The 114,045-nt window shown below is 38.5% G+C and overlaps 3 protein-coding genes across 5 annotated transcripts; all 3 read left to right on the forward strand.

Annotated features, from left to right (window-relative positions):
- Nucleotides 1–20,742: 20,742 nt before the first annotated feature.
- On the forward strand, nt 20,743–36,125 carry LOC145781172 (uncharacterized). Its single transcript, XM_082592947.1, has 15 exons — nt 20,743–20,752; nt 21,004–21,106; nt 21,643–21,765; nt 22,057–22,197; nt 22,487–22,636; nt 23,273–23,401; nt 24,112–24,219; nt 26,255–26,362; nt 26,865–26,972; nt 28,112–28,219; nt 31,777–31,893; nt 32,572–32,688; nt 33,144–33,263; nt 33,723–33,833; nt 34,646–36,125. The coding sequence occupies exons 2-15, from the start codon at nt 21,034–21,036 to the stop codon at nt 34,657–34,659; spliced, it is 1,527 nt and encodes a 508-aa protein (XP_082449073.1). The 5' UTR covers nt 20,743–20,752; nt 21,004–21,033; the 3' UTR covers nt 34,660–36,125.
- Nucleotides 36,126–51,427: 15,302 nt separating this feature from the next.
- On the forward strand, nt 51,428–63,138 carry LOC145780610 (uncharacterized). The gene is made up of 10 exons (XM_082592235.1): nt 51,428–51,495; nt 51,791–52,001; nt 52,487–52,605; nt 53,797–53,969; nt 55,423–55,668; nt 58,841–58,995; nt 60,865–61,050; nt 61,537–61,728; nt 62,100–62,279; nt 62,669–63,138. The coding sequence occupies exons 1-10, from the start codon at nt 51,428–51,430 to the stop codon at nt 62,774–62,776; spliced, it is 1,638 nt and encodes a 545-aa protein (XP_082448361.1). The 3' UTR covers nt 62,777–63,138.
- A 9,326-nt stretch (nt 63,139–72,464) lies between these two features.
- On the forward strand, nt 72,465–112,427 carry LOC145780806 (echinoderm microtubule-associated protein-like 6). Of its 3 annotated transcripts, XM_082592446.1 has the most exons (43): nt 72,465–72,562; nt 73,367–73,504; nt 76,299–76,458; nt 77,271–77,369; nt 77,941–78,009; nt 78,725–78,910; nt 79,299–79,434; nt 79,789–79,990; nt 80,790–80,927; nt 81,660–81,791; nt 82,483–82,607; nt 82,834–83,046; nt 83,346–83,516; nt 83,902–83,990; nt 84,287–84,435; nt 85,141–85,327; nt 85,501–85,606; nt 86,184–86,378; nt 86,851–86,966; nt 87,372–87,455; nt 97,064–97,220; nt 97,734–97,816; nt 98,084–98,288; nt 98,822–98,903; nt 99,332–99,474; nt 99,895–100,031; nt 100,426–100,548; nt 100,942–101,179; nt 101,417–101,537; nt 101,678–101,859; nt 102,289–102,408; nt 102,793–102,975; nt 103,244–103,359; nt 104,003–104,095; nt 104,572–104,729; nt 105,002–105,107; nt 105,252–105,440; nt 105,593–105,765; nt 106,150–106,309; nt 107,163–107,266; nt 107,642–107,795; nt 108,178–108,278; nt 110,642–112,427. In XM_082592446.1, the coding sequence occupies exons 1-43, from the start codon at nt 72,504–72,506 to the stop codon at nt 110,664–110,666; spliced, it is 5,907 nt and encodes a 1,968-aa protein (XP_082448572.1). In that variant the 5' UTR covers nt 72,465–72,503; the 3' UTR covers nt 110,667–112,427. The 3 variants fall into 3 exon arrangements, 2 of the variants coding, with proteins under 2 accessions (XP_082448572.1, XP_082448571.1); XM_082592445.1 differs by lacking the exons at nt 72,465–72,562; nt 73,367–73,504; nt 76,299–76,458; ... (15 more) ...; nt 86,851–86,966; nt 87,372–87,455 and adding an exon at nt 89,695–92,948; XR_014290674.1 differs by lacking the exons at nt 72,465–72,562; nt 73,367–73,504; nt 76,299–76,458; ... (37 more) ...; nt 108,178–108,278; nt 110,642–112,427 and adding an exon at nt 89,695–96,447 and having other exon boundaries at nt 97,064–97,200.
- The last annotated feature ends 1,618 nt before the right edge of the window (nt 112,428–114,045 follow it).

Consider the following 114,045-nt stretch of genomic DNA (forward strand, 5'->3'; position numbering starts at 1 on the left):
TTTTTTTATATACGTTATTAACTTTGATTATTTCTTATCTCGAAACCATAGCTTTAGAACAAAACGTAGTTCCAACAAACAAGACGAAAGATAACTGAAAACTGTAAAATCAAGCAATAAAAGATTTAATAGAGATGAAATAGTCAAAAGTCACACGACATGAATAAAATAAAGGCATTATAGGATATTTTCAAGTGTTTGCTGATACAAAATATAAAAATGCCATGCCTAATATTATTATAGGCCTACTGGTCTGCAGGATATCGAACACCCTGAAAGTAATCTAATAGCTGTTGTGTGAGATGCGTGATATTTCATTTATACAACGAAAAAGGTTACCACGTATTCAATCTTTTAATGAGTCATTAAACAAAACACATTGAAAATGTGCTATCATTAGGCTACATGATTTATACGTACAGTAATTATTTGAAGTCAATGAGTTCAAAAAAATGTAAAGGTTTCGCTTACGATTCGTTTTGTTTTGTAGAAGTTAAAACTTTTTAGCTAGCGTTAATTTTTTAATTTTTTATTGAGATTATCTATGTGACACGTGTGACAACAATACTATCCTGCGTCTTGTCCTTCCGATTATATGGCGGAAACAATGATTCCTGTACCGTGCTTTTTAACTCTTTGACATGACCAAACTTGAAATAAAACTTTGAGCCTATTAGATCCGGATAGAAAACGCTTACCAGTAACTTCCAGCTGAGCTACGTTTTGTAGGAAAAGGCACGCATTTTTCGAAGTTTTTTTAAATCACAGTTTTTGTTTTTCTTAACGTGTTTCTAATTGAAATTCTTGAAACGAGTGTGCCGTGGCAGTAGGCTACTGAATTTTAAAGTCTATGCTAAGTAAAGTTGTATGGATTTGCACAAGCCTAGCTATCAAAAGTTACACTAATCACTTTCCTGCTCACATGATCATGCAAGGAACTGCCACTGCCGCTGCAAACATGGTAGAAACCAAAGTTAGCTGCAAAACGTCATTTGCATTAGCATACTGATTGATTATTATGAGATCAGCTTTTTCGCTGGTGAGACAAACTGCTTTTCTTCGTGCAGATAGTCACGTAAACATGTTCGATCTTAAAACGAACAAAAACTATAACTCACACAAGAGGCTACACTACATTTAATACTTTTTTTTTCTGTCATGAACGTGTCCGATATAAAGATGATAGCTCTAGCTAAAATAGCCTATTTTGCACAAGCCTTAAGCGTTATAGGCTATCTGCACGCCACTGAACGTGAAAATGTGCCTAACCTTGAACGGTCGAAGCGCAGGTATGGTGACTTGGGTAGTAAAATACACAATCATGTAAAAAAAGAAAAAACATCTAACTATTGGTAGCTCGTTAATGCTCAAAAATAAGTTATTGTTGGCATTTTTAGTACTGATAAACAAAGTTTTATTTATTAATGACTTTACGAACCCTCACCCCTTTAAAGTTTTCTGTATGTTGCTTCCTTTGGGTGGAATGACACAGCTGGTAAAGCGTTGACTTTCCATAAGTGCAAACTTGATTTCTTACCCGATGCCCAAAAACACTTCTTACCCGATGCACAGTTAGCCTACTGAAGGAATAGTCAGCCAAGAGAAATAAACTGGTCAGCTCTGTAAGAGACTCAGGAAAAACTCCCCTTGGCTCAGTTAGGGACTTCACCATTTTTTGCATTACACGTCACGATTTTCTGATGAGGCTTTATGAAAGCCAGAAACATTTTATTGCTTTTTTTTGTTCTTGAATGTGCTCTCTACTTGTTTAATTTTTTTATGCTAGTGGTACAAAAAATTTTTTTTATTAAAGTTTTATCTTGGCAAAGATTGCCATTCTTTTCACCAATGATTAGTTCAAGGAAACGATCAGCCGTTGTTATTTGCTGCTAATATGAATGCAATTATCCCACTTGAAGCATCTGAAAATTGTTTAAACTTACTACTCGTTCTTTCAAATTCTTCAACAACTTGAATGAAATAATCTTCATTTCCGTTTGTGTTGTAATGTGTGGCCCACCATCTTGCCTGATCAGCTACAGTTGTTGGTGTAGGATTGTTTCGTCCAACGATGATGTCGATGAAGAGCCGGGCGGCAAATGCTGATCTCATTGGGACTCTACAAAACAATAATGAGGAATTTGAATTTATGGAAAAAGTTGCAATGATTCATTTATGAAACATTTGACATCTAAGTTTTGTACATTTTTTTCTGATCTATGAAAGAAGAACCTGTTTCCTTTACACATGAGTCACTCACTGACGGTTAAATCCACTATTGCTGTAACGGAATAAGCAAAAAAGTCCCACAAGTAAAAAAACCTCGAGCAGTAGGCCAATCTCACATGTTGAAAATATATAGTAGAAAGTATTCCTCGCAGTGAAATCTCGAATAAAAATGTATTTAGAAACTCACGCAAACCTACAGTCGCATAGCAGAAACCTCCGCAAAATTTAGAGCGTGTGCCTTTGTAGGCTACAATGCTCTTCGATGGTTTGCTTATTTTTTCGGACAGAAATGTTGAAATGATAAAAAGTTTCTATGCAAAATTTGGTTCAGTTTGTTGCATAAATCGTTTAGGTATAGTGAAAACTTAAACACAATAAGTGTATCACAGTCTACTTATCCTACGTATAGCCATATTGTTCCAAATCGGTGTTTTCAGGTCCAATAGTGAACGCAGAGTCTTGTGATATTGAAGTTGCTCGATCGCTGGCAGCCAGCTGATCATACATCGCCTGCGATATCTAAAACAGCAACAAATTCTTTAAAGTAAAGTTAAAAATTTACATTACTGTTTGAATTGGGAAGTAAGCAGTGAGTTTCGTTTCTGCATTGCTGTTATCCATTGGCAAACAATTGCTACCGTTTTTTTGTTGTATCAGTGTTGTAGGTACCGCACTGTAATTAAAATTCTTAAAAACCTTACTGGACTGCTGTAGACAAGAAATAACAATTTCGTTCAATCTACAGATATGTTAAACTTGTAAATGTAGTTGAAGCTAAAAACGGAAAGACTAGGCTATCAAGGTTGTGTTGCCCACGACGGTATATGAACAAACCTGCCATATTCCTCCAGGTGGGTTGGCATTGATCGCTGTGGCATTTGTTCCAAAGGTGCTTTCAACCAAAGCAATGCGCTTAACAAACCCGTAGTCGTTGCTGAAAATACCTCGAATCGCTTCCAACTTTTGAATGCAAGCGTCCACCACTGCCTCGCCAGCTGATCCTTCAAGTATTGTCAGATCGAGAGTTCTAAATATCATGCACAGAATAAATTTCTTATATAGGCCTAATTTAAATTTGAAGTTGATTCTCATAGAAGTTCTCCGAGAATCTTTGCAGTTGTTAGACACCAGCTTATTATTATTGATGAACTGGTTAATATTTTCTTTCGTTTCGTTACGTCTGGGTTTTATTTCCGATTAAGTCAAACCAAAAGCTTTTAAAACTGTATAGGCTTACCGCTTCAGACAAAAGTAAAGAAGGTGAGAATGTAGTTTACTTTAAAATGAAAAGTACAACAAATGCAGATCATTCTACGGCTGGACGGGTAACATTTTATGGTGCCGCATATAAAGCCAAACTACAGGCAAAGAAACAGAGATATAGTTGATGTTTGATAAGCCAGTAGTCTACTCACAAAACTGAAGGAATATTTGATGCAATCGCAGCCACGCAACAGAGCAAGGAAGTCCAATGCAAAGCTTTCATTTTACAACTAATTTTAGTTTCACTCTTTAAAGTACTTGATTGTAGCTCAGAGTTAACTTTTCATAAATTTATAAGATTAGTCTGCAAAATAAACAGATAAACTGGTAAGCAAGAGTAAGACTAAATAGCCTATGGATTACTGTAAACTGCTACAGTCTATCTACAAGAAAATAATAAAAAATTAACTTTGTTGTTTTCTAAAGTGAGAAGATTGTTTTCCAGTAAAGCGAAACAAAACCTTTTGTGGTATCCAAGATTTCAACAGGCAAGAAAATCACAATTCATAAGAATTTGCTAAAGTTTGATTAATGTTGCAATCTGTTCCAGCACGGCCGCTTCAAGGAGGTTAAGCAAGGATCTCAAACACGTGGCCTGAGAAGACTTTTGATGCGCCCGCGATGCATTTTTAAACTTTGAAATAATATTAACAATTACGGTAGCCTAAGTATTTTTTCTATAGATTTAGAAAAGTAAAATTCACTCTAAAATTGCTCAAAAAAATCTTAAAATGCCCATCAAACTTTATACGACTTTTTTGCATTTTACTGTCGAGTCATTTTTTTGCTGCAAGAAACTCATGCAGCTGACTCGATGACTGATATAGTCTTTCGCTGCTTCCTGTCTGTTGTGGTATTTAGGGTGTCCGACGTTTTCTTCGTAAACAGTTTTTCGTAAAACAATTGTTCGTAAGCAATTCTTGGTAAAAGCAATTCTTCGTAAAGCAATTCTTCGTAAAGCAATTCTTCGGGCATGCAATTGACCGTAATACTAATTGTTCGTAAACAAATGTTCATAAAAGTTAGGCTACAACTTTTAAAAAAAAAAACAGTTACAATTGTTTACGAACAATCAATTAGGGTAGCCTATATGCTAGAGATGTGCTAATTGTGCTTAAACACATAATTGTGCCACTGAAAGAAATCTGCAGCTCCTTGCCCGTTCAAAGCACTGGTATGCTGACGGCCACTTCAAGACAGTGCCTTCACCGTTTGAACAGCTTTACACAATACACGGACTGACGGAAAACACTTCAGTGCCTCTGGTGTATGCCCTGCTGGGGGACAAAAGGAGAGGGACATACATTCATGGAGTTGTTACCTGCTGTTGCTGTTCCAGAGACAATCATGACTGACTTTGAGATGGCCATGGTCAATGCAGTAAGCAGAGAGTACCCACTTTCAACTCACCGTGGCTGGTTTTTCCATTTGTGTCAGTGCATTTGGAGAAAAACGATGGGAATGTATTACCAGATGTTGCTCAGCCAGTAATTGACTACTTTGAAGACACTTGGGTTGGGCGCCCAGATCGTCGTCAAGGGCGCCGTCCTCCAATGTTTGCAATTCAAACGTGGAACTGCTATGATGGCGTCCTCAGTGGCCTTCCCAAAACTAATAATAGCATTGAAGGATGGCACAGAGGGTTCATGTTCCATGTATCTGCAAATCATCCAGATATTTGGAAGTTCATATCTGCAATCAAGCGAGAGCAAAACCTAAATGAGGTTCGCATTGAACAGTATGTCAGTGGCCAGGCAGGACCCCCTCCAAAGAAGAAGTACAAGGACAGTGCAGAAAGACTAACTAGAGTCGTCCGAACCTGGCGTCAAGACTTTCAAGATGATGAAATTTGTGATTAGCCTACTTGCGTGGAATTGCACACAATACTTCATACTAAACTTGGCTTGTGGACAATTTGTACGAAGTTACTTAAAGTAGTATTGGTAGTGTAAGCAAAGAATTGCTAAACACAGACAATTGTTGTATTCCAATAAATAACAAAAAATGCGCTTTTTCATTGTGCTTATTTGTTTATGTCTGGTAACTTGGTTATTCAGGAAAATTTGCATTATGCACCTTCATCGGAAATTGCAAGACAAACCTTGCTGTTGCGAAAAATTGTTCACGAACAATTGACCTATCACCTGTTTACGAACAATTCACCTATACGAAGAATTGATGTATACGAAGAATTGCTTTACGAAGAATTGCTTTTACGAACAATTGTTTACGAACAATTGTTTTACGAAAAACTGTTTACGAACAATTCACCTATAACCGGTATTTAGATAGCTATGGTACTATTTTATTCGTATTGTGTATAATTGTACCGTACTATTGTCGCAACAGACAAAATAAAAGGTTCTCTCTCTCTCTCTCTTTATTGTTACATCACAATCACATTGTCTATTCACGTATTGTGTGGTTATCGCAATAGTAACCTTGTCATCGGCCGAAGACAGATTTTAAGGGTTTAGTTTTTTATGCCTTTTTTGATATTTGATTGCAAGATTTTCACTTTCCAGGTCCGTCGTTTTGTTTGCGTTTTTTTTTTTTGCGTTTTTACAGTTTTCGTACAGTGTTTTTCCATCTCTTTGTTCTTACTACCTTTTCTTGCGATCTAACGTTGCTGGTGCGTTCTTACTAGCTTTTTTATAGCGTTTTTACAGCGTTATTTTGTTCATTTGGTCCTCAGAGCAATTTGAGTTCAAAACTCTTAGTTTATACTTACAGTATAAGCCAAAATCAGTCCATCATTTTACCACCGCTAACAACCTTTTACAAAAAGTTTTTGGCTCTCATATGGTTGGTTGGCTTGTTTGGTTTTGAATATACTACAGTCTATTAATGAATAGGTAATCAATAGCTGATCTCTCAACCTCTGTTCTGGTTCCTCGATTTCATTGATGAAAAGTTATCGTCGGCTCTAGTTCGTGTCCAAGCATTGGTTTCGTCTTCAAATTGAATTTGGTTGTGGATGGTGATGTCGTATGTGGCTTTGGAGGCCCAGTCTATGATGGAAAAGACGTGGGTAAAAGTCACATTGTATGGAGGGTGGGGGACGTGGTAGTTTTAGCTTTTCTTTTCTAGTGTTTCGTTTTTCTTGGGCTTTTTGTATCCTGTTTTTTTCAAAAATTTTTGTGCCTTCCCTAATTCTTTTTCTCCAAAGTGGTCTGTCACTAGCAAGTAGTTCCCATGAATCCAAATCAATTTTTGCATGATTGAGGGAGACTTTCAGCTAATCTTTGTATCTCATTTTTGGTCTTTCGGAAGGTCTTTTCCTTGTCTCTAGTTCATCATAAAGCATTATTCGTGGAAGCCTCGTTGGGTCCATTCGTATGACATGCCCTGTCCAGCGAAGGCGGTGTTGCAATATGGTGGTTTCTAAACTGGGCAGCCTAGCGCGATCAAGGATTGCATCGTTGGTAAGACAAACTTCCCAACGAGTACTTAGCATTTGCCTCAGTTTCCTCTGCTGGAAATTTTCAAGACGTTTGATGTCACGGCGGTATAATGTCCAGGTTTCAAAAGCATAGAGCAGGGTAAATAGAACGACTGCCCGGAAGACCATAATTTTTGTACGGATAGATATGGCATGGTTGTGGAAAACACGATGGTTAAGTCTTCCATAGGCACAGTGAGCTGCTTTTATACGTTGTTCAATATCCTTTGCACATGTTGGTGCTGTTGAAAGTATGCTACCAAGGTAAGAGAAGTAGTCTACTTCACCTAAAGGTCTTTCGTTGATATTGATCTCTGGGGAGGTCTGGTCAGGTGGCGTTTGGTTGAGTATCCTAGTTTTATCAGTGTTAACTTCCATTCCAAAATGCTCATAAGAGTTGTTGTAGATGGTGGCTATCGCTTGGAGGTCATCAGGAGTCCTAACAGGTGTGGCATTGTCATCGGCAAACTGTAACTCATGAATTGTATGAGCAGAGGTTTTCGACTTAGCACGGAAGCAAGCAAGATTGAAGAGCCCTCCGTCCATGCGACAGCGCATATTGATACCAGGAGAGGTTTGTGGGACCTCATTAAGCATTGCAGCCACATACAGTGAAAAACATGTAGGTGCAAGAACGCATCCTTGTTTGAGTCCACCTGTAACGGGGAATGGGTCGGAGAGGGTGTTTTGGTGACAAACTCTGCCAAGCATGCCATCATGGAGAGCACGGATCAAGGTAATAAAGTCGTCAGGGCATCCAAATCGAGCAAGAACATACCACATAGCAGGTCGAGGAACTTTATCAAATGCCTTCTTCAGGTTCCAAAAGATAAATGAAAGAGGTTGTTGTTGTTCTTGACACTTTTCTTGGAGTTTTCGAGCACAAAAGATCATATCTACAGTGCCGCGAGAAGGTCTAAAGCCACATTGGGACTCTGGGAGTACGTCCTCAGCTAGCGTGATAAGACGATCAAGGAGAATGCGGGCAAAGATCTTGCTAGTGATGCTGAGGAGTGAGATACCACGGTAGTTGTTACAATCTTCTCTATCTCCTTTCTTAAACACTGTAACTATATTCGCATCTCTAAAGTCGCTCGGGAGTGTTTTTGATTCCCATATCATAAGAATCAGCTGCTTAAGGCGGTCCTTTATCTGGGGTCCTCTGTAGAGAAGAAACTCTAGTGGAATGTTTTCTGGTCCCGGAGCTTTGTTTTTCTTCAGGTGTTTGATAGCCTTATTGAGTTTTGAATATACAGCCTATTAATGAATAGGTAATCAATAGCTGATCTCTCAACCTTTGTTCTGGTTCCTCGATTTCATTGATGAAAAGTTATAGCTTACAAGAATCCTTATGATAAAACAATTCATTGATAAACCTTTGGAAAACTTTGGAAACTTGTATGATTTTATTGTTAGACCTTTCGCCACAGTGAAAGCGGCTTTTTCAGTCGAACAAAAATAAGAAGCCGCCTTTACGATGGCGAAAGTTTTAACAATGAAAGTATACAAATTTCCGAACCTGACTGATTACGTTTAATCGTTCGGTTGTATCCTGAATGAAGGACTCTTGTAGGCTATAACTTTTCATTTTCAATAGCATCGAGGAACCAGAACAGAGGTTGAGAGATCAACTATTTCATTACTTATTCAATACAGGCTTGCCAAGTTTCCGAATCCAACTGATTTTGTTTACTTTTTTATGTTATTATTGAATACTATGACGTATTTGAATGGCCTAATAATTTTATGGAAAGACGCCAAAGCTGTAGAAAAGGAGCTTAAAAAAAACGGGAAGAATGTATACCAAATACCGCTATACCAGTGCCCGCACTATTCAAGTTGAACAAATATTTTGACTTTTATACTGCTGTAATTTTTAAACATCTTGCAAAAATTTTGTGTTGATGTAAATTTAAAAAAAAAAATCATTTCATAAATGCTCTATGATGGAATTCTAATACCCTTGTCAAGTCGTTGTATTTCAATGGAGCCATTCGCAGTTTACTCGTTGACAATTCTCCACAACAGCATTACCTGTTAACTGTGCTATAGTGATTTTCAATCATGCAATCCTGGTTCAACTCCCGGCTTAAGCTGGTTGTTGAAAAACACCGCTCATCTCTACCCAGGGTGTAATAAATTGGGTGGGCGTAGTTGCTGAAGGAAAGGCGGCCGAGAGAAAGGAACTGGCCACCCTACTCTCATTAGTGCCGATGGCTTAGTACAATGAGAACCTTATTTTCTCATCCCCGGATGGTTGGATCAAGTATGGGACTCATCTTTACTTTTACCTTTTTTATCGTTTTGCGCGTTGTGCTGGAAATATGTGGACTTATTGGTCTGATGCAAATATGTACATAGCCTAAAAAAATATCAATTCCAAACTCACTGCAATGTCCTTTGCAACTTGGTGTAGGCCTGATACCAACAGGGCTTTTTAAGTTGTTAGTTAGAAACTTAAAAATCCTAACACGGTTTCATAGCGTTTTTTGTTGTAGTATCTGACAGTTCTGACTTCTGACACATCTGACATACATGCAAAGATTCTCTTTACAGGCAGTACATATTGACTCATCTACTATAAAATAACTTATTGTTGCTTATAGGTTAAAGTCCGCGATTTGTCGCTTTTACCTTTTTCTAGACTTCTGCTATGTTCAACATATATTGTTTTTCCACGTTTTCGTTGTGATGGTCAGAAATAAAAACAAACTAAATTACTGAATTGTTTTCAACTTGTTCGTTCTCCCAAGGTTGTCAGAGGTACAATAAGCTCTACAAGTGACCGCTATAGAAATCTAGTTGTTAAAATTGGTGATATTAGTACCAGGTAAGGCAAAGTTCGAGGCAAACTAGAGATTTGCTGAAGTGGCCCGACATTCGTAAGAAATTGCAACATGGTTTACGGGCTTTGTCAAATCGTTATTCTGCGTACGTGGGCTTGACCCACAGATTGCACCTTGCAAAACACATCATGTTTATCCCTTATCTGCCAACCACGAGATGCTATTCTCATTGCGCTTGATAGCAACACTGCCAAACAGATGGAATAATGTGACTGCTACCACCGCGTCCTCACACGCAGCAAAAGGTACGCAAACGTAAGTTAGTTTTGCTAAACTTTTTGAATTCTGGTAAATGTAATAAGATTTTAGGCCATAGTTTACCTGGGGTTTTCGGTCGGAAGGCAGAGAGAGAGCGGTTTCTCATGTCTGGGCAAAATGTCTACCCTTTCACCCAGAGCTGTTGAAAAGATAATTTGGGCTCGGTGCGAAATAAATCCGGCACTCAAATCAAGACACCCATAAGAAGAACGCACTGCATCCAAAGAATACGCGATGATTTCTTCAAATTTCCGGACTCCTTGAAGAGGTTACGGGCTTCTAAAATCCTCTCGGGTCGGGGTCCAACAATACCCCTGGACCCTCAACCCTTCTTTAAACGCTAGTGCTTTCACCATTAGCCTACATGTTGTCATGGGCTGACAACACAAAGAGATAATTATAAAATAGTCAGTTCGCATTTGTCCTTTTTCTGTATCATTCATGAATGCGGTAAGACCATTTTAACTTCCGCATGACAATAGCCTATTGATAAGGTAGCTTAGACTACATCTTCCCACCAGGTTATCGTGCTGCTAGACTAACCATAATTTTTTCTGCGCAAAGACTGCTACATTACGCTAAGCAGAAATTAGTGCTGTTAGACTGCAGACAAATGTTCACGTTTTTATCCTCGAAAGACTAAACAACTTTAATTAGGCTACACCAGTGGTTTTCAACTATTTTGGTGGAACGGAACCCAATGAAACATTCCAAAAGCTCGAGGAACCCCTGTTCAATAATTTAATTGCCTTATGCAAAAAACATCGTTTGATTAATAAAATTAAATTAAAATACTCATGTACTCATATCCATACTTGTAAGGCTGTAAGCAGAATTTTATAAATTATAAATGTATATAAAAACAAACCTAATACTGGCAAAACAAAATGATCTCTAACACGTTCACGGCGATTTGATCCACCGGTGTACAAACGATTAAACTGTGTGAAAGAACTCCTTGAAGCGAAGAAAACATGTCGACGAAATTTGGCGGGTAAGCAGAAAGTTAAAGGTAATCGCATCACAAGAAAACAACGAAAATTCGGGATTGTAGCGAACGTGTTAAAGTGTAGCAAATTTATTATGGTGGCAAACCTAATCAATATTTGATTATATTTAAACAATATGCATATAATAATAAAATAGGCTTTCGGATTTGAATGTAAACTTGCGGAACCCCTAGACTTACTGGCGGAACCTTAGGGTTCCTCGGAACCCTGGTTGAAAACCACTGGACTACATCAATGTTATAAGCAACTATATACTATACATTGGAGGATAAAAGTGCAATAATTTTATTATATTAAAGCACAGCTTGTTTAGTAGCCTAAAAAGAACATGATCACCTAGTTAAAAATTTACTAGTCTACATTCTTATTTAACCTAGCCCAATTGACTACTTTCAGCTTAACCTGGTAACTCTGCGAATAACACACTTTTATTTAGCATTGTACTGCCCATATATGTCTGCTTACTGTGCCATGGTACTTTTCATATCATGCAAGACTCAGAAAAACAGTTTCGAAATGACTTTTTCTTCATCACGTTTTATGCGAAAGTTTCCCGAATCATTAAGTAATGAGAATGAGTTGTTGCTTGAACAACATAAGCAGCGTGTTGAGCACGATTTTATTCATCAACTTCCTGCGTAGTTTTAAATAATTAAAGTATTAAACCTTCTCACCACGTAGTCAAGGCTAAGAAATTTTTATGTCGTAATTGTCATATTTGATCCGTGTGCCAAGTGGACATATTTTTAAAACTTACGAGCTTCTCAATACGAATTAGCTCAGTGGGTAACTCACGACTTTGTACAAGAAGATGCCTCAAGATCAAGCCGAGCTGCTTCGGTTTTGGAGGTGCGCGCTTGAGCAACGCATTTTGGCATTGCTCTCTATTCATAGGCACCTGGTGGATGGATTAGCGTAATGCACAGACAACAACACTTCAACAACAAGCGGAGACTCGACTCTGTCAACCTCGATGACTCTATCTGCTTCAAAGGTTCTAAGCCTCGTATGCGACCTTGCCGCAAATGCCTATCAGAGGCTTTCTCTGTCCGAAGATAAATATTCAAATCAACGATATAATCAACCATGTTTTGCGCATGGAACAACAGCTTATTCAGTAAGTATCGATTTTGAACAAGACTTGCAAATCGAATTCACAGTTCCAAATCTTGCACTTTTTACAAAATTATTGTATGCAAAAGTTTTTTTTTTACAAACAAGAGAGTTGAGATTGTGCTTGGCTAAAAATGTCTGTTTCTGGCTGCAAACAGCACATCAAACTGGTGAAAAACTTGTTTGCAATCTTTGCCATCCGATTCGCAAATATGTAAAACTACAAACCTACATTTTACGTACAAAAGATTGCAAAATTGTTTACCGATTGCTTCCTATTGTTAAAAATTGATTGCTTTTCCAGCATTTATGAAACGTGGTGAATTTCAGTTTGGCAGTAAAAAAACTATTTGCGGGGAAGTAACAGGTTCTATAAATTATTGTCAAGTCGTAAAATTGCTGCAATTCGGAAAGTTTTAATCCTTGCAAAAACCTGCCAAAAATTTTGGTCTGAAAAGCAATTACTTGTCATCGATGTAGGCTCTGAGTGCTTTGTGAGAACAGATCCAATATCGATATATCATTAACGTAACTTAATAAAGTTCTGCCTTTTTGCAAGGCAGTTTAGAAACACAGTGCAATCAAAGACCACATTTATGACTGCAGTATTTGTTCCAACATCAAATTTACATTAGATTCATTCAAGATAATTCGCAACTGTCAATCAGAGTTTGAAATTTCAAAATATTCTGAAATGGTTGATATTTCAAATTGGATGTAGGCTACTACAACATGCTGAAATTAAATCAAGAAAAGTGTGAGCTTATTGTATTTTCTTCTAAATGGTGTAGTAGGGGAAGGCCGTGCAAAACGGACATACTAACTTCAAAGTGCTCCATTTGAGCAAACAAATCAAGTATCATGGACCTATAATGCGTTTTTTGACTAAACATGCTATTTAACAATAACTGCCCAGAATATGAAACTTAATGTGTTTTTTTTTCTGTTTCTTTACAAAAAAAGATTTTCATTCTGGGTGTCCATTTTGCCCCGGTCTTGGGGCAAAACGAACATAGCACATGAACGCTTTGCCTCGCGGTTCATTTTATTAATTAGGCCTAAATGTCAAAATCAAGCATTTTTTTGCGAATTTGTTGGAATGAATATCCATAAATAAAAACAGTCAGGTTTGGTACCCAGTAAGGTTATTTTAAATAAAGCTTTCGCCGCCACAATAGCAGCTTCTTCAGTACTCTTATTCAAAAAACTATCTTTTGTTTGACAAATGTATCTTTGCAATTCCAGGTCTCTAAAACAGACTAGCTATATGTTTGAAAACATTTTTCATGCTAAAAAGCTACTGTTTCTTTGAGGCTGTATTGTTAGTGATATAGATATGTCCGGTTTTTTCCACAACTTTTTGTTTTCCGCCGCACAAAATTAAGATAAAATTGCTACAAAATTTCATTTTTTTTTATCAACTGGGGTATAGTGTTAGAATATAGATTTTATTTTTAATAAATAGTGGACGCTTGCTGCGAAAAATACTCAAACAACAACAAAAAACAAGAATTTCATACAGTTCTTTCAAAACAGCTCAAAACAACAGCAAACAAGACAAAATTACAAAGTAGGCAGGGCATAACAAACACACTGAGGGTGTCATTGACTACCATCATCCTTAGGTGGGAACAGCGTATTGCTGCAGAACAATCACAGAGCTTTCAACGTTTCGGTGACTGAATGATATAGCCTATGTCATGTGCATTTTGCATGCACCAAACTTACTGCATGTATTTTATTGATAGCCGGTCCACAAGATAATGTTAGCCTCAACTACGTACTGCAAAAAAGGCTGCCGATCCCTAGATTAGGATACTCTAACACAGCGTTTCTTAACCTTTTCTGACTCTAGCACCCCTGTAAACAGGCGTGAACAGTCTAGCACCCCCTAACTATTGTTGACATACGACTACTACAGTGCCGACCAAAAGTTTAGTAGAGGCCGAAATTTTGACATACCTTCAGATCGCTGGCGATATGTTATGTAATGAAGTCTCTTGTTGTTTAACAAACTGTGCAGTTGTTTTAATGAAGTTAATTCAGGATTTGGTATTTGACTTTCATTCACCCACAGAAACTCAAACATAACCAGTGTTGTACGTTGACGCTGAGGCTAGCGCCGTCATTTTTTTTCTAATTGACGGAAGTGATAGCGCCGTCAACTATTTTGTCGATTTTAAGCGTCAAGCGCTATGCGTCATTTTTTGTTGTCTCGTTTCACAATGTATTTTGGCCATCGCGACTCATCCGAATTACCGGCTTTCGCGTTGGTTGGAATGGCTACCTGGAATACAGGCGGAAGAAGTTCGCCAAATGGTGATCACTCATATCGTGAGCAAGTAGCCTGTCGAGAACGAGGGATCAGAGAGAGAAAGCGAAAAATCAATGAATGTCATTGTGGAGGTTGAAGATACTTTATTTTAAGAGCTCTATGCCCTTGAAAAGATCGATTTTGTTGCAATGGACCTCGTTAAAAGATTATATAATTATGCTAAACCATCACAGCACGCTTGGAACAGTGGTACATTTCTGAATGAACGTTTTCAAGGCTTGTTTTTGAAATACAACACACCAATACGATCCAGCGCTGCTGTGGAACACATCTTTTCACTTGGAAAGGACATTATGCGTCCCAAACGCAGCAGATTGTCAGACAAACGTTTTGCTAAACTTGAAATGGTTGTGTTTCTACAAGGAAATAACTAATAGGCTAAGCAGCTAATTACAATACAGTCTCAAAACATAATACCTGCTTTTTATTTATAGCTATTGTTAGCCTAAACTTGGTTGAAATACTTCCGTTTTGTGAAACCCTGGCTAAAATAGCGCTAGAAATTAGCGCTAACGCCGTCAATTTTTTGAAAGCTGACGCAGTAGGCTATTTTACGCCGTAAAGTTTTTAGGCAATTCGCGCTGACGCCGACGCCGTCAATTTATTTCATTGACGCGTACAACACTGAACATAACCATATGTAAGCGAATCAACTTTCTTAAAACAACAGCACAGTTTGTTAGGCGACAAAAATACAAAATATAGGTTACCGCCAGTGATCAAAAAGCATGTCAAAATTTCGGCGCCGCCATTAAACTTTGGCCTGCACTATTGAAAGAAAAACGATGTACAAATTGATCATTTTGTTTATTCTTCAAAACTATTGTCGTCATTGGTGATAAAAGAAATAGGAAAACCCGAAAATAGGCTAGTGAAAGAACATGGAAAAACTTAAGCATACTTAAGCTACCCAGCTGGGTAACTAGTTACACATGTATCAATGCGATTTCTGTTGTTGCTTATGTGTGACCAATTTCTCAATTCGAGGCTTCGTGTTGGTCAAAGCCATTCTTATATCGTGGAGCAACCCATGTTGAAGGCGGTTCCGGCCAATTGTTTGGATTTGGAGCATGGTGGAGAACGCCTTTTCAAACAGGTAGGTAGTCGGAAATGGAACGATCAATTCCAATGCTGCTCGTGCCAATGCAGGATATGCTGTCAACTGATCACACCAGAAATCAGCAAACGGAAGGACGAAATTTTGTCCATGCATGTCAATCAGCTCCTCCTTTAGTCTATTATCATCACTCGTGTCTGCCAAGAAGGGCTGCTGTATCCACTCTGGATATGCAGGCCCGGATTTAGGGGGGGGGCAGAGGGGGCAGTTGCCCCGGGCCCCCCGACTTTTGAAGGGCCCCCCTATGTGGAAAAAATGTGATTTTGTGTTATTTTATTCCTTTTGACCTTTAAAGTTTCTGCAAAATACTGTGCAGTACTGGACTGATGCTACTGTAGACGTAGAGATGGTTTTTACGCGCCTTAGGCGCAAAAAATTTTTTTGCACGGGGGCCACCCGATCTAAAAGTGCCCCGGGCCTCCCATCAGCTAAATCCGGCCCTGTGGATATGAGTGATTTGTGGGAATGTATTTTGCCATGGTGGTTGCTAGAAGGGAGAGGTGAGCAAAAATATTACAACAAAGCACCCACCAGGTAAGTTCGCACAAACTACTCAGGATCAATTTGCGTACTTGACTGGGAGATTACAATAACAGCAAATCATGTAGGCTACTTATCACCAATTTAATGTTATCACCAATTTAATGTGCTCAGAATTGACGATATTATTGAATTAGAGACTGCAAAATTTATGTACATATATGTGCACAAAATGCTGCCCCGGGCCTTTGCTGGCTGCTTTATTTTTGTAAACGAAATTCACCATCAAAAAACCCGTCAGAACCAAAAGAATGATTTATATTTGCCTTCTGCAACGTCAAACTCTGGTAAGAAGATGCTATGTTTTAATGGAGTGAAACTATGGAATCAAATACCAAAAGAAATACAAGAAAAGTCTTATAATGCTTTTAAATTTAAATATAAATGTTTATTAAAGAATATGTACAATGATCACTCCTGAAACATATCATTTGCTTATTTCTCTGCACATTTTATTTTTATTTGTTGCCCTGTGTTACTCCACTGTTAATGTATTATGTAAAGTGCTGGTATTGTGCTATTTGTGTTAATGTTCTTAATTTGGGGTCTTTTGTTTAAATGTTTGAGTGGCAGCTGACTTTGGTGACCTTTTGGTCTTTCGCTGCCATCCTTGTTGTGCGAATTATTTGTGTTTTTGTATATTTCTGTTTTTTTTAAATTTTTCGCCAACAAACCAAAAATAAACTGAACTGAACTACTTCGAAACAGCAATCGTTGATATGACAACTGCTGATACTGGCAGAAAAACAAAAAAATGCAGAAAAAAGTAAAATTGCAATTTTTTGATATTATACTGCATGCATTTAGCACCCCCTACAGTCTATTCCAGCACCCCCGGTTAAGAACCGCTGCTCTAACACGTAAACATAATTACTCCCATACTAAAATCGCTGTATTGGCTTCCTGTATTGTATCGTATAGGCTACGTTTCAAAATATATCTTTTAGTATATGAAGTTTTTCATGGTTTGGCGCCAAGCTATCTTGACACTCTATCTAGTCCCATATTACAAACTACCAGAACTGCGTATTCCCAACACGTTTCTCTTGTGCAATTGTAAGCTTTTTATGTAAATCGCAACTTTCCAGTTGTTGCTGGAATTCTTTACCCATTTGTATGATAGAAAATAGGAATACATAAGAACTTTTCTTATTTGTGTGAAGATACTCAATCCTGCATGAATAATGGCCAGCACTCGGTTATAAAAAGCTGCCATTAAACTAATTGTCCTGCATCAGTAGTGTAGTTTCTTTAGCGACTGTCTTTTTCTGTGAGTTACATCTGGCCTACAATGTTTATTATCTGTGCCTCACTTTGCCTCCACTGATTTGCGCACGAAAGAACAATACGCTGGTAGGCTACCTTGTTTGAGGTTTTTACGCAAATTAATTAGAAGTTAAGTTTAGGTCCATCAAAAGCAGTGACTGATATACTAACCAGTCATTAACTTGGATTTTATAAAATTTTGTAGGTAAACGGCTACAATACGTTGATTGAAGCTTCCCTTTAGCTTTATGCATGCGCACACGTCCTTTGAGAATTTGCTTGAGTAGACTGTAAAAGGAAGGAATTGTGGTTTTGTCTGCCATATTCAAGCTTTAAAGCATATAGCCTACTTCTAGAATCTATATTTTAGAAGTAAATGCTTAATAGTTAGAAGAGGTGACTTTCAGATTCAAGAATAAGTTGATTTCATGAACTAATGGCGATCCCATACATTTAATAAAGTTGCAACTCCAAATCGGGCATGCCACATGTGCACAAGTTAACTTTTACTGTAATGGTTTTGGTTGGTTTGGTTTTGGTTTTGAATCTTTATCCTCGGACTGACAAAGCCTTGATAGGTTATTCCTGGTACTTGTTTAGTTAAATAAATGTTTTTTCTTTGTAGTTTATACAGTAGTTTTAAGAAACAAAGAAAACAGATCATGACTTGTTTGTGTCAATCAAACAACTTTTTATTGATTGTTGCGTTCGAAGTAGAAAAAAATCAGCACTCTGTATAATATGGCTTATTGCATGGGAAAGGTAAATATGAAACAGAAATACAGAGACTACTTTGTGAAAAATCTGTAGTAGCCTACATTTTCTGAGGAAATCAAATTTTTGGTTGTTTATTTGCAAATTTAAGTGATCTTTTGTTTTCACAGATCGATTAAGACTTTCGACAAATTTTAATTTGGTCTACTACCTTCTAGCGAAAATTCTCTTGAGATATATCTTCCTCAAGATGGCGTATATTCATTCATAATAACAGTTCAGAAAATAAAACCCTATTCATTCGGTCACAATATAAGATGAGAAAGTTACTTTTATATTGCTTGGCTACAAATATTTCCAGGGACTTATGTTCATTGTCTGTCAGAGCACAACATATAAAATTGTTCAATTTAATTTAATAAATTTAATAATCTCTAGTCAGGTAAATATATCCTCTTCCTGTGTTGTTTAGAACCCAATGCACCTGAGGATGATCCTCAGTTGCACAAGACTTGCTTTCGGAGAATGGAGAGTTCTCTGAAGAATTAACCAAGCTGTCGATTATGCCTCCCCATCATCAGCGCTCGGCGCCGAATCCAGAAGTGTTCTACTGAGTCTTCGTCTTCTTCATCGCTCAGCTGACAACGTTTATCGTTATATACTTCTCTTCGTCACATGTAACTATCTTCATAAAGAAGGGTGTTCGGCGGATCTGGACGAATGAAATCGGTGAGGTCACTCTTCGACAATAATGCTTCTTTCCAAGGATTAGATTTAGAATTTTATAAAAAATGAAACGAGGATGACTGGGGCAAGTCGACTTGGGGAAAGAAAAAAGTTGATTTTTACCTGTTCGACAGCAGATCGTTTTTGGTGTCGTATTTTTTGGAGATTTGACCAATGCACAGTCTCAAGGTTAATTTTTCCTATGCTTAGCATGTTTAAACCAGTTTAGCATTTTTAAACCACAAACCTGCTGAAAGTGGGCTAACAATTTGGTCAATACATATTTGACTTCATCGACAATATAAGCTGTATTTAGAAAACAGACTTGAACAGCGTTGGTTTGTATCAAGGTTCGCACGTGCAGTTTCGAATTTGACAGGAAGTCAATCTGTTAATAGCCAAAATTGCTAGGTGTAAGTTGACAGTTCAAGTTGCAGTTAATAAATATAGTTTTTGTGTAGGTTATATCTTATGTGATTTTAAGTTATTTCTGCACTTGTGCTGGAAATCCAAAAAGAGTCTGGCAACATTGGTAATAGAGAAAGATTTTTTAATAATATTAGGAGTTTTGTAATGATTTGAGATTCAGTTTCAAAGAGATATAAAATAAATTTAGCTTGGACTTCAAAATCGAAAAAAAAACATGGTCTCCAGTTCGCACGTTGGCAAGGCCTGTGTATGTAAATCGCGATAGAATGTAGGCCTACTAACTGTTAACATTTCTTGAAAAAATGTCGTTCAGTTCAGATGCAGTGGGAAGTACAGAAAAACTAGTCGGAAAACAAAATACAGTTACAAATGCTTTAGTAAAGTAGTATATGATGATGATCATGTTCGCTCTTCGTTTTCGAAGATGACCAACGAGACTGAATCAAGCTCTAATAGTCTGTGATTGGTGTGTATAGGTGCGTAGATGACTGATGAGGTCTATCTGTGCGGTGAAGCTTCTGTTGCAAGATAGACACGCTAAGAATGGTTTGCTGGAGTTCTTGTCCATGGCTCGAATCTTGCGCTGTTTCCGCATGGCTTCCGTTTTTGCTAACAGATAGTGTACGTTGTTTCTCGGCTGAATGAAATGAGACTGCGCCACGTTGGTCGTTCTGCGGCAAAGTCTTTCCAAGAATAAACGTCGATAAAAAATTCTTTTATGGAGGCTTTCAAAGAGTCTTTGAAACTTTTTCTTTGACGACCCACTTGATGTCTGCCGTTTGTAAGTTCTCCGTACCGTACATCAGTTTGTTTGGAATGCGATGGTTGGGCAATTGCCATCCGGTGGACGTGACCTGTCTATCTAATTTATACCTTCTTCATGGTGGCGAAAGTGCTGGGCGTGTTTGCTCTACTGAAGACTTCAGTGTTTGGAACTTTGTCTTGCCATCGAATCTTGAAGAGTTCGGAGGCAGAAAAGGTGAAAGTGGTTTATCTGCTTTTCGTGTCTCCTGTAAAGAGTCGAGACATCACACGCATAGAAAGGTGGTCAGCAACAGCTTTATATACTTTGAGGTATGTGGACAGCCTTATTACCTGCCTCTCCCACACATTAGATTCCAGTCTACCAAAGCCGATATAGATGCTTTGGAGATTCTAAGTAGCATACTACACAAGCGAGTGACTTTTTTATTTTATAAAGTGACTATGTTATTTTTCACTATGTTTTTTTTTTAACATTGTCAGTGGATTTCACGTTCATCTATCAAATTGCAGCCGTGGAGTGCCTAAATGAGTAACGACAAGCATGGGGAAAACATACTAACTCATTAGTTCAAACTAATAAATTCCAGCGAGTAAACCCGACATTTTAATATTAATTCAACGTTTTCAGACGTCTAAGTAGTGATCAGTAAGTCAACGTCTGCCGAACACATCATACAGTATCTCAGAACTCGTTTGAAGGTGAGTACCAACACGGGCTTCCTTGCTTTTCTGTTCAATAAAATTCAAATCTTCAATCTTAAACCGAAAGGTGAATACAAGAAAAAACAATCATTCGATTGAGCGTTTTACAAACTTGCACGCTCAAACCGCTGATGAGGCCTTGAGCAAAAAAGGCGAGACAGCAAACCGCTTGATGAAAAAGTATTAATGTTAATATAAATGGTCAAGTCGAGATTTTTTTTTCAACTTTTCTAATATGCAACTTTTAGTTAACACTGCAAGGAATTTTGTGCCAGAAGATGTTACCGCTAAAGACAATCGTCTTTGTACTTTTCATGTGCGTCTTTCATTCTTCGATAGGCAGCACCCCAGGTACGTACAGAATGACTGCATCTTTACAATTACGTAGTTATGACGTCAACTTGAAGACTAGAGCATCTTTGGAGAAGTTTTTCATTCAATGGGCATGCTCATTGAGTGCACAATTTCAATACACAATTTGCAATGTAGAATATTTTGCTTAAATAAATGTAATAGCCTACGTAGACAATTTAGACAGTTAGACATATTTGAAGTAATGTTTTATAAATTATTCCATTTTTTTATAAAGCACTTCTATAAAGCATCACTTTCAAACCACAGCAACTCATACACAGTGATGTATAGTGTGCCAACAGTTTTTTAATGCAGCAACATATAACTTCTAGAAGCAAATACTGTAGCAATAGACTGTTTTATTATTGTACATTCTACAATACGTTGACTTGTGTTTACGATGAAGTCCCTATAGTGCTCTCATCATACATAAATATAACAAAAAAAAAAAAAAAAACTGGCTAAATTAATCTATTAGTGTGATTACACTTTTTTTCATTCAACGTGTTATTTTGAACAATTTGCTTTTGTAGAAACTAACAGATGTCTGAGAACGCCATTTCCTTGCCACCAGAATGCTATCTGTTCAAGCTCTGGCAGCATGTACACTTGTAAATGTGGAGACGGCTACACTGGCAACGGAACGTTTTGCCAAAGTAGGTGATCATATGAAGAGCTTATCGTTTCAAAATTCCAACATACATTTTAGCTCGTGGAAACGCTTCTGATCTTTACAAGCTAACAACTCAATCATTTTTCAAATTAATTCGACATCTGCAGACATTGGATCAAACAAAAAAGCTTTTTTTTTTAAATTTTATCTCGTATCTTAATTAAAATATCGTATCTTAAATTTTATCTATTATCTCTGTCTCGAACAGTGGATTTAGTTTCAAACAACCCAAGTGGAAAGCAAACTACAAATTACAAAATCTTAATGCTCTTAGGAGTAAGTCAGGACCCAACTCCATCGTCCAGTCTCTGTCGTCCAAGTCCATGTCATGCATCCGCCATTTGCTTAAACGATCTCTACCAGGCGCGCTGTGTTTGCAAGGGTGGATACATTGGAGATGGTTTTACTTGCAGGAGTAAGTTTAAGCTTAAACTGTTTTGTATCGATTAGGACTTAGGTATTGAAACTTTGAAGCACTGATGCTGTTTGGCAAAACATTTATTCACTTCCAGTTTTTATGAGATATTTTGTAGGATACTTGAAGTCGGCATGTACAAATATGCCGTAAGGTGCACGCTAATTCTTACAAAACCAATTCAAAATTTTCAATAATTTGAGATATGGTTGTAGCTGTCTCACATTAAAGTCTTTATTTCGCTTGGTTCTGAGTTTCCATCTAATTTCTTTCCGTTTTTTTGTTTTAGAAATATCTTTAAATGCAACACCACGTCCTAGATTGAACCCATGTGATCCTAACCCATGCCATTCATTAGCCACGTGCAGAAATATCAACTATAGACCAAGCTGCATCTGCATCCCTGGATACAGTGGAAATGGCTTTAACTTGTGTACTTGTAAGTAGGCTACTTTACAAAGCTTTTCTTAACTTTTACTTATTTTTTTCACTTAATCTAAATCATTAGCCACTAAGCATAAGCCTGAATACGACAAAAACCTAAGCTGCTACAACAAATTTAGATTGTTTATTACTCTTCATCTATTGAGATATTCTTTGATGGGAATTTCATGTTTAACCTTGTAAAAAGAACATTTGATTGTTTTCTTTAATATTTGGCTATTCATAAAAGCAAAAGAGCACAATGTCGGTAGTGCAATCGGAACGCTTGCAAACTATTACAGTTAGATCCACTGACAACGAAACTCTTAAGCCGTCCATTTAGCAACCGTCTCTTTAGAAGTAGATGATGAAGAATCATGCAGCGTATAAGTTCATCGATAGATCAGCAGTCGGCGATTCTAATCAGCACATTTAAGTTGGGGCATAAAAAAATATTGTCCTTCTCAGATGAAGCTGCTTAATTGACAATTTGCTTAATCGGTGAATGCATCTATTAGCGTGGCTCTTACTTTTTTTTACATTTTAAATTACGGTTATTAAGATTTCATTTGAGTTCAAAGATTTTAATGTGCGTTTGTTTTGAATGCCCTCTTTACCTAAATACCTGCTGTTGTTTTGATGCTATTGATAGTGGACCCCCCACCCAACCCTTGCGACCCTTCGCCTTGTGCTGCAAATGCCACCTGCTCGATTAACAGCAGAGCTGCCAGATGCGATTGCAACCAAGGCTATACTGGAAACGGCTTTGTAGCATGCGTTAGTGAGTACTGCTTTGTATCTGTAGCGTTTATGAACTTGTTAGAAGTTATTGTGTTTTTCTTGTGTCCATTCAATATCACGACTTCTAAAAGCGCGACAACAGTGCTTTGCAGCTTTGCTGGTAATGTAGAGATATCTTTTGGCTTTGAACATTAATTTTAATTTCCAGTGCCAGCTATAGGCAGTCACGAAAATTGAATTGTGTATTTTTTTATTTTGCAAATACAGCACCAATTTATTTGCTAAAAATAATATTGTACAAAAGAGCTTTGGGCGAAATAATAAGCGATTACCTTAAACTTGAATTACCACAAAAAAGAGATTTAGTCGAATCGGTAACGATTCGTGATCATCACAACTTAATTTTGAACAGTGTGCTGCTAAGGTATATGCCTAGAGACTTTTGACATGTAAGAAAGAACAACCAATGTCCTTTTTTTTTCCAGAAAAAACAATGTTTGTGTTTTTTGTGCTAAAATTACCGCCTTGAGCGCTGCATTGTCTTATAGTCGTAATTAAAAACTTCAACGCAAATACGTTTTACTCAAGTTTTGTTATGCAAAACATGAAACTTGGCCACATATTTATATATGTGTGACTGGTATTTACATTTTTTGTGAACACCTGATAACTTCGGAGTAATAAAGACGCTGCAAATTGCAGTTGTTCTCTTCAAAAGCCTGTTTAATTTCTTAACTTACCCTTTTTTAGAACTCGATCCTTGTTTCAGCGTCAAATGCAGTGATAAAAATGCTCAGTGTGTTGGAGGAAAATGTGTTTGCAAGTCCGGCTATACCGGAAATGGCACAACGTGCACAAGTAAGCAATCGGTTTTAATGTTTTGTAAAATGTTGCTACAATATTTCCAATGGCGTTTATCTCCGTTATATTCAACCCTTTAACTGCCACGGGCTCTAAGAGCCCAAGCCCTAAAAAAATACACACTTTTTGCAATCACCATAACTCTGGTCTTTGTTTGCCAAACTGCATGGGTCTTACTTTTTTTAGAAAGAGGAAGACTTGTATTGTCTAAAAGTTGAAAAAAATTACTAGGTTTGTATTTAAACTTTTTCTGCAATTTTCAATTATTTACAGAGAATTTTTATTTTTGTGCAAAGTGAGGTTTATGAGGCTCTTTCGTCACATAAAGCATAAACATTAGGCCTACCATGACAACGCTGCGTGGAAAGCTTGACACTTGCCTGACGTCTAGCGGTGACGTTTACCTCAGTTTGAAGGTTTTTTTTCAGATATCTAAACGGAAACAAAAAAAGTAAAAAAAAAAAAAAATTTTTGTAGTTTGTCAAAAATTTTAGTCATTTAAGGCATTTAAAAAAAAAAATACACAAAATTTGTAAACATATTGGGCAGGGGGGGTGGTCGCTCCTCGCTGAAAAAAAACGTCGCGAATTTGGGCAAAAACGTCCAGTTATTTGGGAAAATCAATCTTACCATGATGTTTCGACGTCTCACTAGTTTATAGACTTTACATCATTGTTATAATTTACGAGATGCATTGATATTTTCCAATGAATGTAAAATGCGTTATCATCGATTTTGGAAACAATTGCATGTGGTATTGCAATTTGGGCAAATGATAAGTTTCAATCCACAACCGCAAAAAGTAACTGTAAAAGAGCACAGTTGGCAAACAAAAGTAAGCTTATCATTGATTTTCGATAGATTGCTATACATTGATTGATTGAATCTTTATTCTTGGACTGGGAAAGCTTCTTGCAGAATTTAATCCTGGCAGTTTCGTATACTTGTATAGGCTTTGAACCACTGACGCAGGAGCCAACCATATCAATTGTCGCTTCTACCTTTTTCTCGACCTTTGCTATGTTGACGTGTATTGTTTTTGATATGATGGTCAAAAACAAAAAACAACCGAACTGAAATGTAAGTAAGTTTATTCCAAAATAAACGTGCAATTGAAAGATTTGTGGTATCCACCAATTTCCCCAACTGCGCAATTAGGCATTAGGAATATTTCCTTTAACCGCGAAATCCTTGCTCTCGATCACGATTTTCGTCGGTAGCCTATGTTTAAAGTTGGAGTTTTCAACTGAAATTTATGTTTCGTAAAGTAGACGCAAGTAGCTAGAAGTGATTACCGCCAAAAAATATATATAACTTAGCTTATTCAGAATTAAAGAGTAGGCGAAGAAAAATAGTTCTTATTTATAAAACAAAATTCGTGGTTAGGGAAATCACTATAAATAGGTTGTCATTTTAGTTTTTTTCAATGCAAATTTACAAATGCTGAGTCTTTGGACTATCTTCATAATGAAAAGATTGAGCTACTTTTGGTCTTACCTTTTATTGAAGTTCGGCTGGAGTTTCCCAAATAATTTGGCGACATGGATATTCAGCAATTGTTATCCAGTTATTACTGAAGTCTCAGTTCAAATTGTTGTTGAATCCAGTTAGGCTTAATATATATGTTTTTGTGCCACACAAGAGTGTTTCAATTTGATGGTTTATTTAATTCGGACATAGACACTAGATAGGTCTAAATGTAGGTTAAACTTAAGTTAGCCTTGTTTTGCTACTGTACGTTTTGTTTCCTGTGTTTTCGTACACGGCCAAGTTATTATTAGACTGCACTACCTCAGAGGTTGTGAGTAGTTTTACGTTCTTGAAAATATGTATGCAAAGATAAAATTTGGGCAAACTTTGAATAATTTGGACAAATTTTGTTCGCCCCCCTAAAATGTTTTTCACTCCTACGGCTATGTTTATATTTAAGTGACTGGTATTTACATTTTTTGTGAGCATCTGATAACTTCGTAATAAAGAGCAGTCGTTCTCTTCAAAAGCCTGTTTAATTTCTTAACTTACCCTTTTTTAGAACTCGATCCTTGTTTGAGCGTCAAATGCAGTGATGAAAATGCTCAGTGTGTTGGAGGAAAATGTATTTGCAAGTCCGGCTATACTGGAAATGGCACAACGTGCACAAGTAGGCAATCAGTTTTAAGTTTTCGTGAAATGTTGCTACAATCCCTACTCGTTAAATTTAATGATTAGAAAAGTCAAACGTTATTATTACTGAAATTATTACTGAAAGACTAATCTCGCAGACTAATTTGTTCCTTAGTAACCACATAACATTTTTAATCATTTTCTAAAGTGAACTGCTGTAAATTTTACTGATACTATGAGCTAATAAGTTGTACTGAAGAGGGTTTAATACCCGAAATCGCGATCTGCAACAGATGAATATCAATTGGACTTTGTCATGAACATTGAATTTCCACCCAACATTTTCTATTTCTGTTTGAACTACATGTACTTTAAAAGGTCGTCAATATTACTGCATTCAATTTTTTTTCACTAAATTAGATGCTTTTGTATCTGCTTTATGCGGATCCTCTATTGACTTTACGTTAATCAGGGTTTAAAGTGTTGAAATTCTCTCTTTTTTTCAGTTATTATTACTATTCCCATTTGTTTGTCATTAGAACTTGACCCGTGCTTGATGATCAAATGCAGTGATGAAAATGCTCAATGTGTGGAAGGCAAGTGTGTTTGCAAAGCCAACTTCACTGGAAATGGCATAACATGCACAAGTAAGATCAGTAGCGTAGCCAGGAATTTTGAAAGGGGGGTTTTGACGACCCAGCGGCGGGGGGTCTGGGGGGCCCCCGCAGAAAATTTTGAAAAATTACTTTGAATTTGGTGCATTCTGAGAGCATTTTCAACAAAAATGTGGGTACGAATATTCCTGTAAAATGGTGCTGTCCGGTGGCATAGCAAAAGGATAAGATCATGTTTTCTTCGGCATTTTTCGGAAATAAAGCTAAGTCTCTATGTTTTGTTGTTGCTAATTCCTGGCTGAGATGTTTGAATTTTTGGTATTGGCAAAACTCGTTCTTTTAATGCAGTTTTGGATAAAATTAGGCAATTTTTTTTAGACTGAAAGCATCATTCTCAATATCGTGACGTCACACGCGTGCCAAAGGGGGGTTGTAACCCCCAAAACCCCCCCTTTGGCTACGCCACTGAGTAAGATGTTAGTTATAAACTGGCCTTCTATTGCTCTGATAGGTCAGTTGATTAGATAAATTGAGCAAAGCTGCCCGTAGAGGCTGCCTGCTTTGCAAATTTTGTAAAACTGTTGTTAAAACATGACTGAAATTTTCTAAAAGGTAGGCCTAAGAACCTTTCGGGCAGTGAAAGAGTACCGTAAAAAATATGAAAGTCAAAGAGTACCGTATATATAACCAGACCGCATCTGACGGAATCTATGGCTAGAGAAAATTTTTATTTCTATTTTAAGTCACATAATATTTTCTAAAAGCAATGCAAAAAAATAAAATTTAAATTTTATGCCCTAGTAGGCTATATACATGTACAAAAACGTTGATTTTTGATGTTGGCCCATTTGAAAAACTATAGACAAGAAAATTAAACAAGTACTACGAAGTATCGAAACTTGACATGCAATTACAGAAAATTATATTGAAAAAAGCCCAAAACAAAAACAAGGTGTAAAGAAGTGCAAAATTTACTCCAGTAAAGTACATGGGCTACAGGGTTTGTTTTTGGATCATTATGTGGCCGAATAGACCAGCACCAAAGATCTACAAAACTCTTGCTACAACTTCACGCTTTGCTGCAGAAACCAGGCACGTAAAACTTTTATGAAAACTGCTTGGTCAAATTTTGCCGATTAGTATGTTAAATAATGCTTTACTTTTTTCTTCAGAGCTTGATCCTTGCTTAATGGTGGAATGCAGCAATGAAAATGCCCGATGCGTCGATGGGAAATGCGTCTGTAAATCCGGTTTCACTGGAAGCGGCACAATGTGCACTGGTATCATAGCTATCAGCCTACAAAACCTACTTCATATTTAGTTTGTTTTTTAATTACCCTCAGTTAAGAAGACAAACTATTGTAAAATAAAAACGTTACTTTTACCGAATGTGAACTTTAGCTTTTGTGTTTGTTACAGCAAAACAAAACAAGTTATTGAGATTTTTAACATAAACTTTGGTTCCTAAGGTAGAAGTTGTAAATCCCCAGTGGTGGTCACAATTATAGGTGTTCACATTAAATCATCATTATCATAACCACTAAACCTCACAATTAAAGTAAGTTACAATACATAAAACTCAATAACCTTAAATTTGAACTGCAAAATTTAATCACTAATTCAGAAATCATGAAACGAGACTAAAAAAATTTCGTATCTGCTGCCGCAGAAACAGCCTAACAATCAGTAATAGTCTAAATCAGTCGTTTCTAACCTGGGGTCCGCGGACCCCTTGGGTAGAGTGCATCAGTTGCCCCTTTATTTTTGAAAAATTGGAAATTCAACTCGGCCCTTAGTAGTTTTGTTCCCATTCACCAAAAAACGTCATAGCCAAAATTTTATTGAATTTGAACTTCATTAAAGAGGCCAAGAGTAAACTCGAAATTTTGTAAAATTAACGCATCCGTTATCACAGTATGTACAGCAAGGCAAGAAAAGAAAAGTGGAATAAATACACAGTTACACTGTAACTTCCATATTATGGTTATGTGTAAGAGCAGCTTCTCAGGCTGTTCAAATCGTAAATCAGTGTGTACATAAAACAAAATATAAGAGGTGGAAATGTTGAAGTGATGTCATTAAAATTAGAGAATTGGACGTCAGTGAAGCACTTGACTACTGACTATATGCTCCAGGCCTGTGAATTACTTTGAATTTGGTGCATTCTGAGAGCATTTTCAACAAAAATATGAGTATAAATATTTCTGTAAAATGGTGCTGTCCGGTGGCATAGCAAAAGGATAAGATCATGTTTTCTTCGGCATTTTTTCGGTAATAAAGCTAAGTCTCTATGTTTTGTTGTTGCTAATTCCTGGCTGAGATGTTTAAATGTTTGGTAGCCTATTGGCAAAACTCGCTCTTTTAATTCAGTTTCGCTTAAAATTAGGCAAACTTTGTTTTAGAGACATAGAGACTGAAAGCATCATTCTCAATATCGTGACGTCACACGCGTGCCAAAGAGGGGGTTGTAACCCCCAACCACTGTAAACAATGATACTACGACATATACAGTACGATATGCTATAAAATAGACATTAAAACAGCCATGTTTATCAATAATTTTTGCTGGAGTGAAAATTGCTAAGCATGCAAAGTAAACTTGAAATCTGGTTTAAAACCCTGTATGCAGTGTCCATGACCAATTGGATATTTGTATGTTTGCAGACATATAGCCACAGTGCATATAGCCTACGATAATTGATTAAAATTATGATGAAGACTAAAAACTATAAAACAATACAGGCTTCAGATTGTTTCAACTGACGTCATTTGGCTCAGCGTTGGTTTCAGCTGAGCCAGCTCCAACAAGTGTTGCTATTAAAATATATAATCGATGGATAATTTCAATTAATAATAACAAAAAATAATTTCCCCCCCCCCTCCGGGATAAGTTAAGTCCGCTAAGGGACTAATATCAGCTGTTTAGAAACATATCAAACCATTCAACAATTTTTCACAAAATTTCAGGGGGGCCCGGGCCCCTTGGGCCCCCCATAGATCCGCGCCTGCAAACAACGGTTATTTCAACTGCATATTATACAACGATTAGTTTGTTGATTGTTCAAAGACAATAAAACATTGTGAAAACTCCACAACGTGACCGACGGATATTCACAAAATAGCTTTAAACATCAAACTTTGACTTGGATGTTGACCCCCTCAATCAAATCCGATTGACAAAATATTTCACATCCTGTGTTTTTTCATTATTTGGAACAAAATTACCAAGGGCCGATCAAAAATTCCAACATCGGGGCAACTGATGCACTCTACCCTTTGGGGGTCCGTGAGAAAGCATTTGAGGGTCCGTGATTATCTTGATGAATTTCGGAAAAAAGGCGATCTTTTTACTTTCATTTCTCTCTTTAAATTTTCCTACGTTGAAAAAGTTTCGGCATGGCACTGTGGGTCACCTTAATATTCAAATACTGCTGACATTTCTTGAACAATTCATTCATTTTTTTATTTGAGCAATTTGCCTGATATTTGCTGCAAGAGTCATAGCGGCAATGCAATATGACACAGTACAGTATAGTTGAGGAGCATAATTATTACAATAGTCGATAGTATGTTAATTAAGTTTCAAGCAAAATTTAGGTAGGGGTCCGCAGAATTAATAATTTGTCTAAAGGGGTCCGTGACAACAAAAGGTTGGGAACCACTGGTCTAAATGGAAATTATTAGGGCAACTTGACGCTTTTGGGTGTTAAAAGAATAGAAAGCAGAGGCTCCGTTTCTGAAAGCAGAGGCTCAAACGACGACGACAACATAATAATGCAAAAAGTTTTTACTAACTCACTGCTGCAACATTTCGAATTCGCAAAGAAAAAATCATACTTGAACTTGAATGAAAACTTAAATTTAATTTCATTGATTTACCAGCTGGTTATATGTTGTCAATGTTACTGATTGTGTTACAAACCTAAGTATGACAACAGCGTATGGGGCACAATATTCGCTACAGATTTCCACCAATCAAATTGTAAAGACAAAAACTTGAATCACAGTAGGCTATATGCTACTATAGAACGTGCTTGAATTAAAAAAAAAAAAAAATAAAGACAAATGATATTGAAAATATTCAGCTGACCAACAAATGTAGAAGGAAGAAATTTCTAAAGAAAGCAAGATTTTCTTTCCGCATTCAAATTCCTATATTTACATGAAAGCGTCGTGTCTTCTTTCCTAATCTTACTATTCATGACTTTATTTAGTTTAGATTCACTTGCTTATTCAGTTAGATTTCTCACGTAAATAGTGACAAAGCGGAAGTTGCTTTTTGATAAGTTATTTATTAACCAACAATGAAATGAATCTTTGGAAATGTGTCAAATAGATTTAGTAACAATCACACTAATTTATGTTAAATTTGTATTTTAATTGAGCTGTTTAAAGAAAAGAAACTTGTCAGCAATCTAAGAAACAGAGCCTAAAAATATTCATGTCAACAATGAATAGTTTAAAAGCTTGACTAAAATTTTGATATAACCTACAGTAGGCTACAAACTGAATGCTGTTGGAGAACGTTACCGCTCAACAATTAAAAAATTGTAGTTAACATTGCAGGAGTTTTCCGCTTGCATTTCGTTCCAGCCAATGCTTTTGTCAATCTGGATAAAACAAAAACATTCATTCGTCACTCCGCAAATATTCACATATTTATTTCTTGTATTTTGTTAGGACAAAATTGTAGACTACAAGTATAAAACGTATTTATGTTATAGTTATCGGGACCTAACTCACACCTAGTTTCCGGAGAGAAGAAATTTTGTTTTTAACTTACATACTTTTGCAATAGCTTACAGCAAAAAGTGAAAGTTAAAGATGTTTGTTTCAGCAATAAATCCATGCGACAGCAATCCTTGCAACGAAAACGCTCATTGCATTCGCACCAATGGGTCTTTCGAATGTGAATGCAAATTCGGATATTTTGGAAACGGATTTATTTGCAAAGGTAAGTGCCTCAGGTATGGAGAAAGCACGTGGGCCTGGGCCTACCCACTTTATTTTCTGAGTGGGCCTGGGCTACTCACTTTTGAAAGCCAAACTTCTTTGAAAAGGTACCGAAAACGGAAGGCAAGTATTAGGAATGCAACAATGGTATAAGGGGGTCTGGGGGGTTTCGCCCCCCAGAAGTCAGATTGACTTTTACTGCTGCATCTCTGGGCCCACCTACTTTTAAAATGGTTCCTCCATGCCCGGTAAGTGGTGTCCCTTAAGTATGCCCGAGCGCAATCATGACCCTGTAAGTGCCCATGGCGCAATTTATATTATAGCCTAACACTTTAATATTTTCGAATTGACAAAAGTTCGATTTGATCAAAAAGTACTTGTGACCTATACCTACTATAGTCTGAAAATATGACCTACGTTTTCCTTATTAAAAACTGAGGCTTAAGGCTGATCCTGACGCTCAATTTGCTACATCGAAAATATGAACCTGTTTGATAACATTCAGTTGACTAATTCAAGCCAACAGTTTGAGAGTTGCCATAATTGCTTGATTTTACCATTTCTTTATTCGCGAACCTGGATGCTTTTTTAGTAAGCTACTGTATCAAAACTGATTTTAAAAAAAACAAAAAAACATTGTAACCTTCCAAAGGCTTACGCTACTAATATTTCCACTTAGCCATCGATCGGTGCAAATGGAAGCACTGCAGCATGTATGCAAAATGTACCCTCGACTTTTTTACACCTGTTTGCACCTGCGTGGATGGTTTCATTGGAAACGGAAGAACCTGTCGACGTAAGTTTTGCTTACGCAAAAACGCCAGTAACTTTAAAATAATTCTACAGTCAGTGGCTGATCTATGGGGAGGTGGCGAATCGAAATAGGTTCCCTCTCCCTAAAACACAGAAAAGTAACTTTATTCATGGTGTATTTTCAAGATTAGATTTATGTAGACCTACGCATTATTGGGTTTTGTTAAAATTGCCCCCTCCCCTCCGGCTACTTGCTGAGCCCGTCTCTGTCCACAGTAGGGTCGATGCAACAACTACAACAACTGTACCCAATTACGCTAACAATTGCATTAATAACAATGTAGCAAAATAAGACACGAAGTATACTTGCTTGATTGTTCGAGTTGAGTCTTGCAGCATACTTTTCCTTTCGTTTAAAAGCTGTTTAAAGCCTATATGTTTAAATGTCTATAGTGACTTAAAACATCAAGATTTGTTATTTCAATTAATTTTTCGTAGGAGATCCTTGCTTTGGAATCGATTGCGGCCCAAACGCGTCGTGCTCAGCTTTAGCACCCTACCACATCCCAACATGCGCATGCGACAGAGATTTTTTTCAGTTCCGGAGCTTTTGCATACGTAAGCCATTGCTGCGCGCTTTCAATGACTTTTATCCTCAGTGTATTTCTTTTAATTGCATGTCTTATAATTTTTACGAATCCATAGTTTACGCGAGAAAATATTTATTCAACCTCTTAAGTAAATTGGTACCAGTATAAAAGACTTTCGACTTTATATCAATTCTTTGTTAATTCGTCTTATTCTTACATACAAAGTGTTTTTGGTGGAATGGAAAAGTTAAAAATGATTTAATTTAACTAAGATAGATTGAATCATGGAATTGAAGTAAAATCATCTACAGTACAAGGATATCACTTTGTTTATCAATCAGTTTATAGGCTGTTCATCAATCGTAGATTTGCTGTCCTGAAGCCTACATCAATACATCATGTGCAAAGATACAAAATGTGTTCTACGATTCATGATCTTTCTAAACTTGTTTCGTCTTGATCGTTTGGTGCATTTCATTTTACACAGCCCGAGATTCCTGTCGGTATCGATGCGGAAAGTTTGGAAGAGACTTTCCTTGCTTTTGTAACCCTTCCTGCAAAAAGCATGACAACTGCTGTCTCGATTATGACCAATTTTGTAAGTGATGGTTTAAGAACGCCAGAGACTAAAATGGTATTTTTGTTTAGACATTTTAGTTCCAGACAAATATATACCTGGAAGGTTTCTTATTCATATCGTATCGGTACAGAAAATGTTTAAATTTCGCCACTACACCTGTTCCACAAATCGATTATTTATTTTACTTTAGTTGATTTAATAAATTTATTGATGGAAGTGTTTGATGCAACAATGAGAAAATAAATGTCGCGCAGTAATGTAGCATTGGGTGCTTTCACACGTTGCTACTACAGTTGGTTAAAAACAGTTCATCGAAATATTGCAGCTAAACATCCGATAAAACTTTTTTGTTGAAAAGCTTGCTGACAAAAATTACCGACAAATATCTTGCCGGTAAAGTTCATCTGGTAGATGCAACCCAATAAAACCTCTCTGATAAATATTCTCTGGCAAAATTTTCGGTATTTATCTCCCCGATAAAAATAACTCTTATCAACAGAATACTGATACCAGGATTATTTTCAATCAAAGACATTGCTGTTGTGACAAATTAAAGTGGCAATAATGCCGTGAATCGTAGTCCTATGGATTGTCGTTTCAATAAACTGTCACTGAACTTCAATATAAACTCAGCAAATATCTACCAGGATCGCAACATCGCGCTTTTTACTTTAAAATTGTTTTCTTTGTGTAGTACAGGTCTTGTATACTGTACATCGGTTGTTGGTGTACACCGAATGGTAGGCTGTGAAGCTCTTTTGTTATTATTATTCGGCTAACGTTGTATAATATGCTGTCTACACTTAAAAATACCTTTTACATTGTTCTAGGTTCGTATCAATGAGAAGCTAGAGCGGTCAAGAATTACCAAAAACGGAGGACTATTGTAAACCATTACATACAATTACATATCTCTCAGCTGCCACTTGGATAAACTTGAAATGTCTAATGTCTAGGACCTATTCAAAACAAATCACAATTGTTGTCATTTAACCATTCAACTATATAGACTCATTTTTGGTTTGTAGTTGTATGTTTCACACAAGTTTTGATATGTAGAAGAATTTGTCTTCGTCTTGTCGATTCGCTCGATTTGTGATATTTTTTGTCAATTTCAGCAAAAATCATGTTTCCTGCTGCTTACGTTTCAGGATGTTTATTTCACCACCGTTTAATTGGTCAATGCATCACCACTTTATATCTCCAAGAAGCATTTTGTTTGTTCGAATAGTAAACTAAGTAAGAATTTGTAATTAATTAATAATAATTAATTACAACAATTCAATTGGATAGAATCTATGTCATATCTCAACTCAAACAATTGAATAGAATAATATAGATGATAATTAGACTAACTATCATTATTCTTGGATGAAGCAGTTTACCCGGACACCCGCTGCTGGACTCCGCTAGAGCAACACAAAGAGTTAAGTATGAGTTTCGTTTTAACTGAAAGAGTCTTTATGAGTCTAAATGGAGTAATTATAGAGTTGTAGGTTAAAAAAGCTTCCAAGTTAAAGTTAAAATTGCTACTTTTCCAGTTCATCTCGCAAAGCTAATCGATAAGGGGATTTTACAAGAGCTGTAATAGAAAAAAGTAGTAAGCTATATTCAAATACAGTGATCTAGATTAAAAAACCTCATTTTTGAATAATATGATCGTTCATTCATTGTAAGCCTACATTTCAGCAGTTAATCAACATTGCTGTTTCAATGACGCATGTGATATCATTCCAAATTCTGTTAGCGTATTAGGCTACCATTACACCATGCCGCCCTTGCTTACTCAACCGCCATGACCCATTGGAACTTTGCAACAAATTCCCGACAGCTGAGTTAAAGTGCCTGACTTTATGAACAAATAAACTTCAAGATCAAGCGATGCTGGTTCAGCTCTCAAGGTGTGCGCTTGAGCAACGCATTTCAAGATCAGCTCTTCATTCAATGGCACCTGGTGAATGAAACAATTCACAGATAACAACAGTTCAACAATTAGAAGCTTTACTCTGTCAATCTCGGTGACCGGGCCTGCGTCAGTGGTTCAAAGCCTCTGTATGCAAAACTGCCAGGATTAAGCTCTCAAAGAAATTTTCTCAATCAAAGGATGTACGTTCAATCGCATTTGAATAAAATTTGACATAGTCATCACGGGGTCATGGCGTGTTATGATTGTTATGACAAGAATTTTGCGTGCAGTTGTGTTGGCAAATTTAAAAAAGAAAACTACCATTAAATGCTTTGTGTGCATATGCATTTTTCCTTTACGATCGTCCGTTGAATTATCCAGTCACCAAATACACTGTAGGCTATTATGAATCCATTGGTGTAATGCATTAATTTTGCTAGAAAGAAAACAAGCTACATTTGTTTGAAAGTTCTTTCTTTTGTTTTCAAACATTGCACAGGGTTGCCTTTCGAGTTAATAATTTTTCTTTTAGTTTTCTTGATTTTCAGCAATACGTCTTTGTGCTCTGCATTCTGCAACATACCAGACAGGTGATCACTAACACGTTCTACCTCTTCGAAAAAGTCGGTTGTGTCCGATTAAAAAGCACCACAGATAAAAACATATTATAAAGATAAGATCAAATTAAATAGCCTAACTAAGATGTGATTAAATGACTAGCTATGACTGAATGAAAACAGAATCGAATGCTCTCGATGGGAGTCTTCCGGTTGTCATCAGACCGCAGTAAAGGCGGAGTGGTGAGACGAAGCCTTGTAGAAGCTTAGGTAGGGCTCTGGAAAAGATTATTTGGGCCCGGTATCCAATAAGATCTTCGAATCTCAAATCAAGACACTTCTAAGAAAAATACACTGTCTCTAAAGAATACAGGGTTGCTTCTTTAAGCTCCCGGGCTCTTTGGAAATGTTACAGGCTTCTAAAATCATGTCTGGCGTGGTTCCACAACTAACCCTTGAGCTCTCCTGTCAACACTAATGGGCGTAGGTTACCTATAGGATATAGGCTAATTTGTTTCAAGAAAAATGTCAAAGCGCAATTGCGTCTACTAATTGCACTGTAGGAGAAACGACTCAGCTTTATTAATGGTTTAGTTTTATGGACTGACGTATTGTACTGTAATATTCAAACATGAACCACAGCACGCAACTGTTTTGGGAATACAAAGAGTATAAGCATTTATTCGATTCGGTATGGCCTGTTATACGAAAAACTGAAAAGTATCTTTTGAAATCAATTAGAAACGCATAGGTCTACTTGATTATTACATTAGTTACCTGTCACTAAGTCTTGTAACTATAGGCTATAGGTCATTGATTGATAACACTTCATGTTCATGTCGTTATCCACTAGCGTAGCGTTTAAGGGACACGTGCCCCCAATCATTTTGACGTTACAGTGTTTTTTTTTATCACTATTTAACAAAAAAATTTTTTCGTAACGTTAGTTTAAAAATGTTCTGAATTGTGAAATATTAGGTGTGTGGGGGGATATGGGGGTCACCAATCACTTAAAATTGCGCAGTTCATGCAATTGCAACTTTTTTGTTTCGAAAACCCGAATGCAAGACAAAAAAAGCCATGACAATCCAAGAATGCGTCATTAATGAAGTTGGTATTCTTTACAACATTGTTAGTTTATTACCAACCAAGTGTTTACAAACGCATTTATGACATCCTTATCGTTTTTCGGTCACATCAGAGTTTTGATCGTTTTTCATCTTTTAGTTGTTAACTAAGTAAGAATTTGCTGTTTTGCTATGTGCAGACTTAACTAATTTTAAGGAAAAAAACATTTTTATACGTTGCATTCTGCATTGCTAAAATCTTTATGTTTTGTAGTAACGCGTCAACTGCATCATTGAGGAGGATATCTGAACTTTTTAATCCTTGTATTGCCATGATGGCTTTCTTACATTTTTCTTTATCACTCATCAGTTCAAATTATGAAATCTAATCATTTTGCCTACATTGAGGTTAAGGATGGAAACAACAATTAGCTGCAGCCAAAAGGTTTTCGGTGACGGAATTTAAGTAAAAAAACTTCTTAATTTTGTGCCTACTTTAAGCTTATTGGGCTGCATGAAGCAAAACTAGGCTAATATCGACCTAGGCAAACAACTTACAGTTTATAGTGATTTCATCATGTTTCAGCAAAAGCAATCAAACTTTGTTTTCAATAAACTTTATTTATTGTAAAATTGTGGATCAATGCGATCCAACTCAATTTTGTCCGTGGTTGTTTATTGATTTGTTTGCAATTGATTTGCTTCCAATGACGACGCTGGTTCAAATTAATGAAGCTTAAGTTGTAATTGTTGAAAAAAATATTTGACAATGCTGGTTAACAATATGACATGAACGGTCGAAACCAGGGCCGGTTTAAGGTTTTGATGGACCTGGGGCTCTATGGTAATCTGAGACCTGTATTTCATTCCCTTTATTGTACCAATCACAATGAAAATGAAATAACAAAGATTATAGCGGAAGTACAGTCTTGATATTAGTGAAGCAATGTTTTTGCACTCTCTGTTCCAGACAATTGTTCACCTAATCAAACGTCATATAAAAACCGTTCAAGTCTACTGAATATTACGTCATGGAAATTCCTAAAACATGTGCCAAAATTGCGCCATCGTTCGTAAGACTGTGTCAAACCGGTTTAAACCTGTTTCAGTTTGAAACCTGTTTGGACATGAAATGTTGCGTCGCGCTACTGCTGGCGTGCCTTTGAGTTATCACAAATTTTTCTGATTCATTCTTGAAGTTGTTTGTTGGAAGTCGGTCGCACATTTAACTGGTTTATTTGGTGCTTGCTAGCTGGACAAACTCTCCGTCTTTTATCCAAGTAATCTGTATCGTAGTGACAGTTTTTAGAGGTGCAAGGCGTTGCATCTCGATTTCGATAGCCGCGGGCTAATTTTACAGGAATACACTTTTGAAAAGACGTTTCGAAAGAGTGTTTATTTTTCGGTCACCTACATGCAGACGAACGGATTTGGGAATCTTATGTTACAATTTTCCCACGAAGAGATTATGGTTTACCGCTGTGACCATAAAAAATAAAAGACGAGTTCTTGTCAGTTGGTAGGTCAAGAAGAAATTAAAGCAAGAAAAATAAAAAACGAATTTGTTAGCTGGTAGGCCAAGAAGCACTTGAAGGCATAAAAATAAACGACGTGTTTGTTGTCAGCTAGTGCAGAAGAACTAATTAGAAGTACAAGAAATAATAAAAGAAGATTTATTGGTTGGTAGTCTACACTCTTACAGAAGCAAAGAAAAGTAAAGACAATTCTTCTCAGTTTGGTACAGAAGAAAAATAACTTTGACATTCATTGGCAAGAAAGAAGATTAAAAGACAATCCATCTGTGCTTGTAGATTCAAGTGGAAGAATCCAAGCAAGTTTTGTGGACTTTAGGACTTCATACCCGTACAGCTACGGTATCGTGCATTTAAATTCTTTTTTGTATTTTTACGGTCTTTGCAGTTAAGTTTTTTATAACTACTGTAGCCTAATAATTTTGTGTGTTTGTGTAACTTAATTTTTTTAATTGTTAATTTAGCCCCAACATTTAATATGTCTACACTCGGTGGCGACAAGGACTCGACCGCCGTAGACTCGACTGAGTTTAAGCCTGATGATGTTCTTTGCGGTCGGGCAGGCCATTCTGGGGAGGGACCCAGTAACGATGAGGCTAAGTCAGTTCGAGAGGCCCGGCATCTTAGACGGGATAATTTGACTCAAATTGGGAAACTTTCTGTAGCCCTAGGTTCTTTGAGTGATAAGCAGGAACTGTTAATTTTTAGATCTACGTTATCTACTTTAGAAGAGGAATTACGGCATTTCCATGCTCTTTTGACTAAAATCTTTAACTCTGCAATCTTGGCAGAACTTCGTGATAGGGTAGATCCCTAATTTAACTCGTTAAAAAATAACTTTGAACAAAAAGAAAGTGAGTTCTCAGATATGTTGGATGCTGACATACATCCTGAGGATAGCGCCTCAAATGTAAGCACTAGGATGTCTAGGACTTCGTCTCGGATAGTGGCACAAATTAACCTGCAGCTAAGACGAGAGGAGCTCCAGATACAAGCTGAGGCCGAAGCGAGAGCTGCTGAAGCTGCCGCGAGAGCTGAGGCCATTCGAGCTGAGGCTGCCGCGAGAGCTGAGGCCGAAGCGAGAGCTGCTGAGGCCGCCGCGAGAGCCGAAGCGAGAGCTGCTGAGTTCGCACTCAAAGACGCTCAGTTGAGGGCTGAACAACGTAAAGAGGTAGTTTTAGCTGAATATCGATCAGAGGTGGGCTCTCGGCGTAGCTCTAAGAAGGGCTCTTCTAGGCATTCCAGAAATGAACATCAATCGCAGTTTAATTTACATAACCTTTTCCAAACGCCCGTTCAACCTGTGAGTGGACCAGGGCAATCCACACGTTTTCCAGCTGTTTCAGGAGGTCTCGGGGCCGCGGCTAAGGATCTTCCGAATGCTGTAGAGCCAAGGTCTGTGAATTACAACCGAACTCCTCCCCCAGAGCGTACAGGTCACGGGGCCGCCATTAGTAGTAATGCTTTGCCCCCTTCACAGTTTTCTGCGCCGCTAGGTTTTGATCGCCCAGCTACACGTAATTTGGGTGGTTGTGAGAGGCGTATCGCGTCTCCTGATTTTAACGTGTGTGAGGATCGTGATCGGGCTGTGCACGTGACTGAGCCCACTCAGCCCCTTAAGGGATATAGCTTGTCTTCTCCCGCTAAATCGAGTTCTCAACAGCAGGATTGCTTTTTTGAATACCAAAATAGTAGGACGTTTTTCGATAAGGCGGCCTTGATTGGTTACGATGGTAATAATATGCCATTTATCTTCTTTAAAAATCGTGTTACGGCCTTAATGGCAGCTTCGCCCTTTAAGGGGACTTGTTTGACTTTGTTACAAGCAGCTTGTGTTAGGACAGCTGCGCAAACGATTGCTAATTTGGTTTCTGACACCCCTGGCTTGTCAGAGGAAGACAGGATAGAAATGTCGTTAGCTCGCTTGTCCCAGCGTTTTGGGGTTCGTGGAGGTCTTTTCGCAGAACCAGAAATTAGAAAGTATCGCTATGGTAGCAAATTGACTTCGACCTCTTCCAGTGATCTGAAAGAGTTTAAAGATGAATTATCACAGTGTTTGCTTTACGCGCAAGCTTATGGTCAGCGTGACAAATTGGAAGGACGTTTTGTCTTGGATTTGGCCAGGGATATCTATAACTACGGGATTGGAAACTCTATTTAGTGCTATACATCAGTAGGGTCATCACATTACTACGACTACAAAAAGATTAACAAAATAAAATACCGACTAAAAGATATACAAAATTCGATTTTACAATAGTAATACAAAATGTACACTCACATTAAATTTAATTCATGTATAAAAGTACATTTACGCTGCTAGAAAAAAAAACAATGAATCCAAAAATGAATGAATGCAACGAGTCCAAAAACCGTCTACTGTTGTTCTTTATCATTTTGCGTACTGCAAATCGGATCAGAAGTAAATGAGGAGTGTTCAGCAATCAGTAAGCTAAAATATGCTGTTGTATCATCAACTTGTTCACATACCAATCCAGTATAAAACCAATTCGTTTACGATGTCATTAGAAATAAAACCAATAGTCATTCTGGAAATTTTTTAAGGAGCAAACAAAATACAACAGGACTGCACTCATGAATACAAACAAATAAACAAACCAGACAAGCGTAGACCTTACAATTTATAGCAGGTGAATTAATTGTTACACTTTTGGTTGTTCGTTTAGCTTACAACTGGCTGCCCTTTAAGGTCAATTTATATGATTGTTTATCACAGCAGCGCACAAAGAAAAATGACCCTACTGGTGTATAAAGTGGTTTTCAGTTTCACAGAGTTTCCAATCCCGTAGGTATAGATATCCCTGGATTTGGCTAAGCGACTCCCGTTTGACGCTAAGCAGCGTTATCTTGACTTTTTAGGTGATCAGTATGGTGGCACTAATGAGCTTACTTTTCAGAGTTTGTTCGATTTTGTTGTACGAGAGGAAACGCGTAAGTCGACTGATTTTAGCATTATGCTAATGGGCGATTCTGGTGAGTCGCAGCATTTTAAAAAGTTTGGCAACGAAAAATTGCCTTCATGTCCGGTTAGGCAGACGTCCGTAAAACCCCACGATGATGTGATGTCAGGGAGTTCGCAGTACTCGACTGTTGTTGGCGCACCGCGCGGTGGTGAAGCCAGACGTAAAAACCTACCGGCATGCATTTGTTGTTCGTCACGTGGTCAAGTTGAATATCATTTTTTGTCTAATTGTAAAGAATTTTTGCGCTTGACACCTAAAGATCGGAGAGATGTCATTGTGAAAGCTGGCAAATGCTTGAATTGTTTGCGCCAGCATATGGTTAGGGATTGCGTTCATGCAAATAACTGTCGTAAGTGTGGGCCTAACAACGATAGGAAACACTATTTTCTTCTGCATGATTTTTATGTGACGTCACGTGATTCTCTGGATTCGGTTGGGAAAGATGATGCTCGTGCCAGAATTCCTGTGCGTAATGTTAAGATTGGAAATGTTAAAGCAGCCTTTAACCGCGTTACTGCTGCTCGTGTTTTGAATCCAATGACTGGCAAATCGAAGTTGGTGTATTGTCAGCATGATCCTGGTTCGCAGTTGACGTTTGTTTCGAGTGATTTGGTGTGTGAACTTGATCTTAAACCGTACGATAAAGCGTCGTTTAAAATGGATACCCTGGCTGGTCAGAAAGCTACTTGTGCTGACCTTGTCAAACTCAACATCCAGTCGTTAGAGACAGATGAACTGTTTTGTGATATAACTTCGGTGGTTAACCCAGCTTGGGCTGACGATGTTAAAACTTTACCGCATAAACAAGATTTAAATGGTTTCCGTCATTTTCATGACGTGAATATGTTTCATTTGAATGATTGTAGTACTGTAGATGTACTGATTGGCAACGACAACGCTTATTTGATGTGTGCAAAAAAAGAGCGTGTTGGTGAAAATCGTAGTGAACCACATGCTTTGCTCACTCCTCTCGGCTGGTTGGCTTGTGGTGGTAAGTCACCCTTAGATGAAAGCGTTGCTAAAGTGTGCAGAGTGCAGACGTCTTCAGAGTCGGATGTCATCTCTGGCTTTCAGCGTAAAATTGAGTCTCGTGATATGGAAATAGCAGACCTGAATAAAGTCATTCAGGATTTGACGTTGCAAAATGAAACCTGTGAATTGTCTCGCAATGATAAGTTGGCTAGAGAACTTGTTGAACCGAATATTGAGTTGAAAGATGGTCGATTTGAGATACCTGTTCCGTTGAAGGAAGATATTGATCTACCTAACAATTTTGTGTTGGCGTCAGATAGAGTTGCTGCTTTAAGGAAGAAGGCTTTAAAACAACCTGAACTTCGTGATTTCCTTACTGACACCATGAAAGATCTTAAATCAAATGGCTATATTGAGCGTACTGGTGAAGCAGGAAATGTCAAGGGATTTGAATGGTATTTACCATACTTTGTTACGTCACAATTAAAAAAGCGCATTGTTTACGATGGCAAGTCTGAATTTCGAGGAACTTGTGTTAATGATGTAATGTTTTCGGGTCCTGACTTGTTAAACCCTCTGGTAGATGTCTTGGCTAGATTTCGGCTTGGTAGATTTGGTCTCATGGCTGATGTGACTAAATGCTTCTTTCAAATAAAGTTACCTGAGTCGCAAAGGGATTTGTTTCGTATATTGTGGTTTGAAGATGATGACCTTGAAAATGGTAGGATGGTACCATTTCGTTTTTGTGTACACCCTTGGGGAATAAAGAGTAGCCCGTATATCGCTTGCTTGGCTATAAAGAAAATGATCGAGCAGAATCCCAGCAGTGCTGGTGAATTGACTCTCTGTAATATTGCAAATAATATGTACATGGATGATTTTATATTTTCGGCTGATAGCTTAGTGGAAGCTCAGCAAATCACTCATGAATCAATTGCTTTGTTTGATAGCCGTGGGTTTAAACTTGTTAAGTGGAGTGCTAACAAGGAGGCTATGATTGTCTTGTCAAATTTGGATAATGAGATGCTTTCACCTTTGATTCGTGACATTGACTTTCAGACTGAAAATATGACTTTGCCATCAGCGAAGACATTGGGTTGTGTGTGGCAAACCGAGTCTGACGAGATGCGTATCGCATGTTCCTTAAAGCCCTTAGCTAAACACACGCGCCGAAGTATGCTCAGTCAGCTTGGACAAAATTTTGATCCGCTAGGCTTTGGAGCGCCATTTTTTCTAAAAGCACGCCTTATACTTCAGCAATTGGCGATAGACAAGTTTGATTGGGACACCGAGGTCCCTGATAGCTTTGTTAAAGAATGGGAGTCGTGGCTTCGCTCTTTGGACCTGCTTAAGGATTTTTCGTTACCGAGATGGTATTTTGCAAACTCTGGTGTGTGCAGTCCGGATGATATTGTTTCATATCAATTGCATGGGTTTAGTGATGCTTCGAATCAAGCTTTCTCTTCTGTTGTTTACTTACGTAGACTGGTTAACGGAGTTCCGAGTGTGTCTTTCGTTCTGGGTAAATCTACCATTGTTGTAAAAAATCAGTTTTCTTGGCCGATAGCTAGGAAAGAGCTTGTTGCCGCTTTGAATACAGCAAGACTCGTGAAGCAGGCCTACGAGGCATTGAAGATGCCCGACTGCCTTAAGTATTTTTGGTGTGATTCTCGTACTGTGTTGCAGTGGGTTAAAAACCCTGATTTACGTTTGAATAAGTTTATTACGCGTCGAGTTGAGCATATTTTATTGTTGTCTGGAGCCTAGGATTGGCGTTTTTGCCCTACCGATATGAACCCAGCTGATGTTGGCACAAGGCCAAATCTTATTATAAAGAAAGAATTTCGAGAGTTGTGGTTAAATGGTTCTAGTCTTCTCTACCAGTGTGAGGAAATTCCATCTGTAGAAAATGCCACTCCAGTACCTGTCCATAGCCTATATCTTCGTGACGAAGAGGAGTCGCTTGACGTTGGACAGGGTGGTCTTCACAGATTGATCGAGGCCGCACCTTCTTTGTATGTTATGAAAAAGAGAATCGCTTATTTGGTTGCTTTTGTTGAATTTTTGTGCTGTAAAACGAGAAAGCGTAGCTTTGTGAAGCCAAAACTGGATGCATCTTATCTTAACAGTGCTTCAGAGTTGGCTGTGAAGTTTGTTCAGAAGAGCGTGTATGGCGATGTGGTACATTTAATGACCAAACGATCGCCGGATGCCCTTGAGGAAGTGATAAAGCGAGGTAGTGTTGGCGCTTCGCAACGTGAGAAGGAACGCTTGAAAGAATTACGTTCACTTAAAAAGTACAGACCTTGTGTAGATGACGCTGGTGTAATCCGCATTGAAGGGCGCTTAAGTAATTCTCCCGAGATCTCTCTTGAAGCAAAGCATCCGATTGTTTTGCCTTCGAAGCACCCCTTCACTAGGCTTGTTGTACTGTCGCATCATAATGGAAATGCGCACTGTGGAGTACAGCACACTTTGTTGTCTACGCGACAGAAGTTTTGAATCGCTAATGGTAATGCCTCCGTGAAGAGGTATCTTAATGATTGTGGTGTATGTGCGATTGAGAAAGCACGGCCTATAAGGCAGCTCATGTCTGATTTACCTTTGTCTCGCACAACTGCGCATAGGAAACCCTTTTTTGATTGCGGCTTAGACTATCTTGGACCTTTAACCTTTGTTGAAGGTAGAAGTCACAAAAAAGCTTGGGGACTCTTGTTCACATGTATGGCATCTCGCGCTATTCATGTTGAGCTGGTTACGTCATTGTCGCTGAGTGATTTTTTACTTGCCTTTACACGGTTTACAGATTTACGTGGGCAGGTTAATGCTATCTATTCCGACAATGGAAGTACCTTTCAGGCAGCATCTAAGAAGTTACCCGAGTTGATAGAATCAGCTGAATTTCACAACGCCCTGAGACAGAGAGAGATAAACTGGGAATTTATACCTCCGTATGCTCCGGCGCAAGGTGGCGCCTGGGAGGCAATGGTTAAACAATTTAAAATCGCATTTTTTCACATTTTGGACTCTTCAATTCGTAAGCCCAATTTTATTGAACTGCTTACGTACACAGGCAGTGCCGTTCGGATCGTGAACGAACGCCCTTTGGTACCTTTGAGTGACGACCCTAGGGATTTTACTGTCATCACCCCTGCCTCACTTTTGACCCCATACTTAGACCCATACTGTGCTGTTGGGCAACCACATGATCGTGACCAATTAAGAAGGGATTATCGGTTCAATTTGTCACTTTCTGATCAGTTTTGGAGTAAATGGATCGATTTTTACTTGCCAGGTCTTCAGGGCCGGAAAAAATGGCTAAAAATGGCCGAGAATTTGGAGCCTGGTCAACTTGTAGTGGTAGGTTCTCTCCAGGACATTGGTAAACGTGGGAAGTATCAACTTGGGAGGGTGCATGAGGTAGTTCCACAAATTAGGAAAGGGAAGCCTGTGGTTCGTAGAGCTAAAGTTGCCGTCTGCAACTATGATGAGAGTACGGGGAAAGTGAAAGTAGACTATGTGTTGAGGGATATTTCGTGCCTCGCCCCCGTAAAGAACACCTAAGTGTTAGGGTTTGAGCCTGGTTTTGTCTGCGGTGGCCGACACTTGTCTGAGCCCAGAACAGTCGGTTATTATCGCAACCATTGTATATAGCGTCCTTTTTTGCGTGTACCTAATACCTATGGTACCAATTTCATGTATCGTCGTGTTTATTATTATTGCTGTTCATTCTTTGCATGCCCTTTGTATTTGCGTATTAACTTAAACGTGAGTGATTCAAACAATTTGTGTATCATGTGTTTTTATTCATTGGCTCACAATTGTCGTCAATTCTTTTTTAGTTATGCCATGTCAGACTGTCATAACTAGGGGCCGCTATGTTCCAGACAATTGTTCACCTAATCAAACGTCATATAAAAACCGTTCAAGTCTACTGAATATTACGTCATGGAAATTCCTAAAACATGTGCCAAAATTGCGCCATCGTTCGTAAGACTGTGTCAAACCGGTTTAAACCTGTTTCAGTTTGAAACCTGTTTGGACATGAAATGTTGCGTCGCGCTACTGCTGGCGTGCCTTTGAGTTATCACAAATTTTTCTGATTCATTCTTGAAGTTGTTTGTTGGAAGTCGGTCGCACATTTAACTGGTTTATTTGGTGCTTGCTAGCTGGACAAACTCTCCGTCTTTTATCCAAGTAATCTGTATCGTAGTGACAGTTTTTAGAGGTGCAAGGCGTTGCATCTCGATTTCGATAGCCGCGGGCTAATTTTACAGGAATACACTTTTGAAAAGACGTTTCGAAAGAGTGTTTATTTTTCGGTCACCTACATGCAGACGAACGGATTTGGGAATCTTATGTTACAATTTTCCCACGAAGAGATTATGGTTTACCGCTGTGACCACTCTCTTCAATTTTTCAGTTAGACATGGTGTTTAATTCCGCCAGAAACGAAATTGTTATTTGAAGACGATCCTATCCTGCGATTTGGGATTTCATACAAAAAATAATTTGGTCAATGATTGGCAGTGGCGTAGCCAAGAATTTTGAAGGGGGGTTGACGTCTAAGACGACACCCAGCGGCGGGGGGTTTGGGGGCCTCCCCCAGAACATTTTAAAAAAGTACATTCTCAGAGCATTTTCAACAAAAATGTGGGTATGAATACTCCTGTAAAATGGTGCTGCCCGGTGGCAAATCAAAAGGATAAGATCATGTTTTCTTCGGCATTTTTCGTAAATCAAGCTAAGTCTTTAAGTTTTCTTGTTGCTAATTCCTGGCTGAGATATTTGAATGTTTGGTATTGGCAAAACTCGCTCTTTTAATGAAGTTTCGTTTAAAATCAGGCAAACTTTGTTTTAGAGACAATGAGATTGAAAGCATCATTCTCAATATTGTGACGTCACACGCGTGCCAAAGGGGGGGTTGAAACCCCTAAAACCCCCCCTTGGCTACGCCACTGATGATTTGTAAATATGAGTCTACTTTGAATCTGCTCGATGGTTCAAGTGATGTGTCTTCAGATCCATCTTCGTTATCCAAGCATACTATTCTTTTATTCTTTCTTGAAATTTCTTCAATATAATGATGACAGCCGCTTAATACTCTACCCTTTCCTTCGAATTCTTGAAATTGGGATCTTAATGTTTGAACAAAGTCATGTAGACCCTGAAGCAAATTTGTTGCCTTATTCAAAGTAGGAATTCTGCTATCCTGCAGCGCCCGACTAGTTTTATGATATCGTTCCATTATGCACGACCATAACTCAATTAAAATAACGGTTTCAAGCTTTTCCATTGACAACATAAACCCCTTGGCTATTTCTTTAGTCTGTGATTGTTCCTCATTGTCATTAGATATTGCTTTCAAGACAAAAAGAACTGCTTGATAACCTTTTCTTAGCGCATTTATAGCGTCATATCGTGATCTTAACCTGCACGATGTTAAAGCTGATAAAAGGCGGTACCTTACAATTACATGATGCGATATTATTTGCACCTATATGATATCATAATTTAATCTACAACTGACAAGTTTGCCAAAACTTTGCTCCCTGGTTAAGGACCATTGGTTAACACAGTTAGCATTCGTTCTATGATTTTCCTCATTAATTTTTTCGATCCTGATAATAAGCATGTAAGTTGCTCTTCGCAAGTTGTTATCGGTGGGCTTATTTTTTTGGTGGGCTTATTTTTTTGGTGGGCCTGGAGTTGCAGCCCCGTCAGCCCCCGCCTTAATCCGGCCCTGGTCGAAACGCTGTATCAACAAGGGTGTAAAACCGTAAGATATTTGCAAAAGTTAATGTCACCATTAAAATACTTTGTTCTGGCACAGAGTAAAAGTAAATCGACCACTCCAACAAGAATTGTGATGTAATCTTATCCTAACACCCAGGAAAATTTTTTTTGAAGGCTGCTCTGCAGGAAGAGCAACCAAATATCGCGTGCATTAAAGTTTGTGGATAATGAGTTGTACAGTATTCTCAGCTTTTAGGCCTACATTGTTTACGAAACTAAAAGAAGTTGACAAATATCAGAACAAAAAACGTAACTGTCAACTATTCCAAACGTCAAAATTCCTGTGTAGCTTGCGCCACTAATTTAAAATGTGTTTTTTTCAAGGTTTATGGCAGAGCCTACATAAGCCTACTGGCGAGTAGAATGTTCAGTAGGCTATTCCATCTTCATGACTATATTGTACAGCAGGAACTGTAGCTTAATTTCAATAGAATTTACTTTTCAAAACCCGTTTGTTGAATTAACGAAACTCAAGATACCCTAATGGAATTTCGCATATGTCTTCATTTTTGTCTGTTAAGTTATGAGTTATTTTTTGTTGTGCGTATCTTATTATTATTGCAAAATTGCACGTAGCCCAGTATTATTGCAAATACTGTAGGTTAAATCAGAAAAACGAAAATGGCCAGTGTTTATTACAAATTTGTTTATTGGATATTGGGTAAAGTTTGGAATGCTATAGACCAGTGCTTCTTAAACTTTTTTAGTATTGTTCACCCCTAGCATCTATCTCTAGATTTTATTCACCCTTGTCTCATGATATGATAAAACTATCTCGTCTACATAACAGCACAAAATGAGTTAGGTTGTTTCGATTTTTGTTAAGATCAACTCAAGCTAAGTTTTACCATTGCAAATCTGCAATCTCTCGAGTCCAGAGATATAAAGCTACAAAAGCACAAAACACAGTTACCAAATTTTGTACTTATACACCCAGTGCAAACCAACTTCACTATTACAATAAGCAAAAAAACACCAAAAAAGCAACAGTTCAGTAGTCGATTTACTGCAGGAAATTGTTTACGAGTGACTAGGATGCTCCTGAATTTTTGCAACTAGGTTTTGAAATCGTGGATGAATCTTTGTTTTGTTTTATTTTGTTTTATTATCTTTACCCTGCATTGCGGGAAAGCGGACTTGAGCGCTATGCATCGGTGTACGCCTTCCGACGTACACCTGACCCACGCTGCAGCCGACGGCAATGTCTGTTTCCGATTGTCTACTCTACTTATGACTTAAATTTGGTACTATACCCATTACTCGAAATCGATCACTGGGTAGAGGCAATTATCGTAATGTTTCTTGCCCAGAGAAACAACAGCAAATGCGGGTGGCTGGAGTCGAACATGCAGGTTCTCGACTGCGAGCCCAACGCGCTAACCACCCGGCCACTGCTGCCACTGCTCGGCCACCACTCGGCCACTGAATCAGTCCTTCTAATGCCACTCTTATCGATGAGTCCACACATAAACATGGAAATTTATAAAAAACAATTAGTTTTGATTAAAAAATGAAAAACTTAGAATCGATTTTGTTTTTGGAAATTCACACCTGTTCACTGAACAGGTTGAACATCCGGAATATCCGCCCTGCTCGCAAGCCATCATCCATTTCTGACGGTTCACCCTTATTCACCCCTTTTGGTTGGTTTACCCCTTTTGGTTGGTTCACTTCTGCAAAAATTTTATTCACCCTGGGGTGAACCATTCACCTGATTAAGAAGCACTGCATAAACCAAAAATGGCCTGTGACAAAAATTTCATGTCAAGTTAAATATTCGTGGTTCTGGAGTGCCCCCCTCCAATTAAATGGGTCATGCTACGTCACTGTCGTTATCTATTGATTCATTGAGAAAATATTCAATTCTATTGAAACCAAAAACAAACGAAATGATATTGTTCGTTATCTGCATTTCTATGAAACCAAAAACAAATGAAATGATATTGTTCGTTATCTGCATTTCTATGGTTACCATTGTTCATACTGCACACAGCACGGAATCAGTTAAAGTCAATACGCCTCTTTTTCGTGCCGAAATGGTTTTGTCTTGTCTTCTGCAAATACATTTTTGACGTAATTTAAGTTGCTTCATTGTAAAGTTTGCTTATTTTTGGCGTAACAAAATAAGATAAAAAAAAGAACTATTCCTATAAATGCATTCTTGGAAATACAAGTTTAAGATGCTCAAATGGCAGAAATGTTGTTGCAAGGTTATGTACTACTGTGTATATGAATGAATAACTTCAGAAGAAATAATTTTGTTGTGCACGTTTTGATCAATTTTATGCTTATTTTGAATCTAACCTCAGTGTTATGAATATTTTGATGCAAATTGTTTTACTAACTTAGTGTTTAAAATTTCAGCTTTGCAACAAATTATAATGAATAAGCTTTATCGGAATCACTTTTTTAAGATTATCATTTACAACAAAAAAAAGATGTAAAAGCATCTTGCTAAAATACTAAACCAATATTTAACATCAGCAGCTAATGTCATCACAACATCAAAAATTAAAGCATTGATTTTATCTAATACAGCATATATGTACTGTATTGTCATATTTATAAAATGAATTAGGGTACCCGTTTTCTACCAACTTTATCAGTACCTAGAAGTATGACTATGTCAAAAAGCCGATCAATGAATAAATTTTTATTAACGAAATGTTTTAAAAGCTATAGACAGTAGACTATACTTTTGTAGAAACAAAAATTAACAAAGGGATATTTCTGGTAGACCAATTACGTTTGATAAATAAAAACAAGTTTGTAGTTGAGAGGCGATTGAAAGCAAGAAAATGAAAGTTTTATCAACAATTTTGCTGGTCGCTCTTTCATTGGCAACCAGCCTCGACATCACTGATAGGTAGGTAGCCAACTTTATTTATAAGAAGAAAAATAAAATTTGTTTTTACACGAAAATAAGCTCAATTTACAAAAAAAGTTAACACCGTTGTTGATTTATAAAAAGATTGCAACTAATTTTTGATATTTAAGGGTGGTATTTATTTCAACTACTTAGTCTATATACACTATTATTTATTTAAGCAATTTTGGTGTTCAAGTTGTATAAATTTTAAACAGTTTTTTTAAAACGCTTCATATAAAAACATAATGTTCTGTTTCAAACTTTAAAGAGTAACTTATATTCTTTTCAACAGTCAAGTATCATCCCAAAAAACAGATCTAACTCTGATATCTGGAGAAATCGGAGAAGAAGTGGTGGACGCTTGCATCCAGAAGCTTAATACAATCCCTGCTTACGTGTTTGCAAACGACTTTGGGTTTTTGAAGAGAGTTGCTCTTATTGAATCTGCGTTTGGTTTGAATGAACTTGTGATCAAAGAATATCCGAAAAGAGGGATTTGGCAAGTGCGTCATAATTAAGCTAATTTGTACAGAATTTACTGATTTAATTATAAATGGACTGTAGTTACAGTATACAAACAAGCCAAACTTTTCAGATCTTTTCTAAATTTGCGCTGAAGTTATTTTAAGCTTTATGGTTAATAAACGACAAAAGTATTTTTGTGTTAATATCTTTGATTTTTTTTTGCAATGAGCTTTGTGAGCAGTAGACAAGTATTAGGTTTACATATCCTGTGAGCCATGTGCAGTTATAGTGTTCATAACTTTGCTACACGACTGGATGAAATTGGGAGCAGTCTTTTTTGACGTATCCAGGCTTCCGCCTGGTGATTGAAGATTTAGATTAAGTGAACGGGAAGGTATGGAAGCCAATCTTTGTGTCCACCTTCAGGCATGCCTGCAAGTGCTTGCCAAAGACACTACAGTCTTGATGAGCGTTACCTACTTACAAAAGCAAATACAAATCTTGTTTTTCTTGTTCGCTGCAGATCACGCCTGATATTCACCAAACAATCTCAGATGCAACTGAAAGCATTGCAAGTTATCTCACAGTTATTGAGGAAATTTTAGGTCCAGATGCTGTCGATTATGCGTCCGACGATTACAGGTAGACTAAATGTTCAATCTACTGTAACACGTTGCTCTGTTGAATCATAGCCACAAAATAAACGTTAATATTACAACCATGGCCAGCTAAAGATATGGCCTGATTTGTCACATTTTGCAGAAATTTCTAGGTTTTGCTAACTTTTGGCGAATGTTTAAATAAATTTTTCTAAAAATTAGATTTTTACGCTTTCTTTACTGTTTTCCCCAGATGACACAATAGGTTTTAACATCCTCAGATGTTGAAAAACAAAGACAATTTGATTTCGAAGATTTTAGTCAGACTGTTAATTTTTCAATAACAGACTGATTCAGCGTTTTTCAACTTACTTTTTCTCATTTGCTACTGCTTCCCCAAGGCAACAAAAAGTTTTTATATCATTTGGAGACGGCAAAAAGTAAAACAATCTCAGAAAATGTCAGTCAAACACTAGCAGTAGCTGTAATCAAAATCTGCAAAATGTGACAAATTAGGCCGCATATCCAGGTGGCCATGTGACAACTTATTGTTATACTGTTAGGCCAACAAATTTTAAAATGAAATATAATCAACAATCATTTACTGAGCATTCATAATGACGAAAAGTGTAGGCTACTAATTTTATTTTAATGCTAACAAATCAGCAAAATTAAATTGTAAAATAGCGGCTTGCAAACATCATTTTGGAATTCATCGATAATATTATGATTTCAATATCTTCACAAAATGTTAGCATGATCCAGGGCATGATTACATACTGGAGAATAAATTTATCAGTGGCGTAGGGCAATCATTTGTTTGGATGTTTTTTTTTTACAGCAAGCTTTAAACGCACACTAGGTTTGCAGTTTGCTCAATAGCTGTTCAGATCATATAAAAATAAGCAAATGCGATATTATATAAAGAGTCAGTGTCCAAACCAAATGCTTGAAACTTTTTGAAAAATATAATCACCCCAAAAAAAAAGGTCATTGTACGCCACTGGAATTTAGGACTCTCAAAACTTATAGAGCCTTTACAGTCTGTGTTCACACGGCAAATGACAACGTAGGCTAAGTATGTTACTTCTTAGCTATTTTAGACTCATGTTGTAAACCTATGAAAACTTAAAGTTTAAAAATTACAATTGTTAAATTATAATCACAAATTGTTTTACTCTTATTTTGATCACGAAAGAAATATTATTTATTTCATCATGATTTGAATTTATAGTGTTCCACTCAAATCCGCCCTTGCTGCAAGAATATTCATTGAATTGTTATCGCAAGGAAGTCTTCCTGGATCTCTTGATGAGCAAGGCCAATGGTGGGCCACCAAATACCACGCTGAATCTAGCAGCGCTGCTGACTTTGTCACCACTGTTCAAACATACGAAGAAGCGACGAGTAAGTTAGAGTTCATTGTAATTGTGGCCATAAGACGTGAAATATGTAATTTTAATAAAAAACAATAAACAACTTTTTACTTCACCATCTAGACCAGGGGTGGGCAAACTACGGCCTGCGGGCCGCATGCGGCCCGCAAGACCATTTTATGCGGCCCGCCGGCACTTGCAGAAACTCCTACTCATCACTTATTGTTTTAATTAAACAGGTTACATGACAAAATATTATTCCCTTTACGAGTGTGTTTTTCTCTTCACTTTCTGTGCGTAAACACACACACGTCAGTCGCGCATGTATTCCAACATGCTCTCAGCAACTAGCCGTACACTTCTCACGCATTGTTTGATCATAAAATACAGTAGCGGCTACCGTAGGCCTACCAGTACTTCTACTTTCCTCCAGATAGCTTTTCATTGTTATTTGAGTGGTATTCCTGGAAATGAAAAGCATTCAATGTGATTTTAGTACCAACATAGTTGATGAAGAGTGGAGGTTGGACTCCACGTTAAATCATTCCAAATGAAGCTGTCATTGTTCATCAGACAAGCTGGTAACTACAGGTTTTGTCCCTTTCCTTTGCTGAAAGAAGCAAACATTTCTGGTGAACTTGCAGCAAAGTAAAGTTCAGTTGGATACCTTGGCTATCGAATTCTGCAGAAGGTTCCAAGACTTAAAGAACCAGGAACCGCAGTTTAATATGCTCAGCTCTCCATTCACTACAGAAGTTTATTCGGCTCCTGAGGATTTACAGCTGGAACTGCTGGACTTGGAAGCAAATAATGACTTGAAAGAGAAGTGTCAGATTCACTGCCTGACTTTTACAAGTCATTGTCTGACGATTTGTTTCCAAACTTAAAAAACTTTGCTGCTAAGTTTTGATACTGTTTGGATCCACATATACATATGCGAACAATCATTTTCTTGTTTAAAAATAAACAAGTCGAAGAACAGGTCTTTGCTGACAGACACTAACTTGCATGGTGTTATGAAGATATCTACCAGCAAACTTGCTCCCAATTTGCAGAAGATTGTAAAAAACTGTGAACAGTTGCACAAGTCTCATTAACTTTTGTGATGATGATTGCATAGCTTTAAACGTAACTGAGTGTGAAATACAAAAATTGTGTTTAATAGGAATATGCGTTTATTTACACACCGGGTAAATTTTCCTACTTTGTAGTGAGAGTGTGCGGCCCCCCGGCTGCAACATTTTTTCAAATGTGGCCCTCAGTACAAAAAGTTTGCCCACCCCTGATCTAGACACAAACGACCTGTTTTAGCCTGATACTGCGGATTCACTGTGGTAGTAGCGTTTTGTCACTCGCTTTTGGCTTTTGCAACACAGTGCTCTAGTCATGTGCAATGACGTATATGTTGTTAGAGTCAGTGTCGTTGTTGTATAATAGCTCTTTCATTGTCATTGCTAACTGCACATGCTTTTTCGCTATTACAGGATGTAAAATTTCAAAGTTGGATCTGTGGTTTTTGATTGACGGGTCGGGAAGCATTGGACAAAATCACTTTACTACATGTTTGGAGTTTGTGAACAAAACAGCTGCTGCGTTTCCTATCTCACCAGATAAAGTACGAACTGGCTTGATGGTCTATTCTTCGTCAACAAAACTCATCAGCAAGTTCGACCAGCACATGAGCAATAAAGAGTTCTCTGACGTGGTGCTTCAAACAGACTATCCTGAAGGTACCGTAATCGAAAGTAAAAAGCTAAAGCCAAAAATGGGCTTTCAAACAAATTTTTCATCATCTGTTTTAAGCTTTGTGATCTGGGCTTAATGTTTTCAAAACTGTGCTGTAGGCTTTGTAAACCACAAACGTAATGAATACGCAAAAAAGTAACTCTGGAATTACCATCTCTTGCTAATTGATGCAACAAGTCGCAGACTAATGCTCGTGACTTTGCTAAAACTAATTGAAAAAACAAGCATTATTGTGTATTTTCTATTCGCTACTGATTGGTTCGTCGATAAAACAAAAGCGGGTATTGCCACACACACTCAATTCTTGCTGCTTTGCTGGTTAAATGTTTAATTTTTGTGTGAATTTGTGTCTGATGCCCTTCTGGGCGTCGGGCAAGGCTATCATCACTTCGTTACGTTGTCCTTACAGCCGAATGACAAAAATTTACTTTCTCGCTTTGGAAACGCGTCGGTTTGACTTGTCGTTAGCTGGACACAAAATGACATAGCCTACTTGAGGTGAAGGCGAAGAGTGGTTTCCAACAGGGTTGGAAAAAATCATGATTTTTTTAAAAAAATCAAAAAAATCGAATTTTTTTGATTTAAATCAGATTTTTTTGATTTTTTTTATATAAAAAAGCGTCGAGTCTACTTGGGGGAAGAAATCATTTTAATAAGATAGCAGAATTATTTTAACCCCTTGATTGATTGAAAGGCTTTGGTTTGCAAGTGTTTAATCATTTTTATTATCATATTGTAGGCTAGCCTGTCTATTGCACACATTTTTAAGTAGGTGTGATATGTTGCTTTATACCAGCGTTTCTCAAAGTGGGCGAAATCGCCCCCCTGGGGGCGATTTCGAGCGCCAGGGGGGCGAAAAAGTCAAAGGGGGCGATTGGGGGGCGAAAACACTCGAAGGGGGCGAATTTATCAAACCACCAATAACAGTCCAACGCGTAAATCATTCACTGCAAATAGATGAATCCACCTTGGTTGACAATGTAGGTCGCTGCTGCTTGGATATGTGCGTTTTGTTCATAATATGAGAACAAGAAGAAATGATTTTTTCCCTCAGTCTTCCTACAGATATTCGGGCATCAAGCATCTTTAATGTAGTGAAAAACTTCTATGAAGAGAAGGGGATTCCAATAAAGAATATTCTACAATGCCCAACTGATGGTGCTCCGGCAATGGTTGGAAAGCATCGAGAGTTCATTGCACTGAAGAAAAGAGAAATTCCTGGACTTTTTGCAATGATTGTGTAATTAACGGTCAGCATTTCGTTGCCCGTAATCTCAGTCCAGAACTGCACGAATCACTGAATATTGTGATAAAATGCGTCTTTTATTGCATACCGCGGTAAGATGGCTTTCAAAAGGTGCTTGTTTGAGCCGCTTTTATGCCCTTTTTGTTTCAGTTATCGAATTCCTATCAAGCACTGACGCGACATTAGCTGAAAATGTGATACCCTCAAAGAATGACATCGCATATTTGGCAGAAATTTTCAATGCCATACACGAAGTAAACAAAAAGCTTCAGGGAGAAATGATAAATCTCATCAAGTGCAAATGCGTGATTACCTCATTCATTGCAAAGCTGTCAGTTTCCCCATTTGAGCGAGAATGTTATTACAGAAGAACAACGGCAAAAATACTGCTCACATTTAAACATGCCTCATAAAGACATGAAACTTCGCTTTGCAGATGTCGTGGACCTCCTCCATGTTCCAAACTGGGTGGTAGGCCTACAACCATTTTCTACCGAACCTACATAGAAGTGGAACTTCAAGAGCAGTTTTTCATTGATATGCAAACAGATGATAAGTCAAGAGTAAAATTCAGAAATGATCGATACGATTTGTTTTGGTGCCAGGTTGCTGGCAAATATGAGCTTCTCTGGAAAGAAGCTAGAATGTGGATTTTGTTGTTTCCTACTTCATATATGGTTGAAAAGGGGTTTTCGGCTGTGACATTGATGCTTTCAAAGCAAAGAAATTGCTTACTAGTTCATAAACGCTCGACTCTATCTTACGAAGATGTTGCCAAACATTTCAAAACTTTGTAAAAGTCGCCAAGCTCATCTATCCCATTGAACATTATCATGTTACTGTCAACTTCGTTGATTAAATTCCCAAAACTAAATTTGTCTATCACTCTATTATTATCGATGTTTATTTTACTTGACAGAATTAGGGGGGCGAAATTTTATTTCAATATCGAAAAAGGGGCGATGGACTGAAAAAGTTTGAGAAACACTGCTTTATACTAAATCATAATGTGCATATCGAGATTGAGGTACGTCTCAGACTGTCATCTCACTACACTAAGATCTTTCCTTACGTTTGAGCACACATCACTTTGCTTTTTTGCTCAACTGATCCATAGCCTACAACCAGACTTTTTGCAAAGAAAGTTTACCGGTGTAATATAATTATGTTACCGACGTACCATACCAAAACAATAAAAGTTCAGATGACACAAAATTGCAGTTTATTTTGCATTGAGAAGTTTGTACATAAATACAAGCTCGCCAGCTTTTGCAGTGCCCAATCGATTTCGAGCTTCTGATTAACCAGACCAAAAGTGGAAAAAACTCGATCAAAAACTATGTTTTGTGAACAACACCGTTTGTGAACTGCCAAGTAAACTAAGTTGCCTTTCAAAGCATGCATAGCCTATAGCCTTAAGTATTTAAATATAACTTTTGCATTACAGAGAAGCAGTGAAACGTTTGTTGATGTATTTATTTTTATTTTAGCAAATAAAAAATCATTTGATTTTTTTAATTAATTTTTTTGATTTTTATTGTTTGATTTAAATCATGATTTAAATCAATGATTTAAATCATTTGATTTAAATCAACCAACCCTGGTTTCCAAGTCTTGGTGTTTTCTCAAATCAAGTTTTTAACAACTGGAGACCGCAAAGCCACAAATTTTCATTGTCAAGAGATGTTGGCAATCATTCACTTTGTATACTTTTTTGTAGAGCAAAAACGAAATAGGCCTAGTGGGTTAGCCTGTTCGGTTTTGAGTCTGCAAGAGTTGCGAAAGGTTTCTCAAACAACGACAAACCATCATTTCTCCAAATTGAACAAAGTAGTTGAATACTGAAGTAGAATTATCGTGACACAAAAAAGATGGAGCTTGGTAGGCTATGTAAACTTTTTTTGGTTTAGGTGCAACTAATACCGGAGCTGCCATCACTAAAGTTCAAAAAAATGGCTTCAAAACAAAAAACGGAGCACGGTCGCAAAAAGAAGCTGTTCCACGGATTCTGATTGTGCTAACCGATGGAAAGAGTGGAGATGAAATAAAAAAACCTTCTGACAAAGTTAGTTGCACTGTATACAAGTTTGCGGTATAAACATGAAATCACCTTCATCCGAAAAATCACCATAACGGCAATTACAGTACAGTAGCCTACACAGCGTTGGGTCGGTTTGTTGTGCTAGAAAATTTAATCACCAAATGTTTGTTTAGAAGATAAAATTGTAACTGTACGTAGCCCCATGGGCGCCGATCCCTATAGGACAGTGGGGACATGTCCCCACCATCTTTTTACATGTCCCTACCATCCTTTTACATTATTTTTATAACGAAAAAGGGAAATTATTAACAGAAAGTCACAATTTTATTAGTCAGGCGTTTAAAATCTACTGAAAAAAGGGGACAACATTTTTGTTTTGTGCGAGGAAACCCCGACCGTAGTAGAAATGTTTTATTATGCAGAGAAATTTCTCATTTCACCAGCCAGCTCGTGTTCAGCTGAACGGTCATTTTCAACTTTGCAAAGTGTCTTCTTCTTCTTCTCTCGTGTTGTCGCTATATGTCAGGGCATCCGTTGGTTAGCCACTGCCTGGTGTCGTCATCGATGGAAATTAGGCCTTCCATACCATGGGGTGGTCTATATAGCCGGCAATCCTTGATAATGTGGGCTGCCGTCTGCATTTCGCCACACTCACAAGCAGCACTCTCTGCCAAGCTCCAACGCAACATGTCTGCACCATAGCGTCCAACACCAGTGAGCAAACGGTTACGCCTTGATGAGGCAAGTCTAGAGAGGCCATGTCCCAGCTGGTTTTCGGACGGGGATCTGAATACTTGGCGAAGTGGGGACGTGCTGCTTGACCATTGTTCACACCACGCCGCGTGGCACCACTGTTTGATAGGGCTTCCACCAGAGGCTGCCAGAAGGTCTTGTGCAGCGCGTACAAAGTGTCGAAGTTTGGTTACGATCTACCATGACTCAGAAACGGCTAAATCATGCAATGGTCTGCCATGTCAAGAACTTCGTTTTTAATTCGCCGGAGACTCGTTGCCGAGTGTTTGGACGTCTGCTGTCCAATGCTGACACTGACAATTAAAATATATATATATATCGCATTAGACTTGTAGCCTACCTACTGTATTGTTTGTTTGTCAAAACAGACCCCCGATCTTTCTAGCTCGCTTCGCTCGTCGCCCCTTTCTACCTTTCCTAGTAAATGTTCCCACCAATTTTAGAGAGCGACCGTCGCTCATGCGCAGCCCTATCTTAAATTGTACATGTTTTTGCTCCCACTTTAAAACTGAGCTGCCTCACAATTTTAGAAGTAGGCTATCGTAGTTGATGCGATAGACTAACTATTTAGCTAAGGATACTATTACAGTAAAAACGCAAAAGCTTATTTTTTCCGTGCCTACTGGTAGCGGTAGCCTAATGCGTAAAACTGTGTCAAAGTTTACATTTCTTTGAAAAGATAGTTTTGACAATTCAAATTGCCAAAGTGCGATCACTGAATCTCAAATCACTGCAAACTCTTCATTTTATGTTGAAAAAAAAAAGTGCCACAAGTGTCAAAATCTAGTACGTTATTTGACTGGTAACAATAGCACTAAAATAACTCAAAACTACACAAAATATACACAAAAAACTATGATTATTAACTAACACTCAAACTATCAACTTATTCTAGCGATTTTGGCTACTAACAGATTGGTGTTTTGTCAAATTTTAACCTGCATGTTCATGTTGTCATGGCCTGTGTATAAAGGTCATCATGATTCAACCCATTGAAGAGATGACATTACATTATGATTACAGCATCCACGTTTATTGTAAGTGTAACCAAAATACCAATTATTGTAAATTAATTCATAAGTTATGCTTTTAATAACATTTTCTATGTTTTTTACTTAGTACAAGAATTCACTCATTTAGATAAAAAAAGCCGGCGTAACGGTATTTGGTGTTGGAGTTGGAGGATTCGACCAAGACGAAATCAAGGAAATAGCAAGTGATCCGGATTCAGAATACGCTTTTGAGTTCACGGAGTTTGCAGCTTTAGCAAGCGTGCTGCAGGAAAGAGTAGCCGCTCAAGCGTGTACTGTACCAGCGATTATTCCAGTAAGTAATTTTATATGAAGGAATCCAACAATTATTTTGCTTCTAGTATTTCATTATCGACATGCAATTAACTTGCATTTATAATTTTTTCAGTGAAGAAAACACTTTTTTGAAATTCTTAATCGTGTCATAGACCTAAATATCACTGTAGTCCGTATGTAATTTAAAAAGAACCAGCTTCAAAGTCAATAAGTAAGCATGATAGCTAACGTGTGGTTTGGTATTTTACACAAAATTAGCTTTATTGACGTCATGAAGTAAAAATGAGTTAAACCTTTATTTAAAAAGAACGCCATCTAGCTAACTAAACAATAAAAACGTAAAATTTCACCTAATGCATAAATGAAAGAAGTAGATGAAGCAACATTAATCTATTCAATTGTGCTGGAAACAGGCTAATGGTCAAATATCTTAAAAACTGACATGAAATGATCTTGTGTAGGCGTATCTATCAATTCAAACTGATTGAAGTTTTATTTGTTGAAGGATGATACCAGTGTGTCTGTTGTTGTCGAAGCTAGATCAACGTTCTACAGCCAAATCTCGTTGCCTAGCAATGGATCTGTTGAACTAGTTTATGAGATGTCCTTCACAGCTAGCCTTGGCATTGTTTATGTATCAGATTCGGTTGCAAACCCCAGCAAAGCTCTTTTTGATACCAGTTTTGTTGTGAACGTGGTAAGTTTAGTAATAAGATTGACCGCTAATGCTGGTGCGCTATTGTACTTCTTCATCATATGAAGAAGATTAGAGTTTTCGTTTTGACATTTAGTTGGCAACGGCCGTCGTTGAAAGGTGGCCAAATGGGAAAAGAGCACAAGTACAGTAGGCTATGACAATACAGTAGCCTATATGACTGACTGTGGTTTTACTTCCTCATATACTGACATGCAACAGAGGTCTTTATGTCCCATAATCATGCTTAGTAATAAAAAAGGATAAAATTAGTCTTCTAAAAAGTGACAGATTAACGTTGCATACAGGCTAAGCTTTTGTCATTTGCTGAAATAAAATCTGCAACAACTAAACAACTTCATTGTTTTCAATAGGGTGTTACAACAATGATCATTAATTCTGGAGATCTGGAAGGTTCTCCTGAAGTAGTCAACAAACGAAAAAAGAGAGCTACACCTGAGCCGGAAACAAAACCTATGTATCTTGCGTTTGTGTCACAATCTGATACTCCTGTCAATTTGAACTTCACATCTAAATCCAGTCCCATACGGGCCGTAAGTTTTAACCCCTAGGTTACTTGCAAAAAAACTAAGTCAATGATTTTTGCAATGCAAGGTCGAACTGGAAGAACATAGCCTGCATGGATGATCTTATTTGCTAAAATAAAACGAATATTAAAAATAAAAAAACGCACTTATTCTTGATCAAACTAGAAAGAATAATGAAATTTCAAAAGGAGAAAACATGTTTTAAAAAGCAGAAACACGACCAATAGGAATATTGTCGAGAGAATGGGAATTATGTCGAAAGTAAGTTTAAGAATCTAACCACAAATTTTCAAAACCGATATACTAAAAGTTTAGCATAAGATTTAGAAAAGGTTATTACTTAGTGTTTATTTTATTTTACTGACAAACCTTTGATAACTAAACGTGCTTTTTAGACTGCTGCTCCTATTACAACAACGTCTGGTGCTGCATCTGGAGGAAGAAACATGATGCTGATATCATTTGGTCTTCTAATTTTATCTTTTGTTTGTTTTAACGGATAAACTTTGTAGAGTTTTCATAAGTTTAATTCTTACAGTCTACTCCTAGTTTGCGCTTACTGTATATTATTCAACGCCCCCCAAAAGCATACATATTCACACATTGTACTCAATACCTTTGCATGGACCAGTGCCTAACTTATCCATCCATGCAAAGGTATCAAATTAGTTGTTCGAAGTTTAATCTTCAATTTTAGAAATCAAAAGAAATATATGTTGTTTTTGAAATTGCTCAAATTCTCAACATTTGTTTCTGAATAGCTTTCTGCTCGTTTCAGTAGAGAACGAATTTCAGTAAGCAACCCCACTATCTTTTCTTTTCAATACGCATCACAGAACACTGCATTTGATTAATTGTTAGCTTTTTGAAAGACATTTTAGAATTAATTCAATAAATCTTAAAGATGACATGTTGTGATGAAAAGCTAATGAGACTTTATGAAACGATTAAAATGTCTTGCGACATACAATAACTATCAGTTTTAAATCCATCTGTGATGAAATATTTTGCAACGTAAGCTACAGTTATATTCAAGAGCGTAGTCAGGGGATGGTAAAAGAGGCTATTTCTCCTCAGAAAATGTTTTAAATAAACATTTGAACCAGTTGAATAAAAGTTCACCAATAGGCCTAATCGTCTGCTAGGCGTATGAAGTAAAGGAGCCTAATATTGTAGACCTATTTAGCGTTGCCTAAAGTTATCTTGCTTTTGCGTTTTACTCGTAGGAATTTATGGTTCTACCCTTGGCGCATTTGCTATCTTTAGGTCACTGCAGCAGATGGGGTGTTTAGACCGGTAGACATCTTAACATAAAACAATTTTCTCTATGTACCAGCTGACTATAGTCATTATAACACTTCTAGCATTCAGCCAGATAGTTCATTTTTGCTTTGAACTTTGGTAATTACAGAAGAAAAAAGAGCAATAACATGGGTTGGAATCTAACCCACGTCACCGAAATGACTATACTTTCTTAAACCTCAAGGTCTCGCTGTAGACAGCGTAACGTAACGCTCACAATATTACGTACACGGTACATGAGTCACATGGTAGTCACTTTAACAAGAAGAAATTCTGCCACTGCATCTGAAACCTCGAACCAATCAGAAGCTGCGTTGTCTGTGACGTCAACCAATCAGAACATGTTATAAGAGGCTAAATTGTGACCTTTCTAGCACTCAGCAAGAGAGTTGATTATTACCTACTTTGAACTTTGTTTGGTAATTATAGAAGAAAAAAGAGCAATAACAGTGGTGAGAATCAAATCCCCGTCAATGAAATGACTACTCTCTAGCCCTAACCCTAAACCCTAGGCCAAAGCCAACTAGCTGACGCAAATTCCATCACTTGATTTGCTTTGTATCATTTTCTTTTCTCTGTTTTCACGTCACGGAAAACGTAGTTTATGATTGGTTGATCAGTTCGAGGTTTCAAATGCAGTGGCAGAATTTTTTCTTGTTAATTAAAGTGGCTACCAAGTCACATGACTGCAGTTAGAGGCATAGCCAAGGGGTGGGGGATTCAACCCTCCTTCGGCACGCGTGTGACGTCACGATATTGAGAATAATGCTTTCGGTCTCTTTATGTCTCTAAAACAAAATTTGCCTAATTTCAAACGAAACTGTATTAAAAGAGCGAGTTTTGCCAATACCCAGTGTTGTACGTTGACGGCGTCAACTTTTTGTTGACGCTGAGGCTGGCGCCGTCAATTTATTTTTTTAGTTGACGGAGGTGATAGCGCCGTCAACTATTTTGCCGATTTTAAGCGTCAAGCGCTATATGCGTCATTTTTTGTTTTCATGGAAAATCTCGTTTCACAATGAGAGTTTCACAATATATTCTGGTAATTCTGCTGGCCATCAGCTCGACTCATCCGAATTACCGGCTTTCGCATTGGTTAGAATGGCTACCTGGAATACAAGCTGAAGAAGTTTGCCAAATGGTGATCACTCATATCGTGAACAGTATCGAGAACGAGGGATGAGAGAAAGCGAAAAATCAATGAATGACGCAGGTTGAAGATACTTTATTTCAAGAGCTCTATGCCCCTGAAAAGAGCCATGTTGGTGCAGTGGACCTCGTTAAAAGATATATGTATATGCTCAGTAGCGTAGCCAGGAATTTTGAAAGGGGGGGGGGGGGTTTGACGGCGTTTTCGCCAAAGGCGACTCCCAGCGGCGGGGGGTCTGGGGGGCCTCCCCCAGAAAATTTTGAAAAATTACTTTGAATTTGGTGCATTCTGAGAGCATTTTCAACAAAAATGTGGGTATAAATATTCCTGTAAAATGGTGCTGTCTGGTGGCATGGCAAAAGGATAAGATCATGTTTTCTTGGGTGTCGTCTTAGGCGAACACGTTCCATACATTATTCCTTTCAAAATTCCTGGCTACGCCACTGAATGCTGCTGATTTAAATTATGTATTCTGATTGGTTTACTATTCTTATGATTTATTTGCATCAGACAAGAATGTCCATATTTAAATCACACAAAAAAATAGAATTACAAAAATGAAAGGCATTGGCTAGCCTACAGCAGTATACACACAGCTGCGTCGCAAAAGTATTTGAAATGAAATTACAAGCTCATTTTGTTCATACAACCAGCATACAAACAACCAGTAAGATTTAACGTCAGCAAACGAGGATTGTTGATATTTTTGTGCTATGGCAGCCATCAAGGCTACGTGAAAGCAATGCTGTTAATAGCATGCCGTTATGCTATGCATGCTGTTACAGCATGCATAGTTTTATTGTAATAAAGACAGTAGTTTGATTTACGATAGTTGTCAAACTTCATCAGAGAGGCAACAATAGAATTTGATGACGATTCGCATCTTTCAACAAAAGAAAAAACATTTCCGTACTAATGCATCAAATATTAATAAATGTCATCTGCTGTTGTGGCCTGCATAAGTAGGCCTACATATTATAAATACTGAAAAGTTTGGGTGTTTATCAGGATAATTATCGTTTTGCTTCATCAGATGAACGTTGCAACTAGTGCTAGAAACGACAAATAGGCCTACTGCTGTTGTGTGAATTATTCCAACCACCAGGTGAATGGAAAGCTGTCCTTGAAATGCGTTTGTAGCTCCCGCGCGAGCTTTGCACACAGTGCTGTATTCGAGGGTATACGGCGGTATACGCAGTATACTCTCTGCTTTTCCGAGCAACAATTAGTATGCCCTCTGGTTTTCCAAAGAGAGTGCCTCGCCCTATGCTATCCTTACTGATTCTTGACAACTACTACAGAATACATTCCAAACAGCCTCTCGGTAAGCTGTTTGGAATGTATTCATAGAAAATAAACAATTTTGTACCTCTCGTCCAATTTTGATAATTCATGTTATGGTAGAATAAAGATTAGAATTTTATAATTTATGTATTATTTATTATTTTGTCAAGTCTGACAGTATACCCTGTGCTTTTTTTACGAATACAGCACTGTTTGCACACGTTCGCTTTCACGGTTTTCTGACGTCATTCATTCTTGCGTCGTTTCAAAATTATAAAGTCTGTGTAATCAGGGTTGCCAGATGGCCTTTTTTTAGGCCAAATTCCAGAAAACTGGCCTTTTTAAATTGCAGTTGGCCTAAAAAAATTGATGCAAATAAGGCCAGAAAATCTGGCCTTATTTGGCCCTTTTTATGGCTGCAAGTTTTGACCGGTTTAGAAAGTATTATTTTAAGGAAATTCAATTTCAATTGTGATATAAAAGTATCACTTATCATCACTTAGAGCCTGACCTATATTCGTTTTAATTTTAATTAGTGAGTAGAGACATAGGTAGAGAGTAGAGAATGTGTTAGCGGTGGACAGGGTGGTTCTATTAAGTTGCATCCGCCGTAAACCGTACAGTATACACTTGCCTTGTTTGTTAATGTGATGTGTTTGCATTCCATTTGTGCAATCTTGTCGTATTTTGTTTGCTGCTAAATAATTTCAAAACCGAGTATTAGTTTTAGTTCTTATGACATCTTAAACGTATTGATTTCGTACTGGGTTGGTCTGTGAATAAGTTTATTATCAAAGCCTACGACAACACATTTCACTGATTGTTGAACACTCCACGTTTACTTCTGATCCGGTTTACAATACGCAAAATGCTACAGAACGACAGGGAATCTTTGCATTCGTTTATTTTTGATTTTTTAAATTCGTGGTTTTAAACTTCTATACATCAAATAAGTTTTGATGTGAGTGAAGGCTATATTTTATATTGTTATTGCAAAATTGAATTTTATACATTGTTTAGTTGATACAAACAGTGTTTTATTTTAATAATTCTTCTGTAGTCATGTATAGCACTGAAAATAGTTTCCAATCCTATAGTTGTAGACATCCCTGGTACATATACTCAATAGGACAAATTCATGCTCATTGCTTAGCTAGATGTTCCGAATAGCACTGTTCATGAATTGAAGTAATAATGGTTTCTAGTTTATCTGCTACTACAGTAATTTTTCATTAATCAAATTATGCAAACGAACCGGTCATTATGCTCTGACAGTGCTAAACTATTATCTGTCATATTTGATCGTAAAATGGCATTTTCAAAAAATTATTTCAGTTAAGTTGTTAGCGTTTATAAAAGAAGTAGTAAATACATAAGAAGTAAATAAAAAGTAAATAAAAAAAATTGGCCTTTTTTTGGCCTTATTTTATAATGGATTTGGCCTTACTATAGCTTGAGTATCTGGCAACCCTGTGTGTAATCCCGCGGGTTCACACTTCACAATTTTCTGCGGTTCTCGCGGCATTCTTGCCTCCGTTCGTAACCTTAAGGATAAACTTCACAATGTAGATATTGACGATTTGTTTTAACCTGATGCTGCGTTCCAAGTTCTGGTGTGAAGTAAGCAACGATCATTCTGCTAAAAGCGAAACTCAATCTATTTCTTTAGGATAAAATTTCACACAGTGCTTGATGGCCTTTTCACATTGCTTTATAGGGATAGGCTACGTAGTTTTGCGGTTTTCTTACATTGTGCATTTGTGTATAGTGATTGCAACGCCTCTAATCAAGCGACACACCTCTAAGCGACACACCTCTAATCAAAACTAGGGTTCTTTTTTAAGCAGCTGCAACCACTAGCATACGCAGGGGGGGGGGCATTGGGCCATGCCCCCCCCCCTTAAAAATGTTTTAGTAGTTAACGACGATTAAAGCATTTAATATGTTTTGGATTGCACTGTCAAAGCAATTAACAATGTTGTTTTATAGACTAAGCCAATACGAAATACATAGCCCAATCCACCTACCCCACCCCAGGTAATCAGGTATGCCAATGTAGCATAGTGTTCTGTAAGCCTATTATATTGAGAAAGAAATGGATAAAGTCTAAACTAAAACCACATTGGGATATCATGAAGACGTCTGGGATATCAATGGCCAGTGGCGTAGCCAGGGGGGGGGGGGGGTGGGGGTTACAACCCCCTTTTGGCACGCGTGTGACGTCACGATATTGAGAATGATGCTTTCAGTTTCTTTAGGCTTGGGAATGATGCTTTCAGTCAAAAAAAAACTTGCCTAATTTTCAACAAAACTGCATTAAAAGAGCGAGTTTTGCCAATACCAAACATTCAAACATCTCAGCCAGGAATTAGCAACAACAAAACATAGAGACTTAGCTTTACTTCCGAAAAATGCCGAAGAAAACATGATCTTATCCTTTTGCTATGCCACCTGACAGCACCATTTTACAGGAATATTTATACCCACATTTTTGTTGAAAATGCTCTCAGAATGCACCAAATTCAAAGCAATTTTTCAAAATTTTCTGGGGGAGGCCCCCCAGACCCCCGCCGCTGGGTGTCGTCTTAGGCGGCGCCGGTCACCAAAAAACCCCCTTTTCAAAATTCCTGGCCACGCTACTGTCAATGCCCCCCTCCCTTGAGAAAATCCTGCGCACGCCACTGGCTGCAACCATGGTGTGTCATTTTTTGCTCGTATTACTACATCATAGCTACTTTGGTGACTTAGTAGGCTACAGCAGTAGCCTACTGTTAACGTTACTAGTTCAGATGCGGGCTTTTGTTGGTCTTAGTTGTTGTCTGGTGGCTACTCATGAGAATAGTTAGGCTATGGCTTATTATTATTATTATTATTTATTTGCATCAGGCACTAAAGAGACAGGCCCATATTCATAAACACAACACAAGTCACAAAACACACAAGGTTACATTATATAATGTCAGGTTACATTATATGTTAGACGTTTAGGTTGGCTGGCATATGCTGATGATTAGTAAGTCTGGTGTATTGCTTAGCCTTCATGCCTACGTTCAAGAATAAACCAGACGTGAAAGACCGTGCTTTCTGAATTCTGATCACCTCTCGCCACCATCGTGCCCAGAGGTGTTTTCGTCACTCAGCCTGACGGCTATGTATGAGCGAGCGTTTCAACCCACGACACGCCACGTCCACTAACTTACATGTTGCTCAGGCACAGGGGCGCCGGAACGATTTTTGACTGGGGGGGCAAGATTACGAAAAAAAGGGCACTTTTGTTTACTAAAAGGCCAATTTTTTTTCAAGTTTTAAGATAAGATATAGCGACAATCCTAATCTATCAGCTCACTATGTAGTGAGTAATGATAGCCTACAAGTGTCCGGTATACAAAGAAGGGCATCATGCTATGTTGTAATGATGTAACCTACTGTCAAGCCTTAAAGCAGCCGGCGGCCATGGCCGCTAAGTAGTGCTTGAATGATCGCCGGTGCTACCTCCTCAATCGGCCAAGTTTGGCCGCCGGTCTCTTCTAGCCAATTATTTAATTTCGCAACAGAATGATCGTGGATTAACTGTCGAAAATATGTAGTATCAAAGTGACTCAAAATTTGGTCAGCGCGTCATAATCGCCACTGTTGCATTGTGCGGGAATATTTGTTATTGATGGAATATATCCATCTGCGATCACCAGCGCTGTAAGTCTTGTTTGTAATTCCCGACGTTTATTTTAACAAAGTCTTAATCCGAACTGCTAATTACATCAGCTGGCAATATTGTCGTTTTTATGTCCATTCGATGTCGGACATTAAAAAGGAGAACTAGGTTAGTTGACATCCGAGGGGAAAACCTTTTTTGATCATATTTTGCAAAATTATGCTTTTTTTAGTAATGTCCTTCACATCATTGAAATACTTATTTTATTACCTTGTCGTCATCGTCAACACATGTCGAACGTTATTTTTTGTTGCTAAACAGAATTCTAGGGAAGTGGCGTACTTCTTTAAAATCAGCCACATTGGAGACACTCGTGCGAGTGTCGTTAGATGGTCCCGCAGTACTGGATTACAATCCCGATAAAGCAGTTATTGCGTGGTGCAACGATTCTATTGTAGGACGTCGCCCAGGCCCAGACTTCAACAACGCTAAGTGATCATTTTTGCATTGTTTCAAGTTTAATTCTATTTACTTGTGCTATCGTTATTTTGTATTTTTGCCTCCAAGCACGCAGATTTGGCCGCCGAGAAGCAGCTCCCGGTAGGCCACGATGGTTGCGGAAAAAAAACGAGTTTTAAGGCCTGTACTGTGTTGCAAAAATTTGTGTCGTAGGCCTAGCCGCCTATATATTATTTTGAGGCAAAAATGAAAGATTATAATTAGGCTAAAAGCGAATAGCAGAAATTGTTATATTGCAAAATGTGCAGTAGCTTACATAAATTTGAAAGGGCACCATTGCCCCCCCTGCCCCTCCATCTGCAGAAAAATTGAGGGCAGGGGGGGCGGCCGCCCCCCCTGCCCCCCCGCTTCCGGCGCCCCTGCTCAGGCACACCCCAAGAGTCAATCAATCAATTAATGGTTTGTTTGTCAGTAACAGGAACATAGTAGGCCTACATGTTTGAAATATGCAAGTAATATAGGCTAAACCAGGGGTGTGCAACCTTTATTACAGGAGGGCCAGATATAAAATAACTGGGTGAGACCGCGAGCCGCACGTTTATTTAACATATGATTTCTAGTAGCCTAGTTGCAGGCACAAAAAATTAGTTTTTTTGTTATTCATGTTATTCTTACGGCATTATCAGAGGACCTTATCTCCTTGCAGATATGATAAGTGAAGAAGCATAAATTTCTGAAGAAAACTGCTAATCAAATTCTGATCAAATTTATTGTCACACTCACTTTAAACTAGTTCAGTGAGAAGTTTACAGCTAGTTTCTTTTCCTGGCGGCTTTTTCCAAATTTACTTTAATGGAAGTGCTCGCAATTCGAAGTCCATTTTCCAAGTGTTCGTCTGTCGGAACTGATCGATAAGGAGATTTCATGACGCCCATTTTAGAAAAAAAAAATGTTCGCACAAATACGTTGAGCCAAAAAAGATACATTTTTGAAGCAATGGATTTTTTCAAATGTGGAAAGTCATCTTGGTTGAGATGTTTTCGGTAAAAATCGCCAAAATTCATTGCCTAAATACTTTGCTTTCAAATTCGTTTTCTCTTGAAAATCAACCAGTTCAAGTTGGATATCAGCTAGTGCTTTGTCAATGTCTGTGGCGAATGGCGAAGAGAATATACCAAACAAATATTCATGAGAATTAAAGTCCTTGAAACGAGCCAAAAATTCATACAACAATTTTTCAAATTTAGTTTTCTTCTCAGGATGCATTCCATAGTCTCTCAAAGTTGGAAAGTGGAAAAGATTTTCCATCTGTAGCTATGTGAGCTTTCCAAAGTTGTAATTTGTTCATAAAGCCTTTTATGTGACCATACATTTTTACGTTCCAAATAATTAAACAAAATGGGTTAGCGGTGGCCTGTGGAAGATTTCTAAAATGGTTAACAGAAGGTGCAAATCTATAATAATCCACTCCACAATGAATTGTTCACACGTACCAGACTAAACTAAATTATAAACACGTTTCACGGGCGGCACACAATTCAAAATTGGCACATCTTTGCGGGCCGCACAATTTTTCTTCGCGGGCCGCACGTTGCACACTCCTGGGCTACACAATCCAAAAGTTACACAAATTCACATACCAACAGGGAGTCAGGGACACAACGAGACGACCATACGGTCTACTAGTCAATTTCCACCGAGTCGAACCAGAACCGCTTGACCTTTTAGTTTCTCAAAAGGGCGGACAACAAAACACTGTTTCGTGCGAGAATAGTTATGTGATATCGATGTGGCATTAACTTTGAAACAAAGATTTTCTGATTTCAATCTGGCAACTCTTGTCAACCGTAAACAAGATTTCAAATTTTTATTGGTGTTTCAACTTTCAGGTCGACTTCCGCTAGGTATGTAATGCAGTAGGCTACTCTATTTTGCGCTAAATCTTCTATCTCTATTTGAGTTTGTGAAACAGGTTATAGACTAGAGTTTTGTAGAAATAGAGAATTCATTTTGGAGAGCTTTATTTTAGGACAAGTCTACAGTATATCATCCTAAAACTAGTCAAAAAATGACTCCTCTAATGTGGTGGCTTAATCAAAGGGTCTTTGAGATTCACTACCGGTACCTTTTAAAATGTTCCATTGCTTAATATTCTTAATATCCCTAAAAATTTTTACAATGCTTGACTTAAATGCATGTTGCATTCGCTGCAATCAAATGAAAATGATGGTATGAGGGCAAATGATGTACCGTCGTAAGCTAGATGAGGGCCAAGCATTTTTCAGCATTTCAGCACAAATTTCAGCTTATTTAAATAATGGTCAAGCCAAGGTTATTAGGCTTACCTGCATTACTGTTTTTTTTAATTGATTAGCAAGTGGTGATGGCTGACAAAACTGCTCCAAAAAGTCGTCTTCGCTTGGAATGGATTTATGGATACAGGTTGGTTTCCAATATTATATGTAATTGTGCAGTAGACGTTTTGTTCAACTTTTTTATTAAGCTTGCCTTACACTTAATTTAAACACATTCTGAATTGTTTAGCAGGCTATAAATCAGTGATTTCTTTAGTTACCGGTATATAATTCTTTTATTAGCCTAAGGAGTTTTAATAAAGTTAATTTAAAATGACTTCTAGTTTTTGCTTAAGATGCAGCAACTGTAATAGCTAATCTAAATATTTTATGAGTTTATTTTGGAGGGCCTCCTACTTTTATAATAATGCAAAATTCAAAAAGAAAAATTGTGAGCAATAGCAATAACCTAATTGACAAATCAAATGTTCACCATTGGTAAGAACAGTACTAGTGCATCTTAGCATTGTGCTAATACTGAAGCAATGTTTACTTTTCTGAAATCTTGTAATTTTGAATTATCAGTTAAGCTTTGATTGATTGATTGATTGAATCTTTATCCTCCGACTGAGAAAGCTTCTTGCAGAGGTTAATCCTGGGATTCCTGGCAGTTTTGCATACTTGTAGAGGCTTTGAATCACTGACACAGGCCCGGTCACCGAGATTAACTGAGTAAAGTTTCCAATTGTTGAAGTCTGGTTGCAGAGAATTGTTTCATCCATTAGATGCTGCTGAATGGAGAGCAGTCCTTAATGTGCATTGCTCAAGTGCATGCCCCGAGAGTCGAACCAGCGCCGGTTGATCTTGAAGCTTCTTCGTTCACGAAGTGACGCGCTAACCAACTGCTCTATTGGGACTTTGTGTAATTCTTTCATATTCACTCTTTCTTTAGAGGTTTCCAGTGCAGAAACAATCTTTATTACATTTCCGACGATGAAATAGTTTACTTCATTGCGGGTGTTGGAGTTGTGTACAACACACAACACCAAACTCAAAGGTTCTTTCTCGGTCACAATGATGATATAGTGAGGTGGGTTGCTGAACTGTCAACTTGTGTTATGAAATAATTTTTAGTTGTAGAGAATATTTTTACAGCAAATTGGTGAAAACTTTATTTCAAAGTAATCACTAATTGTAATGGATGGACTCAGTATTACTGAAACAGTGCATTCTAGAACTGTTAGGCCTACTTTTTAACTGAATTTTAATGGCATTGATGTGTATTATATAGAAGAAACAGGATTGGACAAAATCAGCTTATGTACTCACCAGTCACCACTGCAGATATAGTGTCTGACATGATATGACAGTCATAACTAAACAACTTCACTTACAGTAAATGTGGCATTACCCTGCAAATTGAAATATAGCGTTAAAAAATACTACGGTAACAAAAAACATTTCATGACTAGACTAAACAAAAGTCTCAGTTCAGAAAACCCACTGGTGTATCCCAACACTAACACTGTTTAGTGAAAATAACAAATGAGTGAATAGGTACAAAATAAACACAAGGCAATAGACACTAAGACAGCGCCCTACTACAGAGTCATACAAGTTATCCTGTATTTTATTGTGTAATATGTTGTTCCACAAGCTCTGAATGTATTTTTAGTTAATGAGTTTTTGTTTTATGTGGTGTATTATTGTGTATCAAAGGGCTTTAAGTGTGTGTACAACTGTACATGTTTACTTTATAGCATAGTGACTTATATGCACATATCTTGCTAACATGCAAACCTATAATCATGACTGGAAGCTGGTGCAATTTTGGTTTTGAACTTTAGACCAGTGATTTTTGATCAGTGTTTCGTGGAGCACTAGTGTTCTGTGAAAGATCGTCGTCAGGTATTTCACAAGAGATTTATTTGACAAGTGTGCCATGGAACACAAGTCAAACATCACAAGAGCTTTGTGTTTGTATCTTTGCAATTTCTGCCAGAATACCAACTTTGTGCTCAACCAAACTGGCCCAGATATCGCACCGAGTGGAACTGAAAGTTAATAAATTATTGTGTTTATTTTATTGCATCATTATAAAGTTTTGTTTGGTGTTCCGCAAGATTATTTTTAAGCATAAGGTATTCCGTGGCTCTTTGAAAAGATTGAAACTGTTCTAGACGAAAGTGTGCTTTATTTCATTTTTAAATGATAGTTTTAAGAATCTAAATTGCCAAAGTCATTGTAGTCTAAATCAGGGGTGTGCAACGTGCGGCCCGCGAAGAAAAATTGTGCGGCCCGCGAAGAAAAATTGTGCGGCCCGTGAAGAAAAATTGTGCGGCCTGCGAAGATGTGCCAAGTTTGAATTGTGTGCAGCCCGCAAAACGTGTGTATAAGTTAATTTAGTCTGGCACGTGTGAACAATTCATTGTGGAGTGGATTATTCTAGATTTTGCACCTTCTGTTAACCATTTTAGAAATCTCCCACCGGCCACCGCTAATCCAATGTATTTAATTATTTGGAACGTAAAAATGTATGGTCACATAAAAGACATTATGAACAAATTACGACTTTGGAAAGCTCACGAACAGACAGGAAATCTTTTCCACTTTCTAACTTTGAGAGACTTTTGAATGCATCCTGAGAAGAAAACTGAATTTGCAGACCAACTTGAACAATTGTTGTATGAATTTTTGGCTCCTTTCAAGGACTTCAAATCTCATGAACATTTGTTTGGTATATTCGCTTTGCCATTCAACACAGGCATTGACAAAGCACCAGCAAATATAACTTGAACTGATTGATCTTCAAGAGAAAACGAATTTGAAAGTAAAGTATTTAAAAAAGAATCTTGGCGATTTTTCCCAAAAACATCTCAACCAAGATGACTTTCCACATTTAAAAAAATCGATGGCTTCAAAAATGTATCTTTTTTGGCTCAACGTATTTGTGCAAACAATTTTTTCTGAAATGGGCGTCATGAAATTTCCCTATATTGATCGGTTCTTCTTCTTCTTTACAACGATTCTGACAGACAAGCACTTGGAAAATCGACTTCGAATTGCGAGCACTTCCATTAAAGTAAATTTGGAAAAAGCCGTCGGGAAAAGAAACCAGCTGCAAACTTCTCACTGAATTCCTTTAGAAATTTATGCGTCTTAACTTATTATTTCTGCAAGGAGATAACCTCTAGCCTAATAATGCCATAAGCATAACTTGAATAACAAAAAACTACTTAAAAAAATAAAGAGCCCAAAATGTAGATACCAAACTCATGTTCAGCAAACAAACGTTTCGAAAACTATACTGTCTTCATCTTCAGTGTTATAAATGTTATAAACATTTATACTATACTGTCTTCTTTTCGAAACGTTTGTTTGCTGAACATGAGTTTGGTATCTACATTTTGGGCTCTTTATTTTTTGATTAGATTAACCAGGCGTTCCAACCATGTTGCTCCTAAAAAACTACTTGTTTTGTGGCTGCAACTACTAGAAATCAAATGTTAAATGAACTTGCGGCCCGCGGTTTCACCCAGTTATTTAAATCTGGCCCTCCTGTAATAAAGGTTGCACACCCCTGGTCTAAATCACTGCAAACCTCTTAGCTTTACATTGAAAACATGACAGATCTTTTCTTTTTACCAGTGTTGCCAGGTGCCTTTTGGATTTCCCGCGCAAGCTCAGTTTGTTATTTGCATAGTGACAACTGACAATAGCACAAAAGTAGTCAAAATCACATAAAATATACAATATACCAAGATGACCAAATTATCTATTAAATTTGACTGCTATCAAGTGGAGCATATCAGTTTACAGCGTTGGCATGGCTTGCATTTTTAGGTCATTATGGTTCCCAGAAATAAAATCTTCCATTTGTTTAGTTTGTCTTTGCACCCCAAGCGACAGTTAGTTGCAACTGGACAAGTAGGAAAAAGTCCTTACATATGCGTATGGAATGCCACCACCATGCAGACCGCTTCCATTCTGAAAGACCAACATGAGCATGCCATTGGTAGCATCGCATTCAGTCCAAACGGAGAAGTAAATAGCCTGCTGTTTTTTGTTCGTTTGTTTTTTTCTTTGAAGCCCAGTGGCCCACATACTTTGTAGCTTAGTAAGAACTTAGGTATTTCCATTTTTAATTTAAATCATTTAATTTTTGGTCAATTTGCTGGTAATCATATGTTAAATAAAGTAAACAATATCACACCAAATCAGAAGAATCGGTTTATTTAAATACAGAGCTTTCGCCACACAAGTGTGGCTTCATCAGTATAAACTGCAACAATAATAAAGAATGATATACTATTAAGATGGTTATAAAATTTAATGAAAGTGTTAAAAAAGTAGATAATATAGTAAAGAAATAGAAAAGATCAAATATTATACATAACTATAAGACTTTAGGTCAATACACTAGATAATAAGATGATAATCAACATGTAAAAATTCAAATCTATTAAAATTGTAATTGGAGAGAACTTTTAACTATAAAACTAGTTTCTACGTATTGTAGCTCCTATCATTTGTCTGACTTGTCTGACTTCTAACGATGACATAGCCTACACTATTTATTATCGTGATAGCAAGTGAAGCTTTGTTTTGGAATCATATGTTAGTGTGTAAATATTTTTTTTATTGTTATAATTTCACAAGTTTTTTGTAGTCGTTCATGGAGAATGATGCATTTGATGGTAGGTCGGTTGTAAACTTGTCACCATATATGCTGTTCTTGAAGGTGTGTTTCCACAAATCGTTTTTTACATGATCATGATTATTGCAACTTCAATTTTAAGGACTTTGTACAGTGTTGAATAACCTGAGAAATATAGTTAAATCTCTATCATCCATAGAAAATAGCATCTGTTGGACTGGACCCAGACAGCACATTAATAGTTTGGGATTGGAAAAGTGGAAGAATGTTGGCAAGGACAAAGGGCCATTCTGACAGAGTGAGATATTATTGCTGGTTTTCTTTAACTGTCTTTTGAGTACGAATCTCAGCTTTAAACTTTCTCGACCAAAAACTACCACAATCAACATAAAGTCCAAGGGAAAAAAACAAAACCGAAATTTCTTTCACAGGAAACGCTTTTTATAGGGGTACCCACTAGGCCACTACCCATTGTTCTTGCATTCGCGTGTCTTTTGTCAAGACAATACTCAGCCACCACTGCAAAAACTGCTGCTTCTCCTGCAGCTGGGCATTGCCAATGATAATCTCCCCAACTCTTGCTAATTTTGCGATCATCGTCCAAATCATTAATATTTAATTGGACACGTTGGATTGATTAAGTCAATATCAATAATTTATGTTATTTATGAACATAGTAACTGGGAGGCACATGAAAGCAGAGAAACTACAATCCCATACAACAAGATTCGTCATTTTTACATTGATTTAACGTCTGCAAACGTTGAATCAATGTAAAAATGACGGATCTTACTGTCTGGAATTAAGGCTTCTGTTATAGGAATCCGATGGATCGGCTTTCATTTCGTGCTTATAACGTTATTTTACAGTTATTTGACATCGCATGGGAACCCTTTTCAGAAAACAAATTTGTTACTTGCGGTGTCAAAGTTATAAAGGTAGGTCTTGTGATTGTATTTCTGTTTTAATCTTGACAAATTTGAAATTTTTTCTCAGTTTTCACTTCATTTGATACTAATTTGTTTTTAACTGCGAAAGTGTATACGTCATTGGGCTGGCCATAATAAATTCTTTGAAATTGTTTTAAAAGAAATTTACTGCAACGTAAAATGAAGACAAAGATTTTTATGTCGCAACAAAACGAAGTATGTTTGTGCAGAAGATTCATAAGCCTGAGTACGATTCAGAGCGAAATAGTATGTCTAGAAGTGTTGGTACAATAACCATGTAACCACTTACGTCGTTCATTCTGACGCACCTCTGCACTTCTCGATAGAGTCGGTTTCAGTGAGTAGTTAGAGGTTCGTTTCGAGTATACAACGAAACGTAATGAGTTACGTTTGTTTCGAAACGAAATCAAGACTAAAAATTTTGAATCGAAGAGAAATCTTTTTGTTTTAAGCAGTCTCAACATAAATTCCACCCTCGCTTTTGTTTTTTTCCATATAAGGTCAAATATTTTTCAAGTTGTTTAATTAATTTATAAACTTGTCTTCTACCGTGTAACTGGTTTTGCGTTTTTATCGGATTTGATTCATCCAATTTATCTTGATTTTATAGGATCATGAGGTATAGCCTTGCCAATTGACTTATGCAGTTAAGTTTTCCCCCAGCTAATGTCAATCAAGTTATTAAGAGCTTAGTCGTTTTCAGTTCTGGACACTTTGTGGAAATTCGCTGACAGCTTCGAGAGGGATCTTTGGAAAAACTGGTGATCTGCAGTCCTTGCTCTGCGTCCAATGCGCGGAAGAGCAACTCACTTACAGTGGGGCACTCAACGGGGACATATACGTGTGGCGCGCACACAACCTTGAACGTGTCATTCCTGCAGCTCACTCGGTGAGTTATTGCATGTGCTGTACAGGACTACAGGTTTTATTGTCACTCAACTCAACATTCATGGTATTGTATATGTCCAGTTTATCCACTGTGTCTTTAGTATTTTGACACAATTTTTGAATATTTGGAAAACTTACGGTTGCTGTTACTATTTATGTGCAGTTTCCTTTTATTAAAAATATTTTCATCGAGTTATCGCTGGTTATAATTTATATAACGAACTTCTTATTCACACACACACACACGTAAAACAGCCTTTTCACTAAGCGTCCAACAAACGAGATTAATTTTTCGCGCCACTAAAAGTTTTGTTTACAAGCTTGTGTTATAATACCACAACGTCTCGCGTCTTCAACATGTGCTTCATGCTCTATCTGTCTGCGCTCAGGGTGGGATTGCGACACTGTACAGAAGCACCGATGGATACGCCACAGGAGGTCGTGATGGCAAGATCAAGCTGTGGGACTCCAACTTTAATGAAATGACCAGCGTCAATCTTCAAAATGGCCCTTATGGTTATAAAAGTAAGAAAAGTTTTACTTGTGTTGTGGTTTATTGTCAAGTTTGTAGTGCTTTAATTTCGTGAATTGCAATAAAGAGTTATATCGACCGCATGTGCAGGCTCACCAAATCTCATGTTCGGTTGAATGCTGCTTATTGAATATACGTGTTCAATTTTCTTACAATCTTAGCGTAGTTGTTAGTTAACCTATAAAAAATATAGACATTGATTTACTATAAGGCACATGAAAAAAAATAGTTATGCGCAATGACTTGTGAACTTTGGTAATGTTTTCGTTGCCTTACACTTACGAGGTAACATTTTTTTATAATTCTATACCAAGTTTCATATGTTATTACTTGTGTCCTCCTCTTAGATCTCGCCATTAGGTCGGTGTGTTGGTTTGGTGATCGCCTGCTGGTTGGGACAAATCAAAGCGAAATATTTGAGGTGTCGGTACAGAACCGGAATGAGCCGGTTCCTTTGATGCAAGGACACAGTGAGGGAGAACTATGGGGCTTGAGCATGCATCCAACTAAACCTATTGTCGCAACAGCCAGCGACGATCGTACAGTACGGTAAGACCTTTTATTTAAATTTAAACTTGGGTTAAAGTCAGTAACCAGCATGTATTACCATCAGGGGCTTGTGCAGTGGGAGTCGTGAAATTGGAGGGATTTTGGCGCGTCTCAAATCATAGTCGTTAAAAAAGGCTGACTCACTTTGACTCACTCACTGACAAAACGTTGAACTATAAAATATTTGTAGTCTTTTAAAATATTGTTTCTTGTTCTCCGTATTGGGCTCTACAACTTCATCAGAGATGAGAAGTGTTTGTTTTTGAAAAGTGGCCGTTTTAATTTCGATTACAACTTAAGTGAAATTAAATTTTAGAAAAATGTCAAGAAATTAAAAATCTGGCAACACTGAAGTCGGAGTCGGCCAGTTATAAACCCAGGAGTCGGAGCTGTATATTTTTCTCACAATTTTGTAGCCCTGATTACCATATGTAATATTATGTAACTATATTTGTTAGTATTTCGGCAACTTTAAGGTCGCCATTTCACAGTTGACGATTTTTGGCACTAATGTTTAGTAGCATCAATATGGCCAGTTTGCGGCACGCCGTCAGTTTTTTGATCGTTGAATGCTTTTTTCGTCAGCGTGTAACTTATTTGCTTCAATGTAGGGCACGTACAGTACGTCGCACGTGTTAAAACTGCATGAAAACTCAGGGAGCAACGTGCATTTGCGATATATGTTGACACCGCAGTGCTATTGAAAGACTTTATACGCTGAAAAGGTTGCAAGAATAACTACAATGCACAAACACCGTGGCATCCATCTGTTTCAATACTTTCATTTCATGTTTTAAAGCTTATGGAGCCTGGTCGACCACGCCCTTCTCACTCGCTGCAACCTCGACCATCCAGCAAGGTCGTGCGCATTCAACGCTGATGGAACGCAGTTGGCGGTCGGCTGCAAGAACGGGTCTTTCTATGTCCTACGAACGAGGTCAGTAGACTCGTCTGAACTCAGTTACCATCATATTATGTTGTTTAACCGTTGAGCGTTGAAAAATCACACCGTTTCATCATCCGTTTACAAAAGAAAACCATTAAACCACGTCGTGCAATAGCTTATTATCGATCAATTGCATGTGAAACTTTTGACATTATGAACGACCACTCGATCAGTGTATATTTTTGTTTGCTGTAACACCATTGTACTTGATTATAAAAGTGTTTTCACTTGTAGTTAAATCGTTAATGGTTTGTTACTTTTTTGGTTTATATAATATGATCAAGCTTTATTTAATCGAAAAATAAATACTACAAATAAAGTACAAGGCCGTCCATAAAAAATTTCTTCAATTTGTGATGGTTTTTATTTCGTTCGTTTCAACTTCTACACTATTCTCTGTCATGTTAATGTTTGCATGCTTGCAGCGCAGGTTCATGTGACTGGCTAACTATCGGTTGACTGCGATTCACGTGATCGATTAGATGATAGAAATCCGTTGTCAAGTGTCATCGACTTGTTAAACGCTTTGCCACCTTCCTCGTTCATACCCAGCCGCAAAATCCGTTATTTTTACATTGATTCAACGTCTACAGACGTTGAATCAATGTAAAAATGACGGATTTTGCTGTCTGGGAAGTTCGTGTTGGTAGTACCATCTTTCCTTTCTCGACACAATTGAAAACTTGCAATTTAAACTGACCAAGCTCGCTCCTCCTTCTACAGAGACATGTCAGAGATTGTTCGTGTGCACGACCGCAAAGAAGTTCTTCACGAAATGAAGTTCTCCCCTGACGGTGCCTACCTTGCCGTGGCTTCCAATGACAACTTCGTCGATATTTACGTCACGTCACAAAAGTGAGTACGACGTGTTTGTTATATTCTGGCAACGTATAGTGCAGTTTTCAATCAGATACTACGCAAATAATGCGATTTGTTTTCGTTTTTTAGCAACGTAGATTTAAAGTTATTACATAGATTTGAAACTCTTATGGTGAAAATCTATCATCATTGGTCATGTTTAGTTCACGAGGCTTTGCTCCTGCAACTTTTGGACAAGTATCAAGTAATCACTGCCAAGTAGGCTACTATTACGAGTAGGATGTTGCTCATAGCTCGAAGCTGCAGGTTTTCGTCTGACTCTCTTCAGGAGCTAACGTCAGAATAAAATAAAGCCTAACTGTGGTGAAGTAATTACAGCAGAAGAAAAACGGAATTCAAATTTGGCCAATCAGAAAATTTAAATAAACGAAACAGCTTTAAGGCGTAAACGAATTCCTTTTGGTGGGATAAGACTAGATCGAGAGTTTTTATAAAGATTGCTTTCAGTGCTGCGAGGTGGAACGAAGAACAGCCTTTAGCAAGAATTGAAAACATTTCTAGTTCTAAAGTTCAAAGTTCTTGATGACTTATAATTTAGATACTATAATTTGATAACATGTTATTTTTAATATCACCAAGATATCTTTACGTTTTTTTCCGACTTTTGTTGTCAATTTCGAGCTAACCCAAGAGAAGCTTCGATGTTTGATTGTTCACTACTGGCCAGGTTCAAACGTGTCGGGACATGCAGCAAGGCGTCCAGCTTCATCACTCACATCGACTGGTCGCAAGATGGTAGGCATCTGCAAGCTGATGACGGTGCTGGGGAGAAACTCATCTATTCAATGCCCGGTATGTATTGGTTGTCCAATGTCCATGTTACGAGAAAAGGAAACGCTACAGAGCTGAACATTCATTTTTCTTTTCATCGTTAAATTTGAAAATCACTTTTTTCCTATTTTGTGTGGAAAGAATTTCCTTTTTCCGTGCGACGTTTAAAACTATTTTATCAAACTTTTGTTTTTTGTTGCATTTTTTAACATTAAAATATGTAAAACTGACAGCTGAAACTCAACAGGTGGAAAGCACGTTACGAGTGCTGAAGAAATTCGAGTAATTCAGTGGCAATCCTGGACTTGTGTGTTGGGCTCAGAAGTGAACGGAATGTGGCCGAAGTATTCTCAAATCAATGACGTCAATGCTGTCGACGCGTCCATACCTTACGACACTCTCGCAACCGGCGACGACTTTGGCTTGGTCAAGTTGTTTCGATTTCCTTGCTTGAAGAAAGGTAAACTACTACCAGTTGCACAGAAGCCTACTTTGTTTGCAGTTTTAAAAAATGGTAACTTCTATTGAGATTTTATTCTGTTTGCGTAATCTGAGAGAAAATTACGTATTTTTTAATATTGAACACAGCCTTGTTCAAAACGTCAGAATAACATTCTATCTTTTACAGATGTTGAAATTCATATAGCAATACGACAGGTTGCCTATAAACGCCCCAGATACCAAATCAAACGTTTTACATTGATTTACTGTCCAAGCCCACGCATTCCCAATCGATTGCAAAGCTTTTATTTTCATCAGGCGCCCAGTTTCGTAAATACGTCGGCCATTCCGCTCACGTGACCAACGTACGCTTCTCCTGTGACAATCACTGGCTTCTCACCACTGGAGGCGCTGATCACGCTCTGTTTCAGTGGACTTTTTTGTCAGACGACAAAGCTTTATCTCAAGCCAAAGATTTGCCTGATCAAGGTAGGGTGTGAGTTGATACACCTTTGCTGCTAAGCTACTTCCGATCAGCTCTACATTTTCAAGTGAAATTCTCTCTTAGAAGAGTAGTCAATAGTTATGTTTGCTGATTTGAACATTGTTTTTGTGAAATGGTAGCTTTCATTCTATTGCATGCATTGATACTGTATATTGCTGGTAGTTTATTTCTCCGTTTGTTTATGAAAAAGGAAGAAGCATTTTCCGACAGGTGTCAATCTCCAACATTGGCAAACTACCTTCGATCAAGCAAAACAATTCTGTTCACAGTGTTGCCAAATGTTAAACGTTGCGATGTGGCAAGTTTTCAGTTCACGAAAGTTGTGCTTTGAAGTTTCTTCATTGATTTTAAGGCTGCGATTAATTCCAGATACGGCCACCGACTCATGCAGCGAGCGATCGGATTCAGACATGTCGGATGTTGGGGAAGTTGATTCCGAAATTGAGCAGGAAGCGCAGGTAAAAGCAAGCCAGTTAGAAAACAACTTTTGCCTGCTGCTGAGAAATAATATTCTGATTGTTTTTTTTTGCGTTCAAACACGCGAGAGGCCAGTTTTTGTTGTGACTATTGATTACCACTACTGCTGTTTCTGTTTTAAGCAATTCCCATCAACGTTGTAGCATGATTTTTCTTGCTGTTTTTCGTTTTTCCTAACGTTCAATGCCACTCAAGTTAACTTATCTAGATTTTCACATTGCTATCACCTTTATATTGTTTCGCACACCGTTTTGACAGCTCTTACTTTTCTCACCAGATATCGTATGACCGGAAAGTTTACAAAGAAGACATCACAAAGCTGAAGCAAGCTGCTAAACAGGAAAGCAAAAACCAAGTCAAGAAAAGCAAAAAGCAAAACAGCTTATCATCTGGCAACATCAGCTTGAAGCTTTCCTTCGTTCACGGGTGTGTTTTTCTATTCCCCAGACCGCAAATCCGTCATTTCCTTTTGATTCAACGTCTGCAGACGTTAAATGTAATGTAAAAATGACGGGTTTTGTCACTAAATCAACAGTTAGCTTGAGTTGCAGTTAGTCTTTGTTGGGCTCATCATATTTAATGCAGTGTTTCCACATTAGAATCATAAATATTAATAGACAAAATTTTCACTTTATTTAGATGCTTTAAGTATCTGCTTTACGTGGATCCCTTGTGGATTTTACGCCCATTCAAGGTTAAAAAGTGTCGCAAAACCCCACTCTTTTTTTAATTTGATTAATAGACAATGTTGTATATGATGGTTACTAATTCTACGTGGAAACATTGTGTGGCTGCATATAGAATTATAGATATTGTCGGCCCAATCAACATTAACTGTAGCTCAAGCTACTAAAGTTAAATCAATGTATAATCTGGATTTGTGAACCGAGCTAGGTATGTTTGATGTAAGAATAGATCTAAACTGCTTCAAAAAATTTTATCAGTGCCATGCACATAAAGAAATACTGTGAATAACTAAAAAGAGCGTTCTCTAATATTTTGTTATTTAGAAAGTAAAATCAGGTGATCTTGAAAGTAAAACATTGAACAAGGTGCGAGCTTCTTCAGGTCCTCTGAAACGAAAAAACTTGAATTTGTGCCCCTCAAATTTTATGTTCTATTTTTCTCCAGCTACCGTGGCTTCGACTGCCGGGACAATATCTTCTACACCAACCATAATGAGATCGTCTACCATGTGGCAGCCCTCGCCATCATATACTCTAGGACGAACCACACGCAGAGGTTCTATGATAAACACGACGACGACATTCTATGCTTAACACTTCACCCTATCAAGCAATTCGTTGCTACTGGGCAGGTGAATATTTATTTTGTGTTAAAATACGTATCCCACAGCAAAATTTGTTATTTCTACATTGATTCAACGTCTGCTAGCGTTGAATCAATGTACAAATGACGGATTTTGCTGTATGGGATATCGCTTTGCTTTGATATCTTCACCGTACTCTGTCACGTACTGATGACTTTTAGGTCGGCAAAGATCCAGCCATTCACGTTTGGGATGTCCAAGATCTGTCAACTGTTTCAGTCCTTAAGGGATTCCATGAACGAGGTGTATCTTCAGTTTGTTTCTCAGGTCAGTTTTTTCACAGTGTACCTTTTTTACGTAGATTCTCAGTTTCAAGGTGTTGAATCGACGTTGCAATTTTGGTTTTGCTGGATCGATCACTGATTTTCGATATCAATAATTAATTACCACACTCCTGAACTTGCTACATCCATTTTCACACCTCATACGGTTATTTACGCTTCTCTTGAACCTGCCGCACTCAAAGTCAAAGTGGAATGTCAGTGTTACCTGGTTACCATCCCATTATGTTACTCTGTTTGTTATTTCAGCTTATGAAGATTTTCATTTCACATCTTTTCAACGCCGCTAGACGTAAAAATGTCAAGTCAACTTTTACTGGCAGAGGTGAAATTATAAATTCCCAAATTGATATGGAAACACGTCTGACGAAATTTGATGCTGATCTGACATAAGCGTGTTTTTCTTGACCCCTATCTATCTTGAACTCACCTCAGCTCTGAGTTAGAATGTTGTACAATTCTACACAAAGATTCACGTTGCAAAGAAACGTTTCACTGTCCCCAGAACAAAAAATGCCGAAATTTGCTGTCTAGGTCTTGTTTTATTTCCTTTCAATCTTCAGGTGACGGTAAGAAGCTGGCGTCCATTGGCCTTGATAACGACCACTCATTGGCGATATGGGATTGGAGGCGGGGGCAGAAACTTGCCGCTTCGAAGACTTATCAAGATAAGGTTTTTACCGTTCGCTTTCACTTGGACGATTCGGAGAAGCTTGTCACTGCTGGAGTGAAACACATCAAGTTCTGGCAGCATGTTGGTGAGTGGCTGACGACATAAACGATGGCTTATGAGACGTCTGAATTTGACGACTCATATATTCCTGAGCGACATTTAGATTTTACTTCCAGTGACGAATCTGACCAAGGCTCATCATGGAGTTTTAATTCTGGCCCTATATCAACGTGTCACCTTTAAATTTGACTGGAGACCGATTTGCTACGCTTGATAGCAGTCAGAATCGCTATTATAAACTGATAGTCTGAGTAGTGGTTAATAAATATACTCTTTGTGCATGCACTATTTTGTTTAATTTTGGACTACTTTTGTACTGCTGTTATTATACAAGTCTTGTGCTGAAGTTCTAAAGAGTCGATCTAATTTGTATCTTTTATAATAAACTTGTCACTTTGAAGCACCGTGCTTTTGGCGTTTGGTTGTGGTAACACCTGTATAGTGTATATTTTTATAGCCGTTGAAGCAACGTTCAAATGCATGGCTTTTTACCACAGGAGGAGGTTGCACATCTCATCGGGGGATATTTGGCAATGTTGGCAAGCTGGACACGATGCTCTGTGTGGTCTGTTGGTACAAAGGGGTTTCCTACAGCGGCTCAGCGAGTGGCCAGGTCAGGGGCTGATCAGAACGTGATAACAGTTTTCATAATATGAAACTTTAGTTCACGAACGTTTCATCACGCATCAAATGATAACTGACATTTAATCACGAGACATTGATTCACCCTGATTTCATAGGCTATGTTTTACTTCTCTTAGTGACGAAATTTTATATCAAGAGTGAAAGAACATTCTATATTTGAGTAAAACCTGGAGATAGTACTAATGATACCGAAGTTTAATACGTAGTAAGGTGTCATGCAATTCAACGCGATTAAACCGAAATTTCGATCACACAGACTTAAACAAACTAAGCTGCTGCTCAAACGACATGAAATAAGATCAATTTCGTGAACATGTCGCACTTCATGCTTCTGCAAGTCAACTACTATACAACTTGTGAAACTTTCGTTCAGATTTACGTATGGAAAGACAACAAGCTGACACGGACGATGAAGGCTCATGACGGGCCTTGCTTTGCAATGTGCGGTCTGGAAAAGGTATTTCACAGATATGATCCGACTTGATCGATAATAATTTAAACTTTTGTCGCTTGGAACTACGTAAAATTAACGCATTGCGATCGTATTGTCTGATTCTTTTCATAAGTAAAAATACAATTTGGGTAGAGAGGTAACTCTTTTAAACCATAAACAGACATAACTAAGCAACAACACTACATTTAACATTATAAAAACAAAAAACAACAAGCGAACGTTTTCGGCTAGTCATATAGCCCTTTTCAAGCCTATAAGAAAAATACATTGTTGAAAGAAATGCTAAAGAATCATATAGTATCACAGCAAAAATATGGTCAAATCTAAACATTTGAGAAACTGCCTCGCTCACACAAAATGATAACTGAAAATTACACAGCGCAACGGGTCAAGTATTTCAGAGGTAAAATTAATTGATTGTTCAGACAAGGACTCAGGCAGATTACGCAAGAAAGACAGAAGCACAAGAGATAGTGGCACAAAACAAAGTAATGCGAAAAGCACAAGACGTGATAATTCAATCAAAAAACTGTTAAAAGGTAAGAAGCTCCGCAAGCAAATAATTGCCTGTTGAGCCCTGGGTTTAAAGATTTGATGATCAATGCCTCATGAATTTTGGTTTCGAATTCGGACAAACACTTACGTACAATTTTGAAAGACTGCAATGACGGTTTATTATTTGAGCACGATTGGCAGTTTCTAATATGGTCTTTAATTGCACTGTTTTTATTATGGCTAAATTGGGCTAAATTGCACTGTTTTTATTATGGCGAATTTGGCTAATTTTAATAAAAACAGTGCAATTAAAGACCATATTAGAAACTGCCAATCGTGCTCAAATAATAAACCGTCATTGCAGTCTTTCAAAATTGTACGTAAGTGTTTGTCCGAATTCGAAACCAAAATTCATGAGGCATTGATCATCAAATCTTTAAACCCAGGGCTCAACAGGCAATTATTTGCTTGCGGAGCTTCTTACCTTTTAACAGTTTTTTGATTAAATTATCACGTCTTGTGCTTTTCGCATTACTTTGTTTTGTGCCACTTGTTAGAAACGATTCCCCGCCCATTTAATATTATTGTTGTATCTCTGCTCCATTCTATTTTCATGCTTGAGTGACCCGGCCATGCATTAACAATTTTTGCTAGTTGATCTTTCTTTTTACGTTTTGGCATGGACTGGAGTGGTCATTGTTTTATAAATCTGGAGAACTGGAGATTTGGAGTGACTAGGGAATATGTAAGAATTCGGTAAGCAACTGTTTGTTTCGTTTTATTATTGTCGTTTTCAATACACCATTTCTTCTAATAAGTAAGGCCTGCACTTTATCCAGTCTAGGCAAAAAACGTTTTAGACATCATTTATAAAACATACCTTTGCTTGGTGCAAGGTTATGCCTGTCTAGTTAACTCTAGCTAGTTGTGTAATTTGTTTGTTATCCTAGGGTAGTCTTTTCAGGTCTGCCAAGGATTCATTTATGGTATGTGCCTTTGTCTAGCTCACTTTAGCTAGTTGTGTAATTTGTTTTGTTATCCTAGGGTAGTCTTTTCAGGTCTGCCAAGGATTAACTTTTTGGTTTGTGCCTTTGAGCCTGCCATGCTGTAAAGTTTCTTTGAACTTTGTAACTAGTTGTTTGTTATCCTAGGGTAGTCTTTTCAGGTCTGCCAAGGATTCATTTTTTGGTTTGTGCCTTTGAGCCTGCCATGCTGTAAAGTTTCTTTGAACTTTGTAACTAGTTGTTTGTTATCCTAGGGTAGTCTTTTCAGGTCTGCCAAGGATTCATTTTTGGTTTGTGCCTTTGAGCCTGCCATGCTGTAAAGTTTGTTTGAATTTTGTAATTTGTTTGTTATCCTAGGGTAGTCTTTTCAGGTCTGCCTAGGATTCATTTTTGTTGGTTTGTGCCTTTGAGCCTGCCATGCTGTAAAGTTTCTTTGAACTTTGTAACTAGTTGTTTGTTATCCTAGGGTAGTCTTTTCAGGTCTGCCAAGGATTCATTTTTTGGTTTGTGCCTTTGAGCCTGCCACGTTGTCAACTTTGTTTAAATTTTGTAAATAGATCTTCACTTTGGGCAGTCTTGTCAGGTCTGCCAAAGATTGAAGCTTCTAAGCCTGTACTCTGTCAGGCCACTGTTCTAGTCAGGTAGAACTGGTTACCGTTAAACCCTGTAATTTTAGTAGGTTGCTTACTGACATTCTCCGTAATATCGTGAAGGTCAATTGTCACCTCACCTAAGGTAAGTACCGTACAGATTTTGTTTTTTGTAGCTTGTATATTGCTGTGTGTTAATTATGGCTCGTAAAAAGCCCAAGCAAACTCCAAGACGGAGTAAGCCAAATGGTTATGCTAGTGGCTCAACAGAGCAGCATGAGGCCGCCTCTAATATTAGTGGTCAACATGACAGTAGCGAAGAGCTGCCAGGTCTTGTTGTGTTAGAACAAGAGCTGGTTGAAATCGAGCTTGGCATAACTTCCATCGACATGGAGCTATGCTCAAGTGATGATTTCCTGAGCTCTTCTGAAGTTTTGGAGGTAAAGAAAAGATGCCTTGAACTTCAAAGGAAGCTCTCCCTTAAACGTTTAGATTTACTCAAATGCAAACCACAGCAATCAGGCTCAATAGAATCTAGGATGAACCGTATGGGGGAAAGCATTTATGGTTTGCTTGAAGCATGCTCTACCCTCATTCGAAGCTGTCGAGAGCAATCCAAGCAAGTGTCACATCAAACATCATCGGTAGTTATGGATGCAGGCAGTGACACAGGCAAAGCTGCTGAGTCTAGCAGTCACGTGACACCCCGTGAGAGTGGTGTAAAGATACCACCTGTAAAAGCAGAACAGGGTATCCTTCAGGGCAGCAGTAGTGCTAGTAATATTCTTAATCCTTACACATCTCCCTTTCGCACTGAAGCTAATAATAGTAGTGAATTTCCCATCGTCGTGCCTCAACCCCAGCTCAGTGCAGGGTTTCAAAATGTTCATGGTCCTCGGTTGTCGCTGGAGAAGTTTGACGGCAATGTGTTAAAGTTCTTTAACTTTAAAAGGCGTTTTGAGCGATACATTGAGTCAAATTATCTAAGTTTTGAAGATCGCATCGCCTTTTTGGAGGACAATTGTGTAGGCCAGGCCTTGGAAGTAATATCTGGCCTGAGTTGCTTGCAAAATAGTGAAAGAGCATATGGAATGGCATGGGATAGATTGAGAAAAAGGTTTGGCAACCCTGGAAAACTCATGGCCAAAGTGAAGGAAGATTTGCTGCAAGGACCCCCTATTTCAGAGTGGGATGCGCCAGGCCTCACAAAGCTCTGCGACAAGATGTATAAGTGTGAAGTCAGTTTCGATGGCTGGGGTAAGTCTCACCTTTTAAACAGTGACGAGGTGCTTCAACGGCTGTTCCTGCGACTTCCTTATAAGTTAAAGGAGCAGTTTGTTCATGTTAATCACTTAGGATCGGACTGTGCCACGTTTGGTGATTTAAGAGTCTTGGTCGAGGATGCAGCCTCTCGAGCCGACAGCCAATATGGCCATCTTATGCAACCAGGCAAAGATGTTAAGAGAGCTCCACAACCATCGCTGGCTCGATCTAATCCGCAAGGTGGCTACAAGCGTGCTTCGGTTTGCACAACCCAAGAGCAGATTTCCCAATCTGCTAACCATAAGCAAGAGTCCTGTTGTTTGTGTGCAGAGTCGCATGCCCTATGGAAGTGTGAGATGTTTAAACAAAAGCCTGTTGCAGAAAGAAGAACCCTGGTGCAAAAGCATAGACTGTGTTTTTGTTGCTTGAGAGCAGGCCACAGAGTGGTTGATTGCAGATTTAAGAAATCTTGTGCAACGTGTGGATCGAGGCATAATTCACTTCTGCATGTAAACCGTGTGGAAGAGGAAAGCCCCTCTGCTCTGAAGAAGGGCATCTCAGCAACAACGTCCGCAACTGTGCCAGCAACATCTGGGACAACAATTTTTAAGGTTTTGCCAGTTAAGGTATGGGCTGGGGACCCCTCCAACTATACTTATGCTTTTATCGATGAAGGTTCTAGCGTCAGTCTATGCTCCTCAAGCCTCGTATCTCGCTTAGGGGTTGCTGCGACAAAAAGCAATGTGGAGTTGCTGACCACCAATGCTGTCTCCTTTCATGACAAGAAAATTGATTTTTTGGCTGTGCAGGGAATGGAAGAGCAGGCTGTGTTTTCCGTTGCAGATGCTCTGGTGATGGACCAGATTGTGGATGTCAGCCACAGTATTCCCACCGAAGCACTTAGTAGTGCATATAGTCATTTGGAGGACTTAAAGTTCCCTGAACTAAAAGATAGGAAGGTTGAGTTGTTATTGGGCAGCGATCTTCACCAGGCTTATCTTTTGCAGGAAGTTCGTACTGGCGCACCAGGAGAACCATGTGGACTGCACACTCTTCTGGGTTGGACCATTTATGGGAAAGATGGTGGCGATAGGCAACTCAACTCACCAGTAATGGTAAACTTTCTTAGCGTAAAGGAGTCTTGCGATAGAATGTTAAATGTATTGTTGCAGGATTTTAATGACATCGATGAGCCACAGGCCCCCTGTCCTTCAATTGAGGATAAACGTGCGCTGCAGATCATGCAGGACACGGTGAAGAAGGTGGATGGACACTATTCTGTAGGGCTGTTGTGGAAGGATGAAGACCCGGACTTGTGCAATAATCGCTCTATGGCACTCAAGCGCCTAGAGGGAATGAAGCGCCGATTTATTACTGACCCGGTGTTATTCAATAAGTATCGTGATAAAATGCAGGAATATGTTAAATGTGGCTATGCTGTGCCACTTGAAACTGGTGTGGTAGACACACCAGGGAAGACGTGCTATGTGCCCCATCACTGCACGACCAATGCGGCCAAGTTTAGAGTCGTTTTCGACTGCAGCGCGAAGTTTAAAGGCGTGTCATTAAATGACAAGCTGCTTCATGGCCCAGATCTCACCAATAACCTTGTAGGAACATTGTTTCGCTTCAGGCAACATCCGATCGCTGTTGTGGGCGATATTAAGGCCATGTTTTCCCAAGTACGCGTAGACGAAGGGGACAGGGATGCCTTTCGATTCTTATGGTATCCGGACGACGATCTCAAGCGGGAACCTATCGACTACCGCATGCAAACACATGTGTTTGGAGCAAAGTCGTCGCCATGCTGTGCTGCCTTCGCGCTTCGGATGACTGCCAAAGACAATGAAACAGGTGCCGATCAAAACACTGTTAACTCAGTTTTAAAAAATGTTTATGTTGACGATATTTGTCATTCATGTGAATCGCCGGACCAGGCTATCGAACTAATACAACAACTGCGTGAACTATTACAAAGTGGCGGCTTCCATTTAACTAAATTCCTGTCTAACAGTGCAGAGGTCTTGAGTTCTGTGTTGCAGGAAGACTTGGCGTCGAAGGTCGATTTGCCTCAGTGCCAGCTTCCAACGCAGAAAACCCTTGGTGTTGTGTGGAATGCTGCGAGCGATTGCATGGAGGTGAGGGTGAGTATCCAACAAAAGCCTAACACCCGGAGAGGCGTTCTCTCCATGATTTCGCAAACATACGACCCACTAGGTCTAATACAACCCTTCATTTTACCTGCTAGGCAACTCCTGCAGCAAGCATGTGACGCTCAACTTGATTGGGATGAACCCCTTAATGGCCTTGGGCCAGTAAACATTAATTGGGAAGCTTGGTTAAAGGCCCTTCCAGAGCTTGAATGTGTTTCCATCGCTAGAAGCCTGACTCTTTTTGGTAAATGTGCTATCCGCTTTGAATTGCATGGTTTTTGTGATGCCAGTACCAGTGGCTATGGGGTCGTGTTTTATGTTAAAGTATTTTATGATGATTCTGTAGTAATTTGTAATTTTCTATTTGGAAAGTCTCGAGTGGCTCCATTAAAGCCTGTTAGCGTACCTCGCCTGGAGCTCACTGCTGCTGTGCTCGCTGCCAAAGTCTGCAATTTTATCCTGACGGAGTGTGATTTTAAATTCAATTGTGTTGTCTTATGGACAGACTCAACTGTTGTGCTGCGTTACATTAATAATACTTCGACTCGTTTCCACACCTTTGTGGCTAATAGGCTGAGCACTATTCACATGCTTACCAGTGTCAATCAATGGCATTATGTACCGACTACTTTAAACCCCGCTGACCTCGCGTCTCGGGGAGTTTGGCCTGATAAAGTTAATACCGCTAAGCTTTGGTTTAATGGTCCTAAGTTTTTGCATGATGTCACGAGCAATTGGCCAAACCAGCCCGACTTTGTTGGCGGAATTTCGTCAGACGATCCAGAGGTTAAAAGCATTGAACATTGCTCAGCTCAGCAACACGCGATTACGGACTCAGACTCTCTCTGTCGGTTGTTTACCCGCTACTCGCATTTCCACGATCTGCAAAGAACGGTTGCATGGTTGCTTCGCTTCAAATTGTACCTGAAAAGGAAATGCCGAGATGACTCCTTGACTGTTAAGACAGATTCGCTCAGTGTCGAGGAGATGGACGAAGCTGAACTTGCCATTGTCACAGCCGCCCAGCATCAAGCATACCCGACGGTGTTCGCAGTTCTCCATAACCACCCAGGATTTGACGCCCCGGTGGAACTCGTGTCCGACCTGCAGTTGAAGAAGCATGTGGCTTTGAAGGAGCTACAGTCCCTAAACCCCTATGTTGTTAACGAAACGTTAAGAGTTGGTGGGCGATTGCAACAATCTTCTCTGTCAAGCGGAAGAAGGCATCCGATCATTCTCCCATATCAGCACCCAATCACCGATCTAGTGATCATGAGGTATCACGAACGAGAAGGACACATGGGATGCTCACAAGTCCTTACCGCCATTGCTTCCCGTTATTGGATTGTCAAAGGGCGATCAGCTGTCAAAAGGGTCTTGCATTCCTGTATGAACTGTCGTTTTTGGAAAGCTACCGCCGGAAAACAGCAGATGGGCAACTTACCTGCTCCACTCGTAAACAAATCCATTCCTTTTCAAGCTGCTGGCACTGACCTTCTTGGTCCATTGATGGTAAAGAGCGGCCGCAGCAGTGTTAAGCGATATGTTTGTATTTTTAATTGTTTGGCGACCCGTGCTGTGCACTTTGAGGTCGTGCAATCCCTGGAGGCAAGTGCATTCATTCAAGCCTACCGAAGATTCTGCAGCCGTAGAAACGTTTGTCCTACTGATCTGTACAGTGACAACGGAGGAAACTTTGTTGCTGCAGACCGCGAACTTCGGCAAGGACTCAAGAACCTCCATCAAAAGAAAGTCACCGATGCCTTACTTCGGCATGAAACGAACTGGCACTTCAACCCTCCGCGTGCTTCACATCAAGGCGGCTTCTACGAAATATTTTTTCGTTTATTAAGAAAATTGATGCGGTCGCTGGTAGGAAACGCTACGTTGGATGAGTTCGACCTTCTAACGCTGGTAGCAGAGATTGAAAGAATTTTAAACGATCGTCCCATCACTTCGCTCCCATCGTCACCAGATGATCTGCAAGCCCTGACTCCAAGTATGATACTCACCGGATCAGCTTGTGACACCCTACCGCCAGATGTTTTTATGAAGGCTGACGGTTATCGACGCTCTTGGAGAAAGACCCAATACCTCACAAACAAGTTTTGGGAACAATGGCTGTTGCAATATCTCCCTCTGTTGCAGCCCCGACAAAAGTGGTTTGGCACATCTCCAAGCTTGAAACCAGGCGATTTGGTACTGGTAACGGACGAGGCAACTAAACGTGGGCACTGGCCCAAGGCTATTGTAAAGGAAGTTATGCCGGACACTAATAAACTTGTCAGACGCGTGCGAGTAAAGGTTGCTGACGGTACAGAGTTTGTTCGCGACATCAGAAAGATCTGCCTGCTAGAGGGCAGTATGGACTTTTAAAATGACAATTTTGTTTTCTAGGCTGGCTGGTTGGCACGATTGCACAACTGACATTGCTCATGCTGCTTAGGTTTCATATTTGAATTGTATTGCGTGTTTGTGTTTATTTTACTATTATTATTCTTGTGCTCCTCACTACCGCAGCTAGCGCGGTGTCGTCGATGCATTTGCATCCAGCAGTTCTGCCATAACTGTGTTATTGACTCCCATCAATAGTGTTGTTTCTATTTGCATCCTGCAGTTATTTACACTGTAGCAGTCTAGCTCTGTTTTTGGTCTGACTATTTCACACACCTGTCTCACTACTAAAGCTTTTGCTATGTGCGATATTATTTTTTGTGTTTTGTCAATTCATTGCTTAACTATCACGACTCGACTTAACAGTCGCGTGTTTTTTCTGGTAGCCTACTTTTGCTCTGACGTTAATGTCACTTGCGCTGGTCATAGCATTGCGCAGTATTAGGTTGTATGTGTGCTTTTGTTTATGCCATATCCCCACTTCTGCCACTGGTACCATGTATGTTATCATTTGTTTTTCGTGTATCCGTTTATGCTGACTTCCAGTTGTCGGTAGACTTATGTTTTTGTGCTTAATTTTAGCAATCGCTAAGCATGTTGGTCATAAGGGTTTTTTAACTCCTCTTGGGCGTGTCTTCGATGTCCTTCTGTAGGCTACTGTTATGCATGTTCTATTAAGTTTGTGTGTAATGCAAACCAGCCTTTGTGTTGCAATTGTGATCCTTGCTAACCGCGAATATTTTTGATTCTGGTCGATATTTGCATAATTCATGTTCATTGTCGTTTATTTGGCCACCTTGTGGCAATTAGTTGGTTTGTATTTTGCTTCGTTGTAATCGTTTTACAGTGGTAAAACCCTCATTTGTTAAACTCTGGTTTTGGGGGTGGGTATGTTAGAAACGATTCCCCGCCCATTTAATATTATTGTTGTATCTCTGCTCCATTCTATTTTCATGCTTGAGTGACCCGGCCATGCATTAACAATTTTTGCTAGTTGATCTTTCTTTTTACGTTTTGGCATGGACTGGAGTGGTCATTGTTTTATAAATCTGGAGAACTGGAGATTTGGAGTGACTAGGGAATATGTAAGAATTCGGTAAGCAACTGTTTGTTTCGTTTTATTATTGTCGTTTTCAATACACCATTTCTTCTAATAAGTAAGGCCTGCACTTTATCCAGTCTAGGCAAAAAACGTTTTAGACACCACTATCTCTTGTGCTTCTGTCTTTCTTGCGTAATCTGCCTGAGTCCTTGTCTGAACAATCAATTAATTTTACCTCTGAAATACTTGACCCGTTGCGCTGTGTAATTTTCAGTTATCATTTTGTGTGAGCGAGGCAGTTTCTCAAATGTTTAGATTTGACCATATTTTTGCTGTGATACTATATGATTCTATAGCATTTCTTTCAATAATGTATTTTTCTTAAAGACTTGAAAAGGGCTATATGACTAGCCGAAAACGTTCGCTTGTTGTTTTTTGTTTTTATAATGTTAAATGCAGTGTTGTTGCTTAGTTATGTCTGTTTAAGTAAAAATATTTCCAGTGACATCAAATTTTTAGAGCTTTGATAGAAAGTTTACTTTGCTGCCCCAAATATGTAAAACCCAAAACATAATTCAAATGTAAAACCCAAAACATAACCTTATTGAAGTTTGTAATATTTTGATGCGTCCATTTTAAATTCTCGGCTTGTTATTTTCAACCACCCAAGGGCTTCGTGACTGGAGGCAAAGATGGTGTGGTTTGCATTTGGAACGAGTCGTTTGAAGTCTGCGTTCGATCCTACGTAATCAATGAAGCGAATCTTTCCTCAAAGTCACGTGGTATTCTGACCGAGAGTAATCCCACCGTCCGAGCGATCTGTCTTGGTATGTGACAAGTTTTCTCGCGGTTTAACAGACAAATCTTTTTATGAGGTTATTGGTTCATTCCTCGTTAACAGGTAATGGGATGGCGCAGCGGATAAGGCGCTCACTTTCCAATTATGCAATCCTGGTTCGACTCCCGGCTTAAGCTGGTTGTTGATAAATACCACTCACCTCCACCCAGGGTCTAATAAATTAGGTGGACATAATTTCTGAAGGAAAGGCGGCCGAGAGAAATGAACTGGCTACCCTCCTCTCGTAAGTGCTGAAAGCCGATACTTGAATTCAAGTATTGGACACCTTTACCTTCTACCTCGTAAACAACGTTGGCTACATTTTTCTGGTGACTCGTTTTTTTTAGAAGTGATATTTTCTTCCGCATTGTTATTTTGCTTTTGGTTAAAACGGGATTAAAACAATTGCTGCGAGGAAACAATCGGCCACCCCCACTAGTGGGGAACAAACCGACGATGGATTATGATGATGTTGAGTAACAAAAATGCATATTTCATCAAGGTAACACCAAGATATTGGTCGGAACAAAGAAAGGTGAAATCCTCGAAATTGATAAAGAAGGACCCGTTAGCATATTGGTGCAGGTGATTAATCACATGGTTAACAGTCAGTGGGCATTATTTTACAGTACTTATAAAAGTTTATAAACTACAGTAGGCTACAGTACACCAAAGGATGTAAGGATTGTAAGGTGTCGAATTCCATTAGTAAAGATTTTGTTTTAACTGAACTTTTGCGGTTGAAATAATTTGTTATATTTCTTCAACTAGGTGCCTGATTGGGAAGTTTTTTTTTCATTGTCAATCAACACATTAATATCCACATCATTTCATTCTTCTGTTTCACGGCAGGGTCATGCCGAAGGCGAGTTGTGGGGCCTTGCTTTCCATCCTTCTAAGGACGAGTGCTGCACTGTGTCGAACGATCTGTCGCTGCGTTCTTGGTGTACAACCTCAGGGAAAAACCGAATGCTCCGCCACCGAAAGTTGACCGTCGGCGGGCAATGCTGCTCTTATTCTCCCGATGGCAACGCTATCGCTGTCGGCTGCAATGACGGTGAGATTTTAAGGCGTGATTTTTATGCTTTTGCCTGTGGCGTCTTTTCAAGCTTTCTTGCACGGTAGTTCTTCGTATGGTGAGCTCAAACTGTGCTTGTGATCGAGTAAATCACATGTTAGCAATGAAATTGAAAGCCTAGGCGTGCTTTAACCGGTCAAAATTAATATATAAAGCACTTGATGATATATTCTCTTGCCTAGTGTTGGTGTACATTACGTGCATCACTGATAATTTGACACAATCACACAAAAATTGATCACATATCTTGGGTGTGACAGTAAACCAATTACAATTTACAAACGGATGGAACTTTCTGCAATCTGAGGAATGTCAATTTCGATCTTGCTATTGTTCACGACACAAAAACATGGCAGTACTGCATCCAGTGTCACCATCGTCTTGTCCCATCAACAAACCTGTTATTTTGTTGAACATCCTAGTTCCCAGTCATCGAATCAGTTTTGTTTTTTTTTACATTAATTCAACATCTGCAGTGTAATCAATTGTCACAACTGATTTGAACATAACAGGAAGTTTTCTGGTCGTTAGCTCCACAACGTTGGATAACCTGGTCAGTTTCCATCACAGAAAAGAAGCGATATCAGACATCAAGTAAGATATAGCAGCTTTTTTACGGTGAATTCGATTGCTTTTACGTTGTTAAACGTCTAACTAACGTAGAAACGTATGTCGGCTGCATAGCCGAGTGGTGACACAGCCCTGGCACGACGCTTGAATGGGTGGCGGTTCGATACTGCTCAAGAACACGCGGCTGTATCTTTGGCAGGACATTTAATGGCCTGAAGGTGGATACGAAGATCCTAGGCAGCAAAATCGGTCATTTTACATTGGTTTATCGTCTACAGGTGCTGAATTGATTAAAAGTCTGCTGAATCATGTAAAAATAACGAGTATGCCGCCTGTGTGGCTTCCTTGCCTCCCCGCCACCTGATCTAGGCTTCATGCAAGGTAGTTAAATTTAGAACAACAAAAAAAAACGTGAAAGTTACGGATTGACACGAAAAACACTGTTATTATAGATTTTCTCCTGGTGTTGGCAAATATTTAGCGGTGGGCTCACATGACAACTATGTGGATATATACAACGTACTTAACAGCAAGAGAGTCGGCGTTTGCAAGGGAGCTTCAAGCTACATCACCCATTTGGACTGGGATGCCAGAGGTAGGTTTTGTCTCCTGGTCAAAGTTGGCGCAACAAAGCAACTCCTCGATCTTACTTTCAACGATATTGTCAAATGTGACGAAGATGTTCTTCAGTCATCAGTCAATTCTTTCAACACTTCCTTGGAATGTTTCTATTGACAGGGACTTTTTGCTATAAGAGGAATCAATCGTGCTGGCTGATGAAACGTCACTAAACACATTTGCTTTGCTTTCAAGATCTGGTGGTTGTCTAAGGTTAAGCCCTATCTATCCCAACCATGTCCACCAAAAAACCTATACTTTCCTCTTTCGATGTTCCTCCGCCTTTTTGTTTGTTCGCGAGTTAATCTCTTATGAGGTCGTTGTTGGAAGTTCCGACTTCGAACTCTTGTAGTTTTACGTCATTTCAAACTTTCAACTATCACCACGTTATTCCCAGGCAAGCTACTCTGTGTGAACAGTGGAGCAAAGGAGGTTCTATACTTCGAGGCACCACGTGGGAAGCGGCAGACTATCAGCAGTGACGAAGCAATTGAGTGGTCATCGTGGACGTCTGTGCTCGGAAAGTCTTGTGAGGTGACGTAGGAAGTCTTCTGCAAACTAATTATTTTACTTTCTAGTTCTAAGCGTGGTAGAGGTTTTAAGAGTTTGATGTACCACAAATATATGAAGGTAAGCTACTAGATAAGATTCAATAGTGTTTTTCTTCAAGCATGAAAGTTACATATACGAAGAAATAACTCAAACGTTTTCGCCTTCCCCAGAGCCCCAATCAGGAAAGCTTCATGTGCAGTTAAAAGTGAAAGTTAAAACTTGAATTCTTACTCTTTTTGATGAACGCAGGATAGAAAACTTGTCGTTAAAATGTATATTTTTTAAGGTTTTGTCAATCTTTTAGTTTTTAGTATCCATTTTGCTTTAGAGTGATATAGAGTTACTTATTGGCTCAACTCATGCAATCACTATGCAGGGCATCTGGCCAGCCTATAGTGACGTGACAGATGTGAATGCGGCTTGTCTGGACCACACAAAGAAGTATTTGATCACTGGCGATGACTTTGGATTTGTGAAGCTCTTCAACTTTCCCGTTAAGGTGAACACGTGAACGATCGGGTATTGTTCGAAAAAGTGAAGATTCCTAAATTATCTTAACTTTTTCGATCTGTAAAATCACCACGAAATGAACAAAAAAGGAAGATCAGTTCACCTTATTCTTTCCGTTCTGATTATAACCGACTCTCTTGGTCGAACATCATCTTTTTATAAACAAGATATCTGTGTTAGTATTTAACCTTCTCTGCCCCATGAAATCGTCGGAAGAGAGCAATGCTTATTTTTTATTTTTTGGAAATAAATTTTTCACACTTGTTAGTTGTCTGCATAACTGTTTCAAAGCAAGTCTGTTTTAAAATTGGGGTGATAGATTTTTCGCATGTGTCGGAAATCCTGGAGGAATTCCACATTAAAGTTTTTTATAATCTTTTAGGAAAAACATTCCAACTTTAAAAAATACCTCGGCCACAGCGCTCACGTGACCAATGTGCGCTGGTCACATGACTCGTCTCAAGCCGGGTCGATAGGAGGCGCTGATACCGCGCTTCTCTTGTGGGCGAGACAAGACATCGAAATATCGGGTCGGAGTCTTTCCAAGTCTGAAGGCTCACTGACTGACTTTAGCTACCAGGGAGCCAGCGAGGATTCGGATACAGACTCGGAAGAAGAAGGTAGACAACTAGACATGGAGCAGTGTGATTATCATGGAGCTTTCGGGGTTGTGGCTTCAATTGGCTCCAACTTTCGAGCTTACTGTTTTTATGGACTTTAGAAAAGAGATACACTCGGTGGGGAAAATGCAATAACTGGCATAAAATTTTAAATTGAAAACGTTGTCTGTTAACAGCACGTGTTTTTTTCGTTGATTGCTTCGAGTATCTGCTACCAACCTTGAACTTTTCTTGCAGGTTACGACAGTGACGTTGCACGCGAAGACAAGATGGACTACAGTGCCAAAACCTACGCAGCTAATATCCGGGACACTGCTGGTGTGAAGCCAAATATGAAAGAAGTTGAAAACGCCAAAAAGTAGGTTTTTTATGTTTCCCCGACGAAAAGTTATGAAAATAACTATTTTCATTTTTTTATAACAAATTTTGCATTTTGCCGCAGGTGTATTCAAGCCAAAGTTGAGATGTTTGAAACTAAAACACGAATCTTTTCTCCAGAAGCAGAACGGCAGTGACCCGGGAGATCCCCAAGAGCGATCGCGTGACCCGGAACAGCCGATTGGCGGTCAGCAGGGTCACTGACCTGAAGCTTGACCACATCTTCGGCTATCGTGGCTTCGATTGCAGGGACAACCTTCATTACTTGGAAGATGCTTCTAGAATCGTCTACCACGCGGCAGGTATGACGTGTGCCGACCGCAAGCCTATTGTTACCTTTTACTTTGAATAATTAAGCACCGATTTTTTATTCACCGCTTTGTTTGGTCTAGTTTATGTTCCTCGTTTTAAAACATTACTTAGTCTTGCAAAAATGTCGAAAAGTTACGTGCCATTGATTTCACTACCGAGTCATTTTCCCCAGATAGCAAATCAACCGTATTTTACATTGATTCAACGTCTGCAGACGTTGAATCAATGTAAAATACGGTTGATTTGCTCTCTGGGCCAGTACATTCTTTGTTGCTTGAGCACACCAACAGAATTGCACCAATCGCTGTTTACTTCCCTTCATGACTCCGTCATATAATGTAAAGCAACGGTAATCTAACGTCACCTTTGTTTCTTCTGAAATTTGTGATTGATTATCACAAGAATAACCATTTCCGTAGGCGCCGGTATTGTCCAGGACCTGTCTTCCAACCAACAATCCTTCTACCTTGAACATACTGATGACATCATCAGCTTGGCTGTCAATCAAAGTCCGAAATATCGCAATGTAATCGCCACAGGTGAGGCGTGGCTGAAGCTCAGCTGACAAGTTTTGTTTCTTGGAAAAGCAATATACTTGATAAACAAGAATTGCGTTTCTGCGTTCCTAAATATTTTAGATGTTGAAGGTGGAACAAACTTGAAGACTTTTCCCTGGGCATCTTAATGAAGAATGTATCTTAAAGATGATCTGATAACCAGCATACCAAATGACTTTACACACCCTGAGCTACCAGCTATCCGACACAAAGCCGAATGTAAAACATTATAAGCCATTCAGCTCAAGCTGTTTTAAATTTTAAGATTGATAAATTAATTATCTAGCAAATTTTTAGTGGAGGAAAACTTGCCCTTTGCCTTCACATTTGCTTTAATAGTTTTTAATCTGGTCGCTTTGTTTCTAGGCCAGCTTGGAGTGTCTCCCACCATCCACGTGTGGGATGCCATCACCAAGAAATCTCTCTCCATCCTCCGTGACTTCCATTCCGAGGGAATCTGTGCTCTTAGCTTCAGCGTCAACGGGAAACTCCTCCTCTCTGTTGGTCTCGATGGTCAACACTCGGTGGCAGTATGGAGATGGCAGGAAGGCGAGACCACAATATTTTACCAACGACAATAATTTCACTAAAATTTTTGATAAAAAATCTACATAGCGTATAGTTCATCAGTAAAGCGTTGTGTGCAAAATGCTATTTATTTCTTCATTCTGCAATAAGTTCTTGAGATTCTTGCACGAAACTCGCCAACCCAAGCAAATCTACTTGTTTTACACTTCGGCAATATTGAGAATTAAAATTAAGCGTACAGTAATTTTAAAGTCACAATCTTTAAGATTTTGAAATCTTTCATGCGCAGGTGCGCTGGCGTGCAGTCACACTTGCAGCAGACGACGTATCTTCAACGCCCAATTCCGACCCGATTCAAACACCGCCTTTGTTACTGTTGGTGTGAAGCACGTCATGTTTTGGCAGGTATGCAATGCACATATATGTGTAACACTCTGCCGCGTAATCTGTCCGAACAGGGATAAAGTTAGGAACGAAAATACTGTTCAAGCAGATTGTGGAAGTGGCTAACTAACTGTGCAACCTGACCATTTCTCAGCCATTTGACATGATCATCAGTGGTTGTAATTTTTGTGTAGTCAGTGACTCTTTCACAGGAAGTCCGCAAACCCCCAAACGCTTTACAGTAATTCGAAGTGAGAAAAGATAAGTTTTGGTGCTTAAATTTTAGCAAATACTGAAATTATTGCATTCTCGGATCACCTTTGAGCTTTCAGTAAATCCCCAAAGGGTCCAGATCCCAAACTGGGAACTATTGCTTGAAACAAAGAAACTACTACACTAACTGCAATGGCCCGGCCTCAGTTTATGTCGTTAGGAGCTTTCTACTCGGTGGAAACGAGGACTTCATAGTTTTGCAAACTATCACAACTTAATGTCATTGACTCACCTTTGTGGTTTAATGCCAAGTACAAGCTTTTACAACTGCTAAAGTAGGTTTTAAAAGATGTGTTTTATAGAAAATAAATACACCACTATGAGTCTTCCATTTCGAACTATATACTAAGCAAGGAGGAGACCAGATTTAAAAGTCAAACTATCCTTGCAGATATGCGGCTCGGCTATACTGGGCAAACGCGGGGTACTTGGAGCGTCTAGTCAAATACAATCCCAAACGATGCTTTCCATCGCTTTCGGAACCGTAAGTTGTGGATAAGATTATTGTTTCTGGTGGCCCAGACAAAAAAATTTGAAATTTTGCTGTCTGGAGATGAGGCCGCCATCATCGTGTTTGTCCGTGGTTACGTTTTGTTGCTTCTGTGATGACCACTTTCAACTTTGCATACATCTGAGCTGGCTGTCTTCACCTTTATTTTTTTTTCAAACTTCTGTCTCTCCAGCTTCACTAAATCGTTCAGTGCAACTACTCATCTTGTCATCAAGACGTAGTTTTGTTCATTTCTGACGCAAGACATCGAGTTTTTTTTACATTTTGATCTGTGTTGGACTACATCTTAAACATCAGTTTTTCTCTATCAAACGACTGCAGTTTATTGGTGGTTTGTAGCACTGTTATTATTGTAATGTTTGCTCGCACAAATGAACGCAACGCAAGTAGTGCCACAAGCTTATGTTTAACATCGTTCCAGTTTTATTTGCCTTTATCACTTTCCACAGAACGGAATCACTTTCACCGGCGCCATGACTGGAGATGTTTACGTGTGGAAGGACAATATACTCAACCGCACAGTGACGAAGGTCCACGCTGGTCCTGTCTTCAGCATGTTCACCACTCTCAAAGATGGACTCATTGTGTCCGGTGGAAAAGAGACCAAGTTAGTTTCAATATTCTTCCTGTCGTGTAGCTTTCATTCATCATCCATTCGGGCGTGCCGGACACTATTAAGATAGTTAGCTTCAAACAGCAATTCCACCAACTGGTTCGAAAGAAGCAGTTGTTGCTTTTATGCCCCTATGACGTAATTAAGAATTTATGCAAACAACATTTTTTGCCCACGCTTGGTCGCATCATTTGCCGCACTTTAGCGCTGTCATTGCGGCCCATTGTCACCTATCCAATGAGTTAATAAATTGCTTGTCTTGGCAGGAACAGAGATGGATGCGGGGCCGTCAAATTGTGGGACCAGGAAATGAAGCGTTGTCGGGCCTTCGACGTTTCATCAAATGTTGTGAAATCTGTGTCGAGAGAGAAGGCAAGAGCAGTGTAATATTACGTTTTATCCAATTACTTCCTCTATTTTGTCCTTTAGATGTGCGACTGTAATGTATAACATGAAGAAAACGTGTTTGCTCGTTGAAATTTCATTTTTACAACGTCTCTCGGCATTAACTTCCAGGGTAAGATTTTGGTCGGAACCAAAGAGTCGGAAGTGATACAGATTGCTGAGAAGACCGGGGTGTCGGCACCGATTGTGTTTGGCCACACCGAGGGGGAACTTTGGGGACTCAGTTGTCATCCCAAAACTAAAACCTGTTTCACCTGTTCTTTAGACGGGACCGGAAGATTGTGGGATCTTTCCGAAAAAGTGAGTAAAATTCAACATTAAGCGTTGAGTTTTTTGTTCAGCGGTTTGAAAGTCTGGTTCAATACTTTTAAAAAATAAACAAAGCAGGCTCATAAATAGAAGTATTTACATTAGCATAACCACTTTTCGCTGGACAACGGTATCTTCTTCAGACAATGCTGTCTAAGTTTCCCCTCAACGCCGGATCACGTGCCTGTTCATTCACGCATGACGGAAACAAGATCGCCATTGGTCAAGAAAACGGAGAGATTTGGATCTTGGACATTGTTTCTATGAACCTTTTGGCAAAAAAGAGAGACCGTGGCGCCGCCATTTTCGACATAAGGTACTAGGTTTCGTATGAGTTTACATCAACCAAATACAACGTCTTTTTACATCAAATGGACTCGAAAGTAATTTTTCACTGTGATGGTAACACAGAACAAATATCTCACATCTTCAAAACAAAACGCTTCAGGTGTTTAACATTTATAAGCGTTTTCAAAATTCCAAATGAAGTCGGAACTCTACAATCAAAAACTCCATAGTAACCGGGATTCCCCTTTGTCCGGCACTCATTCATAAAACCTATTCTCATGACCCCGGTACCCAAACAACCTCAATATTCAACTTCACTTGGCGAGACGCGGTAGGTCGGATTACCGAGGCCTGGTCGCTTTCGTACAGTTTGCTATCATGTCCGTCATGAACGCTTTGCTTTTTCTCACAGATTCAGCCCCAATGACCAGATTCTTGCTGTTGCTTCTGAGCAGACCCTGGACTTCTATGAACTGACTTTGGACAACGCGTTGAACAGGGTTGGATACTGCAAACAAATCCCCAACTTCGTCTTCCAAATTGACTTCTCAAAGGATGGGAAGTACATTCAGGTAAAGAAGATTGCAAGAAGGGGTTCTATAATCGGTTGAGGAAACGTTTCGAAAGATTAAACCGCTTAATAAATGAGAATTAATTCCAGCTAGCAATATTCCTTTCTTTTCATAATAGTTCCTCCGTAATAAAATATGCCACCTTAAAAATATACTAAATATAAAAAAAGAATATCTGATCTTAATAATAAAGAATATCCTAAAAATATATCCATAGAATATACCCCGTAATACTCCGTAGTTTTATGATATTATCATGTCTGCTTTGAATTGACAAAGTTCAATATTTTTTCATCATCATCATCATAATCCATCGTCGGTTTGTTCCCCACTAGTGGGGGTGGCCGATTGTTTCCGCGCAGCAATTGTTTTAATCCCTTTTCTCCATTTCACTCTGTCCCTTGCATCTTCCTCCTTCAGTCCGACTTTTTTAAATTCATCCTTCACTTGTTGTTTCCACGTTCTTCTTGGACGACCGCGTTTCCTCTTCCCATCCACCTTTAGATCTAGTGCCGTTCTAAGAAAACTTCCTTCCTCCCTCCTTATCACATGTCCATACCATCTTACTCCATTTGCCCTTGCCAGTTGGTCTATGGTCTCTCTCATCTCTAGCATATCCAACAATTCTTCAGTCCTTTTTTCCCTTCTCGTTTTCACCCCACACATTGCTCTCACCATTGACCTTTCCGTTCTTCTCAGGATTGCCAGTTCACTCTCTCTCACTTCTGAATTGTTTCTTACTCAAAGCAGCAAAATTCAAAGAAGTTTACAATCGAGAACTTATTCGACTGATTGTCACCATAGTAGTCGTTACAAGGTTCTGGTAGTTACTTGCCACTCGTATTCATTGCAGGCCGGTACGGGAGCTTATAAGCACTTGGTGTTCCGCGTTCCATCCGGTGACCAAGTAACCGATGCCAAAATCATCAAGTCAATCACGTGGAACTCTTGGACCAGGTCAGTGTAGAGTTTCAGCTATTACCTTGATGGTTGATCTTTTTCAGCAATAGATATTGGATATGAAGGATGACCATCAGATAAACGTTGCAACTATTGCTGGAAATAATAATGATCCTGATAAACAAACTTCCGTATTGTTTGTTGATCATAGCTAAAGTAGAAATTGGTGTTTATGTTCATCATCATCATAATCCATCGTCGGTTTGTTCCCCACTAGTGGGGGTGGCCGATCGTTTCCGCGCAGCAATTGTTTTTATCCCTGTTTTTATGTTGCAAGCACCAATTTAAATCACATTGTCGAGCTAGCTTAAGAATGTTGGTTCTCAGCCCAAATGTCTTGCGCACGACTGTACTTGTCTTCATTCATTGCAGCGTTCTAGGCGATGACGTGATCGGGATCTGGCCGAAGAGCAGCGACAACGCTGACGTCAACTGCGCTCACGTGTCGCACGGCGGGAACGCTGTTGCTACTGGCGACGATTTCGGCTTCGTCAAACTGTTTGATTTCCCCTGCTCTGAGAAATACGTAAGGACAGTGCCGTACGCAAAAAGGAGGGGGGGGGGGCATTAAGGGGAATCAAGTATTGAACTATCGAAACATTTAATTGGTGGCTGGCTTGAAGTGTCGTCTTACAGTTTGGTTTGCAGTTTTTCATTACAAGATTGAATTCCCTTCATGTATAAATTATCATTTTTATTGTACCACTCTTTACTCTTTATGTTGATCATTTTATGTCCATTGAAATATCCGAATGATGTAAGCTGCAAATGCAGGCGTCCGAACTAGCCGACATTTTTTGTGTGTATTGTTTGGCGGAAGAACACAATCGAAAAATCTAAACGCAACAGGAAACCATTCGTACGTTTCAAGCGTTTAAAACTTTGACTCGACAACATTTTCATTGCAGGCGAGGTCCCGTAGATTTGTCGGCCATTCCGCTCACGTGACCAACGTGAGGTTCGTAGCAGACGACAGCACGTTGGTGTCCACTGGAGGGGACGATTGCTGGTGAGTGCTATGACGTTGCACTTTGTCACAAAGCAACATTTTTGCATCCGCGTCATGGAATTTCAAATGATTAAGACAGCAATGCAATTTTTTGAAGCCAATAACTGCCATGGTTGTACAATAGGGTGGGTCAAAAAAAACTTTTTCTTCCAAAACATGGCGGCAACCCCTTCAGATTATGAGGTTGGTCCTAGAAACTCCCCAAAAAAAATTAAGCAGGTTTGTTCAAGTATTCGCCAAGCAATGGCCCTTTGAAATTTTCAGTATGGACCATATGGGAAAACGTATGGTAAAAAAAAAAATTTTTTTTGGGGGGTTTTTAAGTGATTTTTTTTATCTCTATGCCCTTGCTAACATCTAAAATAATCACTTCTGACTGAAATCACCACATATCTGGTATCGATCGATGTTTAAAAGATACAAGAAAAGTTTAATTTGATCAAAAATAGTAGCAATATTATGCCTATTTTTGTAAGGGCAATCTTAGTTGAAAGCCTGAACACCGCGTCAAGGTGTCGCCCATCATCCAGGTTTCTCTTATTTGCTGTTAGATCAGGCAAACGAAACTGAACTAAACTCCTAATACGTCAATAATTACATCTTGGAGGATGACAATGTGGCTTTTTTGAACTCTGGATAATCGCGCCTTGCCCTTTCTACGCAATGAAGAATTACATTTCTTTCTTCTGCATCATGGGTTAAAATCCCTTTGTACTCTTCCATAATTCTCACTTCTCGGTCTGCCACATCGTTTACAACTTGTCTTTGATACTCTTTATCACTTTTTCCAATCTTCTATAATTCTGAAACTCCGGCCATCTTTCTACTGCATACTTCAAGAAACCAATGTCTCCCATACTGAATTGCAGCCTATGAAACAATAAAGCAGATCTTGCACCAACAACTTCATGCAATTTTGTGTCTACAGAGACCGAAGGAAACACTGGCTTTTGTGGAGCCAAATGAACATCATGATTTTTTTGTTAGTTGTGTGGATGTCAACACCTATTTACGCATTGAAGATGCTGTTGTTGCGAAACCAACTAGACTTGGAGCCACACATTTTGCAAGGTCTTCAACAATTCGGAAAATTTGTTGCTATTTTTTATGGTCCTTATTGGTTCCAGTGTCCCATTGCTTCTGAAGCGGCTGTCAATGATTTACCTTTTTATTAGAAAATGATGGAGTATACCTTTGTAGCTGAATTTTCAGGAATTCCAAATGTCGCCGTACAAGCCTTCACGGGCTACATGTGGTATTTGACAGGAGAGCTGGTGACATTCGCTTTATGCTCACATCAGCTTTCCACAGAGGATAAAGAAATACTTGCTTAATGCTTGCAAGCTGTATCACAACTACCAAAAAAATCATGGTGTTCATTTGGCTCCACAAAAGCCAGTGCTTCCTTCGGTCTCTGCTGACACAAAATTGCATGAAGTTGTTGGTGCAAGATCTGCTTTATTGTTTCATAGGCTGCAATTCAGTATGGGAGACATAATCAGACATTGGTTTCTTGAAGTATGCAGTAGAAAGATGGCCGGAGTTTCAGAATTATAGACGATTGGAAAAAGTAATAAAGAGTATCAAAGACAAGTTGTAAACGATGTGGCAGACCGAGAAGTGAGAATTATGGAAGAGTACAAAGGGATTTTAACCCATGATGCAGAAGAAAGAAATGTAATTCTTCATTGCGTAGAAAGGGCAAGGCGCGATTATCCAGATTTCAAAAAAGCCACATTGTCATCCTCCAAGATGTAATTATTGACGTATTGGGAGTTTAGTTCAGTTTCGTTTGCCTGATCTAACAGCAAATAAGAGAAACCTGGATGATGGGCGACACCTTGACGCGGTGTTCAGGCTTTCAACTAAGATTGCCCTTACAACAATAGGCATAATATTGCTACTATTTTTGATCAAATTAAACTTTTCTTGTATCTTTTAAACATCGATCGATACCAGATATGTGGTGATTTCAGTCAGAAGTGATTATTTTAGATGTTAGCAATGGCATAGAGATAAAAAAATCACTTAAAAACCCCCCCAAAAAAAATCTTTTTTTTACCATACGTTTTCCCATATGGCTCATACTGAAAATTTCAAAGGGCCATTGCTTGGCGAATACTTGAACAAACCTGCTCAATTTTTTTTTGGGGGAGTTTCTAGGACCAACCTCATAATCTGAAGGGGTTGCCGCCATGTTTTGGAAAAAAAAGTTTTTTTTGACCCACCCTATTGTACAAGCTTCACACTTGATACTTTCTTTGCAAATGCTTTTCCTAGCGAACAAATCTTTTCCTTGTTACACTAGTTCAATGTCAGGCAACATTAAAAAGATATTAACTGCGATGACGTTTCATTTGCAGCGTATTTGTTTGGAGCTGCAGCTGAAGATCGGCCCATCTTTTAACATCCGTTTTTCCGAAGGCGCTATAACAATGGCGCCCACTGGCGATGGCTAATTTAAGAATGGATTTTTTGCATCAATATTGTCGACAACCATTTTTGCACTGACTATTTTTTTTTCAATTTTTTGTTGCTTTATTCAAAAGCAATTATTGCAAGCGTTCGTTGTTCAGTATTGATGAGCAATTGAACTTCATTTCCAACATTGTATTCTTTGCTACAGTTCAGTTTTCGTTGCATTTTTCACAAACAAGACACTTTTTTTAAGATTCCTTCTCTTATATTTCCCACTGTGTGAGCACTTGTGTTTTGATGCATCTGGAAAACTTTAATGAACGTGAAAGCGATGTGTTTATGATGTTATATCTCCCCATTTGGTCTTCGAATATCGCTTGAATATTTTTGTTACTGTCGTGCAGCGTTAACGTTGAAACGACGAAAAATAGCGTCATTGCTAGATAATTTCAGTCCCATTTAGCAAAAGCCGTCTTTTTTACATTGATTCGATGTCTGCAGATGTTGAATCAATGTAGAAAAACACGGAATTTGCTAGCGGGGTTTCACGTTTAATATTCCGTTTAGTTTAAAAACACTGCATCCTATTAATTGAACATCCCATCTAAAAAGTTTCCTCAATGTGAAAATTGTGTAAAAACGGCTACTGTTTTCATGTTACGTACATATCCCATCTGTTTACAATCGTCTGTTATCTCCTATGCAAGCACGAATGAAATAATCACGTTGGTCATCACAAGAATTTGCCACCTGGCTGTCAAATCTTATTGATTTTCTGACGTCTTTCAATGTTTGTTTATCAAAATAGTCGTATCGGATAATTTCTTACGTGCTCCAATTGCCCAGACAGCAGATGAATCGTTTTTGCGTAGATTCAACGTGTGGAGACGTTGAATTAATGTAAAAAACGGATGATTTGCTGTCTGGGTATTTACTATTTATACTTTCATAATTATGCTATCATGTCATTATCCACAGTTGCAAGCAGTCCCGCCACTAGAGGGTACTGTCGTTAGTAACCAGCTTCGTCTGAGCCGATTTAATTTTTTTTGTATGTTCATATGATCAACATTGTTTTTGCAGTATATTAACGTTAATTATATCATAAGTTTAGACTTTTTTTATTGTGTCAAAATGGTTATGTAGGTGCGTTCTATTATTGTAGCACAAACGATCACTGTTGTCTTTTTATGCCAACCTATAACACGTTTAGAATTAGTGGCAATGCCTTTATAAAAAAAACTTTATAAATTTATCGCATTTCTGTCAAATAATGTTGAAAGATTGTCACCTGCTGTTGTCAGCATTGATGACGTTCAATATTTTCGTTACTTTTTTTATACATCGGTTGCTCTGGATCACCATTTGAATAAACTACACAGTAATTCCTTTTTATGTTTCATGTTATGTTGCTCCAAATCAGTCCTTTTTGCATTGATTCAACGTCTGCAAACGTTGAATCTATGTAAAAAATCTGATGTTTCTAGCTGGAATGCTATATTTTCGTTTGTTACTTCACATGCAGTCTCTGTTTGGATATCGTTAGTTATTTGTAGTGACGCATATCTTTTCAATAAACTCCCCAGGCAGCAAATTAACCGTTTGCAGACGTTAAATTAATGCAACAAACGATTGATTTGTTGTCTGGGTCTTAGCAAGTGAGAACTTCTTTGCTTTATCGTGCTGGTTGCAAATCTAAAGGAGAGTGCTCAACTTTCAAAAGTCCTTTGAATAAAGTAGAAAAAAAATTAATGGTTTGCTGTCTGGGATGCGATTCGTATCACACGAAGTGAAGTATACAGTAGATAAGGTGTGAGAAAATTCTGAACAGCGAAACCACTTACATTGATGCAACGTTGTTGGACGTGTGAGGAAATTGCCTGGTTTTAATTGAAAGCTTGTTTACACTGGACACTTTGGATTTACGTTCTAACTGCCACTCACAAGGCAGTTAGAACGTTACTCACCATCATAAAAATGCATTTTTTTGTCATTGGAAAACATAAGAAAAATAAATTCGGTTGATAAATCGTTAACATCACAGTTTTAAAGGCATCGTTTGGCAAGTGACCCTTGAAATACTCTGGCAACACAATTCCAATATGATTTTTCAGTTAAAAATCTGGTGGAGCTACAGCCTTGCCTGGGTGTTGTTCTGGACGCAAATTTGTTAAGTTTCGTTAAAGAATCGCCTGGGGCAAAAGACGCGTTGCGCTTGCCTCAAGAATGGATAGGAGAGGCATGCGCTTTTATCAGCGCTTCCACTCAGCGAACTGATATCAGCAAGGTATGCTATCTGGGCATAACCGCATGTAGTGTGTGGAAGGGTAGAATAACAACAGCGAAAGGTTCATGTGTCAAGACTTGGCTAGATTCGTCTTTAAGTCAATACGCAGTCGTCGGTTTACGTTTTAAATATCAATGTAAATAATTTTAAATAAGAAATATATTTCTTTGAGTAAGTTGTATGGAATGATGTTCTCTTAGTGTAGTCTAATAAAACAATGACAAGTTATTTACTCAAAAAAGTAACATGATTGCTTTTGCGCAACGGTTTGCATGATTATAATTTGTAGTCTGTCATCACCAACGGCACTTTACAATGGTGGATTAGCCTACGTCTTTGTGTACTGGGCAGCGAAATCGGGCAAAAAAATTACACCTTCGGCTTTAGCGTTGCCATATTTTAGAGGGTTGACAGATTTTTGTCCATTTTAATTTTTTTTTTAAATATGATTTTAATTTAAGTTGTGATCGAAATTGAAAAGGCGATGTAGCGGACGTCGTATGGGTTTGACTATCCGCCCACCTAGCTGTGAATAAGTAGGCCTATCCTTTAGCGACATTCCGAGCGCGGAAGTGCGGCGGGAATGAAGCCTCACCTGTCTGAGCGACATAATGTTCTAAACAGGTTTCATGACGGTAACAAGACATAGAATAAAACACGTAAGATCGCAAGACGCTACAGCGACTTTCATAAAAATTAACAAGAACAAACGCTTCTATTCTCTGGTTAAGTTGTAGAGATCAATACGAAGAAAAACAAACAATATTTTAGAAAAAGATTGCAAACAAAAATGTTATTGTTTTGTATCAAGTCGGAGTCAGCCTTATTTTAACGGCTCCGACTTCGGACACGCCAAACTCCTTCCGACTCTACAGCCCTGTTTGTGTACTGTACAGATTGCTTGAAAACAAATACACAGCACTGCAATAGTCACCTAGTTTTTGGTCGGAAATTGTCCACTGGTGGTTCAAATTGAAAAACATGTAAAACTTCCAATGCAGGATGGAATTATTACTTTGGAACGTAGAAATGGGATCAAGAACTCATCAAGCTGGGTTTGCA

This window comes from Aplidium turbinatum, chromosome 12, assembly GCF_918807975.1.
Source record: "Aplidium turbinatum chromosome 12, kaAplTurb1.1, whole genome shotgun sequence".
NCBI classification, from domain to species: domain Eukaryota; kingdom Metazoa; phylum Chordata; class Ascidiacea; order Aplousobranchia; family Polyclinidae; genus Aplidium; species Aplidium turbinatum.

Coding starts and splice junctions, on each gene's coding strand:
- LOC145781172 (XM_082592947.1), top strand. CDS start 21,034: ATGTTACCGCTAAAGACAATCGTCTTTGTACTTTTCATGTGCGTCTTT. Junction 21,766..22,056: donor CAACGGAACGTTTTGCCAAA/GTAGGTGATCAT, acceptor TAATGCTCTTAG/GAGTAAGTCAGGACCCAACT. Junction 26,973..28,111: donor AAATGGCATAACATGCACAA/GTAAGATCAGTA, acceptor TTTTTTCTTCAG/AGCTTGATCCTTGCTTAATG.
- LOC145780610 (XM_082592235.1), top strand. CDS start 51,428: ATGAAAGTTTTATCAACAATTTTGCTGGTCGCTCTTTCATTGGCAACC. Junction 58,996..60,864: donor TAAAAAAACCTTCTGACAAA/GTTAGTTGCACT, acceptor TCACTCATTTAG/ATAAAAAAAGCCGGCGTAAC. Junction 62,280..62,668: donor AATCCAGTCCCATACGGGCC/GTAAGTTTTAAC, acceptor CGTGCTTTTTAG/ACTGCTGCTCCTATTACAAC.
- LOC145780806 (XM_082592445.1), top strand. CDS start 89,742: ATGGCTCGTAAAAAGCCCAAGCAAACTCCAAGACGGAGTAAGCCAAAT. Junction 97,817..98,083: donor CCGTTAGCATATTGGTGCAG/GTGATTAATCAC, acceptor GTTTCACGGCAG/GGTCATGCCGAAGGCGAGTT. Junction 103,360..104,002: donor AGCACGTCATGTTTTGGCAG/GTATGCAATGCA, acceptor CTATCCTTGCAG/ATATGCGGCTCGGCTATACT.